This window comes from Paramormyrops kingsleyae, chromosome 11 (genome assembly GCF_048594095.1).
Source record: "Paramormyrops kingsleyae isolate MSU_618 chromosome 11, PKINGS_0.4, whole genome shotgun sequence".
In the NCBI taxonomy this organism is placed as follows: domain Eukaryota; kingdom Metazoa; phylum Chordata; class Actinopteri; order Osteoglossiformes; family Mormyridae; genus Paramormyrops; species Paramormyrops kingsleyae.
The window spans coordinates 20,660,319-20,804,497 of record NC_132807.1 but is presented as its reverse complement, the minus strand read 5'-3'; the positions used below and the strand labels follow the sequence as shown (position 1 = coordinate 20,804,497).

The following is a 144,179-nucleotide window of genomic DNA, read 5'->3' as shown; positions in this document are numbered from 1 at the left end:
GCTTGATCTGACTCCATTTAATGAAAATTTATTCCGAAAATTTATTTCTTTAATCAACTAATTGATGTGCCACAAAGACAAAAGACCGAGAAGGTTTTCTTTTTTGTGCATTATTGTTTTCCCCTCTTTCCAACAGATGAGATGCTTTTTACATTTTAAATGTAAATTATTGCTTTTAAACACCATATGGCTGGTGAGTTATAAGGTTGCATTCTGTATATTCTGTATTCAGTCACATCTGTGATGTGCTGGCCACGTTGTTTATCTCATTTTCCCACTGCCTGTCTCAGGAAGCCTAGGACACAGGGCAGAGGACAGATGCCCTGGATAGGACACACACACACACACACACACAGACACACACACACACAGACACACACGTCTGTATTCTTATCTTTGTGGGGACCATCCATTAATTTCAATGAACAAAAAACTCATCCCAAGAATGAGAACCTAAACCCCTACCCAGGCCTAACCATAACATACTGTAAGTAGCTAAACATTTTTATTATTTTGACATTTTTAATTTTTTGATTGTAGGGGATTAAAAAAAATGGTCCTGGCAACATCAAAAAACAGGTTTTTATCACATTATGAGGAAAACTCTGCTTCTATTTTTTTTTCTCCACAAATCAATAGACTTGGGTAAGTGCTTATAAACATATTGCAAATTTTGTAATTTGTTGCTACATGTAATATGTATGTCTTTAAAGACAGATTATTATATCACAATCATTTTCAAGATTATGGTTTCTCAATATATTATAGCCAGTAACTAATAGTGGGTGACTAGGCCAGAAAGAATGGCTTCTTTGCATGTTTTGTGATGTCCACGAGAAGGAAGACATGTTCCAACATTCCGGATGGGTTTCAATGGTCTGATGTCACAGGCTGAAAGTCCAGTCAGGAGGGAGTTAGAGCTGGGAGCCACGAGCTGGTCTTGCTGTGGGCCAGCAGCTACAGACGGCGTAGTGAGCTAGCAGGAGTTATTCTGAGTGCTGTACAGAAGCGGCATTAATGACAGGGTCTTGACAGGTCCTGAGGGTGTCGCACTAGCGTTGCAGAAAGCGGCGGGGATGGGCTTAAGTTCCCAACCCCGCACAGGCGGAGACGAGTCGCAAACAGTGATCAGTGCACTAGCCAGATATATATATATATATATATTTATATTTATATATGCTAGAAATGAAATGGAGGCAGAGAGAGTTCATGAAGCTGGTACCAGATACTTTATTATGTCTATCACATTCACTCATATTTTAAATTGATTTATTAGGCTTAATATAGCATAAGGTGAAGAAATGCTTCACTTCATTTCATCTACTGCGTCTGATTTATAATACTTACAGTATAGCGCTTGTGCTTATGACCCTACCTACACATTTTGAAAGCAAGTGGATACTTATGGGCTCACAGTAGATTTTTGTTTGAAGCCTCCAGAAATTTTTAAGAGCCACGTCATTCTCCTGCACACAAAGAGAATGTGGCGATTATTAAAAGTGATTAGATGTTCTCAAATTTTGATTCTGAAAAGATGCCAACAGATGCCAGATAAATCTACATTCAAAAACCACAAAATCATTTCAGGATATTCTAAATTTAATTAATGAGTAATTTCTACTAAATAAACGTAGCCACACTGTCATCATATTCAATAAAGAAAGATTTGACTGAAGTTAACATTTTTTCCTTTAGCAAACAAAAGAAAACTTAAACCAAAATACTACTGAAAGAACTACTTAAAAAGCAATAGCCATGTAATTTAAAACCATTACAATCCTATCACAATTCTTCAGCCAAGTCTTTCTTATATGAAACACTATACTTAAAGAACGACTTTCTAATGATATTACCGTGAAACAGAAATAATGCCTCTCTGGCACTCACAATGTGGTCTTTAGGTGACTCAAGTTGGGCTCTAAATTGAAAAGGAAATTTATTATAATAAAATTAGTAGGGGATCTACATAAACATACCTGCACAGTGAGCCAGCGTGGTAAGCGTGGTAAAATCGAATTGTCATTTTTATGTGCTCAGAGAACCAGAATTCCAGTATCTAAATTAGGTATAAAATGCACTTTTTTTGCTCTAGTTCAAGATATTACTACACCATATGATGAATTTTGAAAACTATTCTTATCTTTTATTTACTAATTATTTTCCCTTGATATTGCAGTGTATTTTCCAAGAATCGCCTATTTAATGAAAACGGACGGCATGGAAATCGTTCATCATCGTGCACCAAACCTCAACCAAGCTGAGGACCCGTTTATAATAATGCAAAGAGTCGTTCCTCGTGGAAATAATGTTTGTGGGCTCTATTTGTGGATGCCATTTGTAAGAGTTTTAAAGAAATATTCACATTGCTCTAAATGCATTTTACCAAGTTTGAAGTAACAAAGAAATATGTAAGAGCTTAAAAATGCATGCAGTGTGAGATAATGAAAAATTATCGAGAAAAGGTTTCCCATGTGACAGTTATGGGGCACATGTAGCTGGTTATGGCATTATTAGGAACGCTATGACAAATGTAGCGTTGGTTAGTTTTATTAGTTCTAAAAGTGTCTGCGTTCTTGTTAGTATCCTGCGATTCCTGTGCTCTGCAGCAGAGCGTTCCTGTACTGCTGTCGAGCTCACCTCCACTGTTCCCAAAGATAAATTATCCGCTAATTGTTAAAAGTCCCTGAAAAAAAGTGTGGGATTTTGTCCTATCAGGATCCCTGGCCTGGTATCCCAGCCCCCCTCCATCCATCCATCCATCAGTCATCCTGCCACTGTGATTCTCATGATTGCCTTCATCAACAATATGTTTATGTGCTATTATCCATGTCAGGAGGTTAGTGGCTGGTGGGGAGGGGGGTGTTTGATAGTCGCCCACTGCGGGAGCAGCGAGATGTTAGTTATTGACACTCGACTCTTACGGGAAGCCCAGGTGGTTTGCAGGAAGCAGCAAGCGCCGACCCAATTACGATATACGTGCGGCTTCCTTCGGCTAATTTCTGTAAAGCGCATAATTGCACCTGCTTCATAATTTATGAACGTTGAGGTAAGAGCCTGGCAGTACACCACCATGCTGTTCTGTTGCCATTACTCATCCCCCCCCTCCCCCTTACAAAGCCTTAAATCACACGGAAGACTGTCCTCCCACGGGATGCCACCGCGGCACCCACAAGCATCGCGGAACTGGAGTGAAATGCACCAGCGAAGCCCCCTTCGGTAACTTGCCATCTTAGTAGAGGCATAACAAGAGCGCCTCATCCCCAGACTGAGGCACGGAGCATGTGTTCAGCTTAGGAGTCAAAAATATAGAGCTGATGCTCCGCCCTCCACCAGGGGACAGATGCAATCATCTAAATGTGTTTTTGTCTGCTTGTTTACTTGTTGTGTGCTTCTGATGAGTGAGAAGTCCTGTAACCCTGATCAGCATAAGAGTTTGGAAGATGATGAATGGATTGATGGATGGATGTATGTATGGATGGATGAAATGCAAAGACAAAATTCAGTCTTGAAAGTGCAATTCATCAGTTCCTTTTATGAAACCTCTTATCTTGGTTCAGTGTTGCAGGGGGTGCAGAACCTATGGGCATGAGGTAGGAGAACAACCACAGACGGGCACCAATCCATTGCAGGGCACACTCACACGCCAGTCACACCTACTGGCAATTTGGTAACTCCAGCCTCAGCATGTTTCTGGAGTAGATGGAGGGGGGGGGGGGGCAGAGGACCCCAAGGAAACCCCACAACAACACAAGGAGAACAAGCAAACTCCACACACACGGAATCCCAGCAGAGACTCAAACCCAGATCCCAGAGGTGTGAAGTAACACTGCTAACCACCGCACCACCATGCCGCCCCCAGCCTTCAAAGTGGATCATTATTTTCTAGTTACTTCTCACTTCACAATCTATACCTACTTCCTTGGGGTTATACAAATTTCTGCATTTTCAAGTTTGTAAGACTTCAGTATTACCAGTTTTGCATAAATTCCCCCATCTTTTCTATTGTGGATCATGTTTCGTTGTTTTGCTGTTTTGGGGGTGTTATTTTGAAAACAAAAAATGCCATAGCACCCACCCCCCCCCCCCCCCCCAACTGGATTTGACAGTTTTCTTTGATTCAGTAGCCCTGATACAGTAAGTCACTTTCTTCCCCCAGACATAAAAAATGTCCTGAATATATAACTGATTTCTAAAAGCACAATAAGGACGTCCTTTATTAAACAGAATTATATTCGTACCGATTTTAAAAGGCGGCGTACATCGTGAAAGCAGCAAGTGCAGATTTAGCTGAAGTGACTGCAGTGCAGAGCCGCACCGGGGGCCGCTGGGGGGGGCGGTGCTCTGCAGCCTCGCCGAGAGGAACAATCTCCGCTGTTGATATGGCTAATTAGCCGGGGTTAAGGGGACCGGAGGTTGATCGTACATCACCCTCTGCTTCTCCTGCTTATTTTGGCAGTCCACTTTGGGGGATTCCTTTCTCCTCCCGGTCAGAGGGATGCTTGAGGGAGAACACGAGCGAGAAAGTTAAAGACCCATTTGTATCGTTTCTTAATGAGTAGATGCAGTAAAAAAAAAAAAAATATATATATATATATATATATATATATATATATATATACATATATATACGGAACGAAAACAGAACGAAACTAGCTAATATTCCAAAGGGCCTAATTAAAATTAGGTGTGATCTGGTGGAGAAATGAGGCACCGTGGTGATTTTAGTCACAGGCCCAAATGAAAAGGCCTAATTAAAGAGAGTGATGGCCTTTACTTAAAATCCACAGGAGGCAGGCAGGCCGTGTACATTGTGCAGCTCCGGCACCAGACATTCCGGCATTGGCACCACATATTTATTCACGCAAATCCTTTCGAGGCACATTGTAGGAGGGCACCATTGTGAGCAGGAGCGGCGTAATACACAAATCTTTCAAGGGGACGGAACAAACGCATTGATTACTGGATGACCATTAGCGTAAAGTACATACAGATGTGAATAATGGCTTATTAAGTAGGGGGATGAAATATCAGTCACCTTAACTACTGAAAAATAAAACACAATGGGTAGTTCAAGGGTGCAGCATTGCCTCACACCTCCAGCGTAGTGGGCTTGAATCTGACCTGTTTGTGTGTGTGTGTGTGTTTCACACACTCTTCTTTCCTCACATTTGTTTCTTCCTGCATTCCAAAGACATGCCGTTCAGCTAATTGGCGCACCTAAATTTCCCATTGTATGTTTGTGTGTCAAGTTTGTGGCATTAAGCTAAGGCATGTATCCAGTCCGGGGGCATCTGGGATTGGCTCCCAGGGGCTCCGGGGGCAGCGCTCTGGCCTCAAGGTTGGGGGTCTGACTCTTGCCCCCATTCTGTATGTGTGTGTGTGTGTGTGTGTGTGTGTGTTTGTTTATTGTCCTGTGTTGTGCTGGATGATTCCAGGTTTCCAGCTTTATCCCACAATGCAGTGGCCTGCAGTTAGTCTCTATGTGCTCTGCAATGGACTGGCCACCCAAGTGAGAATTCTGCAAGAGTTTCCTATCACAACCTTAAACAGATATTTAATTGGAGACCAAGAGTAGCAAGCAGTATGGTGGTTATGAAACAAAACTTGAATATAGATGAATTACACCTCCCTAAAGGTGAACAAAAGCTAACCTGCTGCTTGAAATGCAATGGCTATTTGTGGACCAGTGGATAAAGTGAAGAACTGTACAGGAAGAGTCTGAGACCTACTCCTGATGATTCAGCTACAGTACATGACATTTTATTGTCAGGTTTTCCATACATCCATCCATCCATCCATTTTCTGTACTCACTTGTCTTATTCAGGGTAGTAGGGGGTCCGAAACCTATCCCGGAGGTAATGGGTGCAAGGCAGGGAACAACCCAGGATGAGGCACCAGCCCATCGCAGGACACACTCACACACCATTCACTCACTCACCATTCACTCACACACCATTCACTCACACACCATTCACTCAGTCACCATTCACTCACACACCATTCACTCACACACCATTCACTCACTCACCATTCACTCACACACCATTCACTCACACGTGCACACCTATGGCCAATTTGGTAACTTCAGTTCACCTTAACATGTTTTTAACTGTGGTTGGAAATTTGCAAACCTGGAGGAAATACATGAAGATACAAAATATTGTTCTCTAATTCAATTAATTCTGTTTTTTAGTTTGAGGTTGTAATGATATACAAAGACTACTACATTGCACCATAAAAACAATTACGGATGCCAAACATTTTTAGGTATAAGTGCTTTCTAGGCAAATGAATAATGCTCCACTTTTTCATCTACCAACCACTTATCCTGTACATGGAACCTGTCCCAAACAACATAGGACAATACTATTACTACAGTACAACTACTATTAATGATGATGAGGATGATGATGATGATGATAATGGATCTATTAAAAAAGTAGGACATGCAGTCTAATAAAATGTGTTAGTTTTAGGTATTTTGGTGAATTTGGGCCATGAGAATTAAAAAGTAACACACATTATCTACGAATCCAGGTCAAAACATACAAGTCAGTAAAGTGCATCTGTTCAGGAGTGAGAATGTTGTCCTTATTTCAAGATAACCTTACCATTTTTACTCCATTTGTTTTGTCTGAAGGCAGATTTATCAAGGTCTTTTGGGGAAATGAGATTCATTAGGCAGGTGAAAGGAAATGTAGTGTTTGTCCCACAGGAGAAAGTGGCGTGTTTCTTTAACTGCGCTGTTAATGAAAAAGTGTTTGCAGTGGGATACCTGTAGAGGTGATCAATGGGCTGCTCTATTAGGGACGTCAGGACCTTCTCTTTAAATTTCACTGCAGCTGCTGTGTTACTTCAAGCAGGCTGCAGTCGATCTGTGATTGATTACTTTATATATTACTGGATGCAGATGAATTGTTGTTTCAGAAAAAAAAGAGTAGAAAACGATATGCAGTGAGTGATTTAGTCTTTAAGGCTCACATTGTTAAAAGTTTTGGGTTTCTGATGAGTGTAGTTTTAGTGCCGGATACATTAAGTTTAGTGTCTGTTTATATAGTGTTATATAAAAAAGTACATGTAAGACTTCTGTCCAACGATTAAAGAATTGCCTCTTGGTAGCGGAACGAGGATTTAAAACTATGATCCCTTGAGAGTCCAATTCAGTGGTCAATGAATTAAAAACAAGTTGCTTATTACTCGTTACAGCTGTGCAGTCATGTATAAATATATAGCCACACTGAAGAGAGTTGGATTATGACACGCTATCAATAATTTAAAAGGGGTTGTAAAGCGATCATATTTAGAATATTAAAAAAAAAAAACCTTCATTAAAGTGGAAACAATTTGTCATCAGTGCTGAAATAATGATTATATCTACCAAAGGTGTTTTCACTTATAAATGCATTATTCATGAAATATTTAGAGCATTGAATTAATGAGCGATTCCAATGAAACACAATGCCAAGCAAGGCAGCCCTCCCACTCTAACCCCTGGGTGACAAATTAATAACTACTTTCTATTCATTCTGTAAACTGAGAGAACATTCCATTCAACTCCAAAAAATAGAGGAATTGATTTTTTTTTTCTAACTGCACCCCAGAAGCCATATCATTAAAATTTACTTTTATTTATATTGAATTTGGCCATCTCAAAATGTTATTTTACAAATTAGGCAGAAGCGATGGATCATCATATTAATAAATTGAATAGGTAACACTGAGATTAAATCAAAGAGAGTAATTCCATATTCATAAATTATTCAATAATTATGACTGGGTGTGCTAACACCAATATTAAACATGTCTGTAATTACTTGCTGTGCAACTTCATAGCATATTAGTTGCATTGTGTTTTTTTGTGAAATCTAGTCCTGTTTATTTATTAATATCGACTTCTGTTGGCCCTCACAAAGCTGAATAACGTGTGAAAGCAGCTGAAGTAAGAGTTTCAAGCTGGGGACATTTGATAGGCCATTGCCACAACTTGCAACGACCCTTTTTTCGCTTATGCCGGAACATTCTGTAAGGAATTAAATGCCGAATCTGGCTCACCAAGGCAGATTTTAAAGAGCAGTGAAAATATTCCCGGGCATCCAGGTCTTTGTCACGACATGTGCGGCGTGTGTTTATTGGCAGTAAGATCAGGAACACTCTCAGCACCCGGAATCTTCCAGACAGATAGATAGACAGAGCAACAAAATAAAGCTACTAATAGAATTTGCTATTAATAGTCTTCCCAGGAACTCCTTACCCCGATCGTCATGTATAATAGAAAACACCTTTGGTAGATATAATCATTATTCCAGCACTGATGCCAAATTGTTTCCCCTTTAATGAAGGTTTTTTTTTTTTATATTCTAAATATGATCGCTTTACAACCCCTTTTAAATTATTGATAGCGTGTCATAATCCACCTCTCTTCAGTGTGGCTATATATTTATACATGACTGCACAGCTGTAATGAGTAATAAGATACTTGTTTTTAAGTCATTGACCACTGAATTGGACTCTCAAGGGGTCATAGTTTTAAATCCACTGATAATAGAGTTATTTTGTTTATATTTGAAAACGAAGGTTGCAACATAGTCCACTGAATGATCAGTGAGCTTTTCGACTGTAATAGCGATTACAAGGGGCTTCCACAACTTCAACACAGCCGTTGAGTATTTGCAAGATATCAAGGATTTCTTCTATATTTTATGCAGTTAATCTAAGATGGAATCATGCGATTGAACCCGATGGCCCTGTTGATTTCCCCTTAAAATGGTCAAACCCTGGGGCTCATAGTCCCCTCAGTGACCTCGTCTTCTGGTGAAATCCTTGCACAATGTAAAGGGAGAAGCTGTGATTTCTGTGGCATTTGAAAAGCCTATCACAGAGCATATACACACACGCGTGCGCACGCACACACACACACAATTGTTGTTGTTTATATACAGTATAAACAATAGCAATAACAAAAACAGTAATAATGATTGCGATGATAGTAATGATTACAAACAAGGATCCATCACATCCATAGTTTCTGTGGACTGTTCAACTTTCAAGCGCTGTTGGTGTCTATATCCCTCTTCTTTACTCGTTACTTGGTGGCTATCAGAACTGAAAGATGATTCCAGAGCCTGCTCGTGACAAGATTAGTTTTTTTGATCAATTCAGGTGGACTTGTTGTTGCCTATACTCAGTAGGAATGCATGGCGATAAATTAAAAGGCACGGAGCAGCATTGCCAGGCTACCATAACTTGTAGACACGCCTGAATTGACTGCATGTCCTAAGTCATGCATTCATGGTTTCATCTATTTAGGAGATATGCAATAAGAACTGCATTACACATCACTGTCCTGCATACAGTACTGTGTAACTGTTTCCAATGATAAAAGCTAAAACAGCTCAGCGCTGTAACCATATGAGACCGAGCCAGTATACTGGATTTACACATTCAAGTTGAAGGTTGATAGCTTTGTTCCCAGGTGAGGAAGTGCTGTTTTAGCCTTGGGGAAATGCTTCGATATCGACTTAATTTGCACAGTTGTAACTGTGGTACTCTTTGATAAAACTATTTCATCAAAAATATTTACTACCATATTAAAAATGTGAAACAGTATCTATTGAACTTATTGAAATATACATATTGTAGGAAATTTCAATATAATGCAAGACAATATTAGCAATATTAGTCACCAGCACAACCCATCTTATTATAATTAATATGAAGATATTTAGCCTCCAGCAATTGATTGTTCGATTGCATTTTGTGTTCATCGATTAGTGTGTAGCCCGTTCCATTGATGATCCTAACAATCTGATCACTGTACCTGATGTACTGTAGCATCAGCTTATGAATATACTTTTACATATTTTTACAACAACTCAATTAAAAGAATAGAGCAAAGGCTTGGTGGCTTCTATATAGGCGTGAGATGAGTACATGTCATAATATATCACTTAAGATAATTCGTGGCTGTCAGTTACTCATTTCTTACTAAATTGGGATATTGGTGTCTAGCTGACATTTATATTGATGGAGGATCTGGACTTATTTTTACTACAAGGATGATATATGTAGTGGTAGCATCATAACTGTGGAAAAGGCATTGTATCCATCAAAGTACACTTTAAGTGTGTAATTTGAAATGGTATTGCATAAATTGCCAGAGCAGGCCTGGATTATGACACCTCCTCAGAGGCTATACAAGAAGGACCATTCAAGCACAGAAAAGAAGCACAAGCTTTAGGTCTGTATGCAGAATAGATCCCCAGACCATAAAATGCTACAACTGTTGCCAGAAACACAGTGAAGAACCTAATCTCATGTCTTCAGAGTTAACAATCCAGAACAACTGTAGGTAGGTGAGCATGCTGTGGGAATGCTGAGGTCCTGCTCCTCCTGGGACTGTACTGACCAGCACACATATAACAGGACGGAAACAGCATCGCATGTCCCCTTCATAAGGACTCGCATCTTTTGACCCGCTGTGTAATAAAACATGAAGAACATTGAAAACACTCCTCCCACATAAAGAGGCAACTGAAAAGCTTGCATAATGTCATATACCGTGAAGGATGCCACACGGTGTGCTCTCCATTGACCCAACTGAGGCATCCGTATATGTGACATCACCGCCATGCCTGTTCGCTGTGAACGTCACGGCAAGGTCACGGCAGCTTTCAGGTGGGGGTTTCATAAACAGTCATCATTGTGTGCATGTTACAGGCACATTCATGGAAAATGTCACCCAATGAAACCAACAGCTCACCACCAACTCTCTCAACACCAGGCAAGTAGCAGATCGATGGCAATATACTGTATGAAGAGATGAGAGACAGAGACTGGGGTAAATCAGGTACTGTAAGCTTAATTTAGCTTATTCCAACATCATGATACGTTGTAATAATTAAAATTATTCAAATTTATCAATGTGTGTAGCTCATACCCTTTACATTGTAATTACTGTATGTACATAGTAGATGAAATGCTATATATGCCCAGTTGTGTAACGTTACATTTAAATAGGCCTTTAAGAACCAATATGGAGCCACTTCAACCACCTCCACTATGTAGCCCCCACCTAGATGATGGGACAGCATCCATTCTGCACAAGTATGCGCACCACACAGTAGCTAAGGGGCAGGAGTGAATTCACCAGTTAGATATAGGGGATGATTAGGAGGCCAGATTTGAAAGGGCCACAGTGGGCAGTTTTAGCCAGGGCATCAGGGTACCACCCCTACCTTTTAGAAGATGCCCAGGGATCTTTCATGACCTCAGAACCCCAACTTTACATCTCATCCCAAGGACAGCTCCATTTTTACAGCCCAGTACCCCTCTCACTGCACTGGGACATCGGGACCCACACTGACCCCAGGATGGGCTCCCTTGTTTGCCAAACCAACAGCTCCGCCAGCAGAAACCCAGCTTTCCTACAGTAGTTAGCCTCTCGTCCCAGTACTGGCCAGGCCTAAGCCCGCTTAGCTTCAGATGGATCCGCTCTGACGTGCAGGTGCTCCGGCTGCTGACAATGCAGCATTTTTTGCTTTGGTATAAAGCAGGAGTTTCCAAACTGAGGATAATAAATAGCATTTTAATGTGGGGGTCTCTGAAAATTCATAGTATAAGAAATAGGTTTTTTACTTGTGAAGAGGGAGCTAAGCAAAGTCAGGTGACAAGCCCATTCATTATCTTCACCTGTACCGTAATATCAATTACAGATATGCACCATCCTCCCTGGAGCAGGTCTGACTGAAATCAATACAATTTATGCTAAAACAATGTGTGGTTCACAAACATGAAATTTCTCAAGGGGAAAAAAAGCATTTCAGTTTAAGAATGATAATAACTGATATGTCTTTACAAGCATCTCATTCTCATTGGCTGCTTCTCGGAAATGACTAAGACCTTGGGCCCATCCTTGCCAAGTAGTCTATGTCACTTACATCTATCACAAAGCAAGTGATAGAGCTGTTTATTAAAGCACTGCATTATGTATATTGTGTTTTTTTCCAACTGTAAGTTCATTTTGGCTTTGACATTGAGACAGCGCCATCATTCCGCTCTTTATGACACCATATTAGGACCAGCCCTAATCTTAATTGATGGGGCCATGGCTCATCTGCTAAAAGCTACCTCTATTTATCCACTAGCACTGTCAACTTGCACTCTTACCGATTACTTTTCTGACTCCTGTCCTTTGGAGGACACAGCAAAGGGTAGAAAGTATGATCTCAATTCCTCAAAGCCACACTATATCACTCCAGATGCACACGGAGGAAGAGAAAAGGGAGGGAGAGACAAAGGAAGGAAAGTATTGATTGAGAACATATACACTGGCACATAAAGTAGATGTTGTATAGTACTATATATTGATTTAGAAATAATTTTCCCATATAGCTACAGTTATTCTTTTATAATAGGTTATGCATAGGTAGTCGGCATTATCAGAAATAAGACACACAAAAGGATTTCTTGTAGTGCCACTGGGACAGAAATCAATTTGGACTTTGAAGCAATTTCTGCAGGTATCTCTGCTGCGGCCGCGACCAGAATTATACAAGGGGTTTTTGATGTGACTCGTTTTCTGAAGATTTCTCGATGGAGATGGTTCGCTCGCAAGCACGGTGGACTGAAAACTGCTAATTTGCAATATGAAAATTAATGAAGTCTGCAGGATTATTAATTGCAAACACCATATTTGAAAGCTGACCTTTGAAGCACTTATTTGTATTTATCGATGCAGTAAAACAGGATGCCGTGTCTGCCTGCCATTTGTGTTAGAATGGAGCTCCTGTAGTTGAATTGTTTGCAATGCAGCCAACATTCTGCTGGTATCTCCTTTAAGTGTTTATTCATTTTTTAATTAAAAATTTTACTCTTAAAATCTGGAGTATGAGGAAATTTTGATGCCACTAGTATGATCTGATCATTCACCTAAACTCCCCGGTTGTTTATTTTAGTTATACATAACAAATACTACAATCTCAAAATAAAAAAATAGGGAAATGTTATAATAATAATTAAAAGTATGCAGAAGGATTGAAGCAAGTATCATTCACACTCAATTTTATGACACTTTCTCTTCAACGGATTTCATGTTCGGCTGTAAGAATTCTGCGGAATGATGAAATAGCAATATTTGGTGCTGCCTGTCTGACATTAATCAAGTGTGACATGAATAACTGGCATTTTGAAACTTTCACCCAAAGGACGGGTTTACCCATTTACAGTACATGAATCATAAATTATATTTACAGTATGTGAATCGGATTATAAATTAGTCAGGCAGTAGTTCCTGGAGAGTGACTATGTGGACTGGGAGATGGGTTGACCTTGTGTTTATGTGTGAAATCTCAGATAATTTATGTATGTCTTTTTCTGTCCAAGGTAAATATTTCAAATATGTCGTAGTTTCCATCCTGAGAGGATAAGCCGGATTGACCTTTGACTGAGAGGCAATGTGTGCTTTCTCCTTCCAGTAAGGAACTCAAAAGCTGCTTCAGGGAAGTTCTTGTTTTTTGCTGTTGAAGTTTATGACAAGGACTCTCAGTGTCATATAATGGCCTTCACCTGAGTAGATAACCTATGCTATCTTTGGGAAAATCATCCCTAGAATCTCAGCATACAGTCAGTGTGAAGAACGTTTGACGTTTATCCTCTCTTTGGGAGTTCTGAATCTTTCTCTTGCCTGTTTCCAGCGGTCCACCAAAAGACCGTCACTTTTTTTTTTTTTTGTGACATTGTAGACGTCTCGTGTCGGCCCAAAGGTTATTAAGACAAAGTGTGTTGTTTTGGTGAGCGATAGGCTGTATCGCCCCACACTAATCAGTCATAAAGAGTGTCTCTCCGAGGTTCGTAGTCAGGCCTATTCATGGCCTGTTCAACAGTCGATCAGAAGCTCAGCAGAAATGGGCGGGGCAGCTGAATCGACCCCGGGACATTCAAAATATCGCCATAGGAACCCCCCTGTCATGTGATGCATTCCATCTAATTGTCCATTTGTATACCACCACAATGAACTCCGTATAAATTAATCCATCGATGAGACACCGTGCAAACAGCTCCTATTTAGGAGGGCTGATTCTGAAGACCATACGCTCGCTGTCACTTTACATAATAACAAGACCCCATTTATAATTAAGTGTGCAAGCTGACAAGCTTCTACCATCACTTACACCATATGCACCATGAAACAAGGCAGCTGTAAATATGCAACCGTGTCTGCGGACTCCACTGAAAAGCCCCGTGTGGTGAAGGTTACTAAGGTCAGCGGGTGTGCCATTTTCAAACCCGCTAGTGTGATTAACGCTGCCCTTTCTGGGTACCGGGGCAGTACGGAGGGACTCGGACGGAGCGCACGCTAGAGGTGACACGGGGGGACAGAGTGGAGCTGAAGGTTAGGCCCAGACATAACTGTATGTACTCTAGCAACACCTGACGGCCCACTGATACACATAAGAAGCGCACTTTGAGTTCAGATGAAGGGATCAGGGGGATTACGAGATTTGCACCAGAAGCCAGTGTGTAGCTTTCTGCTAGTGCTTGCATTGCACATTAATGCATGTCCTTGACAACTCTCACATTGCTTAGAGGACAGGGAGAGACTTACACAGTTTGTATGTTTCCTTGCATTAAGGAATCCATAATGAATATTTCTTATATTTTTAATGTATTTCTTTTTTTCCATGAACAACTTTGTAATATTTTGTTGTAGCTTGTTATGTTTTGATCTTTTTTATAACCTTTTTCCTATTACCTTTACTCATAAAAATTCATTTATGGTCAAAGGGACGTTTTCTCATACTACAAATTTAAATTGGAATGATGCATAATTCTATAACTTTATAAAAGGAAGGGAATGTCTCTGGCAGTTACAAAATAACTCGGCAGTGATGTGCAGTTTTCTTTGAAGCATATTACTACCTGCTCTATGATTTGTTTGTTAATTATAAAATAATAATTGTATTCCCTGAACCCGGTTCCATAACAATCGTCTGCATGACAGTTTGCAACATTATAGGAGTGTTAATGGGCATAGCCGGGGAATTCAATTTGAGTTTCATTCCCAGTCTTAGGAGCGACAGTCTTTCCATATTGATTTTAATTCCCAGATGTGAGCAGCTGGCCGTGCTTCAGTAGGTCAATCAGTGTGAAGAAGGAGAGCATTTCAGCCTCTAAGCCACAGCCGGATTCTTCTAGCCTGTGACCGTTTTACCATGTATGAGATCTTTTGATTGACAGTCTATATATTTCCAAGTGTATGTTTGTATCAGTGAACCATTTGTTCATATGTACACTACCAGTCAAAAGTTATCGTACACACTGAGATTTTCTACATTTGCATATTAGTCACTTAACATTTACTAAAAATATACTCAATATTCTTTGCTGAATTTATGGTATGTTCGCAATTTGAGTCAATTTATTAGCAATAAAATGTCATATCTTTGATTTGTCATATCTAGCAGTTACTACAGCAGAGAAAATCTGAGACATTCTTTCTACAAGCGACATTAAATACTGCTCTGTTTCATGTGATGAAACAGTTTAATAGTGCATTTAGCCTAAAATTTGACTATACCATCACCACACAACCAGTTAATAGGATGTCAGACATGCGCTGTTACAAACTCTTTCCATGTTATGTAGGAAACCTGTTTTATTTGACTTGATATTTTCATTTATAGTCGTTTACTCAACTTTCCAGTGCTTAACAATCTGCAGTTTAAAAAGTGGGAAAAAAAACCTGTGGTCTGCAAATTCTGCTAGTGTATGTTTGTCTATTTGCATGTGCTGCCATTTGTTCAATTAAAAGTGTAGCGGCCATAACCCGTTTAATTTGGACAAGGTCTTTGCTCAGCCTAATTACTAAACTGAACTTATCATGTATCCTGCATAACATGCTGAGAGAATTGCCTTTTTAGATTCCTTTTTTTTGCATAGAATAGTATGCTATTCCTAGGAAATACACCCTGCATTGTTTCTTGATGTCTCCCTCAGGGGTTTGTCACGTACGGAAGCTACTATGTGTACCACCAGTGTTGCTGCTGATTCAGCTGCACGTCAGATCGAATTTGAGCTCTTTTTCACATTTAATTGGAGGCATCTATGTCACATTCTGTTGCATGTTTAGTTTAATAGGCCAGATAAGCACTTTAAATAATGGGGATCTAAGGGAGGAATCTAGCATTTTGGATTTAGCCTCCATGACGCAAGCGGGATTAAGGTTCGAAACCGGAAAATCCCCGGGGCTCTCTTTGTTGCGACCGCCACTGCACATGCATCGGGAAACATAAACGTAAAGTACCTCACGTCCGCCGCATTCGCCGGGGCTGTAATTCGCCGTGCCGCTGTGAGCATGCCATTGTCTGCGGGGAAGAGCGCAACTCTCTGTTTTGACAATCACAAATCCAGCACTGTGACTGATGAAAATACTGGGGTTCCAGATTATCCACTATCTCTTTGTGTGGAGGTGTTTTAGAGAAATACATTCTGGCGATTGTGACATGGACTCGATATGGATTATGAAATTATAGCAGATAAAGGGATTGATTCAATACCAGCTGCAGCAGCTGGGAAAAAAAATGTGAAGTGATTTAAAAGCTTTTAAAGACATACTTTGCTGTGAACCTTGGACATGGTTAAAGACAATGATCTTTTTTTTATCTCTTCTTCACTTTTCATCTGTTTTACTTTTAGGTTTCTATCAAGTCATATCATACCTTTGAGGCCTAACAGCCTGATACCAGTGATTTGCTCGGAAATGACATCTCGGTGATAGAAAGCCAGTAAGAGCCAGTACTACTCTTCCATTTACATATAACCCTCGTTTTAAGTAGCATAGAATATTGATATTATTTTTGCTAATATGGCCCCTGAAACAAGTAGAGGATCTAGTAGAGTATTTATCCACTGTTTATTTCTTGGTGCTTATGAAGTGCTCTAATTGCATTTTGCTGTATTTGGTAAGTCTTGTTCTGTTTTGGGAGACCATAAAAGGATATTCTCAAATTTAGTTGAAAACTTCAGTTCTTATACCCAGTCATCCTTCAAAAACCATTTATCTCCATTGGAATAACCAGCGGTGGTGTTCACTACCACTCACACCAGGCATTCGCATGGGGCCCTTGAGGTTTGGAGGCCCCCTATTGACCACAGACAGTCACTACACTTGGGGGGGGGGGCAACAAAGTGACCTTTTGGGTGGGGGCACAGAAACAGCAAACTCACCCTTGGGAAAACCCTGTGCTTCTCCCTCTCAGAATGGACATACACACACACGCACACACACACACACACAAACAAAATTCAGTTTCTTCTCACTTTCCTCTTCACTTTCCAGTTAAACACCTTACAAAAGGACGGCCTCCCTGCCACACGCATCACACTGATGCCGGTCAAGGCAGTCGGAATGAAAAGCATTTGAAAGATAGAGACTCAGAGGAGGTGGAAAAAAAAGAATGTGCCGTTAAAGAGAGAAGCAGAGATGGAACGGAGGGAAAAAAGCAAAGAAAATGGGACTTGTTGATGCAGCCTGAGCAGAAGAGGGCCATGGAGAGATTCAGCAGGGATTTATGCATTATGATTCCGCGGCTGCGTGTTGCATACTTCAAAGACCTTATTAGATTGCTGCATTAGAATTCACGTGCCGTCCGAATGCACAGACACCACCTGCATCGGTAACTGGACAGAATCTTAAACGGAAGCAGCAGAGGAAGATGGGATCTCCGCAGTGGCCATGTCTGGATAGGAGGCCCCCTACAGGCAGGCATTATGATTGATATTAATACTGCTTTCAGGAGGTAGGACATGCAGCTCTACCCATTCGCCTGTATATAGACACCTGGAGACCCTGCGACCCAGACAGGCAGTTTTCTTCATACTGTAATTGTAAATTGCTCTTCCTATGGTATGGTACTGATTATTATTAGTTGTTATTATTAACTTTATTTTTACACAGCGCCTTTTGCAACAACAAGGCCCAAAAGCTACAGGGAGATCAGGATGCATATCCAGAGTTCAAGGGGGTTTTATTAATGACAACCAAGGTAGACACATGCAACCAAGGGAACACGGAGACATCCCAACCCTAAACCTAATCCTAAACCTAACCCCAAACCTAACCCCTAAGCCCTTACATATAAAGGAAAAGGTGCAGGTGTGACACATGATGGCGATTAGGAGACATACTAGGTAACACAATAGGTAAGCCTCACACTGAGACACTGACAAAAGTGTATGACAGTTCATTGCTACATCAAGAAAGAAAGAAATAAAGAAGACAATGGAGGACAGTAACCAGAAACTCCCAAGTATTAAGCAAACAAATAGGGATCCAAGGTGAACTTAGTGTCTAACAGCCCCAGGCACCATAACATTATAAAATATAAGGAAAATGATAAGAAAAATTATATTTAATAAGCAAGGTGTAAATTACAATCATAGTCAGACTAAGAATAATAGCAGCAGCCCATCTACTGTATCTTCCAACCACTTATCCTTTAAAAAGTTGTGGGGGGCCTGAATTTTATCCCATGCACCGTGGGGGAAAGGGCACAAGGTGGGGGGCACGTTTGATGGGGTCAGCTGGTGCGCACTAATAAATACAGCCTCACACTAAGGTCAAAAGACAGCAGCTGACATAAGCATGTGTTTTGGATGGTGGAGGGAAGCAAGATAATGCAGAGGAATCCCATGCAGAAACAGGGAGAGAAGGTTCATAGTCCAGGAGGCCTTCATGCCAATATGTCATTAATATATGTATGGCCACAAGTTTGAAGGCAGGTGGATAGAAAGATATACGCGTTATGACTTCATTAGGTCTGCCTAGTTTCCATTGACTAGGAACCAGTTTTGCTCCAGAACCATTACAAGGGTGAGAGTGCATTAGAAAGTCCCAAGAAGATGGCTGTTTCTCAGACACCGGGTCCATCACATACTGTACAGCAAAAACAACCACACATGTTCAGAACTGCTAAGCCTTTCTACTGCTTACCCAAACAGCAAGTGGATCTCTTGACCCTGTCTGTGTCCTGCATGTACTGTACGCAGTTTCAGGCCCGAGATTCTCTGTTTGGTCGAGAAGGCCAGGGGAGTAGCTAGACATCCCGCCCCCCCCTTGAAAAAATATCACCTTGGCCTCCTGCTCTCGTTGGCACTTTCATTCGCTCAGTTGATTTTGCTGAGCAGAAGGGATTTTGGGGCCCCTACCAATAGCTGGGTCCCCTGAATTTGTCATAGTATGCATTCCCCCCGCCCCCCGGAGAAGGCTCTTTGCAGACAGGTGCGCCTAATCAACTCCCCAGCGTATTTACTGCGAATGTTTGTGCCCATGTGTCAATCCATTCAATTTTGTATATGTATAATTCCCAAAACAAAGTACCGGGAGCGTCATAGTGTAGCAACCAAACTAGGAAACAAATAAATGGCTTTTACCGAGGAATTGTCGTCAGTCCATCAATAAACATTTGCAGCAATAATGACCCACCTGCCCTATTGACTCTCCATTTCATATTTAACCTAATCAGGTAAAGATTGTTATTTTTCACTTAAGGCTACTGTTCAGAATAGTCATTAACCGGCCCACTAGCTGTTTAGCCTTTTTGGGCACTTTGTCGTTCCTGTCACCTGACCTGCCCAAGCCCCACGTTTTTCTCAGGGTACCATTAATATTGTTGCATGTACCCTCCACCCCCAGCAGTTCGGCTTAGATGGGAGAAATGGCATTAGCGCCGAGGGGAAGTCAAAGCCTTTGTACTCTCGTGTTTAGATCCACTCCCACTGTGCACTAAATTCAGATATACCACATTTTAAAATGCTTAGCCCTGAGATATATTATCCCGTGTCAACAGCAAAATATTGTGGATTATTGTCACCTGCTCTTTAGTGCGTCCGTGCATGGCTCGGCTAGCCAGCATATGCAGTTTATGTCTCTTAGCGCCTCAGAAGTGCCACACGTGCGTTTTTCCCAAAGAGAAAATGAGCTAGCAGGGAGGCCACCCCACCTCCCCTCAGGCCCCCACGTGCGTCCTCGTCGTCTTCCCGACACGCTTGAAAAATAACACGCGTGCAGGCCAGAACGCTTGCTGTTTCGAGGGCCGTCTGGCAGTGCGTGGGTTTTTATTGCTGACCCAGGGAGCCCCCGCACGTTTGGATCCCTCCAGTGGAGGTGATCCATATTCTGCCTGGGGAGGCTAAAGCCTGCGACACTGATGTATGTGTTGAGCAAAGCCGGGCTCAGCGATGACCAGAGTAAAACAAATGCTGTTTGGATACAGCGAGACAATACAAGGCACCGAATTACATTCCCTGATTTACTCGGGTATTAAAAATAACCTCGCAGGAGGAAGCGTGAGCATTCTGACAGGGCGTACCCCAGATTCCGCAAGTGCAGCCGGGTCGACTTAGTGGCCTGTGACGAAGGATCAGAGCAGCCATGTGGATCTAGAATTTTCCCCCTAGCAAGGCCCTGGGGTCGCAGATACGACGTCTATCACTGATAAAGGAAGCGAATGCAGAACATGCCAGTGGATATAGGGACTGAAAGAGAACAGCCTGAGCTTTATATAGATTGCGTTAACGGTCATACGTGATGCAATAAGCTGGACCATGTTATATGATTGACAGCAGTGCTGGTTGAACCCCATTTGTTGGCCTAGCATGCTTCACCACTAGCACCTCCCTTGGATGATGGAGAGTATTACAGGCATTGAAGCTTGCTGGGGATTTTAATGCTGGCGGTTTTGCACTATATGAAGCCAGCTTTTCCACCTAATGGGTTGACCGGCATTGATTGACAGCCTAGGTGCTCAGTGTGTCATTGTCTTTTTAACACAAAAACTTTCCACTTGCTTTCTTGTTCTCATTGCTCTTCAAAAACTGATTCATCTATTACGCTTTTTTTATTTTGGTGTCGGCAGGAAAGGTTTTGACTAAGGTCTGACGATGAGTCAGGAATTGACAGGAAGACACATTCAGGCTCAGGAATTTGAGTGTATAAAATAATTAAAAATTGGTGTCCGCTATCGTGTTCATGTAAATGCTCTTGGATTAGATCGGCTGGAGCTGAGCACGGTTTATTTTCAGTAAAAAAAATGTGGTGTGGGAGGAGGGATTTGACCCAAATATCCAACCATAATGGGAATAGACAAGGTTAACCATGATAAGTGTTTCTCATTGACACCAGTTACAGTCTGAATAAAAAAAGAAAAGGATTAGCAGAATATGTATCGTCAGTCTGAAATAGTCTTTTTAGTAGTGCAATGGAGGTGCTGTATGTAGATTAAATCAATTGGCAATTATATAAAATTGCACCAGCACTCAGTTATTTAAGATCCAAATGAACAAGGTACTATAAATGGCCAAACATCATCTTTGATATTTCTTGTGGTTTGTGTCCTAACTCTTGCCTGGTCACCATGATCACAGAAACTGATTTTGCATTGTTATTTATTTAACAAACACATTCATCCAAAGCCACAGACGGTAGTGACCAGGGTCCCAAGTTAAGGGCGTCGCTCAAGGGCCCAATGATGACCAGGGTCCCAAGTTAAGGGCCTTGCTTAAAGGCCCAATGATGTAACCTCTCAGTTGTTCATGGGATTGGAACCGTTACCCTTCTGATCGTGGGTATTGAGTCCTAACACACAGAAATACACACCAGCCAGGGAAGTTCTCCTAGCTGGGCCGAATCAAACACGGCGACCCCAAATGATGGCATGAAGAATCAAACTGCTGCACAGGGTGAAGTGTGAAGGTCAACATGGTATCAGGGCAGCAATGTTGGACCACCACCTTAACCATGACTTCAAGGGGTGTCGACTGACAGCTCGTCCATATAGTGAGAAGGAAGATAAGTGGCAAAGAGGAGTGGAAAAACAACAAGGAAGTGAGCGTGAAGTTAAATGCACTATGCCATGTTTTAATGAGCGCGCTCTTAATTAGTGCCAGAGGAAATCAATAGATACCCCAAATGGTTGTCATTAACAAATGAGCAGATAGGCAGCCTGTGGGACCCTAACTGAGTAACTGCTTTCTGCAGGGCAAATTGAGATTTGGGGACAAAACAAGTGGTTCACGGAAAATAAAATGTGCGTGCGTGTGTGTTTGTGCGTGTTTGCTTCCTGTATTTTTATACTTTTGAGATTAGCTGAGGTTTATTTTTCCCCAGAATCCAGCATAGACTGGCGCTTACAAGACGTGCTTCTTGTGGAATATTATCAACATGGTACAGTATGGTAAAGCAGAAGAACAAATAATTATATTCTCATGATACTAACTCTGAACGTGTATATCTTTCATGTGCAGATCATGTGTAACTGAGACTTATAGGAGCAATTTCCACCTCTGCCCATCCTACAACCTTACATTTTCACGTTTTCCATAATTACCATAAAGATGAATCCATTTGTAAGTCACTTCACTGGCAAAGGAATTTACAAGGGAATACCAAAAAACATCACAACTAATGCATGACTTTTTATTATTATTTTTTTCCCACACAGAAATAGTCTGTAATCTCTCGTACTGTAAGTGCTGTTCATTTCCTTTCTTGATGCACTAAGATTCTGAATGGAGAATAGAAGGGCAAAAATGCCAGAATTTGTTTAAGGAATATAACTCAGTGTAACAATTGCGGGTAGTTATTTTTGCTTTGGTAAATTGGAGATGAAACGGGCATTTTATTTCATTGTGCCATGAAAGGCGGCTAAAAGTTTGCCCTGCACACAGCAGGGTGAATGTTTTAGGCTGTCTTTATACTTTCACACCATGGTAACAGTAAGACCATCATCTTGACGTGAGTGTTAATTTAATGTGAGATATGGGCTTGGAGGAACAGCTCCCTGGCTTTGATGGAATGCAAAAGTTCAATCGGTCAGTCTCATAGTGGATAGATACCTGAATAAACCACAGGGATAAAAAAGTTCTCTGTGTTTACAGTGAATGACTGACTGACTGACTGACTACATGAGTGAATGAATGAATGAATGATCCTTTATTTAAAATTCAAAGTACTGTAACCTGTGTTTGCTTGGATGGGGTCTCTACCGTTTCACCCCTGTGTTGCAGTAGCAGTGTTTTCCAACCCAGTTCACGGGGAACCACAGACAGTCGACGTTTTTGCTTCCTCTCAGCTCCCAGTGCAGCTGTACCTGGTATTCGGTGTTCCTGATTGGCTGGGAGCTGGGAGGGAGCAAAAACGTGGACTGTCCGGGGACTGGGTTGGGAAACACTGGTGTAGGGTCCCCAAGGTTTTGGGGCCCCCTGTTGGCCACAGACTTTCTCTACACTGCTGGGTCTGGTGTCTCCGGAGTGACAAACACAGCCCTGCTTGTGTGAGGTCACACATATTCTTATCTATCGTTGGAAAAGGGTCTTGAACAAAGTGTTTGACATCGTCCATGGGATGCATTGAAAAATTAAGACATCTCAGCTCTCATGTAACTGTTATGACAGTCTGTTATATGAACATAGTGAAATACTGAATCTGGATTTAAAGGGGGCTTTTTCGCTTTTCTTTTGCTCTCAGTATGTCTTTGTGACAAAATAAATTCAGTTCCTTTGTGGACTCTCCCTTGTGGTTCAAAAGAGTAATTTCAGATGCCTTGCGCGGCCTGCAGATCTCCCAGCACTTCACACGCAAGCTGTCCTTCGCGATACACCATCCACGACACTGTGACACTCACCCGGCTGGACTGCTTAAAATCCCATTCCGTTAATTAGCACAGTCTTTTCACCCAGGAAAGCGTTTTCCGTTATGGCCACGAGAACGCTCGGAACCTTCCAGAAAAACGACGGCAGCGGGGTTTGCAAACCGCTCAGGAAGGCACCCCCCCCCCCCCCCACTGAGAAATCTCTCTTTACGGTCTGAAGGAAGAGAAGCTGGCCGTGCGATGCAGTCTTATTCCTAAAGGTTTTTTTTCTGATGTTTCTCAATGAGAAGCAAGTTTCCGCTGGTGTGTATGTTAATGTCCCCCCCCCCCCACCGCTCGCCTTTTTCTACCTCCTTGGCATTCTCCTCTCTTTTTATCTATCTGCCAATTGACTAGGGCACAGAGAATGCAGGCTGGGAAGGCGTCCAAGAACCATCGCGGACCTGACTGAATATTCATCTTCATTAAGGCGTCATCACCCACCACGTTCGCCGAAAATGCCTGTTAACGCCAACGAGCGCTCCTATAGGAGGGAAGCCAGCCCGGGGCGGCGAGGGGTGCGGGGGGGGTCCGTTGGTTCCAGGAGGAGACGAGACAGTGAATGGGTATGGGGGGGGGGGGGGGGGATGTGTGGTGAGGATGAATATGAAGATGAATGAGGTATTATCTTATCATTACCTAGCTGCCTGTGTGATTCTCCGGTAAACAATAATCAGTGAGTGTGGGGATTGGGAGAAGAAGATGGAGACAGGTACAGGTGAGGTGGAGGTAGGGTTGGGGTCTTTATTTATTTGCTTGTCTGTGTTTTTTTTTTTAAGCCAATGTGATATGGGGAGTTGATGGTGGGGGTTTTGGTAAGACAGTTACACAAAGGGAAAAGGATAGATTGGACATGTGTGAAAAGAGAAGGTAGGATCTTTATAATGTAATAAGGCTTATATTCTTAATCTACCTTTTATTTCTAAGGTTTTAAGGTGTTTCTCTCTCAAAGTCCTTAAAGACCCTGGAAAAATTTATGCAAAATGTGAAGACAAAAACACCTAGTTGTGAGAGATAATCTAAAACTTTACAATATAAATTGCAATAGTAAAAAATAAATTAGTCTTAAACCTTTTTAAATTATTTACTCTCAAATAACAATAATTAAGCATGATGAGTTCCAACATAATAATAATTACATATAAGCTTATAAGGATTAAGTATTACACCAGTGGTACGAAGTGCTGGCAATTATACCTTTAATGATGTGTGTTAGCCTCTGATTATTTTTGGCGATTTCCTTGAGACCCCCAGCGGACTGCAGTCTCAGGTAATTAGACACCTGCTCGTGAGAACAGCACATTGAACCTGGGAAACAGGGATTATTTCCGCATGAGTGTTCATGTGTTTACAAGGCTATGTAGCTGCTGGCTTCACTGGTTCTGTTTGCCAAGGCATTGGAGGTTTTTGTCTCTGTGAGTGTGTCATGATATTTTGTCGTTGGTGTTCTGAATATGTGCTGAAACGTGTTCAGGTCTGTGATGCATGAATGGTTGGAGGTCATTGCTTTTTCATGTCCAGGAATGATTCAAATACTGAAACATTTCAAAAGCTTTTCAAATGAACCTCACAGTTACTCTATGAACAGGTCACCTAATCTCATTGCCCTTGTAAATGTTTAGCACGCATTCATTTAACCCTCAAAATAACATTTTCTGTAGATGAAACCCTTGTTGACTTCTATCTTCAGAAAACTTGCCGCACATTTGCCCTCGTTATTCTTCTGACGGGCATCATTGAGATGTACAGGTGACATCTACTTCTATACTACTTCCAGTTGGCCCGGCTCAGGATGTGTGTTGGCTATTCAACATAGAACAGTGGGTGTCCACGACCACCTAGAGGAGATCCAATCAGGAAAATCAGCAGGCGATCACAGTCTCTAAAACACACATCTGGTGAAGTTGGCCCTAAATATCGATGCATAGGCATTAGAGGTGAATAAAGTTATCCACTCTATATCAGTGGAAGGAAACAACTAAAGTCCTATAAGAGTATATGTAGGGTGAGAGCATCTATATGTATGTGCCCTGTGATAGATTGGCATCACATCAGTTCTCCAGAGGATGGATGGATGGATGGAGATTTTAAGCAGATGAATGATGGATGGATAGAGATTTGGTTATATTTCTAACAGTCCCAAATTCCCCTTTATAAACATGGCACTTCATTTTTATTCACATGCTTGAAGAACAAAAAAGCAATTTCTAGTAAGAAAAAAATATTATAACTGCATCCAACTTAATAACATTGCTCTCAAATATTTTTGCAACAGAAAAGAAGTCATACATTATAATGCTCTTTTGTCAATATTCCCACAAAAATCAAAGATAAGAATAATGTTTGTAATGTTTTGCAGGGTCTTGAATGTTTTTTAGGGAACGTTCCCTGATTGGTTTCTGTGGACTGATTTTTTTTTTTCCGGTTCTTATCGTAAGTGTTATGTTCAATTCAGCTCAAGTGATTAGAATAGCTGGTTCGCAGTTTAGATTCTGCGTTCAGTCAGCCATGTCATGGTTTATTTTGATGTATGTTTGGGATCATTGTTTTGCAGTCAAGCTGCAGCCTCCAGACAGCCGGAACAAGGTGTCTGAAAATGTCCTGCTCTGCTGGAGTCCGTGACTTTTTCTGGAATATCACTGGCACTCAGTGTTATGGTTTGATGATAGAAAAATTGAGCTTTTTTGAAAATGCAAACCAGCTTGTTGTTCGCTGCCTGAAGGGTAAAACTTATTTTGAATGGAGCCTCATGCCTTACTATGAAATATGGTTCTAGGTTTTTTCTTATTTTGGGATTGTCTGTTATCCACCGCTATGTGCAGCCTTGCTAAAATGAATCTCGTTCAGCAAATTAAAGTCGCCAATTTAAATTCTTCCAGACTCACTGCAAGGGCCATTTTCATAGAAGCAATTCAGAGATCTGTGACTGCTTTTTTCTGCTATGTGAATAATCTGCATCAATCAACTAACTGACACATCAATGGAAAGTATGTTCACCTTATGTATAATATTTACATTGTAAGCATCTTCCATCAGTATCTGTTTGTGCTCACAGAATGTCTTGCCTTTTATCAGGATGTTGGCTTACAGTGCATTACAAAAGCATGTGACCTTCTCTTTATTCCACAGAGAAACAGGAAGACATCAGAGGCTAATTCTGTAACCTTGCAATCCAGTACAAAACATGATTGTTATTCACATTTGTTCTAACTGGATTTCATTCAAAATAAATGCTATATTTAAGGGGCAGAATAGTTGTAATTTGAGATTTTTATACATCTAGGCATTACATTAAGCTCTGTACTTGTTTTGTTTACCATCTTATTTTGCTTACATATTTACTGCTTGTGTATGACAGTAATGTGACATCATTCTCTGTGAAGGCTATTCAGCACCGGTCCCAGAAGACCACAGTCCCCTTGGCAGTAACACGCCAGAGTTAAATTGTCTTGACTGACTTGTTTAAGATTCTTTTTGAGCTCTTAGTGGTGTAATAAGAGCAGGAAATGCTACTGCATTATGGCCCCTCTGGGTCAAAATAGCCATTTTCTACATTTCTAAGAGGAGTTTGAAAGTATGGACCAACTACAGGAGTAGAGGGGGATGACAGCTGTCCAGGCTAAATATCGCCCAGGCCCGGGCCAGACGTGGTGTCATGTGGGTGGTGATGCAGTAAATGTGCTTGAAGTCACACAAAGCAGACTTTACCATGTGTTGTATATGGTTAAAGCTATAATTTTGGTAGTTTGATTAAGTCTCATGACAGTTATAAGTTCCAGAGTTCCTAGTCTCAGAATCATTACATAGCAAGCAGAATTACATGCAGCAAAGCTTTCTTGTCATATGTTTACTGTAATGAACAACATCCCTTTCTCAAAGATACTTTTGGTAACATGGTGACATGTCTTTAATTCCTAACACATTATGATGCATTATAAAGCATTATAAACATAACTATACTATATATTATTGACTATACATTATAATCATGTGTCAGGGCAGTGCCTGTCTGACCCCTCCCTCTGTGACCTTTCTCCATTCGGCCAGGAGGTATTGCTGATTATTCCGCCTGTCCTCCTCTCTGTCGTATAGTCCATCTCTGTCCTATGTGTTTGGTGTCAGTTTGGCCATCGGGTGCTTTTAACTATTGTTTTCGCCTGATGCATGGCTCATTGGGCTGAGGGTGTGGTTTGAAAATGGAGAACCTTCTGATCAGGAGTTCTAAGCCAGCCTGACATGTTCTTTATATTTTTTGATTCCAGTTTCCTTGTGTTTGTTATTAGTTATCTTTGCTTAGCTGTTTTAGTTGCCCTGCTTGTGCTCTGTGTTAGTTTGGGTCTGCTTGTACTTTTCCGTGTGTATTATCCTAGTGTGTGCTTAACGTTTCCTAGTTCCCGCGCTTGTTAAGATTCCCTAGTTTGGTGCTCATTTATTGGAAGTTACTTCACCTGTTGCTTGTTGTCCTGTGTCTCTGCTGATTGGTTGTTTTGCTTCATGTGCCACACCTGCGCCCTCATTAGCCCAGTTGTCTGAATTTAAGCTCCTGACTCTGCTCCTTTCTTGAGTGAGTCGTTGTGCTTTGTTATTGTGTGTTACTCTCCTAGTTCTGTTCCCAGTGTTACCCAGTTTCTTAGTCTGTTCGTTTATTGTTCTTTTTAGTTTTTTTCTTTTATCTTTTTTCAGTTTCAGTTCTGACACCTCATGGTTCCTTTAATTTAGTGGTTTTCCCCTCCGTGTTCAATTCTGTTAATAAACCCCTTTTGTCTTGGAACCTTCAGTGGATCGTCACTCTCATTTCCTCACCTGCACCATGCCACGCAGCGACGCCATCTTTTTTGTGCATTGTATTATGAAGGTATCTATAATGCATTATAAATGACAGCTTCAAGTAAAGTGTCACCATATTTTAAATTTATTTGTTTTAGTATTTAAACTATTTTTTATAATAATCCTAAATAAATTATCATCATTATTATTATTACCATAAAATATATATATTTTTAATGATAAAAATTCATCTTTAAAGGGCACAAGGCAGAAGAAACAAGAAAAACAATTAAAAGGATAAAATGCAATAAATACAGTTTGTGAAGCCCTATTATCTGTAATAATGGCTGAACAGATTTTATCTAAAAGATGAGCAGATTGTGTATTGATGTAGAGAATCGAATTAAACAGACAGTACGCAGTTATTCATATTGTTTGTGCCTTTGTTTGCTGTCCCTTAAATATATTCTGTGTGTGTGTGTGTGTGTGTGAACCTTTAGATTAGGTACCTGGTCACACTACATTTAACAGCAAATATTGCATGCATAGGTTTACTGAATTGTTTGATTGACCCTTTGTGTTGGTGTTGGCTTGACCATTCTGGTCATTTTGGGGATGTTTGGGGTCATCGTTATGCTGGATGAGTCATGTTCTGTTGGGATTGAGCTAACTGGACTGACTGGCCATGCCGCAGGACAGGCAAGTCATAAACCTCATATCACTGGTCTGCACAACTCGAATGAAATTCTTCATACTGAAAGGTACTATTTTTCCTGCTTAGTAATATTTCTCATTTATGCCAAAAAGTTAAACTTTTGTACCATCTGTCTGCAGAAAATCTTCCAATTACCTTCTGGGTCACTCAGGTAGCAGAGTTGAGATGAGCTGCAGTGGACATTTTATGAGGAGAGTTTATTCCTGTTGTAAACACCACACATGTTCATTTTTTTTAAATTGTTTATTCAAGTTTTCGGGCATTTCTTTGGAGTTATATGTTCTTACCTCATGTCTTTTGACAAACAATTCAAGAGTCTTATCCAATTCTTATGTAATTTGCATTTCAAAGACAGTGCCGTCTTACAGTGGGACAGTCTTCTCAATATATGTCTTTTTTTCTTTCGTAAATGCTGTAATTTGTCTAGGTTGTTTTGCTGTAGGCTACCAAAGCCAAGTCTTAAATGGTCATTTTTATCATCTTCATTTCAACAATATACCGCACCTGGCAGCGACTCTCTGAACTGACACATGTGTGATTATTTGTTCATTATTTATGTATTTCAAGGGTGGGGGTTACATGGAGCAGCTTGGAGGACAAACAGCAGCCTTGATCTACCCCTTTACAGTCTACGAGTAACACGATGTAATGCCTTGTGTAAGGCGCCCAGAAACTGGCTAAGATGCTATTACCTTGAGTTATGGAGAATGTGCAGGGCCTTTGGAGTAAGCAACTCACTGTCATGTTATTGGAGCCGTATGGAAATGACGTGTGCTTAGTAACATTGCCTATTGAGATTCACCTGACTAGCAACAATGCTTAGATACACCATGTCTTACCTCTGTAAACATAATTTTGTGTTGAGAAGGCATAGTTTACTTCAGTAATGACATATAACAAGAGAAGACTGCTTCAGTTCAAATGTTGTCAACTGTAAGGATGTGACAAATACTTTACTGTCAGTGTCAGACCTCTCCATGTTTAAGGGTTGCATTCGGTTTGGGGTTTATTGAGTTCCTGTGTTAGTCCTTTTTAAAAATCAATAGAAAGACTTTGCTTGTCCCTGAAAGCTGGGGTTCTAGTTATTCAGCTTCCGCTTTGAAGAAATTCAGAAATTCATTACCTGATGTGATGGAGAACAGCCGTAAGTCGGAGATAAAATAAGATGGAAAAACAGCTTTCAGATTAATGAAGTTAAAAGTTGTAGTGATATAAGTTGTTTTAACTTAAAATTCGATTTGAAGAAGTAACGGCAAATCGTTTTGGCTGTACTTAAGCACTTTAAAGTTGAGGCAACGATTTTTTTAGAGTGCGTAATATAACAAAATACTTAAATAATACTGTTTAAAAGTGAAAATGTACGTTATTTATATATAAAAAAATGAATTTCCACACAGCAGAACCAGAAATATATGCAAATATATGTTCTTTAGAGACTCGTTATGTTCGGGATAGGGACTTTATGAGAAGCAATAAGAGGAAATGTCATTAACTCCACTGGAAAACAAACCTGTACTACGTTGAAAAGTACACACAAGCCTGATTTTTATTCTTTTTGTACATTTTACATTTGAGTACTCTGAGATGGCATTTCAAAATGAGATTAAACAAGGATGATATTTAGTGTTTAGGCCACTGATCACTAATTGCATGTTGTAAGTAGTGGTAGTTTAAGGTCTTATCTTTGCATCGTATGTTCTGTGATGTACTGGCATGAAATGAATAAGTATTTCTAATTTAGCCATGAAACTTAATCTTTGATACTGTACTTTGTGTCAACTCCAGCCAACTTGCTGCCTGGTGAAACGGCACTGTACACCTTGAAGCATTTCCTTAAATATCTGTATTTCAGAACTGTACTGGTGAATATGATTTACAAGAATCATATTACACATGTTGGAGGAAAGCCACTGGGTAGCACTGTGTAGTCTTCAGTATGTGCCAAACGACAGCTAATGCTCCATTTGCCGTAACTTACTGAACGCAGCCAGGGTGGAGAAGCCATCAACGAGCCCTCCAGAAGCATTTTACACTTGTCAGATATCGTCGCCATGACAGCACTCTGAGCTCGGTGGCGTGATTGATTTATTGGCTTATCTGCAACATGCTGTGAGGACTGCATCAATGGCAAAATTTTACATGGCGTGAGGCTTGCCCTTTCCGTTTACCCTGACAGACTACCTGGTTTTACTGCAACGAGGAGCAAAATCAAACCCCCTAATTCTATAACTGAAACCTTGCAAAACTGTTCACCGTATAAGGGCAAACACGTACCCACACATGTGGTATGAGTAATACAGAAATGACAAATGTTTATACTCACAGTTTCTCATCCCAGTATAATTAAAAGTTCTAATTGCAAGTGTTCTCATGGCTATCTTTTAGCTTTGTGGCAATTTTTAATCATTATATTTGTGCCTCACAGCCCAAGCTGCTAATCTATAATATATTGGCACGAAAGCCATATGGAGTTCAATAATGACACTTGGCGTAGTGCTCAGTTTTATGTAGTTCATGGTATCTGCGTTTCTGCTGCATTGATGATGCCAGGATTGATACAGTAGCTCAGTGATCTAGGGACCGTGTTTATTTTGATAAAATATTTGGAAAATATGAAATGCCTGGGTGTGCATGTGTGAGTGACTGGTGTGTGAGTGTGCCTTGCGATGGGCTGGCCCCCCGTCCTGGGTTGTTCCCTGCCTCGTGCCTGTAGCTTCCGGGATAGGCTCCGGGCCCCCTGTGACCCAGAAGGATAAGCGGTTTGGAAAATGGATGGATGGATGGATGAAATGCTGGTTTCCAACAGCACAGAAAATGTGATTGAATCTGCATTCCTTGTTTGCAGTAAAATATAGGTTGTGTGTCTTCTTAACAAATGTCGCTGTATGGCACCTTTGTGCAATCTGAATGACATTCGCATTGCAAATATATGAGATGAAGTATTAATCATTAACCATTGGATATGTAATCCTCAGTGCATCTCGTCAGTCCTGTCGTTGGTTCAATTACTTTGCTCATGTACTGTACAATAAAAGATTCATTGGAATTTGTATAGTTAAATTCACTGGGATGAATCGTGTCCCTTTACCTTTCCCACAGCAGATATTCGCAAGATGTAATCCTGATTTTTTTTTTCCTTTTTTTGTCAACAAGTACATGGAAGATTAATAGACCTTCAACAGGCAGGCTTCTCAGAGAGTGTCTCTTGCGCCGGCATCAAAGACAGAAATGACGAGACCTGCTCCATTTTAGCAAAGAGACATCCATTAATTTTCCCCTCTTTCTTCTTTGCCCTCATCCACCTCTCCCTGTGCACCAACCACTCCAGTCTTCTAATGATGCTCCACCGGCATGCCCCCAAGAGCCCGACTTTGCTTAAAGCCACGCAGCCTCCTTTCAGACCTTAATATGGCATAGCAAAGCGCTAAAATTGGCAATTATTGGCTGACATTATGGCTCATTATGCAAATGGTTGTGTAGCATCGTGTAATGTAACGTATGTCTATTTGCCGGATGGGTCCTGCTGCGTCAAAAATATGCCGTATATGTGGATTTCGGGAGCTAGTTTGAGAGAAACTATAAACAGGTACGAAAACTGTGAAAATCACAGGAGTGACCAGCATAGGACGGGCCTTATTAAAAACCTTTTATTTTTTTATATTGAGGTCAAATAAGGGATTCAAGTGAACGGAATGAATAGGAAAATGGAATAGGAAAATGATGAGAAATATGTTGTTTCTGATTATTTAAGGTCTGGAAAACGGCCCCCTATTATGTGTAATTTGTACAAAGGTTGAGTTTTGTTTGACTTTCAGCAAAACTTTGTCCATCCATAATACAAAACTGGCCTCACATTCAAGTGCTTATTTATGAAACGGAGCCCTAACAGATCGATACACTTTAGCATGGCCTCTAACATAAAGAGCCCATTCGCAGTTCATTCATAATGTAATTTCTTATTAATTACTTACTTCATTAAATAAATCGTCTACATCAAGAGTTTACTTATCTTCATGGATGTATGGCAGAAAGCAGCTTGGCCCTGAAATTGAAAGGTAACTTTCATGTCTGTTTTGTAACTCAAAGAACAAGGGATTTTTCCTCAATAAATCAGTACCCATGTTGAATACTTCACTCCCTGCATTCATTCTTTGTATATAATCACATAGTAGATTATGGCATTTCATTTTGTCCAATTTTTACTGCAATTATAGGTACAAAACATAAAGCATTAGGACGGTTTAATTTAATTAACGTTGTGCTTAATGCACGTAGGACACATTTTTATGCTGTCCTATCAAGATATAAAGAGCATTTAACCAGCTGAAAATAATCACTTACAGGATATTATGCCGTCTAATTTATTTCAAATGCAATTTAAAGATGGGTGTTATTGCAAAGGTTTGATTCAGTTTACAAACAGTTTATTGTGGTTTAAATGAATTGATCTCGCCTGGGTGTATTCCTCCTGAAAGAAAATTGTTCATTTGAAATCCACCAAGTGGAGAGCCGCCATTTTAATGTATTGCAAGAACTGGTTGAAAATATGCGGTGTGGTGGGGGGGGGGGGGGGAATCATTGTAAAAAATGAGAGCTTGCAGATAAGGAAATTATAGTATTTGCTACATTTGAATGGCAGTCGAGACTAACTGAATTTTATCGTCAAATTGATAATACGAGGCTTAAAGTCAAATAAGACTTACAGCTTAACTATACTATTGTTCCATTAAGATTATCTCAGGCCGGAGAAAAGACTTTTCGTTTTAATTTCGTGTTCAAACAGAGTCATTATAATGTAATACTCACAGGAACAAGTTTGTAGATGGTGCAATTAAATTTCCGGAACAAAACACTGGCAGCTCTGTGGCCCAGTCCCCCTGGGCGGCTGTGTTCCTTCATACGTGTGCCAGATGAGGACAGAAACCATATTTTCTAATGACTTCTCTAATAATCTTGTGGGGTGTCAGCCATATACCCCGATTATTAATTAGAGAGGAAAAGCCCCTGCAGAGACCGTCCTCAGAGGAAACACAAGCCATTAAACTCCCTAGTCTACGTAGCCAGGGACAAGCTAAGTCATCTCATTGTTAAGTATGGGACAAGCACAATGGTGTAGGGCAGAGTTTGATATTGGGCAGGGACACAACTGAACTATTTAAAACCATTCTCTGCTAGATACAGTACCTAGGGAGTCCCTGGTGGTCTAGCAGTCAGGATTTGCTATTCTCTCTGCCATAGCCTGGGTTCAATTCCCAGTCTGGGATTTCCAAGCATCATTCAGGGGCTTCTTTGGCAGGTGGTGAGTGGCTGTGATCAGAAGATCACCAGTTCAAGCCCCAGCCTCAGCAGAACAGTCACATGTCCATGGGCCCTTGAGCAAGGCCCTTAGCCGCCAGCTCCAAGGGCAGCACACATGGGCTAACCCTGCCCTCTGACCCCCAAGCTATGGGGAGCAGGCTGGGGTAAGCAAAGAGAAGAATGCCAATGTATTTGTGAAAATGGCAAATGAAGGATTTATCATGTAAAGGTCTAATTTTTAAATTAGAAAATAATAATGTTTCCACAAGTGCCACAAAGTGCGTTCATCTTTGTGACCCATGACCCCAAATGTTCTATATAATAGACCTTATGACAGTACATTTGTAAGTACAAGTTGTCTGGAAGTTCTTAACCCAGGGATTGCTTGCACCCCGCCCTCCCATCTTCCCAGTTTCAAATCCCTCGAACAAGTATTATAAGCCTGTGCAGGGGTTCCAGGTGAATATCCCGTACAATTCCGACCTTGCATGATGGCTACTGTGTAATTCCGCAGTGTCGTTTCCATTTGCCCTCCTTCTCTCCGAGACTGAAGCGCAATAATTTGTGAAACCGGGGAAGATGCTAGCATTTTAATATCGCCGTTTTGATATTTAGTCACAGAAATACACTTAAGTTGTTCTATTTGAATTCCACATAGGTGTGTAATTGTGTGTTAACATACATAACAGGCTGTAATCAAAATGATAGACAGGGTCTACAAATGAAATGGTATGTGTTTATGTGGCTGTGCTGTGTGGTTCAGGATGTTGAGCCTTTGATCAGTAGGCTGTGGGGTTCAAATGTCAGAGTCAGGGCACTGCTTGCACTGCTGGTGGCCCCCAGTGAAGCCCTTAACCCCCAGTTTTTCCAGAGTCCTTCGGATCTTGCTTTCTCAATTATCTGTTGCTTTGGATAAATAAATATCTACAAACTTTGTACTGGTAATATAGGTCTGCCTTAGCATATTTTCTGATAAAACACATAAAGCATAACATTATTATTATATGTACGGTATTTTCTTTTGAAATTATTGCTTTTGCATGAAAACTGGACTGACCATTAACCTAGCAACATCCACAGTGTGTGTAATATACGTCGGTATATTACAGTGTCTTAATTAAACAATTTTGGAAGATTTTTAATGGCTGTTAGATAGAAATCAAATTATCTTGAATCCAGTTCCATTAAATTAATTTTGTCAGAAATATGGATTCCATTTCCGAGAAAAGCCAATGTACTCTTTAAACAGCTATTGTTTTTTTAGCATGTCAAAATAAAGTTGACTGACAAGAGCAAGAAAGCCAAAAAGGAGTCATATCCTGGTATATTTTAGGATAGAAGAAGCGGTCTTTGAAATTGTCAGCGTGACATGTTTTTATTTTTGACAGAACAAGGTGTGACATTTTGAATGAATATTTGTATACAAAAATAAACCAAGTGTCAAAACCAGATACAGAGGATAGTTTTATGATGCCATCTATGTGTTTATTTCAAAACTGAACATGGCAAAAATAGCTAAGAAAATTATGTGCCGGCCAAGTATGGTATCGGGTTTGAAAAGTAGTTAAATTTTTAATAGAGGTGCAAAGTCAAAAAGAGCATTTTTATGGAATGTGTCTGTGAGCTTTATGTGGATCACACAGTCGGTTTGCAATGACCATACCTCACGGATTTTCCGTTACGTTCTATTACTCTCTGTTATGTGTCTGCCATCATAACACAGAGATGACACTATACTGTTGCAGTAAATTGTTCTATCGCAGACCTGACAAGAGAGGAGCAGTAAAACCTGATGCATGGTGAGCATACTTAGAGCAGAGGGATGTTTTTGTTCTGTCATTACGTTCCTGATGCACCGTGACACTGAGTGCCTTGATGCTTTTATAAAATGGTTACCAGTGCCTTTCGAGCAAAATAAGAACGGATTTGGTTTTTTCTTAAAAATATATATATATATATATATATATATATATAAAAACAAGACTAGAGCTCCCACGCCGGGGGAAATAACCATGCAGATTTAGTCACCCTCTGGTTTAAGTTCATGGAACTAATGAGATAACCAATGTGAAGTCGTTAAACGTCGCTAATTGGCACACAATCGTTGCCAACTGTGCTTTGACAATGTAACGGAATGACTCAGATACATAATTTTCACAACATTATCCCACAAAATGTCAGTTAATTATCGATTTTCAGTAATATGTGTTTAAACAAATATTACCATATTATTACTCATTAATTCAGTCCTACAGAGGAGTGTGAAAACAGGTCTGCTGTTGAACTTTTGGACCGATTTTAACAAGCTTTTTAAGGTAATTAAAGCACTTCAGTCCAAAGGTTGATTGATTTCACCGTCATTAATATTAATCCAAAGTAATATAATTAATGACTACTTAACAATGACTTTAGTAAGCATTAAGAAGCGCAATGACCCACTAACTTTCTTAGTAAACATTGCTCTGAGGGGAATTGTTTTATAAAATGTTTTTAAAATGATTTGAAGATATACAGAAGGGTCTAGCAGATATCCACTAATATGAATACACTGTAGTTTACGATCAACAGATCCTTGTGTAGAATATAATACCAATAATGATACAATCACTGTCTACAACTAACAATTCTACAGCCTGAAAATTATTAGCTACCCCGCAGCACACAACAAAAGATATTTCCCTCGCTACCATGCAATATGGTCATGACACATATTTCTTTTGGTAGCACAATGATGTGTCAGAATGTCTATACATCAATTTATTTTATGTAACTGCTTATCAGAGGTGGAGATTTCAAGTCCAGGGAGTACAAATACAAACCAAGATTTTGTTTCAGCCAACCAGAGTACTCGACTGGTTGGTTGAAACAAAATCCTGGACTGGATTTGCAGTATCTGGACCTGAAACCTCAATCTCTGCTGCTCATGTTGGGATGAGGACTGGCTTGCAGTCTACCCCAGGAAGCGCAAGACTTGAGGCAGGGGGTAACTTGGACAGGTTGGGAGTGTGGAAAAATATTTGTTATGGGTAACTTGCTGCTGCTGTGAGGCTGAGTGGTTTAGGCCTCTGTCCTGGCGACTGGAAGGTCGCCAGTTCAAATTCCGTCTCTGCTGGAATAGTCACTGGATAAATGGCTGACCCTGTTCTCAGACCCCAAGCAACCTTTGTGTATATGGCTCATCAGAGAGAAGACGGGATATGCAAAAACTGAAGAATTCTAATGTATTCACGCTAATGCCAAATAAAGCTTTATTGAATTACTACAATTACTGTAAGAATCTTCTGTATGACCCGTTCAGCAGTTCCTCTGCTGTGCACCATTTCTGTACGTTGAGTCCAAGCCATACTGCATCCACAGCTCCTGACAAGTACTACATGTGAGACAGAAGTAGAGCCCTGACTTGGGCTGCCATCTTTTCAATTAGTTCAGTGATCCCATTTAATCTGCGGAAAGGCCGTGTCTGCATTTCTGCCTGGTGGTCTCCTCTCTATTTATTAAAAAAATAATTATAGTCTAAATGTCGACATGGGACAGGCTACCCACGTGTCTGGCCTTGAACTGTTTAGTCGTATGGATTGTGCATTTTGAAAACAGCCGGTCCTGGTGTAATTTAGAATACTTTTGCAGTACTGTATGTGACATGTTTTGAAGGTGGGTCATGTTAAACGTATGCAGTGACTATATATATATGAGATTATTGATATTATGCTGATATTGTGGCCCCTTCTACGGACTGGGGAAAGAAAACTTCAAGGCATGTTCTGCATGTGTCAGCTCTCACCTTGGCTCACAGGGTCAAATCCCACCCACAGTGTAACAAAAACCTGTAACTTTTAACCTTGCCATGCGTTTTTCAGTCCCCAGAATGGAAATATATATATATTTTTAAAAATATATATTTCCAAATAAGGTTAGGGTTACGCACAGTAGTGGTTAAGGTTTTGGGGCTTGAAATGAAATGAGAATCCTCATAAAGATATGAAGACACAGATTGTGTGTGTACATGTGTGTGGTTGTTTGTGTGTGTGTGTGTGTGTGTGTGTGTTCCCTGAGATAGCCACCCCCCCCCCTGCCCCTGCGCCCCTGTATTGAATAAATGATGGGAAGAATAATAGAGCAGACAATAATTATGATTCAATTACTATTCATAGCTAACAAGTTTACAGGCTGCAACTAATGCACTGACCGTGGCTGCTTGTGTGTGCATTAATGCAGATGCACCCTTAGATGGTCTGTTCTGGGTGTTCCCCTGGCAGGAATGTGCTGCAATCCTGGAATTGATGGATGGAAGTCCTACCTTCACATCTGAATCATATTGTTTCCAATTCATTTGCATATTTATACTGTCAACGGCAAAACCTAGCATTCTATCGGAGGCATTTAATCCTCCGTCAAAAATCTTAATGCCCATTTTGTGCTACAGTTGTTTTCATGTAAATTCGAGTAGATCCAACATAAGCATGTTTCAGAGCTGTGTCATTCAGTGGGATTTACTCACTCAGTGCTGCGTGATTAAGTGGAACATTTCTTCAAAGGGCAGCGATATCCTTAAGACGTAAGTGTCAGTATTTCTGAGTTTCTCGCAGCTTTGCTGTATATCATTTAGTTCCTATTTATATCCCTTTTATACCAATCCTTCTGATTAACTTTGATTTTTGAACTTTTTATTTTCTTTCTTCACAATCTTTGTGATAATTATGTTTGATCATTCCATAAAAGTCTGTTTTCATAGCCTTCTGTGCAAGTACACCGGGCTTCATTTTTCTACTCATTCATTTTTAATGTGTACAAGAACAATGAAAACACATTTTGCATTAAGACAAATTTTAACAAGTCTTTCCCACACCCTCCTCAATAAATTGCTTGTCTTTCTTAATGAAGGCCATTAAAGGCGGCTCGCTGTGGTCTTGCTTCACTTTATTTATTGCAATCATCAAATTCTACTTTTAGTACATCACCGGACGCTAAAAATAATTCTCATTAACCTTTGTTAGCTTTCAATGGCTTCCTGTTGGGATGTGAGAACTAAGGTTCTGAATGTCTTGCACATTTTTCACTTTGGGTAAGTACATTCTCATTATTGTAATACTGAGTATTAATAAATTTGACTTTATTGATTGATTAAGTTAATTTGTTCAGAAGTGCAATCAGAGTGTAAAATTGAAGTGTCGATTATGAACAGGACGGGGAGCGGGTGAAGGACATTGTACCCTGCAGGTTGACCTTGAGAAAGGTGCCTGAATGAAATTTCTCTAATAAGCAAAATAGGTAATTAAAAAAGCTATTGTCCTTCATTTGCTACATGCTAAATTATGAGTACGCTACACCTTATGGTATATAAACCATTGCAGTTTCAATATGTGTAGGTATAGACAAAGAGAGGCATGTACAAAATACTACTGAAAAAGCACAACACAATCATATCACTGCCATTTGAAAAACAATTTAATAATCATTAATAGACATGCGTTTCATGTGTAGAAACGAACAAAGCAGCCAATCGATATTAGATCAGGTGAGGTTTACAGCAGCAATGAATGACCAAGTTGAAAATTACTCTTTGAAACTCTTATGTCTTGGTGTTTGTGGTCGTCAATATTTACCTCATTATTGGCTTTTTCCTTTTAGTTTTGTCTGAGCTGTACGGAGTTGGGGTTGTAAAAACTGTGAAATTACAAAAGTACAGGGGAAGCTGTGTCTTGCCACAGGTAAAAAAAAAATCAGTTTCCATTTTTTGTTTGCAAGTATGACTTTGTTATGTAAGTGACGGAAATGTCATTACTTGGCTGATACATGCATACTAATGGAGTGTGCATTCACTTGCTAGCAAGTGGCAACTGTTATTACAGGGAAGCATGTTTGAACGGAGGCTATCCGAGAGGGTACATAAATACACTCTACTAGTCGTTAGTGGTGCTGTTGCTTCAGTGACAGTGTTTACAGTGAAGCAGCATGTAACCTTGGAGATACATTAATATGAACCAAGTACAAGTTTCACATAAAATAAATAAATAAATAAATAAATGTGTAACATTGCAGATAAGCCCCAATTAAAATAACGACACCCTAGAGTGTACAAGCAAAATGTGAAGGTCGGAGACGACCGGGGCCGAATTGAGGCATTTTATCTAATATATGATTAGCGGCAATTGTTAATGTATCAATTTAGCATTTGTAGCTTAATAGGGTGTAGGTTCACATCGCAGGAGGAACTAGTCATCTGACCATTGACTGAGATAACCATTGAATTAGCTCAAGAAAGTTTGAATCACAGAAGTGACAAATACAATTAATTTAAATAAAGAAGCCAAAAACTAACTAAATCAAGGAGACAATAAAAAATTCTGTTTATCGGGTAGCTTTTCAAGACAGAGGAAATAATCAGACTAAAATGCACTTCTGGTAGAATGCAGCCATTGATCAATGGTAATCTGCTTCTGTCTGGGACTGGTTCCCAGTATTGACCACTGAGGTTTTGCTCAACCAGTTGCCAAATGGATCCAGATCAGCAGTTCTACACAGAATACGTCACATTATTCTGCAAAATCAGTGTCTACCAGTGTAGGCTACGCCACACTCTGCAAACATGGAAATCAATTCATTAATGTGGTCATGCACTTGAATGGTTATTGATTAAAGATTGTATATTTACAGTGGTTTTACGGCATTCTCTTGAAATTATTAATGCAGAAATGTATAGTAATAATGATGATGATGCTGATAATGATATAACATGATGGCACTGTCACATCACACCCCCTGGGCTGGCAGTTTGAATTCCACCCCCCCTCTGCGTGTGTTTTCATATCCTCCCTGTCTTACTCAGATTTCCTCCTGTCATTTGAAAATGCTCTAAAAAGAATCGGAATCTCTAAATTGCTGCATGGATACAGTGTGAATGTGTGAGACTTGGTGTGCCGGGTTGGAATCCTGTCCAGGGTGTCCCCAGTCTGTTACCCTCTACTGTACATCCTCAGATGGGATTCAGACTCACCATCAACCTGTACCAGATTAGTGGTTGAGAGATGGATGGATGGATGGATGGATGGATGGATATATAACATACTGCAGTAGGAGAAAGTCAGTGAACTTTGGTTACACTGAGGTGAGTCTTAGAAAGACCTTCTTTAACAAGCTGTCAATGAGATTCCTGGCATTTCAAGGCTAATACACATCTGCAGCAATAGCACTGCTGAAATGATAGTGTAACAATCAAGCTGCCTGAAAATGAGCCTCCAGCAAATGCTCCCAGGAAGAGTTGATGGCCCTACATGCTCTCTGACTTAAGCATCGCTGTCATTAAGTATTTCTACAGCAGGCAGGGCAAAACCGCTGTACCCTTAAATGAATATAATCACAGCGGTGCCTTTGCGTGCTTTGTCAGCTTAGGTGAGAGGAGATACCATGCAGAATCTATTAATCGCAGAAGCTGGCGTTTGGTTTGCACGGCACTCTAGGCCTTCACAGTGCAATCTTGCAGCTACGGATTTAGACCATGCTGGGGGGCAACATGGCACCACCTTGCATGCGCCGCAGAGCTGCAGATGCTTCAGAGCAACAGCCCGGATGCGCCGCCGCTTCCCACTATCTTCCCTTCTGTCCGTATTTTCCAGTCGGCCAGTGCATTGAAAATTTTGAGTATCTCGGTCCGTGTGGCCCAGCAAGAGCAACTGCAAGCGTGTTTTTGGTTTGTGAACTGGGAGCAAGCATACTCAAGATCTGTTCAGTCAAATTTTTGCAGTTAATGTGAAACACATGGAAAATGCAGTATTCAATGCACATCAAGTTGGTTTGCAAAAAATAGAAAACACTGAAGAAATACTAATTAAAAAATATATACCTATTTTGAAATGCATCATTATAATAATAATAATAATTATTATTATTATTATTATTAGTAGTAGTAGTAGTATTAGTAGTAGTGGTAGCAGTAGTAATAATAATAGTAGTATTTTTCAATTATTAATAACATATGGAAAAGTAAGTAGATAGCTGATTTACCTTAGAAATTCACATGAAAACGCACATGATTGGCTGCATATACATAACTTAATTTCTCTTTTACTGAGTGGTAATCGGAGTGGCTCTGTCCTTCAACTCAAAGCTGTCCAGAGTTATAAGGTTTCAAACCTCCAGCGATGCCCATGATCTGGGAGGGATTCGTTTGGTCTTGCAGCCGATGTGCAGATATAAAGAGGATTAAGAACAATTACAGTAAGGAAAGTGGTATGAAAATGTATGAAATACATAATGCATAATATAAATACATGCTAAAGAAAAGAATATTAATAGTGTGGAGCCGGAGTATGCAATTACTTTCAGTATTGTGCTGTGCTATTTGTAGTGGAAAAAAGTCATATTATATGACATATGGCTCTTGGTTTTATTTTTATTTTAGCGATTATTTAGCTGTATGACTTCTAATAGCATTAATAATAGTAGCAGGTTTAGCTGGAGCAGTGGTTTAATATTCCATGATTATTATAATTTTTTTGTATTGTATTAGACACAGAAGACCCTATACGATAACATCCTCTTAGCAAAACCCATTCTTTTGTTATTGGTTTATGATTAAAACAATGTTGTCTAAATGTATAATGCCATGTGCTTCCTTTGGTCAAGAGAAGAGAGCATGAATTAGGTATAACTGAAGAGCACCGTGGTGTGATCGAGTACTTACACGCTCTCTATTGCTGAGATTCCATAAATAATACTCTGCCTGCAAATATTTCAGTGGTTAAGATGCCATTGGATGCCTTCATTAAATTTTATTAGGCCGTACATCAACTCTACAGCACATGTTGCTCTTGAGTAGAATGTAGGATCACTGGCATGTTCTTGAAGTGACAGAGATCTCAGTCACGTGATGATTTTATTTTCGCAGTCTCGGATTCTGTGATGGCTTTTGAAAGGATATTTAACGGTGCTTTTGAAAGGAGCAACACACTCTTCCCTCTGTGTTGCCTTTGCATTCTGTATTTGTTGCTGTTCTGTTACTCACATGCCATCCATCCATTTTTAAAATATGTATCTGAAGGGTTGATATGAGCCAGAAGCCTGTCCTATCAAGAGAAGGGCACAGGTCAGGGGAGCAATCTCACAAGGCATGACAGGAGTGTAACAATCAGGCGGAACTGGGGGGTCTGTATCCCTTATGTTTAATTTGGCTTCACCTCCCCCCCCCCCTCAAAAGAAAAAAAAAACTTTACAATTAATTATTACATTGTGTCACCCCCCCTCCATGTTCAAACTCTTTTACACCCTTGCATGCAGATACTCTCACTCTGATCACACACTATGGCCTAATTCCAGTCCTGGGGGGCCAGTTTGCAACACAGTTTGCAGATTTCCCTGCTCAGACACACCTGCTAAAGCTGGTAATTAGCTGATTAAGATGTGTTTGAGCAGGGAAATCTGCAAACTGTGTTGGATTCTGCCCCCCCAGGACCGGGATTGCGGACCCCTACACTGTGGGCATCTATCTTCAGAGGGAAGCACAAGGCAGGAATACACCCTTAGGGGGGGTGCCCATCTGTCACAGGGCACATGACATAGGCAATAGAGAGACACATTCATCAAGCTACTCTTTTTAGTCTGTGGGACAAAACTTATGCAACACAGAAGGAACGTGTGAACTCAATGAAAATGGAGGGGGGGGGGGATTCGAACCCCCCAGCCTGAAGGTGGGAGGCAGCAGCGCTGCTCCATTAAGCTAATATTAATACACATGGATTAAATTCAATCAATATTTTTCCAGTGTTAAAATCCAGAGCTGCACATGGAATTAAATATTCTAAGGAGAAAAACATTATTTATCATAAGCAGATTTGATTCATGAGCTGAAATTCCAAATCCTCCATAGACACAGTCCATCAGGTAATATTTAGTTAAATTCTAATTAGCAAGTGAGCTCCCCCTTAACAGCAGGTAGGTAAGTATCCCAATAATAACTTCAGTCTAATGATTAAAGCAGTGTGACAGAGAGAAAGCCAGCATGCTCCAGGCTCTTCAGAAATCATCATTCCTGTTTAAGTGTCCAGGACAGCTCAATACCATGGAGGTTCATCAGAATTACATCAAATTTCTGAACTTATACGCATCAAGTTCAAACAGTGACCGGCAGGTTTATCACGCATCATTCTTCCATACCTGCTCGTCCTATGCAGGGTCATGAGAGTCTGGAGTCTGACCCAGATGTCACAGGCACATGGCAGGGAACAACCCAGGACAGGGCATCACACCATTATAACCACACACCTACGTGGCAGCTGGCCTGCTCCAAATCACCACACTTTAGGGGGAAACCAGGAAACCTGGAGGAAACCCCACAATGACATGGAAAAAACATGCAAGACTCACAGTTGAACCCTGGTCTCCAGAGGCGTGAGCAGGGGTGCTGCTAGAGATTTTCGGTCCAATGAAAGTGCAACATTTTGGGCCCTCAACCCAGACCAAAAGACCAATCCAACTATGTTTGAAGATTTTTAGGGCCCCTGCCAGTCAGGGTTCCTTGAAATAATCCCCCCCCCCCCCCCCCACACACTTTTACAACACCCCTGGGTGTGAAACAACTACACTAGTCACTGCGCCCCCATGCCATGGAATTATCAATCCTCAATAATTATAAATATTTATTACTATTTTTATTGCCCATAAAATGAGTCACATGATGAAGTGAATATCAATAATTATGTTCACTAAATCTCAGAATGTGAATGTTTGGTCAATGTGAGGTGTCACAGCAGCCTTACAGCTCCTGGTTTGTGGGCTCGATTCTCAATTCCAGCTCTCTGTCTCTGTGGAGTTTACATAATCTCCCTTCTTCATGCATCTTTCTACACTACAGTGCAAAGAGAAGTAGGGAGGTGACACAGTGTCTTTAAAAGACTCATATTTAGTGAGTGTGTTCCTTGTAGTGTAATCATATTCAAGGTGCCCTCTGTCATCAGCCCTATGCTCAGCGACAAAGGTCACAGGAACGCCATGGCCTTGTATCAGAAGGTAATTAGATCAGCGGTTAAAATGGATTGTTAGAGCAGTTTCTAATGTTTAGTGTATATATTTCTGGCCCTTATATGTCATATGACATTTTATCAGAATAGAACAACACTGGTTCATGTAAATTGTATGTGTAATACCTATACAAAAGTAAAAGATTTGGTTGTCACCAATGACAAGAATAAATAGAACCAGAGAGGGTACAATGGCACCGTTACTCTTAAAAGAAATGGTCATCTATCCAAAATTACTCTAGGAACTAGACATTAATTATTCCAGAATAGCTGCAGCCCTCTCTGACATTGGGTTATGTAAGTAGTCATTAATCCACCATAACAAGAATCAAAAGGAAACTGCTACTCCCCGAAAAATAACGTTTCTGCCTATGCTGAGATTGTCATAGATCTCCGGAATGACCCAGAAAGCTGGATAGAATGTTCTCTGGATGTTCTATGGATGCATTTTTCCAAAAGAAATATGTTTGGCAATGTTGTCTCGCTACAGCATGTGTGATGGTGGGAGTATCATGGCTTTTGGGCTGATTCAGAGGCTCAGGACCCAGGCAGCTTACAGTCTTGGAGGGACCCTTAACTTCTGGAGGGTACCAGCAGTTTCTGACGTGAAAGTGTCAGCGCATCCGTCCATAAGCTAAAGCTTAGGGGAAAGTGGGTCATACAACATGACAGTGATCCTCAACATATAATCAACAGAATGCATGCAGCAGGAGAAGTTATATATTTTGAAACAGCATAACATTAAAACAATGTTCTTCTTGTATCTTGGGGTGAGCAAGACAGCCAGAAGTACTGATGAATTGAAAATGTTGTGGAATGGACATCAAAATGCTTCCAAATGAATGTGTGGAATTTAGTGGAATGGGGGGAATGAATTAGGTGGGCCAGCAATCTAGTTTGGGAGGGCACTGTCACCCCCCCCCCCCCACCCCCCACTTATAGGCACGCCTTTGATGGGATTTCAAAATGAACACAACGTCTTTAACAATGAGGGTGATGTCACGCTATGGCAATAATGACTCTTACATTGATCCCAATGGGAAAATTCTCTATTTGCTTACCCCGTCTTGCCCTCCATGACACGCATGCAGGAGAGAGTAAGCTTGGCAGCAAAGGGCAGCTTCTTGCTGCAGCACCCGCGGAGCTGGGGGTTAAGGGCCTCGATTAAAGGCCTACAGACATGTAACTATCGTCCTGAAACCAGGCTTGAACCAGCAACCTCCAAACAGAGGGTTAGTCCACTGAACCTCACACTCAGTACTAAGGACCTTTGGTATATTTCTCTACTTCCATATACTTTTCTAACCAGAAAATGGTGAACGATGGATCAGTAAGCTCGAAGGCTCTAAAAGGCACACTTCTTTGTAACTCAGTTGTTTAATCATATTCTCTTTATTAAGACTTAGATGAAGATCAGATTACATTTCAGGTCAAAATAACGCAGGGATACCAAATTCTGAATGGTTCACAAACTTTATAACTCTTTAGCTTTGTTCATAATCACTACTGTATGGAAAAGACAAGAGACCTGGTGTGGCTGTTTCTTTCATGTCAAGCCTTTCGGTTGAAAGCCTTTCTCACACTCTCTGAAGTGGAAACATAAGATTAAATTGCCAGAGATGGAGAACGTGGGCTGTATTTAAACGTTTTCACTTATTTGTGCCCTTGGCAATGACGGACCGCATTTTGCTACTGCAGCGTGGTCCTTACCCTCTATTATTCTTGTCCCAACACCCCAGGCTCAAGGAAGAGCAAGAATCTGAATGTCCTTAGATAGTTAGATATCCCATTTTCACATTATTAGCTTTTGAAACTGTCTTTTCCTTTGAGGTTATCTTCATATTCTGCATAATATAATTAAGATACCCAAATCTATGAAATCTCTATTTGCAGCACATATAAAGGTCATCGAAAAAGAGGAATAATCACCTATTTTTATTTTTTTTTAGTTATCGGCGGGATCTCTGATATGTAGAGATGGACAAATTATACCTTTCTTCCACTGCTTTCATTAACCAATTAGTTAACATTGATTTTGACTTGATAAAGAAGCAAATTAAAATACACTAAACAATATTTATATTCTGATTCCTCTGAAACCTGCTGAAATTTTAACTACCGTCCGTTTATCATTTTTGTGTCAACTATAAACATAGCCATGTTAAGGAAATGGCAATCTGTCCTTCACTGTGAATACAGACCTATAATTATCGCCACAATCGTCGTGAACTGCATGTAACTGTGATCCGAGCATTAAACTCCTGCAATTATAAAGACGCGTTACGGCATCCGCGAGTCTTCCGAACGTCATCATACTACGGCTAATAAAGTCCGCGTCCCCAGAGCCCCCGACCACTGCTGGAGCGCCTTTATCAGCACTGTACGCTAGAGGGCGCTGCTCTCGCCGGCGTGTCGGGCGGCGCTCCGCGTAGCTTCCTGGCGGACAGTGGGGAACTAGCAGAGCGGACAGCGCTGCGCGATCGGACGCATCTTTGCTACGTTTCCTCTCACTGTTCATCCTTCTCTGTTTATCGTGACCCACTTAACGGGCTACAAATGACGTGTTATGGTATCATTAGAATTGTTTACAAAAGTACATTTCGTTTCTTGCAAAAAAGTATCAACTGAATATTGTGGCTTTATTTACTCATTTGTTCATGAGTAACTTGTACCTCGTTTATGTATAGCATACTTCTTATTGCCTTACAATACACAACTTATTGTGGAGCGCTATTATATGTGGGCAGCGCATCTTGTTTTGCGGTGTGTATGATAGGTGATGAAGTTCCAGGGATGTTAATGAAACGTAATTTTACGACGCGAAGTGACTTTTCGCTCATATCGTGTTTAATAGAGAGATCGTTATATATGTTTTTAAACTTCTTTCTTTCCTATTTCGCCGGGATAGATGGCGTATATGGCATTAAAATTGCATTTATTGTCATTTTGCAGCCTTTCAAAGGAACACGTTCACGAAGGGCCACATAAAGCCAAATACACATATGGGTAATCTGCAGCTTTTTATGGATACTTAGCGGCTGTTTTGGAGCATTTCCGCAAACTACTGAACGATAGCCACTGAACACAATCAATAGAAACTCACTTTCCCCCCATTTTCAATTACCACGATGGCAAAACGCAATACGTACGACGCCGCGTTTTGTCCATTTCTGTTAACCACCAGCACGACATACGTCTCTCCCCCCCCCCCCCCATAACAGCTTGAACAAAGATGGATGGGATCAGACTGAAATACAAAGCAAAGCCCGGCGACGGAAGCCTTGCCTTCACTTCTGCTTCTCCCTTCGTGATTAAACTAGGAAAAAAATAAATACAACTGTCGATAGCAGGAGGCAGAACTCCCGACGTTTTCCATCACAGCGCACCGTCAATATAGCGCCTTTTTTTTTTTAATTTGTTTCCAAGTGCTCGTTGATCAAAGGAATGCAAATAGGGCTTTGAGAGCATCGTCGCAGCATGCCCATAAAAGTTATGTATCCCCTTGATATAAGAGCGCCGGGGCTGCCTCCTGCTCAGCCCAATGCGCGCACCGAGGGGCGGGTGCGAGGGAGCCTCCCAGCGCCGCGCATCTCACTCTGACGGCGAGCAGCAGCCTGGCTGGGCTCCTCATGCGCACACAGGCGTCTTCTGAAGGCTGGCGGACCGCTAGGAATCTCCTACATCACCCCCCACCACCTTGCCTAACCTTTTTTTTTCCGCGGAATTTTGTCTTTTGCTCTTTCTTCTTTTTTAACTTCCATCCAAAGGACATGAAGTGAGCGTTGGCCATTTAAAAGGTACCTCTCTCTCTCTTTTTTAAAGCCTTGCGATGATATACCAACACCTGGATACAAGAGAGTAAGTATATAAAAAAAGAAAGAAAACTAACAGGTGAATGAAGGTTTGGGGACAGTCGCGTTTAGGTGCGGGTCTGTAAAGTTAGCGTATGCTGTTATTATTTTTATCATCATTATTAGTATTATTATAGGCAGATTTTTAAACGCAGCATCCCCAGTAACCGGGGCTTATCAGCCAGGACGAGTTTTGCCGTAACTGACAGGAAAGTCCGTGCTGCCCTTATGCTGCGAAGTATTAGTTACTGGCGACAGTACTGGAGACAGGCGAAGTGTGTGTGTGTGTATGTATGTATATATATATATATAAATATATATATACATACACACACACAATCCATAATACAGCAAGGGGCAGAAAGCGCGCTGCCCGCTGCAGGTAGCAGACTGAGCCGCCGGCAATGCGCTCCAATCGAGGAATGCGATGCCGATACTTTAACATTTTCTTTTAGACAACAGATATACGGGGGGTTGTTGGCTTTTTCTCCTCGGTTCCCGTTGTTTTATTTAATCTGAGGGGCTGCGCTGTTTGCGCCCGCCTGGATACGGAGCGCTTGTGAAATACCGCAAAAGTGCGGCTTTCTGGGGGAGCTGGCCGCTCCGTGTGGTCCTGAAAGCGGCCGGGGGAGCAGGAGCGCCTCCGACAGCCCCGATCGCCTCTGTCCTGCCCCGGCGACGACTGCTTCAGATTTCTGAAAGGAAAAGAAATACCATATTTAGTTGGATTTGTTCTAAATTATATATATATATATATATGTATAAGTTGCAACCTAATGGATAAACGTGTATCGAGGAGCCTTGAATGTGTATATACACTGAGATAAAATACATTTAATTTAAATCATTTTATAAATATAGGCTAATTTTTAATACATTAAGATAGCGCTGACGGGAAAGAATGAGCACCTTGTAGTTCTAGGTTGATTGTTAAGGATTATTTCTTAAGTTTAAACTAAAACTGTGAATGGAAAAATAGCATAAAGAGCCGCTGTACATATCGGACAGGGAATTAAAATGTACTACTGATGAATTTGTCCGAAAGTGGTTTACCTGAATGCTTATTCTTTATCAGAGACACGCTGCTTTGTGTGGTTTATATACTTCTATATGATATATATTTATAAATCGTTTTCAGCTTCACCTAAGAATTAGAACATCTGAGGCAGGTAGAGCCGCTTATCCAACTTGCCATCTGCGGTAAATGCATGTCGCGCTGAGCGGAAGTTTATTGCAGCATTAGCCACGCTTGTCTGTTGTTTCAAACACACTTGTGTTGACGTTTGTACGTTTGAGTTATATTATTAAATGAGTTCAGATTATAGTCTTCACTCTTAAACGTACGTTTTTGCTAAAGTCTAAGAACAGATATGCAATCGTAATGTGCAACCTTAAAGTTGATGGGCTGTCAAGGTTGTCCAGGGAAGATAGGAATAAAAAAAAATTAAATTAACTAAAATGTTGAATGTGGGACCCGTAAATCTTTTAATTTATTCCTTATAACATCTAAGAGGCCTATTAAGTATCGCTATCATTGGCATGTTAACAGGGTTTGATCTGATCCACTCTGTGTTCAGCCCAGTGCCGTTTGACATTTATATACATACTCATGCGCGTTTTACCTCCAAAAGGACTTTCAGATGGAAGCGTTCAGACCGGCTTGCATGAATGTGATCAGCCATTTTACCTGGCTAATGGATTGATAACAACAACAACAACAACAACAACAACAACAACAATAATAATAATAATAATAATAATAATAATAAATTATATATAATTCGGATGGATCTGATTGGATGTTCTCCGATAAAGAGTTGCATCACCACGTTAATTCGTGTGCTGTAGATTTTATTTATTAATTTATTATTATTAATTTTTGAAGCAGGATCCCGTGCAGGCAATACAATCATACTTTTAATGGAAGCCTGGAAGAGGATCACCATGATTCACAAATATAACAGTGATGGTGATGATTATGAGGAAAACTTTTTCAAATAATACAATCATATTATTGCATGATCACTTATTATTATTAGTGTTGAAGTTTGGCATTATGGTTTCATCGTCGTTGCAGCTTATCTTATACCTGGAAAATAATACAAATAATTGTAAAGGAAATACGGACAAATGAAATAGATTGTGCAGCACACATGCATCATGTTTATTTTGTTCCAGAATGGGATTCAGAGTAAGTGTGACTAGGGATTGATACCGAAGAAGGTTGTGACCCTCCCATCCATTAAATGACTCTATGCTGGTTTCTGCACCATTATAACATAAGACAGAAATTAAAATGTATATTATTTAAAATGCCTGCATGCTTTTTTTTAATTTTATTATTATGTTTTAATGGATTCTTTGTTTTTGATCAGTCCCTTCAGTGACCATGGTTTCCACAATGAAAGGTGTTTGGATGTCATTAAGAATTGAGGTGTACAGTGGTCTTGCTTGTTGACTTCATGTCTTCTGTCAGAATTCGTCCAGCTGTTCTTCTCAATGGTGTCATCTGGCATTCAGCCAAAGCTCTTTTGTCCATTGTTCTTTAGGTCTTGCATGCTGACAAACCAAAAAACTGATGGCCAGTGAGAGGAATGTGTCATTTCCGTCACCTCTGGAGACTAACACAGCACAGACAGGACCTTCAGCACGCCATGAACTCTAAGGTTGAGCTCAGACACGGAGAAAAGTAACCAGCGTGTCCACAGGAGAACTGCCCCTCTTTGGAAATGACGCCGAAACGACTGGAGGAGATGCGGACAGATCTTTGGACTTCCATGTTGCTCGTGTGGATTACATGCGTTCCTTGTGCCTTCATGAATCCCCTGGTCAATCGGTCAGAAAGTTTGGATCAGACCGTATCTGCAATGGGCCTGCATGGTCCTGCCGAAGGACACGGACCTCTAACTCGTGCCAAAAGGGGATGGGTTTGGAATCAAATGTTTGTGCTGGAAGAGTTCTCTGGACCGGACCCAATTCTTGTTGGCAGGGTGAGTATTCAGGCATTCAAATTGTCAGGCTGATATTAAAGCTTGCTTATCATGAGGAAACATTAATTCACTCATTTGAATATTGTCATTTCACTTTCTTTCTTTCTTTCTTTCTATCTATCTTGGCTTTTCTCTCTAACTTTTTCTTTCTTTCTTTCTATCTTGGCTTTTCTCTCTATTTTTTTTCTTTCTTTCTTTCTTTCTTTCTTTCTTTCTTTCTATCTTGGCTTTTCTCTAATTTTTTTCTTTCTATCTTTCTTGGCTTTTCTCTCTAACTTTTTCTTTCTTTCTTTCTTTCTTTCTTTCTTGGCTTTTCGCTCTAATTTTTTTTCTTTCTTTCTATCTTTCTTGGCTTTTCTCTCTTTAACTTTTTCTTTCTTTCTTTCTTTCTTTCTTTCTTTCTTTCTTTCTTTCTTTCTTGGCTTTTCTCTCTAATTTTCTTTCTTTCTTTCTTTCTTCAGTGTTTTGTAATAGTGACAGAAGGACGGATAGCTTTTCAGAAAATGCACGGGGAATCAAGTGTTGGGTAGTTGACGTAATTACCATTGGGTGGTTCAGGAACAGGCATGTGTGTGTGTGTGTGTGTATGTGTGTGTGTGTGTGGGGGGGTGATGAGGACAGCCTCAATTTCCCCCAGGTGTGCTGTAGTGATTCATGACCTGTTTGAATGCAATTGAATGAAATCTGCCCTTTTCCCTGGTGCCAAACCCCCCCTGCCCCTCTGCCAGGGAATATGGATATGGCATCATCTGTCACGCAAACAGCTCCGAGTGACACAGGTGGACGAACAGATTGCAATTTTTCAGGCATTTTCTATTCCATTTTTTACTTTAGGGGATGGTATTATTTATTTAATTTGCTCTTTATTTGTGGTTGAAATGTCAAGTGTGGCCCAGATAAAAGGTGGGCTTGGCTTTAGCGCCTCACAGTTCCATGTAAGGGAAAGTCCGGACGGGTTTCTGTGTATCTGGGCCAGGGTGCACTGACCGCGGCACATTGCCAGAAAGTGCCCAGGCAGGTTGACCCTGAAAGTCACCTTCGACCTTTTTCCACTCTTCTGGGGCTATTAAAGCAGTTTGTTCACAGGCTCATGAGAAAACTTCACAGTAGACGGCAGACAGAAGAGCGTGTTTGTAAACGAGCACATCAGTGCGAACAGCAGGCTGATCATGTACTTGTTTTCATTTCTTTGGTGTTCAGCAAACTTGAGCTCATCATAATTTAACGTCATGTATGAACTGACATAGATGCCCAAGTGTGTGTGTGTGTGTGTGTGTCTTCTTGATGTATTGATGGTTTAAAAGTGACTAATGTACTAATGTACATAACCAGTTTCTAGACGTTATTGACTGGTTACCAGTGGTGTAATGTTTTGTTTTTTTTTACTTAATCTGAAAATGCAATTAATACATTTCTTTGCAGATGCAGCTACTGATTGTGGCTAATCCCTGGCAAATGTATATATCTTTTAGCAATGAACTCTGAACTTCCAATGCATATAATCTACTTTCATTAGAAACCATACATCATGTGTTTAATGGAAAATATATTAGAGAAAACAACACTATTAAGCTTGACAGCCTACTTCCTAGAATAGTATCCATGGAATAGTTTTGTTTTGGACTAATGCAAATTGTTCACTGATTTTTCAGCCGCGTGACGTGGGGTTGGGTGTGGCAGTGCAGCAAGGCTGCATTTTCATCTGGTATTATTCAAACATGTGTCAGTGTTATTGCAAGCCTCTCTATTTCCTTCAAGTTTTTGGTGATGCCCTTTTTCTGCTTTCCTGTTTCCGTCTTTTTTTTGAGATGGTGCATTTGCACACGTAACCTCCAAGAGGCCCCGTCCCATATCACAATTCCGTTTTGGGGTGAGTAGTGGGTCACCAAGGAATTTGGCTCATCTGGGCACGGTGGCGCTGATTGAGTTGCACTTCTATTATTTTGCAAGGTTAAATATTTTGCAGGAGAAGCTGCAGGAGCAGAGATAAGTTCTGTGTTGCCCTGTGATAGCAGGCCGCAGAGACAGTTTAGATTGAGAACCCCCTCTCCAAATATTATGCACCCCATCACAGACTCCAGAGCTGCAATTTCCTCTCTTGCGCTTAATTAAAAAATGAATCAAGTGGAAGGGGGATGTTTGATTAAAATGGGTCATACGTTTCAGATCTCCATGTTTGTGGGCTGGTGGTTTTTGGGTAGATTATTGAGGATCCCGAGGCCAAGATTAGACTCATTCCATCTTGTGCATTTTATTGCTTTACCCTCTGATGTTTAATTATACATACACACCTCCTGTCTTGTCAGTTACCAAGCACCCCCCCCCCCCCCCGAATTCCGACTGGCAGTAGTTGGATCCCATTAGCATATATGGTAGAGCGTGAGAGGTGGTGTAGGAGAGCAGCAACCGTGCATGACGGTATTCTCTCTGACAATATTTGCCGTCTCAAGCTTTGGCGGCAGTGTGTGTGTGTGTGGGGGGGTGACTCAGAAGGCGGCGTATCTGCGTCTTGGAAAGCAGGCGCCTAGAAGCCTCACATCTGTGTGCACTGCTCATCTGCGCGCGCAATGGTGCTTAGAGCTCGCGGAACCTTCGCAGCCAAACCGGGCCCTGTTTACAGAAGCGGGTCCTCAGATTCGGAAGGCCCGCCCATGACGCCGTTACATAACTGTAATCCATTTACACTCCGACACAAAGTCAAGAACACTTCTTTCTTTGAAGGTGCTGTAGCAAAGTTACTGACAAGAGAGAAAGTCTTGGCTAGCTTATTGCTGTTACCGAGAAATAAAGAAAGTCCTTTATTTCTTTCAGCCTAACAACGTATGTCAGCAAACTTACAACTAGCTTTAATCATGATCAAATGTCCCACATAAGCTTTCTAAAAAGTATTTCCAGATCCTGACATCTGGGTTATATTTGAAACAATCACCAAAAGAAAAATCATTTAAGCATAATTTGTGGGCCATGACGGATCGCAAAGCCTATTTTTAACCAGTCTGTCCAGCCCCTTGATTTCAAAATTTAGGCCTTAGGTTTTCTTGGAATGCGATTTGAGTGCCTCACTGTTACATAGTGCCGTGTTATTTGTACTGAACAAATAATACTAAATAATAACCAAATAAATCATGAAAGGGGAGAGAACAAACTGCTGTCTAGGCACAACAAAGAAGAATGAAGATCTGTTTACTTTGTACAATGTCTGTTTGGTTATAATGTATGATGAAATTTTGTATCTGGGATGTTACTTTCATTTTCATGTCTTTTGTGTGTCAATTTGTGTAATAATTTATCAGAGTAATGGCACTGCCTATTCTAACACAGAAGTGCTGAAACACACAAATGAAATGAGTTTGTGATTGATCCATCTTCTTATTGTCCATCACTTTGATTTCAAAGATCATTGTGTATACATTACACAAAGACCATTGATAAGAATCCATAAATATTCAGTAATTCATATTACAGCCCAAGATTACCATGGCTGTCAGTGCAAAAGAGAAAATTGCTTTGATTATTTATTCAAAAATGAAATTGATATGACTACAGACTGAAATGTATCAGAAAGACAACCGTTTCCTTTCATTTGTAGACCTTATCGAACAGATGAGAAACAACTTTTCAAGATGCGTTTCCTTTGCTACCTGGTATTTGGAGGGGGTCCTTAAATTGGCCTACAGTTAATTTCACTGTATAAAGGACACATTTCCACATAATTAACCCTTATTTAGAAATATCTCCCATCATTTGGTCATTTGTGTACATTATTGCCTTGAAACATCAATAGTAACTGTGATGAAGGATCAAAATCAAATCATGTCTTTCAAACGTGTCTTACTACAACAATTACTACAATTACTACTACAGCTATTGCTGCTACTACTACTTTTACAGAATAATAATAATAATAATAATAATAATAATAATGTCTTTATTTTAAGTAGGTATCGTTTGTCTCAGAGGGAACTGCTCCAAACTGCTTAGAATTGTGCTGGAAAAATTATTACCAGACAGTGGGCCACAGATTCTGAACATCTCGCTGAATTGATAATGACAAAGGCTGAAGTATGAATATCATCATCAGAAGGGCGTTCCACAAAGAAGGATTTCTCAGTTAGCTACTGTAGGTTAACTTCAGCTAGAAGGCATGATTGTCCAATAGGAATGTTCCTTACCTAAACTCTTATTGGATGATCATTGCTTCTAGCTTAAGTTAACCCAGCTAACTGAGAAATCCTATTTCGAGGAGAAAAAAAAAATCAGGATCTCAAAAAAAAACATGCAATTCATAATGAAATTGATATTAAGGCCCTAGCATCTTGCCATGAAACTGTGACTTTCCTACTCGTAGGGAACGGTGAGGTTACTGCAGTGCTGAAGCTTCCTTCCAGTTTTCATGTCCTTTCCCGTGTTTTCTAGCAGGAGAGCCCTGGAAGGTTTCTCCTGGCTTCTTTTTATTAGTATAACAACTCTGCTCAATCCAGTGGTACCAATTATTTTGTCAAATATAGCTCTTCTTAATACTGCTTCTGTTAGTTTTAGTTTGAAATGCCCAAAATGAAATGCCTTGCAAATATGTAATATCCATTTGAGCACAAATTTGATCCAGTGAAATGGTCCTCATTTGAAGTGCGATTGGTCTATATCAGTGTTTTTCAACCCAGTCCTCGGAGACCTCCAGGCTGTCCACAGTTTTGCTCTCTCCCAGCTCCTACCACACCTGTACCTGGTATTCGGTGGTCCTGATTTGTTTGGTACAGCTGTGCTGGTGCTGGGAGGGAGCAAAAACACGGACAGTCTGGGGGTCCCCATGGGCTGGGTTGAGAAACACTGCTCTATGATAAAAGAAATGACCTGCAGGGTTTGCAACTCTAGGTCTAGTCAGGGGAAAAAAAACAGCAGGCTGCTTTCAGTATTGGTGTTCGAGCTCTACTGGGCAACCTGGTGGGAGTCAAGCATAGATCACCTTTGATTTCTCCATGGGCAGCTGATGTTGGTGGAGTATGTGTACCCATGTGCGAGGCAGGGTGCGGAGGCCCGGACCTGCTGGCGCGTGCCCTCCGGGGACAATTAGGCAGCAGCGGAGGGGAGCGGAGAGGGTGGCGCCTTCGGGTCGCGGAGCTTCTGCAGACGGCTTCATCCCTGGGTTTGACGAGCATGAGCCGTCTGACGGGGCTTTAGCGGATCAAAGGTCTTCCCTCCCGATGCCTCCTGCCAAGTCACAATCTGATCTGTGGGGATCTCGGGTGTTAATCTGCATTTGCCCGGGTTCGAGCTGAGGCTGGGGCAGGGCCTTATGAATATTGAGCGTCTGCAATGATTAAGGTTGCAGGGCGTGTGTAGTTACTATTGCAGGAGAGCAGCATTGCAGACGGAATGATAAGCATAATGTATCATCCACCTCCATCCATCCATCTATCCATCCATCTATCCATCCATCTATCCATCTATCTATCTATCTATCTATCTATCTGTCTATCTATCTGTCTATCTATCTGTCTATCTATCTGTCTGTCTAATTTGCTAGGTGCTAGGAACTCTACTTTGAACAATGATAAACATTATAACAAGTATCTTGCCATAAATGTGCCCCCCCACCCAAGGCAGCAAACCTCTCGATAGCATGTCCATGTGAGAGAGATCTCCTCCGCAGTGGCTGTAGCGAGTGTCTGCACCATGTTCACTCGAGTTGTACGGTGACGTTAGTGGCTTGCGAGACCGCAAGCCGTCTGAGGCTCCCTGTCACCGTTTTCCCAATCTGACAATAGGACGTTTGTTTACATGTTGCTATGATGTCCGAATGAGCTTCTCATCCTGTGGATTCACGGGTGTGTGCATGTGGGGAGGCGCCGGAGAAGCAGACTCAAAGCGGCCAGCATCTACACCAGCTTTTCACTAACCGTCCTATTCATTAAAAATGCATGCAGTGCCGCAAATATACAGATAAACAAACAGTCAGTTCCTTTTTAATGGCTCTTTTGTTCTGCTTTTGTCTCCCTCCCGCTCCCTTGTTTTGCATCCGCTGATGTATTCACGGTAGATAATGACCTGCTCTGACAGAAGTGAAACAGCAGTCGGACACCTTTGCCTTGCCTCGTGCCACTGCTGCCCGTGCGACTGAAGTGGCCCCTGTGCCAGTGTGCGATTCCCCATAGCGATTATTACACAGAGAGGGGCTTTGTTCCGGCACCCCCCAGGCCCGCTCTGGCCTGCGCCCCCTGCTCTGCATGCAGACAGAGGCATGCGACAGCTGGGACCGCCGAATCTGCACAGTGTCAACTGCTATTCATTGTTCTCTTCGGGAATGTCGCAGGAATCCACAATGAAGACTGTGTAAATGTTTTCCATGCAATGCTGGAGAGGAGGTGGGTCAAGGGGTGGGAGGGGGGGTGAGGGGGAGTTGGGCACAGAGTGTGTGTGTGTGTGTGTGGGGAGGGGGGTGTTGGCGCAATCCATCCCAAGTGGCAAACAGGGACATTTGTGAAGCTAAACAACAATGAGAGTCAGGTCATAGGGGCACAGAAGTACAAAGGAACTGGCTTCTTAATCCAAAAACTGGGCAAAATGTTCTAATGTTTTTAATGTACCACAATCTGCAGACAAAGTCAAGAATGATTACGAGTACTACAACTATTAGTAGTATAGTACAACACAATAGCAATAATAATAGAAACAGAATACAGAGTGTTGAGGGAGGTGTATTGAATGAGCCTGCCAGCATCCCATCAGCAAGCTCTGCTAAAACTTTGATCATCTGATTAAGCTCTTTAGCTTTGATGTACAGCTTTTCCCAGTCTTATACTGTAAAGGATGTCTAACAGGCACTTAATAGCTACCAAACTACACCAAAGGAGCCTGAATTCAAATGAAGGAAGCCGGTAATATTTGTGTTTCTTGCAACAAGTCCTTGGCAAAGGCTTAAGGCAAGGAAGTGGAATATTGAGTAATTGCGCCTAGCGTGACCCCGGCTGATTTGTGGAGTCCGGGTCGGAGAGCGGGCTGACACACTGGGCTCGCCATGAACAGAAGTGAGCTGTTTTCCATCCTGCGAGCCATGCTAATTGGCCTCCTGTGCAGCCGGCGTGGGGAGAAAGGTGAGCACGTCGCTCCTCGATGTTTGGATTATCCTCCATCCCTCGCCCACGGATGGCCCTGTCCCTTAAAGCCACCACGGGGCTCAAATATGCCCCCCGCCCCCCCCACCGCCGCCGCCGCCGTCTACATTCAGCCCGCACGCCAGACCGCGAAAATAATCTCGTTAGAGAGTGGCTGTTGTTATTGTGCTACTTGATGTGCGTTTGACTTCTGGTCCGCTGTGAAGCACACGTGGGCTGGCAAACGGCGGCGGAAGCTAGTGGGAGGAATCGCTATTTTTGGAAATTGAAAGAGCGGCCGCTTCTTTCCCACTTACGTGGTGGAGAAGAGAACAGCGACAACAACATTAGCAGTAACCTTTGAGGGGAAGCGAGGGGGGTCTTTCAGAAACCATACAGGAACCAGAATGTTGGTGGTAATCATGCCACAAGGATAAAATTATGTTTCAATGGGTCTGTGAACATTTCAATGGATAATCAAGCAAATACACAATTCGGTGTTAGTTTGTCTCAAAGTCTACAGTTCAACAACCTTTGACCTTTAGTAAAAGTAAATGATTCTAGTTTATTGACTATGGCAGCAAACATAAATATAGCTTGTGATGGACTGGCATCCTGCCCAGGATGTACCCATGCCTTGTGCCCCGTGCTGCCTGGGATAGGCTCCAGGCCACCCCAGTGACCCTGTACTTCATAGGTCATTGGAGGATGGATGCAAACTGTTTGTCAGTCAAGTTGGTAAGCAGTTTTAATAATAAGTATAATTGTGTTAAATGGCAGATTCAAATCTGAATAGGCAAAATGAGCTATAGACAGATTGTACACGCAAACTCAAGACCAATAAAGTACTTTAAAAAATAATAAAAGTAGTTGTAATTTTCATCATGGATAATGGAACATGAAGATTTTAGAGCTATACAGTGCGTGATGCAGATGAATCATAAATGTTTAATGAAAATCACGATTGGACACGTTGGACTTGGATTTGTGCTACTAGGGAATGCAGTGCTGTTTTTAGCCCTTTATATAATCTTTCTGTGTTTGGGTGCGTCAATTGTTTTATATACGTATACTGAACATGAAAGGGAGGGAATGACTTGCGAGAAACAGAACTAAATGTGTACAATAGAATTTCAGCCCAAGGCCTTTAAGGAACACCAAATTATCATTAAATTCCCATACCAGAGGGAAGCCAAAAAATCTCCACTTTAATAATAAATTCTGTGCCCAGCAGGCTTGGTCTTCCTCCTGCCCGCTTCCTCACACTGACTTCAGCTGGCCCTGGGAATGAACTTCCTGCTTTCTTTTCTTCCTCGTCTTCTTCTTCTTCTTCGGATTAACCAGTGGGTAGCTTTCTTGGCTCATACCTCCATGATTTGGGGTGTCGAATCCTGCCCCCCCCCCCCTTGTATGTGTGGTTTATGCAGATGTGCAACCCCATATTCTGTGGGATAAGTCGAGTTTCCTCCTGCACTCCGAAGTTGGTATCCATAATTTTGACTGTGTGTGTCCTTCGTTGGCCTGCCTTCCTGCCCAGGGTTCTCCTCTGCCCTGTGCCCTGTGCTGCCTGGAATAGGCTCTACTGTAGGTCCCATGTGACCCAGTATTACATTGTTACTATAGTACTACAGCTACAGTACTACTGATGATGGTGATTATTATTATTATTACTAGTAGAAGTAGTAGCAGTAGAATTAGTAACAGCCATAGGTGTTATTCATGAAGGGGAGAGGTACACAGCCCACCCAATACTCAATACTATGAATCCATCTGTCAGGAGAATCCGGTTGTCATCTAACTTACTGACAGAGGGGAAAAACCTTTTAGGCAACAATTTCAGTTGCATACGCATAAACGATTGTACACAGTTAATACTGAAATGGACAGGTAGCCTATACATAGGTATACATAAGAGGTCATAAAGGATAATGTGAGAGGATGGATTTAACTCCCTTAATGGATCTGATCCATCCCTTCGCAATACTCACAATACTGAAAACAGCATGTGGGCCTTGGTAGTAACAGTAGTAGTATTAGAAACCCTAGATCAATTTCTATGTGAAAGTATCTGTTACATAAGAACCTTGTACAGCTGATTACTGCAACAATTTAAAGCAATATCAGTAAAACTCATTTCACAGGTTTAGAAGTTGGTCGAAAAAGGCTGACAGAAGCCTTGGAAAGAGTATCACAGAGATATGTAATACGGTAACCTTGAAAGCAGATTTACAGTCATTATTGCTCCGATTTACCTCGCTTTCTATAAGTCAGAGCTTTGTTCCTGCCTGTTTTCCACTCAGAAATTTGAAGTTATGGACACTTTTCCTTATTTTAGAACAGAATGTCATGTTTCCTTGTCCCGCATTCACAGACGCAGAGAGCATCTGTTAGCGAATGCTAATATCTCCACTGTGTCTATCTGAATGACCTTTTTTGCTTTTGTTAACGCACAGTGTTTTCAGAAATATCACCCCAACATCTCAGGCTGTGTAATTACTTGTGGACAGCAAAACAAGTCCTTTTTAATTTGTTTTGACAGTGTCTCACCACACAACTACCATATTTTAGCCCACTTAATGCTAATTTGCGTTTTCATTCAAAAGAAATCATTTCATTCAGTATCATGGGAAGTTATAATATTGCCAGTAGCTCAACTTTTCATTTTTTATTCTACCTCTTTCAACATTACAAGGAAAACATGGTTATTTAGTTTGCATTTGATGCACATAGTCATTACATCTGACACCTAAAGCACTAAAGTGCTCCTTAGACATAGGTTTTTGCAGCATACTCTGTATGTTTACTGCCGGTTTACCACTAGTGCCATGTACAGTTGGTACAAGCAACCTGGTTATGTGATTGGATAGCATAGATGTGGCGGTGTCACATGACCGTAGTCACATGACTATAGCTAAAGTGATTGCTTGCCACTCAGACTGACGTTGATGTCAATGTACATAACCCACAGCAGTTTGTGGAGTATAGGGTTAGGGTTGGGGGTTTGGCGGGGGGGTTTGAAGGGGAGACAAAATTGCCGTTTGCATACCTGAACAGTTACATAAATCGAGTGCAAAATCCAGAGCAGCTCAATTGGAATAAGCTGAGGGTATAGACAAGATACCTGTTTCAAACCCAGGCTTAAAGGGAAAATAATACAAGATACAAGTAATTCGAGGGACACTGGAGGAATGATTCAACACTGCCGGTTGCCAAAAAGAGCATTTTTTCTTCCTGTTTCATTTTTAAGTTACTTCGAGGTTTAGTTCTCAGTAACCATTTTAGTAAAAAAAAAAAATAGAAAAGTAAAAAAGAAAAACAAGTATATATATATATATGTAGTTTTTATTATTAACGCAAATAAAGTAATCCATAACAAAGACCATCATGCATGCAAATGTTAACTAGCACAAACATAAATACTACTTAAATAGATGACTTCTTAAATCATCTATTCATTGGTCAATTAGAAAATGGTATCAATAAGCAGATGAGAAATGAGCATATTCCATCTATAGTAAAACGTCAGAATCATCAGGAAGTGAACATATGTGGTTTTCATTGACAGAGGTTGATTCTTTGAGTCCTCCCATACACTAGAGGGCAGACTATTATAGTCTCTGTAATCTTAGGGGAAGCATGTCCCATTATTATTATTATTATTATTATTATTATTATTATTTTAATGGTACATGAAATAACATCAATATTTATGAATATGTGATTTTTGGATGTGTCCATGGACTAATAGCTTATTTATATGTAATAAATATAGAGGGGTGTCTTCAATAAAATAAGTTTTGTTTTAATTAAATAATTATAATACATGTATTACTGCATTACTCTGCTTTATCTGTTTAGTGTAGTGAATGTGTCATAATGCATGCTGGCTCTCAGTACATACATTATACCACCAACAGGCAATTCATGTATGGTGTGCAATACAGCCACTTTGTGCTCTACAGTATGTAATACAGATATAAAACGTGAAAATTACATATTACAATATACAAACGTTCTCTGTTTTACTTATTTTACTGAGTTTGGTTGGTGAGTGGAAATTCAAAACCTGAATTTCATCAAATTTGATATTTTGTAAATATTTGTCCTTTTTCTTAGTTGTATGTTGTGCAGCTCTCAGCCCAGAAGATACTGGCTGCTCAGGGTATTGCCTGTTGATGTAGGTGAGACCTTCTTCACTGCAGGGCTTCCAGAATTCCGCATGGTCTGTCCGGATCAGTGCCAATGCTCTCTGTGCATGGAAGCTATGTAGATTTGCTGCTTATGAAATGCAATTAGAACTAATGAACATTAAAGAGGCCCATCTCACAAGTTGATTAGTGTAAAGAGGGTCCAAATCCTAAATGTTATATAAGCTGAATGAGAAACGTCTTGTGTCACTTAGAGAAGACTGTTGGATACTCCAAAAACTGATCTACCACGAGGTCCAATCCATGCATTCTCCTGAGCTAAATAGATGATTAAATACTGTACATTTTAACATGTTACCTGAACAGAAAAGGTAACTAGGGTAACACCTATTATTTCTTGCGGGGCCAATTCCATGGGATTGTAAAGGTATGTTGTATTAGCTTCAGTTTATTGGTTTGTTTGTATACATGAAGTGACTTCAGATCTGTACAAGCTGCTCTCTAGCAAACTAAATGGCAAAATGCATGGCATGTAATTAAATATTGACTGAATAATATTGGGAGAATTATCATATGGTAAAAAAAATGCAAGGATAGGCTGAAAATTCCTCTTCAATCGATACGAGAACAGAAGAAAGTCTGTAAAAGAGCATTTTTCGCGAAGGCTTTGACGTGTATGGATTAGCGATCAGATAATAAGCCTGAGCTCGGCGTCCCGGGGAAGCAGCCCATTTGCATATTACAGTAAACTAGCCTTTGAAGAGACTCTGGTAATCTTAACCTGTAATGTCTGTAATAAAAACACCGTGCTGATTTCTCTCCTTCAGACTGATTTGTCAAGGGATTAAACTGCTACCATTGTGCCATCTATTTGGCCTTTGAAACCCTTTCTCCATAAAACACAGTATATAAGATATTAAAAGCTCCCCAAATCATCTGTGTCTGTCCAAGGTTTCAAACACAACTAGACAAAATCACACAGTTTAGTATTATTATGGAAACTGTAAAACATTCACGGCAGTTACTGAATACTGGATGTTGCATATTTTAAAAAATGGTTCCGGGTTGCAAGGTTATATTGAAAAAAGTGTACATAATTAGACCATATTTTTTACTGGCTGTATTATTATAGTAATTAATTTCCTTTGGTATAATTGCTCCACATTTTGTGTGGCCTATATAAAGCAGCTCTGTATAAATCTATATTTATGTTAAGTCAGCTTGACACTTTCATTATATAGTATTTTCCTACTTAAGTTGCTCATTCTATGAGCTTTACACACATTTTAATGTTTGCAGGCATTTTCTTGTTTATTTCATCACATAACATGTTTCCTGTTTATTAGCCCACCTGCTGATATGGCAGCAGACTAATATCAGGATAGGAATGAGAAAATGGAAAAATGACCTTGTCTTCCTTACTCTCTCTCTCTCTCTCTCTCTGTCTCTCAAAACACAGATACACACACGCCCACACACACACACACACACACACACACACACACACACACGCACGCACATGTAGGGTAAACATATCCTTATGGGGACCGCTCATTCATTTCAATGGGAAAAATGCTAACGCTAACTATGACAACCTTAACCCCTACCCTGCCCTAACCATCACCATAAGTAACCTAACAAAATACAAGAGTTTTTGCACACACACACATACACACACACATTTGTATTCATGTCTTTGTGGGGACCATCCATTCATTTCTATGAGCAAAACCCTAATCCCAACAATGACAACCTTAACCGCTACCCAGCCCTAACCTTAACCATAAGTAACCAAGTACAAGGCTTGAGGCATTTTTAGCTTTTTGATTGCAGCCACAAATTTTTATAAAATTGAGCTTCCCCTTCTAGGGGATTGAAAAAATGGATCCCACAATGTCAAAATAACAGGTTTCATATCACATTTGGTTCCTACAATGTAATATATACATGATCCCTCCACCCACACACACACACACACACACACACAGACATATACCTATTTGTATATATATATACAAATTCCTATGCATGGAACTTGCTGAAGTCAATAAGCAATTAATATAGTCCATAAAGTTCCTTTATTGTGCCTTTAGCACTGTTGGGCCATCCGTAATGATCTCATCCATAATACTCTAGCACACTGACCATTGTCTGATTAAATGTTGGCTCATAAGTGGGAAGCATTTTCTTAGTGTGTGTTCCATGTCTGGTCCCTCTTTAATATCTTTCAGCACAGGATTTTGTTTTTCATAAAAAAACAAACAAAAAAGTATGACCGCAGATTCTACACAGTAATCAGATCTCTCAAATGGGTCTTCATTTTTCTTCATCTCACCGGGACTATATGAACCTTTCAGTGGACCTCTGCACCAAAGCAAGGCATCGTGGGAGGCAATTATAATTCCAATAAACTCGTAGGGAAAATGTAAACAGATAGCTTGCTGTAAACATGTACCCATTGTTCTCCCAAAAGATGGGTGCTAAAGTAGAATAGATGCAACAGTCAACAGAGGTTTTCATCTCACTTTTTTTGGAAAAGCAGTAGCTGATTGGATTCTGGAAGGGGATTGAAATTGTAGGCTCTTTACAGGAAGATAGGGGCTCACTATGGCCGTGATATCATTTGTAAACAGACTGTGATGTATTTGTTTGGGTAAATGAAAGCGGTGTTTACCAAATCGACATTAATGCTCTTTCATAAATATAGTGGATGATTGTTGTCTAGGGCTTCTTTTCAATGTGGTTAAAATCCAGCGTCTAAAGAAGGGAGCGAACAAAGACTGGCCCTCCGGATATTTCTGCAAGAGCAAATTGGTAGCAAACTTTGATTTGTATGAGATCATGTTGTAAATTGGCAAAACTTGAATACTCCGGGCAAGATAATTTTATACTGTGCTGTCCTCCTCTGAATATTCTGTTTGTGGTAATCTACCTGGGGGGTGGCATTTGTTTGATTTTTTTTTTTATTAGCATTTTTTTTTTTTCAAGCTTTATAGTGAAAACAAACAGTGATCTGCTTGTCATCATTTTTCTGGCAGCGTTAATAACTGTATTAAGGATGATGTGCATTGAAAGTAGGCTAACCAATTAGAGTGTGAAGGCCTTTGTAAACGGATACACTGAGTGGTTGAGGCCGTTAATTTCTCCATTTGGGAAGAAGCCCGACTCGGACCAGCATATGGGTCATCTAGCAATATGTATCCCCTCTCTGGCTGTATTATCACCAGCCCAAACCGTGGAGTAGAGCCTCCATTTTTGTTTTTTTTGTTTTTTACCAAATCAAACTAATAGAGCTTAAAACCATTACCCAGAAATGGCACTGAATTTAGGAATCACGATATGCATTTGTGTCATGTTCCAGTGCACTGTGGGTATTCGCCTTGCGGTGTGACACACCGCATGCGCCAAAATCAGCACGCTGGAATGCGAGCGCGCTTGTAAGCATTCGGGGAGCTGTCACGATTGGCAGAGGGAGGTGATCAAGGCCGCAGAGACTGGGCTCTACGTAATCCATATCCGGTTGGTGAGTCTGGAGTGGAGAAAGCGGTTGGAACGTGCTGGCAGTCACTGCGGGCCTGCTTGACGGTCTCCTCAGACAGCGGGGGCGCGTAGGCGACACCAAGCCAGCACGTCCCTCCCAAGCAGCGATTTTCACTCACATCTACGGTTTATACAGGCCTGCTAGGTGACTAACTCAACAGATTGGATTCTTATGGTAAAGGTCAGAATAGTAGATCATTATTATACATAGTCTGTAAGGAGAGTATGTAGCAAGACTATAAAGAGATTCTCTTCCCTCTGCAGTATGCAGGGTACTTCCTATATAGTCGCTGCATATTATTCTAGAAGAAGTTGTTAAAAATAACTATATTTTGCTGGTATATTTCTTTCCTAATTGGTATCCATGCATCTCAGTTACGCTATATATAATATATATATATTTATATATATATATATTAGTCTCTCTGAGACTAATGCTTACTATCAGGCAACATTAGGATGCATGGAGGATAAGAGTGTTTTCAGTGGGTCTCCTTTATAGTACATTTAAAAATTAATTTAATGAACTTTTTTAGCTGTTCATTTTATTCATTGTTTTTTAGTTGAACTGAAGTTGATGTGGGAACATAATTTAAAACCAGCCTGGGTTCAAGGAGATGTCAGTCACTCTACATAATCACTAGTGTGTGAAAGTATTCTTATGACATTGGCTTGTAAAACTCGAACCGATATCACTTTTGTGACTTATTTTGAATATGCAAACTGAGGTAAATTTTATCTGAATTATTAGCCGCTTTCTGAGGATAAGTAAAACGACGCAAGTTTTGCGGTATTTCTGAAACGACTGAAACCTTCCTGATGAATTACCTGTAAAGGCGTGTTTGAAGATTTGCAGTGTGATTTGATGAAAGCTGCGTGGCCCACTGTCAGAAACGGCATTAAAATGCGCATCGAGAGAATCTGAAACTCATCTCACTCAAAACAATTAAATTTGTCTGGCAGAAACAGGACAAATTTATTTATTTATTTGCACTGTTTGAATAATATGAGTTGTCCTGAATTTGCACTTATTCAAAACTTGATAAATTAGCCAAGTGGCAATGTGTCTCTCGTTAATTGCCTACTGAAAATAACTCTACGCTTAGTGTATAAAATTATAGTATATACAGTACAATATAATTATTATAAATCAAATACATTGGTTAAAAAACGTATTGCAGGTACCTTAAAACGATGTGTTTGCATGACAAAAATAATGATTTTTACCCTGATTTTAACTGTAGCAATAATTTTCACTGTGTGATAAACATTTAGGTGTGACTCATATCCATTAACTCGCCATGAATTTGGCTACCCCATCTCAGCTTTGCTTATTTACACGGACGTGCAGGTATCACAGGTCAATAGATTCCGCCGACCTTTTTATACGCGTAAGCAGTTTTTTCTGAAGTGACTAAATGGATATTGGAGGCTGTCGGGGGAGACGGAGCTGACTGGGCCAGACAGAGATTGATGGCGGTTTGAGTGCTCTTCCTGTGACCTCCCAGAGTCTAGCGGGCATGAAGGCGGGCCTCACTGACAGGCTGCATCCATCTCCGAATCAGGCCTTACAGGATGGGGGCTCGCTCTTCCGTGCCAGGACAAACCACACCACGGCGTAACTGGCCCACTAGCTCCGGCACCAAAGCAGGGAGGATGGCCGAAATCGTTTTCATCGTTCTCTGCGGAGATGGAGCTATCTCAGTGTAGCACTTACAGTAGCAGGGTGGTATGACGGTCTTTCAGAAGATTCAGTCCCAGAGGGACTCGTTCTGTTTGACCCTAAAGCAAGGTGCAAGGTGGTTAAATACCTGCAGAGAGAAATGAATAAAGTGTTCCTGGAAAAGATACTTGCTTTAATTGCAATGTGAACTGTAGTGAAACAATAGAAGAGAGGTTGGCCAGCTTGACCTGGTCCAGCTTCTCTTACACACCTCCCAGAGTTGCGTGTTTCTGCGGAGATAGATGCACTTGGTAATTACCGATAATGGAGGCTGGCACTGACTTTTCAAGACTTGCTGTAGGTCTCCTTGTTTTAACGATTAAATTGTTTTCATTTACCCCCTCCACAGATTCATATTACGTTTTTTTCGAAGGTTCTTTGATGTGAACGTAACGTACAACACCCGAGCTTCGTATAATTATCTCCTGTGGAGCCTCTGTCCAAAAAGTTCGAACGATAGTCATATTAGAACTGTCTGCTTTAATTATTACCAATGCACTCCACTGTGAAGAGGTAATTTAGGGCAGTTCTCCATATTAGAGTCTAGGCAGCCCAACAGAGCATTTATGGACTAAAGCAGCAGATTGTGAACCTGGGCTTCACTTTAGAAAAGCAGTGTAGCCACATAGGGACGCCCAGAACTTCTCCATGCGAACCACAGGTGGCGCCGTTTTTGGTCCAGCTGAGCTCTTGATGACTTGACTGTTTGGCTGTTGGTTAAAGTCAATGCACAAGGGAAACGCTTAACCTAGCTAAATTATTTAAGAGATCACCACTTATGCGAAGCTATAATCTAATCTTTTTGATGGAAACTTCAAAGCCTTCACCGGAAACAAAGCAATCTGTTGACAGAACTCTTGTTTTTGGATCCGTTTTGCATGGCGAGGTTTTCTCAGTTATCTCAGCAGAGTATCCATGTGTACCAGGAGTCCACTGGACCATCTGAGCAGGAACCCCTTCATTGCATCACAGGTTTTGTAAACTTTGTGTTTCTACTAGACATAAAATGTATGTATCCTTTGTTTAATGGCCCAGTACATAGCAGCCTGTTTTGCTTCATTAGAGTGATGCAGGATGCTGGAATATTAAGTCACAGACACTACAGTATTGGTGGATTTCTATCGCCCAGACACTCTACGAATGTGTGACGGGACATTTGTAGAAGAGCGGCCGCAGGAGCCTGACAGGATCTTCTCTCTGTAGGGTGAAGAAGCACTTTTAGCTTTGCCTTTGATGGAAAGGACGTTATGGGGACATTATGCAAAGCCTTTATTATACCTACATTATACCGCGCGAGGAAATGCTAAAGCGCTAAAACAAATAAACAAATTTATGTCATCTTAAAAGCAAAGGAGCCAGATAAGGAAATTAAACACAGAAATTACATTCCGTGTGAAGTGCTGCACTCAAAGAACAATTTAAAGTACACGATTAAACTGCAAATATATTCAATAAAAGTTTGCACCTACTTAATATTGTTTTGCACAGTTCATGAACAATTTATGCATTTATGCTTTATTATTGAGCTGGCAAATTATATAGAACTGCTATTCAAGTATTCCCCCTTATGCAGAGATGTCTATGCATGATCAGAAGCAAGACATAAGCCATAATTTAGGTTAATACGATAATAATTTGTTCTCAGTAGCCTATCTGCATTGGATTCATTGTCTCCTAAGTGCTGAGGATTGCAAGATGGCATACTTCTTTGGGATATCTTAAAGGTTCTTAGAAGAATTACACAGGCACTAAGTTAGGATTACCAGATTACTTTACTTGGAAACTGATTGGAAACGCAGGCATTTCTGGTTCGCTGTCAGTTTTTTTTCATCCTTAGTATAAATGCAGTAACACCAGTCACATCACCTTGGATGGAAGGACACCAGCAGAACATTTATATTAATGTGTCACCTCATCTCCATTCATTTAATTGCAAACTCTATCCAAATGTACATGCGGTGCATAAGCAAACTGGTAATTATCCTTGAATTCTGTCTCTATTCCTTGTAAGGCAGCAGGGTTACCGGGAAGGCTGTTATAAAGAAACCTCCTATATGTTGTAAATATTTACGTGCTATTCATTTGAATATGGCACAGTTTCAGACCTGCAAAATGTGATGGAAAAAAACTGCATCCGTAAATGTTTCGGTTGTTGTAAATGTCAGGACTCAATTTAACAACAAATGCTGCAATTCTGTTTGGAGAGCTGCTCTAATCAGATTAAATTGTCTATTTGTGATAGAGAACAATGGCAGACATAAGAGCAAAATCATTTAAAAATGAATAATGCCTAAAACAGACTCCAGGGGGAGTAGTGGTTAGAGCAGTGCTGACATATTGCGAACATCGCTGTTACGGTGAGCTTTCGGGATGGCTATTACAGTTTTAATTTCACATAATATAAATGATTTATAAGGGTATGTGCAATGTGATCAAAGAGCTTCTCCGTAAGGGTTTAAACCATGCAAAAGAGATAATGTTATGCGATTCCTGTATGATTAGGATCACAACCGAACGAACAAGTAAGGAAAATAACAGCACTTGATTTGCATAAAAACAAGAGCCACTGCCCCCCCCCCCCCCATCGAGTTTGCCTGGTTCTCCATGCTATTTGAACAGGAGCGCAGCTACAGCTACCAGCCGCGCTGGACGCTCAACATCATAAAACACGCTGCACCACAATCCCGCATTCAACTAGCTACCTGTTTATGGACCATTGCTGCAAGCAAGGACCTGTTCCCTTCTTCTAGCTCCCGGGGATACTGCAGAGTGGAGCTGCCCAGAACCATACAGTAAAACTTTATTTTATTGTTATTTTTTAAACCCGTGCCTGTCTTTCCTGTTTTTCTGACACAGCCAGAGCGGCTACAGGATGGAGCCGTTATCTCCGTGCCTAATGACAACAGCGGATCCTCTGGGAAGGAGGCTTTAACATGAGCATGACCACGCGGCAATCGGCTTTGAGTTACTGGCTGGGCCCGCAGACAAATCACTTTCCGATACCTGCATGTGAATCCCCCAGACAGCATGATATTCATGATAAAACAAGTCCAATCAGAATTTCAATGTCCCCCCTTCACTCTACATCTCTCTGTCCCCGAGTGGCATATGGTAAACTATGGCGGCTGGTGCTCTAAAACTCAAAGTACGTCTCTTTTTCTGCCAGAGCGAGTGCCTCTTGTTTTCCTCGAGCTTATTGTGTTCGGCCATTTGTGCCTGTTTGTAATCTGATACCCCTTGTTTTTGTCTGCCTTATTGCGTTTTCCCCCGTTCCTCCCTGGAGGCAACCCGATGCCATCTTCCAATATGGTGGAAATGTTGCTATTTACATAATGTTAAATTATTTAAATTAAATGGTGTGAGATGATCAAGTAGCAGCTAAATATTTTCAGTCACATATGCGCCTCTCATAACCACGGGTTGCATGCGAATTGGAACCGAAATGCTTTATAAATATGCTAGACTTCTGTAGTACGAATGTGGCCTCGCATGCGGACAAAATGGCACTGTTTGGACGTGTCCCCTATTGGCTACTTCCTCCCCCTTTGTCAAGCATACTGCCTATCACAGGAGGTCAAGTGCATCACCTGGGATTTAAGACTAATGTTCCGGCTACGTCTCTCGACAGCGGCTTCGGCATTCCGCTTTGTTCTCTTATTAATAATATGTGGACGTACTTGAGGTATTTTACATGAGGCTGAGAAGCTCGTCTGCCTGTTCTGTTCTTTCATTCAGTTCATAGGGAAAGAGGAAAAAAAGAAACTGAAATATGAATTATAAATACAAGCTGTGCCATCTGGACGAAGATAACACTCCATCATAACGAAATCCAGCATCAAATTAGAAGTGCCACAGGTTCCATCTGTACTTCATGAAATCGCTCTAATTCAGATTTGATTAGGTCAGCTGTGTGAACTCCATTGTACCCCCTATCATGCCTCTGCTGTATGTTCTTTTCTTCTTGGCACTGGATGAAAAATTAGGTATGCAGATAGGGCAATCGTGATGAGGATGAGGTTAAATCGTAATAATTTCTGTTTCACGCGAGGGCGTTTTCTGGAATCCTTCATTTCAGAGCTCATGTGATGCTTATTGTTTAAATCGCATTGGTCTCTGTTATGTAAAGGCCCAGGGCAGCAGTGATCAAAGACGTCGATAACAGACCACCGGCACCGTGCATGGTGTCTGCGATACTCCCCATCCTTCCCTCTAACACTTTTGAACATATTTTTAATTAACTTCTATTGAACACACCAATGGACAAACACGCACGTGCTTCAGTTAAAAGGCATTATTTTTTTTTTTATTATTTTGCAGGCATGCTAGATTTCCGACTTTGTAGACGCATCCATTGCTCTCAGAAAAACTCAGGTAGCGGTTTTTAAATTAAAAGCTCACAGACGCAGTGTGACCCAATATCTGGGAATCATTAGATGCAGTGGCTCGTTTTTTTTTTTTTCTCCTCTTTTTCTTCCCCTGCTCATCGGGACTTTTTTTTTCTCCATCAGCCGACTGCTCATGCATTTATAATGCCGAGATAAAATGCAGGGACCTGAAACTAAGACCGCGCTCTGTTGGCAGGAGCCGTGCTTTCTGAAGATGAACTGGAAGGTACATTGTTTCCAAGAATAGCTGAGAATATCATGTTTCATGCAAAGTGCCATTCTTCCTGAGCGTTCATGCTATTATCGTGAAAGGTAGAATAACATTTTTTATAACAGCCATAATTAACTATTGTAATATTTATCTTACGGCACTCTCGGAGCATTATTTTATACCTGATTAATTAGTTGCTGTATCCACAAATGAAAGCCTGGATTCTAGCAAGGTGCTCAGGAGATTTTTGCCAAGCTGGGCCTCAGTTCTTAATCCCATACAGTAAGTTCACAAGCTCTTCTCTTGTGCCAAAACTCCACTCTTGTTAACAATGTGACGAGGGTCTGTCCTGTACTGCAGCCACTAAATATAATTGATCCTCATTGTTAACCCGAAAGTGTAAAGGATCTGAACTAGGTGACCATTCCGTGCTACAGTCAAAACTATATACTGTAGCTGATAGCTGCGAAACATCCCAAAAAACCATCACGATGATTATATACCTAATGCCACCCAAATACACTGCTGCATCATAAGCTTGATTCATTTTAAAAAGACATCCCAAGGTTATCTGTAGCACCTCTAAGACAGACACTTCTAGAATCTGCACGACCTTCATGTTACAGTATGTAATGCATTCTGGATAAACGAGCCTCAGATCAATCCAATCAGAGGATAGTCACCGCACTGAAATGGTTGTGATTGGCACGCAAGGTGATGATGATTACTGCACAAATTACTTGATTTAGAAAACTGTCATTTTATATATGTGTGTTTCTTTTTTCTGTTTTTATTTTTGCATTCAATCAACATCAGAGAAAATCTGTCTGTGATTTCAGGATTTTTTTTGGCCATTTTCCTTCTGGATAATTTCCTACACAGCAGCACCATTCACATTACATGCTAGGACTGCATTTTTACTAAAAATGATATTAATACGGCAAGATAAGTTTACAGAATCTGTAGTGCAATGATTTTAAATTGGGAGCGTTCATCCACTGAGTAGCTATTTAAAGATTTAAGGTACTGTCCTTGATAAACTGATCTGTGATCTGCTGTTAAATCCCAAAGTGCTTTCTGCTTCCCTGACTTCTGCAAGGAGCTCATACCAGCTCACAGAACTAAAACCACACTCTTTTTACATGCTAGGCCTTTAGAATCCATGTGTGGCGTGAACTTTGAGGGTGACAGGGAGACCTTTTTATAGATTTTTTTTTAAATTGAGAACCGTCCCCCCCAACAACCAGCATTCACGCGCTGGGAGCTTAGCACTGGCCTGTGGTTTTGTGGTTGAGAGGTGCTCATTAACTCTATAATGACTACCACAAAGTGCGGCTCAAGCACTGAATTATATATGCACCACAGAGAACACAATACCTTTCCTCTTCACCTGTGATTTAAAACATTAGGGAATGTGGTATAAAACAGTAAAACAGTCCATTTCTCCCTTGCACAGTGAGATTCATGGACCATTGGTCTACAGTTTTAGGGAACTATGCAATCTGATTTAGGTCTTCTTGGGGTTTACGGCACTAGTAATGAACTGGTGCAGGGGGTAACTGACTTTTTTTTATAGACCCTGTGTTCCCTGGTGGTAAATAATCCCTGGGAAGTAGAGCTGATTTCATTAACAGGTGCCCCCATGCAGGGCCGATTCCAGGCACGGTGCCTTCGGTAACATACGACACAGGATGTCCTGCTCTCGCACGCCACCATTTAATGCCATATTAGCGCAAACTAGCGCGGTTGGTCCTTTCTGGAGACCGCCTCAATGTTCTTGGATAGTAGCAAAACAGAAGGAAGATCTACAACCCAAGCGTGAGACTTTAATTAAGACTCTACGACTCACTCTTAAGAAAACCTCAGTGGAGTCTTCATGTGCAGGTGCATTTAATAAGGGCAGTGCTTATACCCTAAGCAGCATTTCATTGTACGGCTATTGTCCATCCATCCATCCTTTTTCCATAAGCACCTGGAGTGCAGAAGACCCTGGAGCACAGCCTGGGGCCTACTGCAGGAAGCACTGCACTGGTGGAAGGTGACACCCTGGGCACCAATCAATCACAAGAGATAGTGCTGTTGTAGATTTGCATATAAGGATTTTGTCCAGCATTTAAAGTAGATTTTCCTTGATTTTTATATGGAAATTTTAAATTATGCAGTGCATTGTGTAAGCAATGCTGCGATGTTTATTTTCCAGATCTGTTTTTTAGCATAGTACTGCCTCCCTACCAAGCCCAGACACAATAGACTTTTCCAGCAAACCTTTTCTCCTCTCCTTTCTCCCTTGTTTGCTTTCTTTTACACATAAAGATGACTGGACGACCCCGGAAAAGGGGTACTGACATACCATTAGATAAACAATGCATCTGCTTCTCCATAGTAGTTACACATAAAATGGCCACCTGTTTGAAGCACTGCTGATCAACGTGAAATTATATACCACGCTCTATTTTCTCTATCAAAGGCCAAGCTTTTCCCTTTATATTGCAGCACGTGCGGCTAAGATTGCACAGCGAATTAAAGGTTAAGAACACACATACACACACATGCAAGCTAGCATCATTAATTTGGACTCATTTAAGGGATTCCACAGAGTGAAGATGTTGTGAAATAGCCGAGGTAATGGGATAGATCTTTCATGTGGAATAATGGCATAATTAGGCAAACAAAAAGTGCAAGGTGTGACAATTTAACTTGAATGCGCTTTGTCAATGTCTGTGAACAGCACCTTTGAGACAACATATGCATAAACCTGGGGACGCAGCCACCATAATGTGTTTTGAGGTTTGAATTCATGTGCGTTTCTGTTTTGGCATCAACAGCCCTCAGAAGAGAGTCCCATAGGATCGCCTGTCCACGACAACTAAAATGGAATGAAAGGAAATTTCCTAGGGCTGTAAAAGTATATTTGAACGATGAATTATTTCCAGCCACATTGCAGACTTAGCTTCCCCCCCCCCCCCAAGCTTTTCACCTTGGTAGTGTCGGATTTTTACGAGCGATTTCTCCCCATGTTTACCATCTCTAGCCTGGCTCAATATCGCCGACAATCTCTTTCATTTTGTTAAAACATTCGCATTTTCAGATCACACCAGTCGTAGGGTTTGCAGATTTTTTTTTTTACGGTTTCCCCGAATGTCGGAAGTGTCGAGGCAGTAGCTGGTGACAAACTCGGAGATCTCCTTCACTCCACTTAGTGTCTCTGCCATCCTTGTAGCTCGGTTAAGGATTCCTGTCAGACAGGGAGGACTGTGATAACAGGTGGCGATAATATAAATATATCGCCTCTGTGTTGTCTTGGTGGTGTTGTTATTTCTGCCTGACTCTCTTGTTAAGCATGCTACAGACATCCGTGCTGTGATTTGGCAAGACAAGTATCCCTCCTTTCATTTTTTTTCCCTTCCTGGGAAGCCAGTTGAAAGGAGAATTTAGAAGACTTGACCCACTTTTGTATGGCAAGTCTCCATTCCACATGTCCGGCTCTGTCGCCAGGCTGCTGGGGAGGGAAGCGGGCGTGGCTTGGATGTCGGCACGACTGGCGTGTGCTTTGGCCCGAGTCCAGTTACTACTGTGACCCCCATTTAAAGAATAAGAAGGAATCTACTTGCCAATAAATATGCCAAAGTAAACATTAACCACAATCAGTGACAGATTAATCAGGGTAAAGCAGTGTAATTTGATACGAAATCAATGCTGACGTTTTATCAAAACAGTAATCCCTGCGCTGAATTTCTTTGGTCTATTTAGCATATTAACCCTGGCATTTTGCATTTGTAGTACATTTTTTTCCTTATATATGTTATAAATATTATATTATCGTACAGACTCCTAGTTATATGTCTGCTTTGATGTCTTGTGAGTGGCTTTGTTTAGTTTTATGCTGTCTGATCTTGTTAAACGTTACAGGTTACTGACTGCATGGGGTTGGTGGGAATTCTCATGCGAAAAGGCAAATAAAGAATCTTGAATCCTGAGGTGTAATCCCTTGGTCCTTCTGCGTTTTCAGTTGCACACAGATTTGGACATCGGCAACAAAAACCTCAAGTACGTGCTTTCAGGTGAGGGCGCTGGCACCATCTTCGCTATTAACGAAAAGACGGGGGACATCCACGCGATGAAGAGGCTGGACCGCGAGGAGAAGGCGGAGTACACGCTGACGGCGCAGGTCATCGACCGCGAGACCAACGTGCCCCTCGAGCCTCCCTCTGAATTCATCATTAAGGTGCAGGACATCAACGACAACGCCCCTGAGTTCACTACCGGCCCCTACCACGCCACTGTTCCCGAAATGTCCCAAGTGGGTAAGCAGACCGTTCCTTTATATACATACAGTACAGTATATGATGCACGACACACACTGTCATTTAGATCAGGGCCAGTGTGTACGCAGGTTTTTTGGATAACCTTTAGGCCGGCTGTTCAAACCCAGGTGTGACGACTCTTCAGCCAATCAGTCCTCTGATTAGTGATCTAATTAGGGAGTTGCAGTGAAAACTCAGATACAGAGCAGCCCCATTTTGATAAGATTACCCACCCCTGATTTAGATAAACTGTCAAGCAGAAAAATACAATGCAATCAGACACATCATTGGCTATATGATGGCCACATGACACAATTTTTCAGATTTAATTTGGATACATTTCCATTAAAATTAAAATAGGTTAACTTGTCAGAAAAGAGAGATACTGTACTCTTGTTTTCAACACAACCAAATTTGTATCATATAATCATTCTTTTAAATTTCAAGTTTGAATTGTCAAATACATTATTACACATGCCTTGTTTGTTTGGAAAAAAATTCCTCCTTTTTATTGTGAGAAAAGAATAGAAGCATCATAATATCGGTAAAGCAGATTATTCAGATTACCTGTTCTAGCCCTTAACAATTTGTGGCAGTACATCCACAAGTATGACAGAAACCTAAACAGTTTTCCAACTTGGTCAATAAACCAAGGCACTGACAGCATTATCTCTGAGGTGTTACTTTACAGTACAATCTGCTCTGTTGCTTTGTGAGACTGTATCTATGAGTCTTCCCATATGGATCAGTGTGTATGTCTCTTCTTTTTATGGGAAAATATATCATGTGTAAGTCAAGCGTTGACATTGGATAGGAAGTCATATTTAGAAATACTCACATAGTCCGTTGGATGAGAGGGGTTTCAAATCTTTATCCTTTGGTGGTTATGAGGAAAAGCTGTTTTTTTTTTTTTTCCTTGCACTGCCGTGCGCTCAATTGAAATGCTTGCAGTACTTATCCAAGGGTTTTGACAGTGAAGTGAGGAAATTGCAGTCAGTGGAGTGAAAAACAAAGTGGTCGTTAAGGGCAGAGTGAGGTTGCCGGTGGGAATAGTGTTGTCTGTTTTCTTTCATCGAAGTCGGCCGGTTTTTGTGATCGCTATTTTCTTCTGTCAGTGCTGATTAATTAAACATCCGGCGATGTTCTCTTGTTTGTTTGAAAGACATCTTCCATGGCTTGTTTTGATCTTGTTAAGTATTTATGTGATGTCTGAGACAGTCATAAAATAAATCAGGAGCTCTCTGGAATAATAAACAAAAAAAAACAAACAAACAGACATGCTTTCATTATGACTTTTTTTTTCTAGCTTCTGTCTCTTATCCATAAATCATGGTGATATTTTGTTGGTGCTGAAATTATATTCAACTAGAGTGGCATCATAAAAATAGCTCAACTCTTTTTTTTCCCCAGGAAGCATTTAGTATGTGATGGACTTCTGGTAACAAAATTTCCATCCATCCATCCATCCATCAGTCATCCAGTTTAGGTTCCAGGTAGGGAAATCTCAAGTCCAAGGGTGCCGTAAATAGGGAAAGGTTCAGACGATTCCAGGGGCACTAAAAAATTTGGAACATAATTGGATTGGTCTTGGTTGGGCGCCCAAAATGATATGCTTTCATTGGGCCCAAAATGTTTGGCTGTACCCCAACTTAAGTGTGTCTCAGGCAGCACAGGGCATAAGATATGGGTACACCCTGGGCAGGATGCTAGACGGTAGAATGATTAAAACATGTTTTGGGAATCTGTTTTCATCCATGGAAATGACTGAGGATTTGTTGGGGACACCTATCCATCTTCTAACTGCTTCTCCAGGTCAGGGTCATCGGCAGGTGCGCTGGAGCCTCTCCTAGTAATAGTTGGTAGTGGTCATATGAAAATGAGGTCAATTATATATGGTCACGCCATGTTGTTGAATGATAGATTACAGCATTTTGCTCTTCCCAAGAGACTTCTAAGAGATGTAATCTGATGAGGCAGTTCTTGCCTTTTTTCTTTTTTTAATGATTTTTTTGGTGTAGTGTCCTTTTACTTAGTGTCTCACCCATTGGACGCTTCCCACGCCTGCTTATGCTGAGCCGCAGTGAGTCTCTTTTTATCTAAGTAGGTGGAGACCACAAACTTTGCCAAACACTTTCTGTCTCCATTCCTCCAGATCCTGCCTGTGAAAATCCCCCAGAAACTGCTATTATTAGCCTCCAATGCGCCGAGCTGTGGCATTGTATCTAAAGCGCGAACCTGTAAACATATAAAGAATGTAAGATGCCCTTGATAAGCCTTGCTTTCGACAATGAAGATGGGATAAAAAGGTAGATAAAAAAAACAAGAGCTATAAGAGCAGGAGAAGGAGACCACCGGAAGTACAAGGTGTGAGGCATGGTGCTCATTTGGTGGGATTCCAGTTAGAAAGGTGTGTGAAAATGCAGTTGCACATTATGGGTTTGGTTTTATCACTTCTTATGCACTGAATATCTTTGGACTGTTGCAGGAAATCAAAAAGAAAGAGTTTAAAGGTAAAAATGCTATGACACAGTTAGAATAGCATGCATCCAGTTGGAGAATGGTGTTGCATTCCTGGGTATATCAGGTGGTGTTTGTTCAGTGGAACGGTTATCACTCCTAACACACTTCGGGATGGTCCCTGACCTCCTGGGGTGAGTAGCAGAATATCGCTTTAACGGGCGCTCCAGGAGAGAGATTAGTGGCTTAAGAAACTTCGCAGGCAGAAGCAGAGATTAATGTGCACTGGCCAGTGTTAGGTTTAGGGCCCCACAAGTTGTAATTGCACACCTAAAGTGACATTGTTATGGAAATGACCTCCAAATGTACAGTATTGACCAATCACTGCAGCTAAATAAACATATTACCAATGCTACTCACTTGGCCAAAAACAACAACAACAACAACAACAATAATAATAATAATAATAATAATAATAATAATAATAATAATGGGACATGCCTGCCCTCTAGTGTATGGGAGGACTCAAAGAATCAACCTGTATATCACCGCTGTCGACAAAACCTACATATGTCCACTTTCTGACGATTGTGACGTTTTACTATAGATGGATTTTGCCCATTTCTCCTCTGTTTACTGATACCATTTGACATCTAATTGACCAATGAAACTAGTATTTTGATGCTAGTTAACATTTGCATTAATGCTGGTCGTTTTTATGGATTACTTTATCTTGCTAATTCTGAAAACTTAACATTCATAACTAGATAGCTAGCTAACTTACATCATTGTTAATGGCAATTGTATAGTGCGATTAGTTTGTATCTTGTTGACACTGATATTTGCCTCACTGACAACAATCCATGTAAGTAAAACATTAAACTATTCACTGATAGCTGTGTAAAGAGAAACTTTCTGTGTATGGTGCTAAGGGTGTCTCATATTACATTCTTTTAGGCTTATTTTCTAAAGTAGTTTCTACATGTCTTTCATTGGACAGTGACCACATGGCATGTCACATGATTTATTCCCTTACCTGTTGACGTCCTTTTGGGTGTTACTCTGTATTTTTGTCATGGTGTTTCATGTTCTGTATGTTAAATATTTCATGGGTCATTGTATAAAACACTTAAGACAAATAAATAAATAATTGCACCACATACAATTTATTAATGATAATGACGAGGTCACACTTTCACAGAAAAAGAAAGGTAAAAATCTTCTATCCAAATTAAAGCCCTTAAAATATAGTGTTCTATAATTAGTCTTGGAATGAGACCTTGACCTTCCATTATTAAAATGATTGAATTTTCTCTGTTTGTCATTAAAAATTTTACTATGGAAGACTTTCAGGCTATATATATTCATGAGATTATTCTGTATTTTCATTTGACCAAAATTAATTTAAATTTGTCACTTGCGGTCGCAGGTTCAAAGCACAAAAGGGAATTATGGATCATTTGCATGGATTGGACGAATCTTGTAGGATTATTGAGTCTTTCTTTTTTGCTAATGAGGTCTTTCACTCTAAGACCACAACAAGCAGGAATTTCCCTGATCGGCTTCAGCTAACATATGTGGGCATGATAACCTACCCCATTTTCTTGAAGCAATGAGGGGATTGTAAAATATTTGAAGGTCTGCTTAGAAGGAGGACTTGCTTAATTGGAATCAAGCCACCTGCCTTAACCTCAGCCTTGAAACGATTGCTAATGCAGAATAATAGAAAATAAGTGCTGTTGTCCGCCATCTCAGATCAGGGGGATTCAGGCATGTCTGAACGTCTCTTCTTCTATTCATCCAGTGTATGAAATGATGAAATGTCAGAAGGCACATCAATTATCTGCCCCTCGAGTGCCCGCCTGCAAAGTAATGTGATTTAAAGCTCGTAAAGAATCCATAGCATTCGTTTAATTTGAGGAACGATACAAAATGAATGACTATAAATAAGCCTATCCATTTTCAATAAGCACTTATCCAATCAGCTTTCCAGCCATAGGGAGGATGTTCCGAGAAGTGCAACGGGCGAGGCCGGATTCGCCTCGCAGGACACACGCGCCCGAGCACACACACACGTGCATACACAGATACAGACACACACACATACAGTACACAGGCAGACACACACAGGTACACACACACATACACACATGCACACTCACACAAACACAGCTACACACACACACGCACACACACATGTGCATACACAGATACAGACACACACACATACAGTACACAGGCAGACACACACAGCTACACACACACATACACACATGCACACTCACACAAACACAGCTACACACACAAACACACACACAGACCTGTACTCATATCTTTGTGGGGACCGGCCATTCATATCTATGGGCAAAACCCTAATCCCAACAATGACATCCTTAACCTCAACCCAGCCCTAACCTTAACCATAAGTAACCAAACAAATTTGGCATTTTTAGGTTTTTGATTGCATTCACTGATTTTTATAAAAAATTAGATTTATATTGCAGGGACTTGAAAAATGTAAAAAACCTTTTATAAAATAGTGTTTTCCTTGGTGGGGGCCGGAAAAATGTCCCAACAAGGTCAAAATAAAAGCAATATGTTCACACACACACACACATACACACACGGTGCACAGTTCAGAGCAATCTAGATGCACACAAATAATATTTCTAGCAGTTTTGGTGGGCCAGCTGAGCTTTTGTTTATCTCTGTGCTAAGTAACATCTGTCCGATTCATTCATTAATCTGCACTTATGTATCCGTTGGATTTTTTTTATAAATCTCTATCTCAAAAACTAAAATCCAAAGACAGCCAAAGTATTAATATTCAACTTCCGAGGGCTTTTCATACTCAAAACAACAGGATAATGTTTCAAAGTCAGTGTGTCTTCATTGTCATCTTCAGCTATGTGATGCATGGGTCATATATTGAGATGAAATTTCAATCTCGTTGGTCGTAGTGCAAGAAACAGTAATAAAGAGAATATAAATATGTAAGACATTTTTCATGCATCAGTGATTTTCCAGTTTACCAAAATGTATTTATATTGTTTTATTCAACAAAAACAAGACAGCTGTTTCAGCATCGACATGCAGGAAACGTACTGGGGAGCGAGTCCGCGTCGGCTTCTGGGTTCTGGGAAGGCTCATCGAGATTTTGGAATCTTGGTGCTTATTCTGTAGAGCCTGGAGATAAAAGGAGATGGGTAGCTGGGCAGAGGTGAAGCCAATGAAGGTGATCATCACTAATGTCACCCAGATGCCCAACACCTCCGTCTCACAGAATCTCAACCAGGGATCTGCGGGGGTGGGGGGCTGGTGGGGTCTGGCCAATTTGCACGAAAGATTGAACCTTTTTGAATTTTACCAAGGCTCCCCTCCCCCGCCCGTCCGCAAATTTTACTGAGTGCCCACTTTCAATCACTGACGATCATGCAAAATTTACCAAGCAGGACCCCTCCAGTCCAGACATATTATATGTTATACACACCTGCCCCTCAAAGTCTCTGCACCGTCTGATCTCAGCTCACAGTCAGCAGTCTCACGCCAAAGCTGATGCCATATTTACTATGACCCAGCTGAGGTCTGTTTTGCTGAAGACAAAACCAGGAACCTGAAACTCGACCCCCTTGGCCTTTCGGTCACAAGTCCGGCTTAATAACCGGTGTGCCACCTCTGGGACGCTGGAGGAGGAGCTGAGCTCTTTAAGCGTACCAGCTGGTCACGCGTGGGTCACCGGCTGCTGGCCCTTTAAATGCCCTCGCTGGCATGTGATTGTGGAGCCACTGCTGCCGTCCAGGTGTGCATCTCCCTGTGCTGGGGCAAGGGGGGCACCCAATCTGCCCCTCTGCCCCCTTTCTTCCATTGACTTTGGGGAGATTGGGAGCCCAGAGGGGCAGATGGTGCTTCCAGCAAGATCGGTCTCACTTTAAATAGCCACTTAGCCTGTTTGCTTCTCTTTTTCTTTCTTTTTTTTCCTCCACTCCTCCCATTTTGTGCATCTGTCTGTCGGAGCATATATTGATGTATTTATACAAAAAAAACAAAAACATGGACATGCATAAAAGGGCCAAACTGTATGTTTATTGTAAACAGTGTTGACTCGTTATTAATATGATTGTTTATAGAGAGAATCATTCAAGATGCAGATATGCTCAAAACCAAATGCACCACTACGCAAAATAACGTTTCCCTGCACCTGTGGTACCATTTACTATTTTCGATGCTCCTTATCAAAGTAAATTAAGTTGAGAGTCTTCTTCTGGTACTGGAATGAACATGTTTGAAGCCCGTGTAGGAGGTTCGAGGCGACAAATTGGTACTTATCTCCAAGCTCTAAGAAAAGAATTTTTCCCAGTGTCTCCTGATGGTGGTGTGTTATGATTCATGCATCCTCACATGTTTATGAAATACAGTTTTGGTTTCTTCTGTTTGAAAGTGATGGTGGTGCTTAGGTGTAATTTGCCTGGATCTATGAGGCAGAGGTTTCTCCTTGTCATACTCCTAAATACCTTGCCTTGTATTCCTGGGAGAAAAAGAGGTTAAAAAAATAAATTAAAAGAACAGGCTGCCAGGTAATGAAGCCATTCAATGCGTTCTGCATAAGACTGTCGGCGCAGGTGATTGGTCGAGTGCCCAACACAAAGCCTCTCTGTATTGCTTTTGAAAAGTCACCCTTTCATTGGCATCCAGGGGGAAAAGTGATAAAAGGGAAGCAAATTAATCACTTGAACTGTCCCCCCCCCCCCCCATGTAGCTTTTACTGTAATGAACACAGTACACACGCACACACACACATATATGTGTGTGTGTGCGTGTGTGTGTGTGCACAGAGACGGCTGGAAATGTAAGCTTGATCCTCTGTGACGGTGTGATTATTGCAGAGGTCTACATGCCTCTCACCCAATCCCCACTCAAAAGGTCCCCCCCCAGGGGGCGTACCTGCGTGAGACTTCCAAAGAAGGATCGAAGAGAATGGGGAATAATTATCCAGAAAAGCATGTCGGCACGACAGCGATGCAGGCATGTGGGACAGTACCTGTTATGGATGGAAGGGGGGGGGCAGCTTGCTTGTACCGGAGGCATGTGACACTAGGCGGGCCCCAGGCATACAGGGACTAGGGCCTGTGTTACCCCCGGCCCCGAGACAACTACTTTCATCTGATAGGATGTCGGGCTGCACTTCTGCCGCTGCTCTGCAGTCGGAGGAAATCAATTATGTATCGGGGTATTGTGGATATTTAATGGGGTCCTTTTATCCTCTGTTCTTCCCCCAGATCTCTGTAAAACGATGCTCATGTGTATTGGGGGGAGTGTGCGTGAGCCCATGTGGGCACACGTGTCGTGGTTGCCGCGGCTCCCGCCACTGCTAATGGGGCCGGTTGTTGTGGAGGCGTGTGCTGGAGCCTTGCATCCCATCCCCAGCATCCCCCCCCCCCAAATCCTTCTTCTTGAATTATTAATGGAAAGAGTTACACACTGTAGCTGTGTATTCCTATAGGCATTTGGCATTCCCGGCCCAAATTAAAAGCTCTGATTACTTTATATTTATTTATTTATTTGTTTGTCTGTCTGTTTGTTTGTTTATTTATTTCCCAGATATTTTTGAAGCGCTAGCTTAAGCAGAGGTTTGATGATGTATACATTATTGAGAGTGGGACACTATGGAAACAGGTAGAGATGCACGATATATTGGTTAACATTTCGGTATCAACCGCCGTATGTTAAAAATCAAGATATGGTCCGACGTGTCAGTCTTGTTTGATATTGCTGGCTGATATTTAGATTTTATCAATAATTAACGTTAGCAGCACCAGAGCTAAATACATAACTACTTAAATATCAGAGATGATTACATTGGGCAAGCCATTTTGTGAGCCATTTTCTGTAATAGAAGATGAGGGATTTTGTCGATTCATTTACCACTTAGAGCTTCACTACGGCTTCACTATACCACTTAGAGCTTCACTACTGTATATCAGTGACGTCTCACTGCTTACATTATATGATGTGGCTGCTACAGACAGGGTCTTAAGAAGTTTGGTGAAGCTCAGGGGTTAGACGGTTACTGGCATTGGTTATAAGTATTGGTAATAATGGACAGAAGAATATTGGTATTGGTCAACATTTTTACATCAGTGCATCAATATAAAGGTACTAAATGGACTTTGGGTCTGGAAATACACTTTGAGGTTACCACTCCGGAACGTCTCAGCGGTTGGAGAATTGGGTCAGGGTGAACATCGTTTGAAGGGTTTTCTTTTGTTAGTATCTGCATTGCAAGTGTGTACAACTCTTACAGGAAGAACTTGCTTAATGGTGACTGGTTAAATCTGACCTCGGAGCAGTCTTGGACACCCTCTTCCAGGAGATCCTCACTTATTGTGGCCGTGGGATTGAAGAGCTTTATTTTGTCTGATTTCATCTGCCTGCAGGCTTCTTGTCCCAGTAAGGCCTCTTTATAAGAGGCTGGATATCATCTCAAAGTGGCTATGCACAGCTGTGCCCTGTTACGTGGTCAAGCACAAATGAAGGGTACAAGGGGTTTCCTTTTGTAATTGAATAAACGCACAGAAATTACAGAAGCCACCTTCTCTCTGGACACGTCCTGCAGCATCCCAGCGAAGAACCAGAGCGAACGAGAGCAGCTGATCCGCTCTCACAGAAACACAGAAGGAGGTTATATTCATCATGCAGGCGAAATGCGCGTGCGGACAAATGCGACCCGCGCTGTAGAGAAAGGAAGGATAAGGGATTGCAAGGCAAGGTCATCTGAAAATGAAACAAGTACAGCTTCCACATCTTATAATCCATCTTGTCTGGTAGACTTCCCTCTGGTCCCATTAGCAGAGGCTGTGAGAGTACCGCACTGTCAGTGTGTAGCTAGTGCCACTATGGTGGCTTTGGCTGTCATGTTTGTATGCGGTATATATACAAAACTGGTGTAAGATTTGTCGTTTTTGTGGTCGCACTTAAGCGCCCCCCCCCAAATGTTTCAAAAACTAAATAAACAGCTAGCAGGCAGAGTCAGAAGATCGTAGCTAGCTAGCTGGTTAGCGGAATGTGCTGCTTAACGTTTTCTGACTTTCTGTCCTCCCTCCAAACTTCAGGGCCCCCAAACAGATGCGTTGCTTGAGTGGTGTGAAATACTGCCACTGGTGATAGGATGATGAAGGTGATGGTGGTTCTTTTGACTGCAGGCTGATGAGCGTTTCTGTTTGTGTTACTACCATTTTCCCCTCTAAAACCTGTAGTCCGTAGTCCTTCAAGAGAAGATCTGCCATCTCTTTGCCGTTTAACAGTTGCATCTCTGCATCGGAGTGTTTCATAAGTGTCACGCTGGGAGCGATATATCAGCTGTGGCCTCTTCAGCCCAGAGGCGGGATATAGATTCGCCCGACCTTTGGGTCTGGAAATACACGTTGAGGTTACCACTCCGGAAAGTCTCCATCAGCAGTTGGAGGATTGGGTCAGGGTGACCATCGCTTAAAGGATTTTCTTTTGTGAGCTGTTGAATGTGGCCGCAATGCAGGTGTAGACAAATCTTACAGGAAGAACTTGCTTAATGGTGACTGGTTAAATCTGACCTCGGAGCAGTCTTAGAGACCCTCTTCCAGGAGAAACTCACTGAGTTATTGTGGCCGTGAGGTTGAAGAGCTTTACTGCCTTTAAAGTAAATAAGAAGAAAAAAAACATTTTATCTGGCTACTTATGTCTGGTCTCAGAATACTGCATAAAATATTAACATCAGTAACATACTGTATGACATGTCAATCTAGAACCAATGAAGCAATATGGAGGATCTTTTGGCTGTTTATGGTCTTATTTCTCTTCTAAATCTGTGCCACATTGTGTGTGTGTCTCATTTATTGTTTGGTTAATTATGGTTAAGGTTATGGCTGGGTCAAAGTTAAGGTCTTCATTTTGGGATAAGAGGTTTTCCCACAGAAATGAGTGGAGAGTCCCCTCAAAGATATAATTGCAAACCTGTTTGTGTGTGTGTGTGTGTGTGTGTGTGTGTGTGTGTTCTGCATGACGAATGGCAGGGCAGCAGGTGCCACAAGGCCTCCATGAGCCAGACAGATGCTTTCGTCCATGTAGTTACAGAGTGTTTGCCCTTTCATTTTGCCCCTCTGAGGTGCAAAAATGAAATGGTTAATCCCTCAAATGCCGACAGAAGGCTCTTCCCTTATTTGTTTGCCTGGATCTCTTTTCTGAAGATCCCGACAACGCTCACGTTTTTATACCTGCGCGCATTAATGCAGCAAACCACCTACAAAAGCAATTCAGATTAAGTACTCCGGTCATGAGTATAGAAAAAAGTGTCTCCTGGGCTTTGCTGGTGTAATTTCTCAATATATGCAATGATGCCTCACATTCTCCAGTCTTTATGAGCAGAAACGTCCCCATTATCTTTAGTTGTGTGGAACCCCCCCCCCCCCCACCCACCAAGGTGTCCCCTCATTGGCTGGCTTTCCTGCCTCAATAAACGTTGGCTCGAGGTTCTGAAAAACACCCTGCAGGGCAGGCTGTCCCCAGGACCAGAGAACGATGCGTCAACGCTGCATTTTATTGGGCTATATATTCTAGGATAGCTTTTCCGGGTGTAATTAGCTTTTATGGTTTCTGTCATATACCGATTCAGCCATTTTTTCTCACCTTGGTTTCACTCCGGTATCAGGGGCCATTTTAACATATTGTATATGCTGGATATAATATACTAATGATGATCCCCATCTTTCATCCCTTCTCTTTTTATGCTTGGAGAGTGAGATTTATATACAGGGATTATGGGATGTTCTTGTGGTGGTTTTCTACGATACTCGGGCGGCCTGTGTTGTTGTTTCAAGTTGGATGGGGTCCAACGAAAAACTCAAAAATTATTGTGATTTGTTGCCATTAAGTTAGTGTTTACTTCTGGCAGCTACATAGATGGCAATTCTGTAGGATGTACGCTACACAAATAGATAAATACCTATGCACTATGCAACGATAGTACTAGGACAATTGCTTCATTTTCAGTTGTTTTTGTTTTGTTTTGGGTTTTTTTTTCCAGAGTAATACTTCATAGCTTGTGTTTAGTATACCTTTGATTCATAGCCATTGGCGTGGTAATTACATCAGCTCTTATCATGACCCTAACAGCAAGCTAGCCGCTCAAGCAAGCTCACATGCACTACGTCAGAAGGAGCACAAGAACATGCCGAGCCTATGACGGTTTATTCCGGAATTCCAGAAACAGGAGTTACTACAGGCCTCGAAGTGGCCCTTAGACTAGGTGTCTATGTTCCACTTCTCCCGGGGAGCTAATTAAAACACATTACTGGCACAACAACCGAGAAAATGGCGGTTATCTCAGGCTGCCATCAGTGGTTTACAAAGGACACTTTTAATTGTTTGCATTGTGAAGGCAGCTTGTCAGAACCCACACTTCGCTGCCTCTCCTTCATGTAGCGCTCCATCATCTGTCATTCCTCCCCGCACGCCTCCAACTTCCCGCTCATTTACTTAAGGGCTGCCTCTCTCCCTTATGAGAAGCTATTAATTGATAAACTGACTCTGACAGTGTTTTTGTTTCCTTGCTATTGAGGGAGGGATCTGGAGGTGGCGGTGCTTAAACTTAAAATTCCTTTCCGAACACCCACCCGTTTGCGTTGCAAGACACAGGCAACTATATTGCCAGGAGATTATTTTCATTTCCTTAGCCCACATATCCTACGTAGCTTAGATCCGACGGCATTTTTATTTACCGCGTAAATAGGCCAGATCTGATCGCTGATGGTGAATGTTAACCACTCATCATCTTTTGTGTCCCTCCGGCTGCATTTCACAGCATAAATGCTGGCTTTTACGTACATTTTAGCTCTATTATCAGGAACGATCAGTAGGAAGAGATTCTACGTTACCGTCTTAATGTAGACGTGCATGACGGCTGTCACGCTCCGTGTCAGTTGATAAACCACGCCACGAGAGCATCCCTCTCCTGTCGTCGGCCACACGCTAAATCACATTAGCCCAGGTGCCTGAGTGTAAATTGCTCCTCTCTGGATGAAGGATGAAAAAGTTCGCTCGTTAATATCACTCCATCATATCGGTTTTTGTAGCTAAACATGCAGTGTGTCCCCGTATCCATAAATATAGCCCGGGAGGGACTTCTGTGATGATATCGTACCATATGAGGACACCATTGGTGCACTTCGACAGATGTAAAGTGCATACTTCATCAGGGCTGCCATCTCCTCTCCCCCTTCATTTCCCAACAAATGTGCCAGTAATTCAGGTGTGAATATGTTTGCCTTTGTATAAGAATAGACAACACTTGGCTGAATGGATTTCAAAGCCATTGGTTTACCTGTGTTGTTGAACTCACTATTTCACATGGAAGCGCATATGCCTACACAACAGTGCACACACACATATGCATTGCTGGCACTGGCTAGTTTGAGGACTTCCAATTAACTCAAATCTTAAGCAAAAATGTTGGCGAGTTCCTTTGGGTGGCACAGTAGTTCAGTGGTTAGCGCTGCTGCCTCACAAGCCCAGAGCTGGGGACTGAGTCCCTGCTCTGTTCTGTGCGTGACCTAACCATGCAGATTGGTTTATTGCCAAAAATCTATGTACCCTGTGATGGTCTGGCATCTTGTCCAGGTTGTATTGCAGCCCTATGCTGCCTGGCATAGACTTCAGCCAACACCCCCCCACCCCCACCCCCCCCAAATATCCTGACCTGGATGGAAGGATGCTCTTCATTAAACATTTCCAGCTGATTATTAGTTTGCCTCACTGATTATCATCTTATTTTATTAGAAATAGTTAATTATAGTACTAAAAACCAAAAAGAAAGGCACATGAGGATTTCAGTTAATATGTGCATGCACTGTTTAACACGCACTGAAAAATCAACTGAATAACTGCAACAAGGATTGATGTTTAAGAAACTAACCATCCTTCTGTTTGCAGTCTCCACTATTTTAGAATAGCGTATGAATCACAATACAGACTTACTTGAAGAAGAAAGATCACATGTTTAGTGTTTCCCTACTATATATCTTTATGTGTGTGTATATATATATAGCCTATATATATATATATATATATATATATATATATATATATATATATATATATATAGATATATATATATATAGATATATATATCTTCTTTTACTCAGTTCTTAAATCCTGAGCATGGGAATGTTTCGTATTTATAATCGGGTAAATAAGAGGTTCCGCTTGGCACCGTCACGCCAGCAGTAATAATGACAGTAATCCCGATCTCATTACGGGCAGTGCATCAGGCAGGCTGGGGCCGCAAGATAAGTGCTCACTCGAATGGCATTGGCCTTTGTGCCGAGTGCCCTTTGAGGAAATACTGCGATCTACAGGACGCGGCAAGACAGCAGTGCCACTGTCACCATAATTAGCCAGCGGCAGTTTTCTATGCTCATTATTATTTATATAATTTACGTGATTGACGATTATCGATCGGCACTTGCCCGCCGATGACAACATTCCAGACATGCGTTATCCTTCAGCTTAATGATTTTAAATATGAAGGAACGCCTCTTAAGAAATAAAACGGTACCCAACTATGCTTTTTAAAGGGATTCATCTCAGGATGTGCATTAAGTAAACACCTTAGCTTCAAACCACCCTGAAGCCCCAGATGGGATCTGCAAGCTACTCCGCCACAGTTCCTTCCTCGCCGTGGCATAATTGCCGGACAATCCTGACTTGCATCATCCCGCTGCTGTCGCATAGCTGCAACATTATTGGGGTGTTGCGTGTCTGTTTGCCGCAAAGATGATCCGGAGCTCTATAGGGTGGCGGTCTGCTCGTCCACGCTTGGGCGCCCGTATGCATAAACATGAGGCTTGTGCGCTGCTCCTGACAGGCGAGCCCCCATAGAGGGGGCTCCGGCTGAGGTCCCGCTGGCACTCCGCTGGGTCCGTCAACTGCGCGGTAAACAAGGCCGAGCCAGGTAGGATCTCTGAGCCGAAAAGCGCAAGACGGAGGCTCCTCGCTACTGGCGAGGTGTCATCCCTGCTGTCGTTGCACGTCTCTTCTTGAAGTTCTGTATCGATTTCTCCCCCATAGTCCACCTTTTTTCCCCAAAAACAAAAAAAAAAAAATCCTTCACTGCATCCGGGGGCTCTTTGTGAAAGCAAAGAAATACTTGATGATCCATGCAGATGCAAGGTGATCGTGTAAACTCCGCCCACAACCCTGGAAGTGTGAGTCCATGGCTCAATACTTACATTGTTACAAAGATATATATGTGCACCTGCCTAATTCATCATGCTTAGGATACTCTCTGCTGGCGTTCTCTTTAACAGCCATGGGATTAGGGCATAATGGCTGAAAAGCACCTCATCTGGGATTGAAACTGTAATTATGAGGTGCAGGTAACCATTTCACATGCAGGAGATTGTAATGCGAGAGTGGATTTCCCTGGCTGCGGACTGCTATCGTACAAATAAGAAGGTGGGGAGATCGTTGGCAGCTCGGTTGCTGTCGAACGTTTTAAGCAGATCAGGCGACACTGTAGAAAGAGTGAGAAGAGGCCCCGAGGGAACAAATCTTATAAGGCAGAAGGATAAACTAGACTTATTCAACTAACTCAACATTCTCAAAAACAACCACTTACACGTTGTATGCGTGGGGATAAATGTCAGTGAGGTGACTGAGCACATCAGTCGATTCACCTCAGAGATGTCTTGCTATGGCACCCCTGAGATGGACCGAGTCTGTTTAGTGGACCAGAATCTACTTTGGCTGTTATTCCTAAACCGGTTTTCCCCACTCTAATCTCCAGAACTTTATAGCCGCTACACTACTGTCACTGCACCTGCAGTACGAAACACGAAATGCAGCCAGACACAATATTCTGCCAATCGAGTTTCCCCCAAACCATCAGGGCGCAGAAGAGCCCATAGTCCCCTCAGCTGAGAGTACAGGGAACCTCTGTACAATATTGAAGAAGGACAAGCTAATCTGTTCTGATTTGAAACAGTGCCACATGAAGGAGTGTCTGCAATCCCTCATTTTTTAAAGAATTTCACCTCAGAGTGAGGAGAGAGTAAGGAGGATTTAGGTTGGGGGGCGAGCTATTTCATGGTTCACTGCTTGCAGGTTCTTTTTTCTATTCTTTTGTTTAGTACTTATTTCACTCCTCATATGCACCACAATAACAGTACCCTTCGTTTTGTTCCAGGTACGCTATTTTACGTTTGGAAACAATTCCATTTCATGTCGTATATTGTTTGTCGATTTTCGAGACTCAGAGACCATGTGAAATATTTTCTGGTTATTCATCTTGTAGTTCATCAATTGGAAAAACACAGACAATGTCTATTATTATTATTAGTAGCAGTAGTAGTAGTGAGGAAACTGCATTAGTTGATGGTTTGTAAGCACGGATGCTTGTACATATAGTTCTGGAATATTCCATCCCCTCGGCCCCTCCCTCCTCTCCCCACCTTGTCCTCTGTGCCGTGTTTTCTCCAAGTGCAATTCTGCGGACCTGATTTCCATTTTCTGCCTTTAATTTCCTCCTCTTGCCACCGCACATTGTTTCACACTCTGCTGACTCCAGTCCTGTATGTTTAAATACCAGGCTGCACGCAGGTTGGGTTTTAGTGCCAAAGTCTCCTGCTTTGTCAAATGGTTTGCTAAACTGTAATGGGTCCTCAGCGATGGCGTTTTAATGTAGAAAATGAATAATTGAATCTATTGGCATGAGAGTTCTTGTTTAGTTGTTGAGTTTGGGAATGTGGCTGTATTCTACCTGGGGAAAAAAGTAAATCCAAGCACACTGATTAATACTCAGCAGTACTACAGTATGTTGTCTAAGAATCAGTATGATGAACGTGCACCTCATCCAAGGTGTAGCCTTTCCTTACCCTATGCTGCCTCCAACCTAACCAGAATAAGTGAAAAGAAGGTGGATGATCTATTTTTATATTCTCTTTTTACATTCTTACTCATTTTTATGATGCATGACGGACCAACTAAACTACTTGCTCAAAAGCATGGTGCTACTTGATCTTCTGAGACCATTCAGTGAAATTTCCATAACCTCTGCGAGATTATGTTATTGTCCTGTTTTAGACCTATCAAAGAAGCAGACAATGAACAAACATCGATTTCAGTGTATAGAAGCTTTGGCGATAGATTTTGTGTGTTTAGCAAGTGTTGTAGGTAATGCGAAAAACGAGGGTATGTTAGGCCCTCCTGGAATTACATCGAACGGTTTGTCCAATAAGATGAGCTTATTTTCCACTGCAAAGTGCAGCCCTATCTGTGGCAAGCTTCTATTTTCAGGACTAATGTCCACTGTGCTTCTGTGTATTGGTGTCTATTAGTTATTTTATGGATACAGCATTTTCTTTGCTAAAGAACCGAGCCATTTCATCCCCGCTTTTACTGTCCTGTCGAAGTGAATGTTATGGATGCCACAGAATGAAGAACAACCACGGTGCAGCCGATTTTACATACAAGCATGTGTCGGCACACGCAGAGCGCACACTGTATGTGGAGCAGGTCTGACACCAGATAACAAGCCGGAAGTTGCAAGTCAGAGGTGAATCCCAGCATGATTTAACACTGTGCTCGTCTGCACAGTAAAGATGAAGAAATTACTCACAAAAACACATCTCCCTAAAGGGGACTCTTGATGGGATCTCAGTCATAAATAATTGCTCCACTGGTCTACACCAGGTCCACGGGTCAGGATGCGACTGTACTGTGAATGGTGTGGCGGATGGTGTAGCACAGTTTACACTTGCATGTGGGACAGGAGTGTTGTTTTTCAGTTTTACAATGAGTTATGGTTTTATTCTGGAAAATTGAGTAAGATTTTGTTCTATTAGGTCAAGGGTTAAAGTGAAATAGCGTTTCTTGGCCCCCTGGACACATGAAGACAATGCCTGCGAGATCTATATTATTTCTGCATCCTCCCAGCATCTGCCCTCACAAAATCCAGTTTCCGATCCACCGTATCTTCAAAGGCCTTCCAAACCACTTTGCTTGAGGGCTGGAAAGGTGAGTCTATCCCAGAATTGTTGATGCTCACCTCTTCGCCTGCAAGAAAGGGGCTCTTCAAGGCAACGTGGCTGGAATCTGAATAGCCAATGGCGTCGGGAGCTCCAAACTTCTCGGGCCATTTCGAACCAATCCCGCGCCCCTCCAAAATTCCTGCCTTTCTTCATAAAAAGTTTTGGATACCTGCAGCGTAGCTGGGCACATCTTGTGACCGCTTAGCACTTAGTAGAGCTGTTAGAACACCAAAGAATATCCTTTACAAACAATTACCATACCATCTGGACTGTCAGCTCTTTCTGATTTTTTTTTTTCTACTTCCAGCCATTGGCTGCTGACGAGGGGTTACAGAGTCATTGAGGTTGGGTTGTTTGTCACGTTGTTCATTTAAAATCTGTTAACTGATTTTTTTTCCCCCTTCCTACAGTTTGGGTTGAAGCCACACAACTGGAACATGGCCCCTTACTCCCTCTCCGCATGCTGCCTAATAAACATACCCCTCTCAGATTGTAATTACGAGCAGTTTTTCAGCTACTGCTGAAGGGCAATCATGTGGAACAAGTGAGAAAAAATAAACTGATTAATCCACTGTTGTTTTACAAAAGAACAGAATCAGGAGAGTAATTTATTACCTTGTGTATTTGGTGACTGCAGAGTATTTATATAGCATCCCACCAAGAGTAAAACTTTTTAACACAATCTTGTTTTTTTTTTTTTGCCCATTCCAAATACTGATCTGTGTGATAATGCGTAATCAACATGGTGCAACATGAAAATACTCTCAGTCTGGAGTATTTTTTTAACAGCATGAGAGGATACTTACCGGTCTGTTGATTCAACGTTTGAGAAACAGCAAGTTAATAGATTGTGGTAAATTAGGTTAGGTTGGGATAAGTTTATGATTTTATTTTTGTGTTATTCAAAGAAAAGCAGAGGGAGCCTGACTAAATGAAAGTAATTATACTTATGTCATTTATTTTGTTAAAAAAAAAAAAGTCCCCAGCAGAATCCATGGTTCCTGTCGCATCCAATGATCCTCAAACAATGATGGGTCCACAGCCAAGCATGACCATCTGAATGAAGTCCTCACTCTGGAATGTGCTGTTTGGCTTTTGCCGAATATAATCGGCTCCATGCTGGCCATAAAGTTACACTTTTGATTAATCTGTTCAAAGAACATAATTCCATATCTCTTGAGGTGGATTTTGGCTGGAAAGAAGCAGTGATGTGTTCCCTGTTTCGCCCAGGGTCTTTCAGATAATGGATTCGCGAACAGTGGGCTCAGCTGAAGAGAGAGATCCCTTAATATTTTTCTGTTGACTTCCTGGATGATGCTTCGTCTCGCTCTTTGATCTCCACTCCTGGGAAGATTTACTGCAGCTCCTGAACGTTCTCAGTTATATGGCTTTCGCTAGGGAATGATGGACTTTCCGAGCTTAGACCCTGTATATTGACACCTTCATATTGATGGCAACAGTTCAGCAGATTTGTATCAGACAGGGCTGACTTACAGGAGTCCTCTCACTTTCACTGTACATGTTTTCCATAAGGGACTCTAAATAGATGAAAGAAACACTAAACTTCAATATCCTTTTGTCTCGGACACCCTCCGTACACTAACTCACTCACCAAATTCATCTTTTTTTAAACAGTACTGTTGGTTCTAAAGTATCAGGGTTGTTGTGTTTTGACGAGAGTTGAAAGGCCTGTAAACAGTCTACTGTGTTAGGGCCAGGATTTACATTAAGTATATCTATAGTAGAGATATGTCCTGTGTGCCAGGTAACATATTTGCCATAATTATAAATCAATAATGAGCAATTTTATGGGTTCTTGAAAGTCATTTTGAGTAGCTAGAAACACATTATCATTTTTTAGGGCGTGTAGGTGAGTGGCTGGTGTTTGATGTCCAGCTGTGGTTTTTTTTAAATTTTCCTGTCCTTTCATCCAACAGGCACGTCCGTCACAAAGGTGACAGCTACAGACGCGGACGACCCAGTGTATGGGAACAGCGCCAGGCTGGTGTACAGCATCTTAGAGGGGCAGCCGTACTTCTCCATCGATCCCAACACAGGTGAGTAAGGTACAGCAGTGGGACCGGTGAAGGCATCTTCAGGGAGAGTACTGAGAGCTTTGCTTTTCGACAACCAATTACTCCCCTAGAATCCACAGTCTGAGCCAGTCACACAATAACAAGGGTCTACTTTGACTGTAGTATCCTGAAGTGGTTGTATTGAAAAATGACAGGGTGGGTATCTAAGGTCAGCATCTATACGAATCCTTTTCATATCAAAGAAGGAATTAAGGAACATAAAAATGAAAATAGCCATGTGTTCAATAAGGTACACTCTTTTGCAACAGGTTCCTAGATGGCAATGGAAAACAAATAGCACCAGTTTTAATTCACACCATCTTATGAAACATAAATTCTACTATTTACTTGCTAGAACCAGATATAGACTAGAGAGTATGGACAGAGATAGGTTTTCCGACCATTGGTATGCTCCGACAATTCTAATAGCCTGATTATCTTTAAATTATATTTGTAGTCTGCCTGCCTCATATTTAACCTTGGCTTCGTTTTTAAATTACATTTTCTGCAGACTTGTTAACTGTGTCTGCAAGCAGCATGATTAAATAATGTAAAATTACATTAACAAGCAATTAAATGGAAATTAAAAGATCGTGATTTGAAAAATAAAAAGAGAATAGATCAGATCAAGTAACACAAAATATTTTTTTTCTTTTCTTTTTTTTACCTATCCTATACTTGAAAAATAACTTTTTTGTAGCGTTATTTGGTTTGATTATTCGACTTGGATGTGTGGAAGCCCTTTGCTTGAAAATGAAATACAAAAGAGTCCTCCTTTAGAAAACATTGTGCATACTTTGCATAATTATTGAATATATGCAGATGGCTCATTCAAATGAGACAGATGTTTTAATGAATGTTAATGAAAGATAAAAGGTAGGGGGGAAAAAAACACCATTAGAACACCCACCCAGAACAATCCATTTGACACCTCCAACCCCTGCAGGAAATTAACCAATGCTGATAATTTAGTAAACATTATGGTCAAATTCATCACTTGATAAATGGACAGAAAAAAATCCAAACATCCATGAAAATCAGTGTTTTCTTTTTCCCCGTCTCTCGGTAATTATTATTTAATGGGAATAACTTATGATTCTTGAGGATTAGGGTGAGGTAATGGATGTGGAGTGAAATGAGAGTGTATTTACACCCCGCTTCATGCTATTAAAAATTGGCTGGATTATTTTTCCCTGGGCATGCCGAAGCTGGAGTTTCTATGCCGATAATGCCGCCCAAATCCCGCTTTCGCTTTCACGGAAACGGAGGGTGGATTTGAGGAGAGGGGCTGTGGGCCCTCCCCAGCATGACCTCATGTTGGTACGGCTGCTTTTCATATGTCTTGTGATCTCTTAGCTCGGGATGAATACTGTGAGGGGACTTGAGCCTTTGTCAGTATAGTGGGGGATTCTTGGCTATACCTAGGACAGAAAAAAAATAAAAAAACACTTTTTCCGTGCTCTATCATTAAGATAGAGGTGCAGAGATCTACAGTCACCTCTATATGGTAACTGAACGTTCAGAGCAATCAAACAGGAAACCATTTATACAGTGAAAGTGACAAACCTTTCATACCATATTTCCTAAGATAAAAACTGGGATTCAATTAAAGGCTGGGTCTCAGATAATGGCTGGGGGCATGATCGACATGAGCTAATAATGGCCAGACCCCAGAAACAGGCCAAAAAAACAAGGGTGGGTCGGCACCTGGGGGCTCATTTATAAAGGCTTTGTACAAATGGAATAGAGAAAACATTTGTACGCATGATTATACAAAGATTTTGGAATTCATCAAGAAACAACATAACCATAACATAACCTAAAAAAGTTTGCTTATTTATGAAGGGTCTATAGCAGTCGTACGAGCGTTTAGGAGGAAATCAGATTAATCTTATATGTATGATGCACGTGGCACTAACGAAAAGTTAACTATTAGAAGGCAGTAACTGGTACTGCTAGCTAGCTAGTTCTTAACATTTTAATGGCCTTCCGGTACTGTAATCGACTATTATACAGTTTGTTTTCAGAGAATATTTCCTATAAATGTACCAGGTATGTTTTACAAGGTTTAAACAGACACAATGGTGGTGTTTTAATCATTCATATATAGAATTTGTATTATCAGTGCAATGCAGTAACAGAAGTAATTAGAAATAACGGCCTGCTTCTAATAGAAGCCTGCCTCAGAGAAAGGCCTGTCACTCCTATGGCTTAGATAAAACGGCCTGCCTCTAATACAAGCCTGCCTCAAAGAAAGGCCTGTCACTCCCGTGGCTTAGATAAATAAAGGCCTCTGCCACTATTTCATGAAAAATGCCATTCAGTTTTTAGTAATAATTTATATAGCTCTGATGTGGAGAGCAGTATGCTTCATTTAACATGAGATTTACCGCAATTTACAGCGAAATACAACGTATTAGTACAGCTAATCTCTATTCGGAAATCAGCCGTAATGTAATTCAGAAAACGTAGCCCAGCTCACAGTAAATATCACCGAGAGTTTGGCATAATCCAGCACTTCCTCAGTTCTGTCTCAGTTTTGATATTTATTTGATGAACCTGCGAGTGTCTGTGTTTGAAACGGATTTACCCGCATCTGCTGATGAGCTTTATATTCCTGTCCTGTGATGCTGCAGTAATGAGGCTCCTTCCGTCTGAATGCAATATTTAAGATTGTCGCAGGCAGGCAGCATTATTTTCAGCCAATCAGAACTTAAAAACGACCCCAGGCATATAAAAATTCCATAAACAAACAAGCCAATTTGTAGCACTGAGCTAAGTACACAGCAGATGTTATCCACATGACCAAAAATTTTTATTTATCTGGGGAAGGGGTGCTATTCTTATTGCAGATATTACTAAGCACACTAGATAGATCCAGAGGGATGTTATTTATATGTTTGGTTTTAAATGCAACTGTTTTAAATTGCAAAAAATATATTGCTAAATTTGTTTGTGTTTCATATCTAGTTTTATTGATGATATCAAGTCTGTTGCATTATGTTTTCCTGGAACAGGCTATAATTGATTATGATGAATTAATTACACTTATTTTAAATTGACAAACAAAGCAAGGTGTTGGAATAAAATAATCAGTTCCATTTATTACTGCATAAGGATCAGAATTAGAAATAACTTCAGCATATTTTGATATTGAATACTGGGATATAAGAAGCAGAACATGTTTTAGTAACATAATTTACAATTGGCTGAATCTGACACTAGTGTATTGATGTTGTCTGGTTGTTTTCCACATCAGCTGTTGAGTCATCAGTACAATGTGTTTGTTTGGTTGTTTCATTTCAGCGGTTATTAAAATCGCGCTCCAAGGGATGGATCGAGAGATGAGAGAAGAGTACCTGGTTGTCATCCAAGCAAAGGATATGGGAGGTCACATGGGAGGGTTGTCAGGGACAACCACCGTCACCATCACGCTAACAGATGTCAACGATAACCCGCCAAAATTTGCGAAAAGTAAACACAAGAAAATGTCTTCCTTTCTTGCCTGGGATTTAAAAATAATGCCTTAGTTATTAACATGTTTTATTTATTGAGAGTGAAAGTATCTTTGTATTCATTTGGATTAGCAACACCTAATAGTGGTACCATGACTCAATTAGTAAGCTAAATTGATTCTATCCATGAATTCATGCACTTGGCTAAGGAAAAAAATAACAGGGTCAATAATTGTATCATACACTACAGTACATGTGACTGGTGATTCTTTCTGGTAGGTCTGTATGAGTTTGTGATACCCGAGGACCTCAGCATCGGCCAGCCTGGGGGAAAAGTGAAAGCAAACGACCGGGATCTGGGGGAGAATGCCAAGTCAAGCTACAACATTATCAGTGGTGATGAGAAGGACATTTTCGAGATCACCACGGATCCTCAGACACAGGAAGGAATCCTCCGATTAAAGAAGGTATAGGACTTTCTCAAACTTATATTTGGTCTGGATGCTAGTGTAGTGCATCGCTAGCATGGCAAATGGCTAGAATAATGTATAGCCAGGATACTTCATAGCTATTATAGCAGATATTTTGCACACTTTATGGATTAATGATTTCATCGTGAAGAGAATATAGCACATGTTGCACATACTGTAATATATTCAGCTTCAATGTTCACAACTTCTTCCTCAACCCAACAGGCTGCTATGCATATTTTCAAGTCACGGAAATTAGACTCATTGCCAACTTGCAGTTCTTAACTAATATTTCAACAAACTCATTTATATCTCTACATTATATTTATATATTACATTTGTACGTTACATATTTGGCTCGTTTATATCTGTCCTATCGATATTCTTGCACCTACGTATAAGTTGTGCATGAAGCACGCAATCTGTGGATTTGCCACCCTACATAGGCATATCATTCCTTTCACTTCAAGAGCTTAGACTCGACCATTACGGCTTTACTGATATGCTTCGGACAAAATCCTGATTTAGGTTTAAAAGAATAAAGCAGGCGGTAAACATAGGCGGCAAAGCTAGCAGGAAAACAGCTATTAAAACCTTGGCAAAGGAATTTCAACGAAAAAAGAGGGGTGAGGGTGAGTTTCCGTAAACTACTACGGAATCCCAAGTAATCTAGAACTGGAAATCCGACATAAAATAAGAATTGTTAAATACGTATTGTTAATCTTGTTAAGGCAGATCACAATTCTATTTATCCATATTCCTAACATTTATTCTGGTCAGGGTCGAATTGGACTGGGGAAGCTGGAACAAATTCTTAGCAGCTCAGGGAACAAGTCTGGAGTGCAGCCTGCATGGGGTTCCTGGCCTCTGCAAGGCACATACACTCACAATCATACACAGCTGCCAGTTTATCCATGCCAGTCAGCCTAACTGTGCGTCTTTGGACTGTGAGGGCAAACTGGAGTACCCAGAGAAAAGCCACGCAGAGCAGGGAGTATAGGCCAGCTCCACACCCACCATGGAGGTGGGATTCACACCCCATTCCTGGACATATGAGGCAACAGTGCCGCCCCCAAAGCCACCCGGGTGGCAATGGGGTGGGGGGGGGTTGTGTGGCTCAGTGGGTTAGGATGCTGTGCCGTGTTCAGAAAGTTGCCGGTTCGAATGCTAGCTTCGGCACAGTGATTTCACTGTGGGGCCTCTGAGCAAGACCCTTAACCCCAATTGCTCCAGGAACTGGCTGGTCCTGCTTTCTTAGTCATATGTTGTTTTGGATAAAAGTGTCCGTAAATGTAAATTTCACACTCTATTTGATACATGTATGCTGCAGCAGTTCAGTGTCGTGAACTAGGAACCAGCAAGACAGCTTCTAGTGCTCGCAGAAGCCTTTTGGTTGCAAGTCAACACTCTTAACCACTACCTGCAGTCACAGTTCCAAGAGGTCCCTGGACCCTGCTGTTGCCGTTCATCGCATGGCCAGTCCCCCGCAGCCGAATGGTAATGGGCTTTGGCCAAGTGTCCCTCCCCCACGGATGGCACGGAGCAAGAGGAGAAGACTTTGCGGTCGGCAGATTTTCCACTCTGTCCCCCTAGGGCGAGGTGTTTGTTTCAGAGGACGTACGAGCAGAAGCCAGGGGAAAGTCCTCCTCCATGACTGAGCCGTCTGCCCCGTGACCAAACCGGTATCTGGCACCACCGAGGCACCTGTCCACTGTCACCTTTAATGTTCTGACGCGCAGTTTTGCGAAACAAAGGATTAAAAAGAGTAATTTGACTAACACCCCCCTAACAAATATTGCTGTGTAAAGTGCTGCCAGATATCTAAAGATCCTTTGTGGCAAGGTTAAAATTATTGATCTGTATGAGGCTACAGAGAGCGAGTCTTTGTTGTCAGAGGGTGTAAGCTTTTTATCTCGGGCCCCCTCAGGGCCATTTGGTGAGGGTGAGGGGGCTGTTTCGCTCCCTCTTGTCTTCAGCAGGCAGGGTCGATCTTTGATGTCCCCAAACATGGCTCGCGTTTACATACAGCCCACAAGTAGCCAGGGGGGAGCGGGGGAGGCTGGACCCTGTGGCGGCCCTCCAGGGCCAAGGGAACGGAAGCAGAACAGGTCTGATTGTGAAATGGGAACAAGAGGCTTTCTCATTATATGCCACAGACCCAAGAGCATGGGAGCTAAAGCGCTCCAGGATGAAGCAGGTGAAACACCACTCATGGTGAAATTTACGCAAGCTTTACTGGTACTGATAAGCATTTCCAATATGGCCGATATATCATTCATAAGGCAAAAGGAAAAAAAATCAAATTATTTATATATATATATATATACATTTGTAGGCAGTCTAGGAAAATGATGTTCGACTGATCTTCATGTTGCTGTAAAACTATATTATGTCTGTCAAAGTGTGTCAGCTTGGCCATTTCAAAACCACACCTGAAGGATTTGCATCGATCATCCAACACATCCATGTGTTTTTGACTCGACCACAGCCCACCTTGTTTGGCTAATCAACACCTCATTGACATTTTAAAATTAATGACTTAAGATGTGAAATGTAGAAATGCATGGAATGGCCCAGGTGCCCCTGAGGAGAATTTGGGGAATTGAGTTCTTCTACCCATTCAACTAGATGTCAGTAATTTTTTGGAGAATGGGGGTCATTCTTTTAAGTCTTTGTTGTATTACTCTTAATTTTCACATGTTCTAATACTAAACTTCCGTTCTGGGCACATATACCCTTACTAATCGGATAAATAGCTTTAAACCTTTTCTTTTCCTGCCTAAGACTTTTGAACAGTACTGTATATATGTTTAACGACATAAAAAAATAATAGCTAATTGTGCCATCATCCTACTAAGCTATATCTTAAACTTACATTATTTCCAGTCATTAGTCAGCCCCTTAGCCATCGGTACTGTAGCCTAGCTGCCTCTGCTGCTACACAAGACAGCGCAGGGTCTGCTAACTTTTACATCGTCCGGTGTTTGGCTGCCAGCCAATGTCCACAAACAAATGTGTCTGCAGTATTGATTTCCCTGTTTGTTTGTTACTGTACCATTGCTTATAAAATGGCAGGCAAGGGAAAATGTGAAAGTTCTGGTGTTAGCGCATGCTTGTGATACTCCGTAATGTTCGACGTACGACAAAGTAGACTTACGAGCTGTACGTCGGAACCTCACTCTCTCAAGACGTCAGGGAGTGTCTGTATATAGCTGCTGTCATCAGTTTTCAAATTTCCAAAAATTGCATTTGAAGCGTTCAAAAGTGCCTCAGAGGTGTTTGTGTGTGATCATAAAAGACAAGCCTTTTGGCATGTTTTTCTCTGTTTTTTATTCACACTGTGGACAGTGTCAGGCCCCTAAGCTTGATCTCCAGGGACAGACAGTGCTCTGCAGTTACCGCCTGCGCAGCACCTGACTCGAGTGTCACAGTGACCCCAAGTGCTGCCCCCCTGCCCTTGGGCTCGGCCCTCGGCCCGTTAGCCTGGCCTGGAAGGCGCTGAAACTGGCGCTTCAATAGGCAATACTCGGGCTGGGGGCAGATAGAGGAGCTAGCTTACCCCAGCATCCCAGTCCCGCTCGTGGGGACTTCAAAGCTCCCCCATTGGGGGGCGATTCCCAGCTGTGCTGTCTTCACAGCTGGGGCTGCTCCACAGCTCCCCTCTCCCTCATTTTGTTTCTTTTTTCAACACAGACTTTTTTTTCCTTGCCTCGCGCCTCTTATTCCCAAAGCCGGCCCTTTGCCTCCAGCGACTAGGCCCAGTTTTGATTTTCCTATAAATCCTAGTTATAAAGTAAGGAAGTGACTTGATCCCATTACTCTAGTATTATAGAAGCACCCAGAGGTGATTCTGAAGAAAAGGAGCTTGGTCAGGGACTGTCATGGTGTCACCGGCTACTAAAACTGTGACATTTTTACATATGACAAATACTGAACTGAGAGCTATGCATGTATGCGATAAGAAACAATCCTAAAATTTTCTTACAAAACAAGACATTAAATAACCATATTGTATTTTACTTTGATAGCTGACTGAAGCTGAAAAATGTGTGCATACCAAATTTAAGCTAGTGGCCATAAAATATGTTTATATATATATATATAATGCTTCAAATTAAATATAGACAGCCTGTTACCTGACATTTCCTTTCCTACCTATTATTTCTTGGAAGAATCTCATGACTTTGGAATTGCCATGGTAATGCAGGGTAAAATAATTATATTTCCGAAAAGAACAAACATACAAATGACATTTGTGCATGATTGCTTTTCAGTTTACAATAGATTTCCTGTGAAAATATTAGATTAACCTTATTTACAACAATGTCGCTGTCCGGAGCAGATGTTGCCTGTGTACAAATTAATAACATGTTGATTACTTCAGGTGAGATTTTGTATATTGTCAATAAATAACAGATTTATTTTGTTTTCCTTTATTGCATTTGTGTGTGTTTTTTCTTTTGTTTTATCATGAATGCAATACGTTATATGGGAGGACAGGAAAAAACACTGACAGTAAAAACTGTTCCTAAGTTTCATCCATCAGCATTAGATCTGTTCATCTTTGCTTCGACGGTCATTAGCTACCAGGATTTTTCTCCATCAATCTCAACAGCCACTGGACTTCGAGACCAGAAAATCCTATTCCCTGAGGGTGGAGGCAACAAACGTGAACTTTGACCCTCAGTTCAATACCGGGGGGGTTTTCAAGGACACAGCTACCGTCAAGATCGCCGTAGAGGATGCAGACGAACCTCCAGTGTTCAGTCAACCCAGCTACCTGGTAGAGGTGCATGAAAACACGGCCATCAACACCGTCATCGAGCAGGTGACGGCACACGATCCTGATGTGACCGGCAGTCTTGTGAGGTAAGATGCATGGTTCAACATCATAGTTTGGTATTAACTTTTTAAAAGCTAATGCTGTTTCTCTAAATACAGTAAGTAAAATACTAGCCTTAGCACACCTGTAATGTTCATTACATGCGGATCATCAATGCTGATTATTGGCAGTTCATTCTCCAGCATAGAGGTTCACCTCCACAGTTGAGTGTGTGAAGCACCTAAACTGTGTGCTTAAATTTTGGATGCGTTCCTCACAGTCCTGAGGGTTTCTTCTGCAGTCTAAAACCATATCATTTGGTAAATCAAAATGGCTCATTGTGTGTGTGCTCATGTATATATTACACTGTGAGGATCAAATGTGATAAAAACAAAAAAAACTGTGATTTTGTGTGGAGACATTTTTTCGGTCTCAACAAGGGGAAACTCAATTTTATAAAAATCTGTTAATGCAATCAAAAAACTAAACATGTCAAAAGTCTTGTATTTTGATTGATTACTAATGGTTAAGGTTAGGGCTGGGTAGGGTTTACAGTTATCATAGTTGGGATTAAGGTCGGGATAAGATATAGATTCTAGGGGTGTAACAAAACTCATGGTTCGGTATATACCTCGGTTTTGAGGTCACGGTTCGGTATGTTCTTCAGTTTTGGAGTCACGGTTCGGTATGTACTTCGGTTATGAAGTCATGGTTCGGTATGTACCTCAGTTTTGAGGTCACAGCTCAGTATGTACCTTAGTTTTGATGTCACGGTTCGGTATGTACCTCGGTTATGAAGTCACGGTTCGGTATGTACCTCGGTTTTGAGGTCACGGTTTGGTACATTTTCGATACAGCGTGAGTAAAAGTACTGTAATAAAACATTTTTTTTCTTTATTAAATAGTGGTTTACAGATCAAAGTATGACTGTCTTAAATGAAATGTCTCATCAACACTGCTGCAACCTACTACTAACAAAAAAGTACAATTTACATAAAAGTAAATCAAAATAAATATTCTCTCATGCAAATAAAAATAAAAGAAACATCCATTAAGGTGCACAACTGTACCTGACTTGTATTGTATTGACATTAGCAGATTTCAGCTTCATATTAGAACTGTGCAACACAAATGTTGTCTCAAAACATACAAAGTATAAGAAAATAAATATTCATCATGGTGCATCAGTGGAAGGTCTTCAAGTACTGGTTTACTTGTGTTCACCGTAATTATGCGCACATGCATAGTGGTGCGGCTTCATCCGGCCCTTTCTGAACGTGACTCGGGGAAACACACAAATACAACGTAGGATCAACATTTGCTGAGTACATATGAGTACCGAACCGAAGTAAGTGTACTGTTACACTCCTAATAGATACCTAATCTGTGTGTGTGTGTGTGTGTGTGTGTGTGTAAGTGTAATGTGTCTGTAGGTACTGTAATGATCAGCGTGTGCCGTTCCCCATGTTTCCCTCGGTTGGCCCCAGACACACTGCAATCCTGTACTGGATAAGTAGGATGGAAGAAGAATGGATATATTCACCTGACTGCCAAATTCATCCAACAGATTTGATGAATTCATACAATAAAATCACTCTCTACTGTACTTAATACCTTTTACAGGGCAAAGAAGTCCACCTTTATCAGAAGAGAAGGGGTTTTATATTAAAATGATATTTTCCTACTGCAGATATTTTGAAATAATTCAGTTGCTGTCTTTTTCTTCTAACTTTTTTTTTCTCTCTTTTGCACTCACTCCTGCATAAAAACTATATTCTGTTGGTACCACTTTTCAAATTCAAATGCGAAAAGAAATCCTGGTTGGTTGAAAAACGTATGAAACATTATTAAAATCAGTCAATCCTAATTCTTCTTTGTAGCTGGAGAAAAGAATATTTCTTGTAATAAGGTTATTACATAAATTGGGGCATTTATAAATTGTTGAATTTGTTAAGGATTTAAAAAGTCAGTTTGGCTTTTGCTTTGGAAATTCATACAGTATCCTGTATAATATATAAAAAAAATGGTTCAGGTCTGTGATTCTGAATTCCCCTCCGTCTGAGACTCGGTATGTGAATGAGTGTGTCACTGTAAATGAACTGCTCAGTGAGGAAGTGCCATTATCTGCAGAATATGACTGAACATGGAGGCCTGTACTTCCTCAGATGGGCTCTGTCCACCACAAACCTAATTAGCCAAGTGTTTGTGGGAAATACATGGATGGGTAAGAACTTGATAGCAGCTCCCCATTCTTATTTGTGAAATTTACATCTATATGTTTGTGTGAATGTGTGTGTGTGTATGTTTGTGGATTAGGTTTATATTACATTGTGGGGGACATTTGGTGTTCCCCGTAGACATGAATGGAGAGTCCTCACAAAGATGTAACTACGAATCTCTGTGTGTGTGTGTGTGTGTGTGTGAGAGAGAGAGAGAGAGAGAGAGAGAGAGAGAGAATAGGATTTCATTACTTGGCAGAATTGTCAGATCTATCCTGACAAAATAGTTGAAATTGCTGGACTGATTAATAATTCTAGTGTTCCCGATTCACCAACCATTTAGAGGGATAAAAGGTATTCTGACATTCATGCTGGCTGTGTTAATGCATGTGCGGCCTCTGACTGGGGTGGCACGATTTATTTCGGATAATTGCTTTGTTGAGTTATATCACTTCAACATGGGGAATGCATCAGCTGGGAAAACAAAGGACCATGCGATGTCTAACCTAAAAACGACACGAACCAAAATCCAAACACGTGGCTTAATTCAAGATTCACAAGAAGATCAGTTGGCTCTGAGTACAGATATATGCATCAGCAAAAATATTTCTTTTCTATAGCAATTAATATATAGGTAGTGTTCCACATGAAACACATTTGGAAGATGAAGACACCACATATACAACAAAATGAATAAAACACAACAGATTGGCCTTAAAATCCATCTCAAGAATCTTGCCACCACCTAAGGGCAGGAATACACTCCCACTATGTCAAGCTCTGTCAAACCTCTGTATTGTTGCAAGGGTTCATCTTTTTTTGTATTTGTGACAATATTATGTATGTGTTATATAATTAAAAGAATTGGTGAATTCTTATGCAGTACTATACTACTACTACTACTGCTACTACTACTACTACTACTACTCATAATAATAATAATAATAATAATAATAAATAATAATAGCGTGATTTCGCAGCGATGTCTTCTCCGGCTCATCCTTTTATTGCTTGCTCCAGAAAATACCGCAAGGGCACCTTCACCATAGGTTATAAAGGTAATTTCTCTCCATGCACTCCCGCATTTCATTAAGTCTCCTGTGGCCTCTTTTGTTCTGCGCCACACTCAACAGGTTCTTTAATTATATAGTGGGCCGAGAGCAGGTGAAATTACAGATGGGGTGTTTTTCTGGTGCAGCGTAGTGCACAGCGGTTATACGTCTTCATCCCTATAAATTTATTTATTTACTTATTTACTCGCTTTTTTAGTGTTTGCATTGCAGTTAGCTGCTACCCTATAGGAAACCCGCTGACTTCACATTTCTTTCTCCATTTTGTAGTTTGCAGATTCATGTTTATTCATCATTTTATGTACTTTATGTGGTTGTAGAAGTAACACTGTTAGTTCAAGTACACTTGCAGTCTACTTAAACACTGTGTTCACTTCTTACACAAAATATTAAACCTCATATTTTTTTTTACCGTATCATCATCTGCTGGTTCATTGTGCCTCGGTTCAGGAACACAATAAACAAATACATTTTCTCATTAGATACATTAACATACGTCACACGATCACTCAATAATAATAATAAAAAGAAGAAGAGGAAGACAAAAATGAATTATTATTATTGTTGTTGTTGTTGTTATAAGTGAGTGGACTCACGTGGTATTTATAACTTCCTAGAAAACATTGAGTGTTGAAGGCCTTTTGCCAGCAGCAAATAGACAGACCTGAGGTTTTATGGGAAGCTACATTAGCAGGATCCTTGTTAGAGAGTTTTTTTTTAACTTTGACATTTTAGGAAAGGGAAAGCTGCAGGACACCAAAGAGTTTCTACACCAAAGTGGTCTACGTCGTATTACTTCCCCTATCTGCCAAAAAAAAAACATAAGGGTGTCCAACAGGAAGAGCGGGCAGCTTATGGGACGCCATGACTTTGAAGCTAATGGCTGTGCCTCGACCTGACATTTCCTTGCAATCTTGTGTGGTTTTCCAGCGGAGATAAATTGTCCCAATACAGCATGCGGTGTTTCTTTCAGTTAACAGACATCCATTATCCCTCCTTGAATGCGATTTCCTCCCGGTGAATGACATAAATAGACACATAATATGGCGTGTTACTTCCTTAGCCTGGTGGCTTCATTAAACAGAACACCAGACTAGAAAAAGGATGGATGGATGGTTGGATGGATGGATTGATAGATTGGTGGACTGGTGTATTGTGAACATATGTTTTTTTCTTGTAATTTGAGCAAATTATTTGGTATAATTCAAAATAATTCCCCTGTCTCGGGGGGAGTGCAGGGAGATCTTTTGCATTTAATTGGTTTCCTTTCCTATTTTGCATGAAAACTTTGACGGTGACTGTAGACCGACTGACTGTGCCGGTGGAGGGACGCGGCCCGCTGTGATCTGCCGCCTGCTTTCTCCTGTTCCCTTGCTCCTGTGGTGCTCTCTTTCTTTCTCTTTCTTTCCCTGCTCTTTCTCCCTCGCTGTGCTTAATGTACTTAAGCAAATGTGATTTCGGGAATTCTCCTTATAGTGTAACAGTGATCCGACGGCCGCATCAGTGCATATAAGCCTGTGTAGAAGTGCATTGTCTGTGACGGAGGGTCACTCCATCCTCCCGTTCTGGCTTCAGGCATTCAGGATATGCATGCCTTTTGACATTACATGGTGTTGGGCAGTTCTATTATGATAAGGGTGTGAGCCCAATTTGTGTGTCTGTGTGTCTGTGTGTGTGTGTTATTTTTTTTTTTAAGATGCTGGGTGAAGGAGTCAATGGCTCTTTTAACCTTCCCTGTAAGAAACCCTCACAGCACATGCATTCGTCATGCTGTCTGACATCTTGTGTGCCTTGTAATATGGGGGACTGTCTTGTAAATGAGATTGCATGAGATGGATATGCAATGTGAATGTCAGGTTAACTAATCTATTAAGTAAGTTATTCTAAGGATTCATTATTGTTGTTGTTGTTGTTGTTGCTGCTGCTGCTGTATTATTAATATTATCCTTTTTACAAGACCCATCTTGGTAAGACAAACACTGCACTTTTGTGTGGAAAACCTACAGTAAAGAGAAGTAAAACAATAGAATGTGGAACAGGGGAAACATGAATGCAGAACATTTCAGTCTTAAAGCTCTTTCAGAAACTTGGATGCAGAGAATTTCAATCTTGAAGCCTTTGATGAGAATAGTAGAAACCTGGATGCAGAAAATTTCAGTCTTGAAGCCTTTTATGAGAGCAGTAGAAACCTGGATGCAGAGAATCTCAGTCTGAAAGCCTTTGATGAGGACACTAGAAACCTGGATGCATGATAATCTCAGTCTGAATGCCTTTCATGAGAACAATAGAACTTTCGATGCATAGATTTTCAGTCTTGATGTCTTTGATGAAGACACTAGAATCCTAGAAGCAAAGAATTTCATTCTTGAAGCCTTTATTGAAAACAGTACCTTCTGTCAGTGCTCTCTCTAGAATGTGTGGAAGATAAAATAACATTGAATAATATTTCTGTTCTACACATTTAGTACTTATAACTGTTTGTATGTTCTATATCCCAGCTCCATATATATAAATATATAGACAGATAACAAGCTGACAGAGACTTTTGCTATGGATGGTATATGCATAGGGTGTGTATATATACACACACTTAGATTTTCTGTATGTATTCAGTCTGTTGATATATACAACAAGAATATGCGTCAGAAATTATAGTGGTTTTTCTTTTAGCTCCTTAATCACTGAACACAGGGTGTCAAATCGAGTTTAGGAGCCTATTTCATGGTGTGATGCCCAAATGTGCTCTATAAAAAGTGTTTTATACTCAATAATATAGGCCTAGAACTAAGTAAAGACAGGCATACCGAGTTTCTCCATCGCACTACTTATGGATTTTTTTGTTTTTATAAAATCCTTTGCATACTTTTAGGTATAGCTTGTCAGTTAAAGATTAAAGTTTACATTTACATCATTGTGTGCCCAAATGTGCGAGCATGAGGAATATTGGAGCTAGTTTGGTGTCAGTACAGAATAGTCTTTGCGCTATCAATAATTTAATGCACAGCGGCATTCACTTTAATACTTTAAAACTGTAAAAATGGACAAATGGGAAGGCAATAGAGAGTTACACCCATTTGACAGGATAATCACTTGTTAGCACCAGGATACTTCATTAGTGATAGTATAGTTATAATACTTTCCATCCTACTGCTTTACGGCTGTCTACAGTGTCCTTTCGTATTTCATATAAATATCAGTGTTTCATATCCATCCATCCATCCTCCAATCACTTATTCAGGGTCCCAGACAGCATAGGGCACAAGACTGGGAAGCACATTGGACAGGATGCCAGTGAGTTCCCACAAACAGGATTGCACAGTTTACAATACAAAATCGCATACTGAGTGCAAATTAGAGATATCAGTTTTCTTGAGCGCATGGTTTTGGACTGGGGGAAGTCAGCGGAGTGTCTGGAGGTAACCCACAATCTCCCCGAGCATGGAGCGAGGGCGGGACTCCAGCAGCCAAACCTGCTACCCATGATGCAGCTCTCTTTTCCAGTTTTAAGATGATGAGTAATTCAGTTCATCTCATTGTGCTGGCTTTTCTCGGCCTCTCAGCGTGTGCCGTGCTGCTCCTAGGCATGAGCAGATGCACAGGTAGGCAGACGTAGGTGGACGGGCTGCCCAGGGAGGGGCTCTAGGGATGGGGTAGCCACCATAGGTGGACGGGCTGCCCAGGGAGGGGCTGTAGGGATGGGGTAGCCGCCATGGCAGCCAAGAAGCTGAGAGAGGGACATTAGCAAAACAATGCTTAGGGGACAACCTGGTCTTCCTTCTTCATAACTTTTTTAGGGCTTCCTAAACCTTACAGCCACTTAATGTCTCCCCTTTCAAGTCCGAAGGGGGGTAATTAATCCTTAGGTGATAATTATTGAGTTCTTGCTGCTTTAAAACATATATTAATCTACAGGACGCTCCTGATGAATAAGGGTCTATTAGGGAGGTTCTGGAGGCTTCATTTAAAGCTCCGTGTGCTGAATGCATACGATGCTTACAACACTGATGAAGGTGTTTGTGTTTATGCCTTGTGTTTTTTCACACACCAACCCCCCCCCCACCCCCAGGTATTTTATCGACCGCCACACAGACCTCGAGAGACAGTTTAATATTAACGTGGACGACGGCAAGATAACACTGGCCAAACCTCTCGATAGGGAGACTGACATGTGGCATAACATTACGGTGACGGCTACAGAAGTCAGTAAGTACCACCTCCTCACATGGCTTTTATATATTGAATATTTATTCCTTTTCATACCAAAGTATTTTTTTTATTTAATTGCACACAAGGCCACGTTGTTACTTCGTTTTAGTATTACCTACTTTGTTACTACTTTAGGTCTGTATGTTGCTACGCAATTAGTAGCTGAATTCAAGCGGAAAGTGAAAATACATTAATCCATTGCATTCTGAATGAGTTAAATTTGAGTTAAACAGTTCAGTAGTTTAATCTGAGGTAGTGAAGCGAGTTTAGATTCCTCTAATACACTCACACTGGACTCTACGCCAGGAAGATAAAATCATGTGTAGCATAGAGTCTGAACACATGCACAGTGTGTACAGTGTGTGTGTGATGTGTCTTCACTGGCAGATGTTGCATGGGAGGGTAACACCAACATTGGAAGACAATGTGTCTATTTGCTAAACAGATTTTCCACATTTGTTTTCTGAAAATATACACAAAAGCACCACTGTCACTTAATTAAAATGAACAGAGTCATCCGGATGTTTCAATCCTCTGTTTGAAAAAGGAGGAAATGTTGGCACTCAAAAAAATTGAGTACAAGGAATTTCCTTCTCCTTGAGTATGGTTTCTCATTGTTTATATACCTCGGAGTAGAGTGTTTCTGAGTTACAGAAGAGGCTGCAGTAAGTTTGCTTAAAATATTTGAACCTGGTCACATTTGCAGTCCTTTAAGCTACTGTATACGAATTTAACTAAAAATTGACTCTGACAACGGGAAGAATCACAAAATCCTGCCACCGTTTGCCACTCAAGCGAGGCCGCGTAACACTATTTGCACACAAGGACATCTGGTTAATCAGTTTGAATCCCCAGCCGCTGAAGAGCGAAAAGGCATTTCCGGCAGGCTTCACCGGCACGGGGCCGCTGCTCCAAGCCTCCTTGACTTCTTGACTTGGACTCATTGGCATTTGAACATTCCTCTCACTGATACCTTCATAGTTCTAAGACAATACCCCTGGTAGATGATTTAGGGTCTTCCTCAAATCAAACGTGCGAGACCATGTGACCCAAAAGTTGTACTTTATAATGTTCTGTCCTGCATTCTGCTTCTGCACGCTGGTACCTGGCAGTGTCTGTCCTACATCTCATTCTGGCAGCTGGACTAGGTCACGATAAGCACGTCTCTCTCATTTCCTACAGTGACATCTGAGATACTGTCTTCCGTATTCTCTCAGTCCAGATCTTTGCACTTGGGGTTGGACTCCCATTGATTGTCCCAAACAACCATCGTTCTGGCAAAATGACTCTGTGACCTCAAGGACTACCCGCTTTGAGTATTGATTAGAAGATTTTAGGCAGCTTACATCTAAGAAAGAGCCTCTATAGGTGATACAGAAAAGCACTGTGTGATTCAATACAGCAATTGATCACTGGAAGATGCTATTAAAAGACAGATTTCAGGGGCATGACTTTCCCCTCAAAACAGAGCACAGAGGTGTAACATCACTGTACCCCAATATAATCCTCTTATCCAAATAAACTGATTATATAGCTTATTTATTCCACCAACTTAGTAAATGATTGTGACTTTCAATAACAACGTTAATTTATAAGGGTCTCAAAAGGGAACACAAATTATAAGCAATGAGCAGGATTCGATTGCCCTTTATCGTCTTTTACACTTCAATTGCCGTCAGTTCGTTAATATGCATTTAATAAAAAAATAAAAAGGATGGGTCATGTATAAAACATGAATTTTGTGCAGGGAATCTCAAAAGCACTTTCCCTGTGATAATGTCTAGTATATTTTTCATCTTGTTTTTCCCTCACTTAACAAGGACAAAAAGTTGCAGTTGATGTAGCTTCCACTTTGTCCTATATCATCTTTCACGGTTTCAGGGAAGTAACTGGCATAGCATGGGGACTCCTTACCTGCTGCAATAGCTTATGTAATGGTTTTCTCCAATTTTTATTTTTATTTTCCCAACAGGAAATCACAGTCAGATCTCCCGTGCCATCGTCGCCATTAAAGTGCTGGACATAAATGACAACGCCCCGGAATTTGCCAAGGAATACGAGACTTTACTGTGTGAAAACGGAAAACCTGGCCAGGTAGGGGCATCGATCAGAGCTGCCAGCATCTGTGCTGCATCGCCTTGGTAATGATCAGCCATCATGAATTATAGGCTGTTTATTTCACTGAGAAAAGACCAGGACCATAGTTGATGTACTATTCCCTGGCACAGACTGAGGCCGAACAAAGGGAACTGAAACCATTGGAACTGATCATTATAATTCATAATTCTGCTACATCACTGGCAGTATTTATTTAGGTTCTTCTCAGGCCAGGCTAGCTGACTTACAGGGCCATTTGTTTGCATCAAAAGTCGATGCTAATCGTGGCCCTTGTCAGTGTTTTCTGTCAATCATTAATCAAGCGCGTCCCTTTTGCTTGGCCGCGCTTAAAAATACCACACTAGTCAAATGCAGTGACATGACAGCTTTACTGTAATTATCTACTGTCAAATCAGCACAAATGTGAAAATACCTGACAATCATAAATTACACTCAGCTTTTTTGATAGGTGGTGTTTAACTGTGGACAAAAACAAAATCACTGCAGCAACAAATTCTGCACTGATTTCACAAAGGAGAAATTTCAAATGCAAATTGTAAAAATTGTTTTCTGTGACATTTATCTGGTTCCTTACTATGACAAAAATGAATGTGGTTCAAGAGAAATCAGAGCCGGAATCAGATCGAGGGTCTTTCTCCCTTGGCAGGTAATACAGACAATCAGCGCTGTGGACAAGGACGACCCAAAGAACGGGCACTTTTTCATCTACAGCCTGGTGCCGGAAATGCTTAACAACCCCAATTTCACAATAAAAGACAACAAAGGTAGGAACCGCCTCTCTTTAGTAAGAGTAAGATTAGGATTGAGATCTTTATTAATTTCACAAAGGGAAATTTCAGCATTACAGCAGCATTTAGCACAGCATGAAGTGCTATAAATGAAAGTAAGCAAAATAGCAGCCAAAAGTCTTGAAATGACTAAAGATGCATTCATTTAAGTGACACTAATAAAATAGGAGAGAGTGCAGCAGTAGAATCATAATACCACTGTCTCCTTTGCTGTACCATGCATTTTAAAAGAAAGCAAACGAACGATGCCCAGACTGAAATTATCCCGCGACTCAATGCAGGGTGACTGTTCGAGTCGTCGCAGTGTAACAGATGGCGCTAAATTTGTTTGCTAAATACAGTGATTGGTTTAGCAAGCTATCTGGATTTCTTCTTTTCCCCCCCATCACACTCACTGAGGAGCTGGTGTTCAGTCTGATGTTACATAATATTGTCAAAGAGCTTGGAGCGAAGAATCTTCATCTGGTTCCTTCCGTCTGTTCGGGTGTAAACGCTGCGGGCAAGAGGAATTGCTGTTTGGTAGAAAATCATGCTTGTTTTGCTGGAATAATACAATCAAATGTCAGAGCCTGCGAAGTTCAAGAGAATCACAGTGGCAGAATTTGATATATTTACTTAGTTATTTGGAAACATATATGTATAAATATGCATATATTCTGTCATTGCATATCAAAATGAAAACTGAAAGGAAAATAAAAAACATCAAAAGGATGGTTTTTCGGAGCACTTTTTTCTGATCCCACAGGTAGTGAAATAAGCTTTTAACATATATTTTAACATGCTAGTTCCATTGACAGAATGTGTTCGGAACATCTTCACACAAAGCACATATAAAACAAGACACTGAATACAGGGGTATACCAAATATCACTAAAAGCTGTATTCACAGGACTTTGCTGTAATTTAATTAATATAATATATTACACTGGAAGGCCTGGCTGGTTTTCTTTGGAACAGAACCCCAAGACAAAGAGACTTTGGAACAGACAAGAGTTTTATTTGAGATTTCCTCTTCAGGGTGAACAGCAGTAGGAGCGAATAAGGATACCTTCCAATTCAACTTAACATTTTCCTCTCGGTGGAAAAGAAATAAAAAATGAGCACTTCACATGTAAGCTTCTCTCTGCTGGGACATTCAGAACCAAGATAAAAGGAGCTCAGGTCCGGGTTACTGGTGAAACAAATCAGAACACGTAAACAGGTATAGAGCAAGAACAAGGTACAGGGAGAACAAGTGATTGTGAGTAACTGTAGATCCCATCACAAAATGGATGTCATTTAATTACAAAAGGCCTGCATAATTTCTGCAATTGTGTTAAAAGGAAAAAAGTTTTCTCAGTTCAATAAATAAAACATTTGTTTTGTTTGAGTTCTTGTTTGTTATTCAATATAATAGCTACAACAACACTAATAATAATCATCATCATCATCGCTGTCATCATCACATGCAAAAATGTATAGTGCATAATTAAAGAGCAGTTGCTTGTACCAGCACACCCAGCTGATCTTGAGGGCTACAGCAAAATCAGATTAATGGAGGCCAATATATATAATCATCCTCATCATCATCATCATCATCATCATCATCATCATCGTATGCAGAAACTGTGCAGAGCTATGCTGCATAATGAAAGAGCAGTGCCTTGTAACAGCACACACAGCTGATCTTGAGGGCCACAGCAAAATCAGATGAATGGAGGCCAATATATATAATCATCATCCTCATCATCATCCTCATCATCATCATCAACATCATCATCATCGTATGCAGAAACTGTGCAGAGCTATGCTGCATAATGAAAGAGCAGTGCCTTGTAACAGCACACACAGCTGATCTTGAGGGTCACGGCCAAATCAGATTAATGGAGACCCCATGTCAGGTAATCCCTTCAAACACAGAGTGGGACTGAAATGTAGCACACATGCAGAGTGCCAGTTTAGCTGAGGAAACTGGATTAAAATATTTCCTAAAGTGGCCCGGTCACTGGCAAAGCAGATTATCGATGTCCGCTCATAGAGACTCTGCCATCCCACCGTCTGCAGCTCACCAGCATGAGGACACAACCTCTGTTTATGGAAGTGGCATCTACCCTGACTAGACCATACACCCATATGACTAAAAGCAGATCATTATAAGATTCTGAATGCTTCAGAATAACCAATCAGAGGCCATACAGAAAGCACCTCAGAAACGTTAGTTCTGGTTAAGGATTTCATTAATTGAATATAAAGAGTCAAAATGCAAATCTATCCTTTGCTATGGTGATAATTGATTGAGAATGATGATATATGATTATATATTATTAATTGAGATCAAGTGAGTGATAAACCCTAAAACAGAACACATATACAGATTTAGTTAATTTTCTAAATATAAAACCTTTAAGCTGATTGTTGTCTCAGATTCCGCTCCTCTACACCCTCCTCTTGACTCCACCTACGTTTTTATCAGCCTCCCTGTATTTATGGCCAAAGTGACACCTCCTGTAGCTCCTCCGCAGTACTTCAATGAGGCGGCTGCCTTCAGATCTGCTGTGACCCACCGGGAATTCCGATAGGTTCTAAGGAGGAACGCTGCCCAGAGTCTGGGGAGAGCCAGCACCGGGCTGATTGACAGCAGCAATATAGTGGATCGGTGTCATTTTGAAAAGGGCAAGCGAGGTGCACTTTAAGACTGTACCTCCAGGTCCTCCCGAATACAATACACCTACCACCATGCGTATGTGACACCGCATAAAGAAAATGAAAATGAAATGCATATGAATAGAGAATGTACAGAATTACAGTAAACTCATGATGACAGGTTCAAAGGAATATAATTGCATTTTAAATTTTGAAGTAATTGTGTCTATGTCTCCCTAAGTACTCTACCATATTTGCACATGGTCATAACAGATCAGCATTTTCCTTGTAGTCTTTTTTTTTTTTAATTGTGTGTATTACATTCCAGGAACAAAATCGACCTTCACCAGCTAAATTATTCATAAGCAATATAGGTTATAAATTAATTCAGTTTTTTATTAAAGTCCTAAAATACACTAATGATAATATAATTTATTTCAATAAATGGATTGAATCGAACATAATCACTGCCTTAAGCATGGACATGGCTGCCAAATGGCAGAGAGAGGTGCCAGAGAAGGGTTTTTAAACAAGGGAAACACCTTTCACACACAAAACAGAAAAGGAAAACAGGCACAGGGTCCCTTTAAGAGACACGTCGGTTTGAAAATGCTCACCTGAAAGCTCCTAAACTTCTTTTCTTCTTAAAGGATAAAATATGTGCTTATTTCGACCAGCTAATAAGAGCATTTACTGTGTACTGTATACACATCTGCCAAAATAGTCCATGCATTAGGATTTTAAAGGAAGTCAGGTAAAATGTAAGCTTTCTTTTAGGACTTCAAGAGTCTTTTGTAGGTTTTGTGAATATTTTCATGAATATTGTTATTATAAATATTCATGAATCGCTCTTTAAGTGATCACTGGTGCAGACCCATAGCAGTCGCATGTTAACAATGCTGAATAAATGAAAGAACGGGTGAATTTTTATCCATCCCTTCATTTTGCATAAATGCAGGGTTACAGTAAGGATGAAGTCTATGCAAGGCAACACGGAGGGGGCACCCTAAGCAGGGGGGGGGCACCCTAAGCAGAATGCTAGCCCATCTCTGGGTGCCCCGAAATATTTATTATCTGTGTGGAATACACATATCAAAGACTCAGAATTCAGGGTATTTGTTTGGCAACACAAACATCACTCATAGCATTGCCTTCAAATTCTATTTTCATTTTCACTTCCTAGTGCACAATTTATTTTCACTTTTATTTTCAGCTTTATCTTTACTCACCACATTATTAGCTACTATTCTACCTATAGAAGTTCGTTAAAAGCATTGCCACTAAGCTGTGTCTTTTTTGTTAAAAGTCATTTATCCATTTTAAATACTTTATTGTCTATTTCCTGAGTGATATTACATGGGATATATCTCAGTCTGATGTGACACAGTGCTGAAGTCAAACATTTGACTTTTTAATTACAAAGATCCTTTTAGAAGTAATATATGCTACACTGTGATGGGCCTCACCTTTCTCAATCTATTAACAATAAAATACTATGTCTTACATCATTACAATACATCAGCTCTGAGTATCTGCAAATAATTGCTTTTGTGACCCAGAAAAGAAATGTGTGAAACGTTATTAACGTATTTTAACTGCAGTGTTGAAAGATGGAAACACACATCCATCTTGAAAATTTTTCTAAAATCATTTCAAGGTATCAGCTTTCACAGGATGTCCTGCAGTGACTGAGCTCATACCAATCATCATTTATGAGGTGGTTAAAAAATGGCTTCAATCCCTGTCACTTTGGTATAATAATTATCCATTGTAGAGTGTCCGCTCCAGCAGAGTATAAATTTACCTCCCTCTACTTTCTTATCCTCTTTCTCCTCAACTTACATCTCAAAATGCTAGCTCGGCATACTGCTATATAGTACACCATGGTCTGAAATTAATTTCCGAATCCAGTTCCCACACGTCAGCTATATTTGTTAATGTGAGACTCTAAAGTTTACAATTATATTGTAAGCATAAATGATTAACACAGGCTTTCTCACAAGTATCAGCACACATTTTATCAATCTATGCCACAGCACAGCAGTTTTTTATTTATTTTGCTTTGCAATTGTAACACCAACACTTCCCATGTTCCGGGTGCAGCCCTGCCAGTTCCTCCCCCCTTCTCAAAGAGAAAGCGTATTTCTAAATATATCTGCTGAAAGCAGCAGTGCAATTGAGAAACGGAAACTATAGAAACGTGACGTGCATTTTTTTAATGGGGGAATTTCCCATATGTTCATTTCAAGTTCTAGAATTGTGTTTCTAATATGCACTACTACACTGAAGCACAACACGTCAATCTAAAGCACTACGGATTTGTATGGACATAGCGTTGATGTTTACCTTCCCGTGTCCTTCCTGCAGACAACTCTATCAACATTCTAGCCAAGCACGACACCTTCCGGCGTCAGAAGCAGGAGATGTACTTCTTGCCCATCGTGGTCAGTGACAATGGAAACCCCCCAATGAGCAGCACCAACACGCTCACCATCCGCGTGTGTGGCTGCAGCAAGGAGGGGATCGTCCAGTCCTGCAACGTGGAGGCCTACGTACTGCCCATTGGACTCAGCATGGGGGCACTTATCGCTATCCTAGCCTGCATCATCTTACTCCTAGGTAGGATTCCTTATTTCAGATGATTTTATATGCATGCATTCTATTTGATTTATATATTCCGAATCTTTAACTCTGCTGTTTCCTTATTCTTAATGGTCAGTCATCGTGGTGCTGTTCGTGACTCTCCGGAGGCACAAAAACGAGCCACTGATCATCAAAGATGACGAGGACGTGAGGGAGAACATCATCCGCTACGACGACGAGGGTGGCGGCGAAGAGGACACGGAGGCCTTCGATATCGCCACATTGCAGAACCCTGACGGGATAAACGGCTACCTTCCTCGGAAGGATATCAAGCCTGACTTGCAGTTTATGCCGAGACAGGCCCAGCACTCTGGGCCAAACGGTGTGGATGTGGATGAGTTTATTAACGTGCGACTTCACGAGGCAGATAACGACCCCACGGCGCCCCCTTATGACTCCATCCAGATCTACGGCTATGAAGGGCGAGGCTCAGTAGCCGGGTCCCTCAGCTCCCTGGAGACAGCTTCCTCTGACTCAGATCAGAACTATGACTACCTCAGAGAGTGGGGGCCACGTTTCAGAAGACTTGGGGAGCTCTACTCAGTGGGTGAAAGTGATAAGGAACCTTGACTATGGACCCACTAAGAACGTTCAATTTTGTCCACATACTTGTGTATAACGCTAGGGTTGCCAGATATTAGAAAACCCTGTTGAAGAGGAGGGGCGAGACACACTTTTTCAATTCTTAGGAGAAAGCATAGCGTTTGTCATCAAGAGTACTGCATCAAATGCATTGTGATGTTGAGCAAACTAAACAATGTCTATTTTAGGAGGTCTATGATTCTTGTGGAGTGTGAATTAGATTCTGTCAAGTGTCTAGAAGTATTTTGGGTATTTGTCATTCACTGTGACCGCCAGAAACACCGGGATCTCAGTTTCGTGAGAGACGCTGGAAGAACCAAGAGGGAATCACCCCTGGAAGGAGTGCTGTCGCTTTGGACTGGTTGGGTGCTGGGCTGTAAAAGCCACAATGTTCTGGTTGTAATTGACTGGGTTTGCTACACTTAACCGTCATCCAATCAGAAAGAAAATACAGCAGTAGATTAATGAGCAAAAAAGCAATATATGGTCTTCATTGCATTGCTGAATGTAAGTATGATTAAAAAGTACATACCCATCCAAGAATTGGCATTAAGATTTATTAGTTTTGGTTCCAAGAGGCTAAGACAATATGAACTGAATAAGCCTGTTGGCTTACTTTCTATGATTCTTTATATCTACCTGTTTGAAGTTGGGTACACACTCAAAAATAGTTAGCCTAAAACAAATAACTGAGGAAAAAAGACACTTCTGAGATATACCGAGGCCTTTTTTATAAAAGCAAGCTTCATATTCAATTGTACTCAAATGTTTTTGAAAAGGTCATGTTGTTTCATCATTATAGCTAGTATACTTTTATATCATCACTGGCTGTTTTGTGCTACTGATATTAAATGGATGTTATTTAAGTTTCCTGTTTCCTTTCTCACCAAATTAGCTGTTTTATTAATTCTAAACCAGATGTTCAGAAAATGAAGTTTAAGCAATTTTAGGCAGATGTTAATGTGTGAAAACACAGACTGTATATTTTAGACATACAGGTAAGGTGAGTCATTTCAACACATACTTTGTATATATAAAGTTACCAATAATAGTTTAAGCACAATAGCTTTGATCTAGTTCATGTGGATATTTGACCATTGAGCATTCAAGTGATTACATTTATAAAACTAGTTGATTAATTTAGTCCATCAACCAATAAAAATGAATAAAAAAAACAATTGCTTATTGTGCTACATTGTATGATATTAGACAAGATACATGTACATAGAATTACGACTGACATGGTTAGCTTTTCTTTGAGATGATGGGGTTTTGTCTATGCACGTTAGCCCTTGCACATGAGATTCTGGAAAAGCGCCGTGCATTCCCAATTTGTACTGCAGTCGTCCGTAGACTCGGCAGCGTATATGAGGTAGTCTTAAAGGCGAAACATATTTTCTACTGTGCATTAATGCTTATAAACTTGTATGTTTAATTATTTACTCTGTGTATTGTAATCAAAGATACCCCTGTATTGTTTCCTACTTTGTGAAATATATTTTTATAAATACTGCAGCTGTGGTCTGTTTACCAACCAGTGGTGGCTGTGGTAAGATTTTTCACCCACCGTTATGCAGTTCAAACTACTCCTGTGACACTTCACACCACTACGGCATAAGACATGTCTGCCAACAACCAGGAGCATTTCAATAAAGCACCTGTCCATGAAGCGATGCCCTATTGCAAACAGGAAGTGAGATCAAAAAGAATAAAACTACACCTGGCTGCTCTTTTACTATAGTACAATTACTTGCTGCTAAATCTGTCATCTGTAAAAGAGAAGCTGTTTTTCCAGCCCTTTCCTTTCGTCGCAAGACAGATAAAAGCGTAACAGTATAGCAAGTTACGGTCATTCTGGTCAGTCACTCAGGATTTAAAGAGATACGCACCTGTTAGAAAAGGCAGAAAATGTTTTGTCGACGTCTTATGTCTTTCGTCTTGTTTTCTTTCCACATTATTTTGGTCAAATCCTGAAAGCACTTTGGAACAAGCCATACTGTATTCCCATGGAGCGAGATTAAGCTATTGTTCCTGCTCAACGCTATCTGAACAAACTGCTACTTTATCAGTTTGGCGGTACAGAATTGGGACACATCAACTGTGAAATTGCACACTGCACATTGCTCATGGATTCAGTGGCACCAAGTGTACTGAAAGGACCGGCAGACAGCTAATGTACAGCAGTCGTAATATGTTCTCTGAGTAGATAGACACAATAAACAGCAAAGTGACACGGATAGACCAAGATAAGTTTTCACTTTTCTCGAAATGCAATCGTCCACTGATCTTTTAGAGTGAATTCCCAGAATTTCATACTTTACGACCTTTTCAAAGCTCAAATATTACTTGACAAGATTTAACTTACACAAGGAAACTGCTATTCACGCTGCTGTCAATAGATGCAGTTGCGTTTCTCTGAAAGTAATGTTGCTGCAAGAATATAAGTCTATTGTTAATTATTTGCAGATATTTGTGCTAAATGCTTAACTTCAAGTATGAATGTCTGAGGAATTGTGCTAACAACATGTATAAATCGTAAAAGGGCCTCACAAAGCGGACTGTTCTATTCTCTTCCAAGCCACATCTTTTGTATAATAATTTGATGGAGTTTGCATTATCTGCCCCTTATCATGTTGCCAAACAAAGGACAGGCTTGAAGGCATCGCCATCCTCTCTTTGTCTCTCTGTGTCTTTTAAATGAGTGATCTTATCTGCTCCTGCTAGTTTCAGCTCCTCCTTGTGTTAATCCTTCTAAAATATTAGAATTGTGCTTTAGTCTTATCTGATATTATATTGCTTTCATTAAGGACAAAAGCTTTCATTCTTGTCTTTCAGGGTGCATCCAACAGAGTAAAATGATATGCTACACAAACAATGTTTCTGTCATATCATTCATTATCGTTTTAGTACAGAAACCAATGAACTAAAGTAAAATACTGACAGTCTTAGCCAAACAATTTGTATTGAGCATACAATTACAAGTGAATTACCCCACCACTGTAGGTTATCTTCATGAGTCTCCACTGAAATTGGGGTTTCTATCATATCAAAAATGTTAGAATTTTTTTCTGCAAAGCAAATGGGAAGTCAGCTTTTGTACCCTAGAATTATTGTGTTGAGTCAAACAATGACACTAAATACAACACACCGGAAAACCTAAACAAAGAATGTTGAATGATTTTATCTAGAGTTTTTTCATGTTCACTCCTTGCTTTACGTGGGTTTCTTGTTGGTTTACCAACATATCGCTCCTGCATTTCAAAGTTGTTGCTCAGGTGGAAACTCTAATACTATAAGTACCTCTAAGCGTGTTACTATGTCCAAATACACATGTATCCTGGTGCAGAATGGTATTTCATCCACTTCTGTCAGTTCCAGATTGGCATTTTTTGCTAGTGGTATTCTTCCATGATTATTAGATACTCTATCTAATGAAACTCTGATACATTAACATTCCAAACAAGAATTTAGCTCATCTGCACAACACCCGCACTCCTGCTAGCAATAAACCTGCAATATTGCAGTCAGTCTTTCATTATTCTACATGCTGACACTCCCTATTATCCACCAGGACAGCAGCTTATAAGATTTTTCCAGATGGTGTATCCCTTTAGTCTCAGTGTGAGGTGCTAAATATTTGTATATTCCGGCAAATTCTGCTTGCACCCGATTACAATTTCCCTCCTCATCCTTCTCCTGTATCAGATATTCAAACTTCCAGTTGCCTGAGGCAACTCCAGAATCCTGATAGCACAGTGCTAGTGTACACTCTGGGTATCCTTAAAATGAACATGTTTGTTCATTTACTCATTCTTCCAATAATACGCACCTATCCACAGGAGTCCACGGGTAAGTTGATTCATGCGGCCAGTCGTTAACTTACATTGGTGTGTGTTTATCTCAAAGTCCAGAATAATTTGTTAAACTAAACAGAAAATTAAATTATTCACACACTTAATGTCAACTAATGTAATTGCCTGTATGCTGACAGCTCATGTAGGTTTGCTGCCAAATCCCCAAAGATTTCAATCTACGCTAGGGCTGCTTTTCCATGAGTAGGAATTATTACAGCCTAATGCAAACCACATAAAAAATCACATAATTTAATATGAGGAAGATTCTGATAAATCTATTTTAATATAGCTTAATGTGATGCGCTACTGTCTGTATACTGTCATGCTAAAGAATTTCTTTAAGGAATTATTGTTATCCTTATTTTACAAACTAGCCACACTATTGAGTCTACATTGTTTCAGATAATTTAGTGGCATGTATAGTTTTAATTTCTACTATCAGTAGCATGTGCACATCTTAATTTCTACTATCAAATCCAAATTGTTTTTTTTCCCATAATTTTCATGAAAAAAACCCATAGAATATAAAATGTCAATCAATCAATCATGTTTTCTGTGTAATGTTCTTTATCTAATGTAAATACCATCAGCACTCCCCACCCACCTTACAATGTGTTTCAGATTTTTGTTTTTAAAGTCTTTATCATTGCATCATGCATTAATTTCCGATGCCCGCTTATCCTGGGAACAATGGGCAGGTAATAGCCCAGGATGGGACGCCAACCCATCACAGGGCACTCGCACCATTCACACACACATTCACACCTATGGACAATTTGGCGACTCCAGTTCACCTTAGCATTCACCTTAGAAACCCCAGGGTGACACCGGGAGAATGTACAGTACAAACTCCATACACATAGAGTCGGGGTGGAGACTGAGACCCAGGCATCCATCCAGACATGGTGGAGACTGAGACCCAGGCATCCATCCAGACATAGTGGAGACTGAGACCCAGGCATCCATCCAGACATGGTGGAGACTGAGACCCAGGCACCTGTCCTAACCACTATGTAACTGCTCCTCCCCTACAAGTAAGTGCATCATAGTCTAGAATTTGACTTTTCTTTGACTTTATGTTATTTACAATAACAAGGCTTTTCACCTTTTTATTTAACACAGGTAAACATTTTCATGATGATGCCCACAGGGCGTTAAGATAGTCTGCTCTATTTGCTGAATAAACTGATACCAGTTTTTAAATCAGTTTCAGTATTCCCAGCTCATGGCCTTTCATAAATCTTCTGAGCTTGGTTATTGGAAAATGCTAATCTGATAATTCAATTCATTGGCTTTGATTGTTTTTATTTAGCAAGTTAACTACGGCCGATTCTGCCTCGTTAAAAAACATTTTTTGGGTCCCTATTTGGAATCAAAATGAAATGATCCTTTATATAGACAAGTACATTGCAATGCTTATTTTCACATACCCCATCTCGCTCTCCTTTGAGCCACTTTTCCAGCACCCAGGGAGCATTGAGGGGGGGTAATAACCATGGCCACAGGCCCAACGGAGATGTGACTGTCCTGCAGGGGACTGGATTCAAACCAGTGACCTTCTGGTTACCGGCACACAGACATAACCCGCTGAGTTGAACACTCTGTCTGGACATGAAATCAATGACTGCAGGATTTTTGGGGCTAGAAGTGCCAGTTTTTTCAGTTCTGTGTGAATTTTCAGCAGTCGGATGTGTGTTGAAGTGAGAAAGTCCACCATCGAGAATCATGGACCAGCAAAACAACATTAGGACAGAACCGCCATATGTCGGCACTGGTGGACTTAGTCATTCTCTTGACAATTTTGATCCTTGTGAACCCCCAGGAGGAGGAAGTCCACCCTGCCGCGCCAGCCGATGGTGCCACGTATGGGCTGGAAATGGGCGTCTGCTGGTGCGGAATGAATCCAGCTTCTCCAGAACAGACACAAGAACCATGACTTTGAAATGGAGCATCTGATCAGACTGAACATATGGAGAGATCTGTTTCATGTCAAAAAGTTAACAAAAATTTTTAGTTAATTATTTAGCATAATCTACTTTTTTTTTTTTTAAGAAAAAAAAATCTGATTTAACAACTCAACAATGTATATTACTATTTTTTTACAATGTAATTTTTAATTTCATTTTTTACTTTTTATACCATTTAATAAAGTCAAATTGTAAATATATACTGTATATATATGGAAAGTTAGAGTAAGTACAATAAGTGTAATCGTTCCACAGATATCTTGCTTGGTTACTCCATTTTTAATGAACATCCTTTCTCCTGAATTCTACTGCAATCTATATTCCATTAAATTCAGTGGTTCAGCTAATAACCTTGTTTACAAATGAATTAAGTAAAACTGAAGAAGGAATAAGAAATGTGAAGTCATCTGTAGGGGAACTGTAACTCTGAGGCCCTGACTAGGATAAACAAACAGAATTAGGAGATGGATGGATGGATGAAGTGTATAGACATTGGGAACAGAGGAGCTACATAGAAAAAGTAAGGGATATTCAGGGATGGGAACATCTGTGCAAGAAATTCCAGAAATTACAATTTCACTGCAAGAAAAATGCTGTGAACGTCGCATCTGGAAATAAAAGCAGAGGAGACAGAGCCATATTGAGCAATGGGCAACGAGTCAAGAGACACAAAAAGGAATAGTGTTCTCAGATTAGAAAGAGCAGAATGAATAATGCTATCATCTTTTTGTGTGGAATGCAGCATAGATTGGGAATAAAGAGATACAGAAGAGAGAATCTGGCAAAACAGTCAGACCTGCAAATATACTCTGAATGCTTGGAAACTGTCAGGGGATGTGTTTATTTGGAAAAGTGTGTATTCTGACATTGTTCATTTCCACCCGTTCCAATGACTGTGAAATATTAATATTATTGTTATGTTTACTTTTTTACACAACAGGATTTGCTATAATATTGTGGCTATCAAATTGTGCCACCCAAACCAAATGAGGACGTTTTAACTACCAGAACAACATATTAGCAGATATATTTCGACAGTTAGGTTCTCATCATGTACTATATAAAGATTTCCAGGATGTACAGTTGCTTTCTCATTTAAATCCACAAACATGGCTCATTCTCACTTCAAGGCCACCGCTCTCTCTATGCCGCAGGCATGAACCAGTGAAATGACATCAGACAAACACGATTGTGCCTCAAACTTATCAGAAATGCATCACCTTTCGGCAGAGACTGAGAACATTCCCAGCTAGGATAACTGCAGGGACTTCCTGAAATGTTTCTTCCAGGTGGTACAATGAACTTCAGTCCCTGTTGACAACATTCTTGCCACAACTTACATAAATAAAATTTTTTAAAAATATTTGTTATTGTGTTAAGAGAAGAGCTTTACCCTTACGTTTCTGGTTTCTTACTGTTAACTTGCATCAACTTTAGCAACAACATTTTCTTAACATGTCTTGATGATGGGAAAAAGGAACTCAGCTCAAATGATATGCCTACTGCATATATATCAAACTGTTTAGTAGTTTTTGCCTGATCTCTAAAAGTTTCTTGCTTGAATCATCTGCCTCTACCTAACTCCCAAATATAGATGATAGATGAATATACATTTTAGTTTACCTCAAATTCTTTTCAGTGTTTACAAGTTTCAGTTGTAGGCTTGCTGCCTCATAAGTTCTAATATTGAGAAATAACCAATCCGCAAGCTAATCCGCCAGCGCCCTTGAATATCCGGGACAGTGTCTTTGTAAAAAGTAGTTGGGGGTTATTATTTTTCCAGAGGAATGGCATTAGACAAATGCATTATTGGATTAAGAAATTAATTTTAAATAGAATCCACTGCCTCCCATGACATGTAGTATGTGGCTGCTAAAAATGCTTATTAAAAGTCTATAATTAACAACTGACATCTCTTTACATAAGCAGAAAGCAATGTGTCAGGCATTGTTTGACTTTTGTACACTGCTAGCCTCCAAGCCCAAAAAATAAAACTCAAATCGCTGATTATTAATGCACAGCGTAAATGGTTATTTGTTTTGATGCACAGACAACATCAAGGCAGGCGGCCAGGATAAATCAACTTGCTGTTTGCAGATTTGAGTTAATACTGGTTTTGAAGACGCTGGCATTCGGTAGCATGAATCCAGCTGCTACAGCGTTACTTTACATCACTGTCTCATTTCCATTTATTCATACACTGCATATGTCAGAACAAATTTCATCCCATGCCTCTGAACCAAGCCCTCGCACTACACCCTTGCTTGTCTGTTGTGTGTTTTCTGGCTTTCAGAAGGAATGAAATAAAGAGCAGCAGTCGCTACATGAACATGTCAAACCCAGGCATGGAGGATTAATCAGTACTTTAGTTAACATTTTCTCATGGTACCAAAGTGTCGTATTACTACAAATTCCTGTGCATATTGTCATATATAGCTGTAGATTTATAGAGAAATATGATGCGGCGTTTCATTAGCTGGAGAGTACTGTAACTGGGATTTTTACCGATTGGTGGTTTTTATTTCACAAATAAAATGTCTCAGCGTAGCTCCATCTGCTCTGGGAAATGAACCCCAACTTGCCTACAGCGACGCAGCACAGGATGCCTCGGTGTCCAGCCCTCATCTCTCACACACCTTTCCAGCCCCCAGGGGACGGGACGGCTGGTCATTGCTTGAGCCGTCTGCGTCTGTTCAAATTTCCCTCGTTCACACTTCATTTTGGCAGTGATAGCTGGCCCTTTAGCTGTGACTGTGCATCAGGATTTGGCATGGGGGGTTGGGCGGGGGGGATGGGGATTTGCATGCCCTACCCTACACATGGACCAGCTCAAGACTGAGTTCCCTGTTTTTCTCCCCCTGCCGGCTGTTATTGATTATACATTACATGGATCATCAAAACACTTATTTCCATCTGCTTTGATGCACTCTCCTGGACATATTTGTGAGACAAATCGGTAGTGGGGACTTGTCACAGAGAGTCTTCTTGACTTCCAGACCCAATCCGAAGATTATAGGTACAGCTGGGCTTCGTATTTAGCTGGGTAGATGGGGATCAATGGTTTATTAATGTATGACTGCTCATTTGCTCACATCTTTCTTAAATCACTCAAGCCAAATCCTGCCATACCTACAAAGTCAGTGTGCTATATGTGGGCCACTTGAAGTGAATCCTTGTTTCTGTGTTCGTTCATTCGTTCATTCATTCATTCATTCATATAAGCAATGATCTCAGGCTAGTAACTCTCAACTTTTTGTCATCCCTGAGTCAATGTACCTTCCAGCTCTTATCGTTTAGTGTGGGGATGCAACATCAAGTGAGGGATTCTCCTTCCAGTTCCAGCAAGCTTGTTTCTCTGTACACTTTGATAGCATCATACATAATTTAATAGTGCTGTAATGTCAATGATTTCATATGAAACCTTTTCACTGGGTAGGAAAAGGCTTTACATCTAGTCAGATGAACATAAGCAGAAAAGGGGGGAAAAAAGGCACCTTGTTCAAAGAGTTGAGTCTCAACACATTCTGTCTCGGGTGCTGCCGATTTTGGGGAGCGAGGGGGGGGGGGAGACGCAAAAGGAAAAAGAGAGAGAGACTCACAGGGATTGTGCTTCCTGTTACCCCCTCCCACTATTTATGGCCAGAGAACATTCAGGAACAGAGAGACATTAAAAGCCGTGGGCTCAGTATTCAATCGATCGTGGAACCACCTGTTCAGGAATAATGACACCTCCCAGAGATGCCTGTAACTGCAGTAATGTCCATTTCTTCTCCTCTTATCCCCCTTTTCCAAGCTAAAAAATATCCTATACTTACCAATACTTGACAGACCAACAACATGCTGATTTGGGAGAAGAAAGTGAGTAATATATCTGTGATAATCCCTCTATAGCTGAACTGTTCATACAGTATGCAATAAAACAAGCATGCAAACAAACAAATTACAATTTTCACTAATATGTGAAAAATGCATCACAAGTATTAAACAACATTATTCACCTGAAACTATTTCAGATCATATAAATGTATATCAACTGTCAAGCTCGTGCAAGCTTCAAGACACTGCATTAAGTGCATTATGGCTTCACTGGTGTCATGGGTTATTTGGCAGGATTGTCGTCAAATAGGAAAATAAACACGGATGTTGAGGACCCCTGATTACGACACGCGTGTGAGAGCTTATTGAGGTCAGGGCAGCAGAACAGCACATGGGACATTCGGTATGTTTGCATAATACAAACAAACTCGGAATAACAAACAAACTCGGAAGAGATCCGTCAGAGACAAAAGGTGACTGGAACGTCGGCTTTGGGACGGGTTTGAACTCTATGGTTCAGGTTACTGTGGGCAAACCAAGAGTGAACAGACTGATATTCAAAAACCGCTGAGAGTGAAGAACAGGTGAGGGAAAAAAAAACAATCGATATTAATAAGCACTGTCACCCGAATCCCCCTCCTCAGATAACTGGGGTGCCCCATTCCCAGACAAGATCATTAAATAGAAGGCAGTATGTCCAAGGAAATCAACATTTTCAATTACTTTGCTTTCTCTTGCCTGTTGATACAAAATGAAACCTCTCTGAACAGCAGGCTAATTACCCTCATGTTCTGCTCTGCTACTCACAAACTCACCTCACATGGGCTGCAAATAACTTATTGAATTCTGTAAAATGTTTATCAGCCTATCAACCCAAGTCCTTTCATATCCCATGTATGTCTGTTAAGTAACAATGGAATCAGTTTATAATGTATGATAACATGTATGCATATACATAAACAGAGAGGGAAAGGAGGACATACCAAAGTACATCTAACTGTGTTTCTTTGAATATCCCATTGATCGTCAATGATGAAAATGGATAGCAACAGAACACAGAAACCTCATTCACTGGTAATTATGACAAGAAATGGATTTTGTGAAAAACAGCACTTACAAAAGAAAAGCATGTGCGGTAACTGAGCTACTGTAGTATCACGAGTAGTCCTGCACAGCCCAGTGCATGCAGGTATGTTACTCTGCAACGCAAAACCTCAACAGGAAATGATGCTTTATTTCCCATTTGTACAAGTACAGATACATTGGGATGCTTTTCTTTGCAAATACCAGCTGTTACAACCTGTGTTGTGTTTGTTAGTTAGAGTGTTAAGAGAGTGATCGTCTTTTTGTTTCGTCTTTGTTTTCTGCAAGGTAACAATTTCTGTGGTTCTTCAAGTACATGTGTGCAAAGAATTCCTCTTGGTGCAGCTGTCAATGTAGTGTCAATCAAAGTTTTTATTTTTATTTTTAAAGGATAAGAAATAAAAACGCAAAGTACAAGATATAACACATACTACAGTATATATATATTGTGTGTATATATATATATATATATATATATATACACACACAGTACTGTGCAAAAGTCTTAGGCAGGCAAAGAAAATGATGTTTAGATTATCCTTGTGTTGGTGTAAAACTATGATATTATGCCTGTCAAAGTGTGTCAGCTTAGCCATTTCAGAACCTCTGCTAAAATCATCCCAGTATTTGCAGCGGCCGTCCAGTGCAGCCATGTATTTTTTGACTTGGCCACTAGCACACCCCATACAGCGAGTCAATCTGTCACTGACTTTTTAAACCAATTTATTTAATTATTCAATTGAGCTGTTGGTGAAATTTAACAAAATCATGGAACGGCTGAGGTGCCCCTGAGGAGAAGTTTGTTCATCTAGCCATCCAACTAGACATCAGTAACTTTTTAGAAAACAGAAGAAATTATTACTAGTTTTTATTGTGTTACTCTTAATTTGCACACGTTCTAATGTTAAATTGTGATTTTTGTTCTAAGCCAAAGTACACTTGTTACCCAGATAAACAGCTTTAAACATTTCTTTGGACTGCCTAAGACTTTTGCACAGTACTATATATATATAGTATTTGCAATGTAACAATGTAACAAGTTAAATAAAAGACAAATAGATTATGTAGCAGGTAAAAGGATGTGCAATGTAACAGTGCAACGTGTTAAAGTGCATATAAGTGTTGACTGCAACGGTAGAACTGGGAATGGTTTTTACTCAGAAGGATTATGGCATGGGATAGACAGTAGCAGTGTGCATTACAGTGCAGGTAATGAAGGGGGTGTGGAGCAGTTTGAACCGGAGGGATATCAGAAGAGTCCTTGTGTGGATGGATGATGATTTGAAGACAGAAGCGGAGGAGATGGCGGTAGGTCAGTCTTTAGGGCTCTCACTCCTGATCTCCACTGAGATGGCTGAGTGATCAGGGTGTGAGGAGCCGGCCATGATTTTCCCTGCGTTTTTGTTTGTTATTTTGGCCTAAGTCACTTCTAAAGTCTACCACCGGTGTGTTTGTAATATGTCTATTTGTTGTTGGGTATGTTTCACTATACATAATGACACCACCGAAAACATATCATTTTGTTGTCATGTGATTCACCTCTGATTCAGCTGAGAGTGAAGCTCGGGGTCTGAGCAATTTATCCAGCACCCCCGGGGCATTTTGGGGCATTTCGGGGCATTAAGGGCCTTGCTTAAGGGCCTAAAGGAGATGTGACTATTCTGCCAAGGCCAGGGCTCGAACTGGGGATTATTTCAGCAATGAAACTGCATGTAAGCGAACCACCCGAGCAGGAATGAAATTGCATATTAGTGAACAGGAGATTTGTGTTATATAAATATGTTTTGGAAACTCGTGCAATAGAGACCAGTTCCAGTTCTTGTTTATTATTATTACAATTATTATCATCATCATCATCATCATCATCATCATCATCATGATCTTACTGATCCCCCTCACAAAGCTGACATTTAAACTTTAAACTATATAAATGCAAATGAATCTCCATGCACTTTTATGCCTAAAACAACAGGGGGTCTGTTTTGACCTCTGGATCTGCCTGAGACTGGAGAGCGTGGCGGTGGGTTGCTGCCCCAGCCCACAGGGTTGCATCTGTAATGTGGAGACATCTGCCACCACTTCTTCCCTCAAACCCACAAACCTCTGCTTCAGCAGTTTTTTTCCACTCCCCTCTCGACCTCTCTCCAAAGCGCAAGGACAATTGATTATTGACACCCAGCGATTCCCATTCCGGAGACCGGCGCCGGAAGAATGCCGCATTATGGGATGAAGGAATCTACTTCACAAACAATGATTAGTCTTCCAGCGCCTAATTGTCCCCCGGGGGAGCGACGGTACTTCCTTTGGACTGTAAATGGCAGCCTGCCCTCCACATTCAGACCCAGACTGACAGGCACTGACAGGCCTACTGATATGGATTATGCTGACCGCTGCCTGCTTTCTTTCCCGGCAGACTTTTGCTCCTGTGCAAAGATGTGAATATGAGATAGATTTTTTTTTTCCTTATTTTACTTCCTATTGCCTGCCTCTGCATCCATTCTCAGAAATAGTTTGCAAATACAATTTGCCGTTTATTTATATTTATATTTTTACCTGACCTGCATTAGCTTATTATCCAATACGGTTCATAATGTGTTCATGCACTGTGGACCGGCCAGTTTCCATTAGATTAAAATACACGCTATGCATCTAACTGTGTCATTGTAACGTCTGCATGATTGACATATTACAAATATGTGTTACTTCATACTGATATTTACACTTTCTAATTTCTATATATACTGGCCACTTTATTAAGTACACATAGCTAGTAGCAGGTAGGGCCCACTTTTCAAAGGTAGGTAATTTGTGCATTCAGGGCAGCCATTCTGCACACCAGTGCTGCACAGAGCTGTTATTTTTTGCCCTTGTGGCCTTCCTGTTAGCTTTAATGAGCCTGGCAATTCTCTCATTTGTGTGCTTTTTTTTGGTGTAGTGCACCATTCTATGTAAACTCTAGACACTGTAATGTGTGAAAATCCCAGGATGGCGTTTATGAGATGCTGGAATTCTTACATCTGGCACCAACAATCACACCACGTTCAAAAAAGCCGATCACACAGCTCAGCTATTCAAATGCATTGCCAAACGGTACCTGCGCGATGTGTTTAATGGCAGCCATGTGATTCACTGTTTACGTAAACAAGCAGGTGTACCTAATAAACTGACCACATATATACTATACATATATACCATAATACATAAAAAATTCAAACCTTCAGTAATTTAACGCGTATTCATTCACATTATGTTATTGTTGTCATTCATTGCGGTTTGATAAACATTGAAAACATTCATACCCATTATTCATTCATAAGATTGTATGTTACGCATTATTTTACCAAATAATGATAAAATCATAAATATTGAGAATAAGGCAGTTAGGTTCTATAGAATTACTCTACATTTTTGTTATACATCATGATAAATGTAAAGAATTTTAGTTTTGTACATGTCAGCATCACTGCAGTTATTCTGCCAATCCAAAGGAAAGCAATATCTAGGATACACTGTTAAAACTCAAGGTCAAACGACTTGGCTGTCATTTAATTGTCGGAACTAATATACTTGACCAAAACTCAGAATACAGCACAAAATACTGGGAGCTGATTGAAAATATAGCACCATTTCTGTCTTCGTTTTGACGTGCTTCATGTTTTCCTCGGCATCAGATGGGTTGTAACTGTCAGAATTATATACAAAGGCATTATTTTTTACATTAAAAGTTGATGACAACTGAATAAAAGAGGCCCCTCCATCTGTTTCACCGTCATTTCTGCTTACGCCGAGTCTCTGAAATGTGCCCTGAAGTGTCTTTATGTTAGACACTCAAAATATTGATAGGGGATAGCAAGGAGTTTTCCGTTTTACGTTTTATTTTAGCTAAATTAATTCAAGCAGTTACATCAAGCACCATCCACATTATTCCGCTTAGCCGATACTGTCGTCCAGAGTGGTGTGCTAAGTAATTGAGCCAAAATGGCAACACAGCCAGTATCAGGAGATGACTGTGAATCCACAACGCGTCTCTTAGTAAGTGTTGGCAGCGAAAACATTGCAGAAATATTGCAGCCCAAAAGCATTTGCAGACTACAAAATTAATTAATTAAACTGTTTTCTAATATATTTTTAGAAAACAATAATGGCTGTGTTAGAGTAAATTAATTACTCTAACACATATAATTACTTACATGTGTTTGGTAAGAATATCTGCCACCTTGGTGAAATAAACACCCCTATCAAGGCTATCAAATTTTTGTGTGTGTATATAGAAATCCGATGATGACAAGGCACCGATGAAAACAAGAGCTACTACAAGGCACATGCAGTGCTGGTCCACACCAGTTGGTACAAAATATCAAACGAGTATTTAAAAAAAAATAAACGTGAGCAGATAGGTGTACAGGTATCACTTTGGACCTGGGAGCTGGGATACAATTATGTGCTTTTTTCTCATTTTTTTACTCGACAACTAAATAATTCTTATTATTACAATAAGACATGAAAGAGTAATAACTTTGAACTTTTGAGAATAAGATAATAACAGTATCAGTTATATGATCCAATCAATGGGATAGCAATTAACAATCCATTATGCTAAAGAAAGTGAGTTACGCAGTGCAGCAGTGATCATAAACAGGAAAAAAGAGGATACAATTTGAAAATGCATAGCTATACACAAACACAAAAATATCAATGAGTTGTTGCATCTTTCTTTGGGTATGTGGGGGGGGGGGGGGGGGGGGGACAAAGTACATCTAAGCCAATATAAGATATTGATCAACTGGTACTCAGAGTCTTTGGTTGAAGATATATGTTATACCAGAAGCTGCTAAATGAAAAGGTTCAATTGTTCTCCAGCAAAGTGGGTGGATGCTGAATCATTTCTCTTGTACGCTTAATGACATTCTCAGGACTGATGAAGATAAGCTCACCTTTTACAATAACGCAGAAGTCTGCATTATTCAAAACGGTTCGCCACCGTGTTACGTGGGCTTCACTGCAGCATGTTTAGCGCACGTCGTATCGCCGGCACACCCATTCCCTTACCAGCTGTCAGTTCACTTTTGCAGCCCAAGCAATCAAGCTTTTGATTCAGGTGCAAGTGCAGAACAATTACCACAGTCATCGACCGTGGCAGCTACTTTCCGGTAAAGCCGGCAAGAAGAGTGTGGAAAAAAACAAACAAATCTCCATCAACAATCCTTGATTGCATTTACCGAAATTGTTATACTTAATTGAAAATCATGAAGTATTCATAATAAAATATCGATCCATCTGCCGGCACTAAAACACTTTTAATGCTCTATGCTTTACTCAGCTATCCTATTAGAAGCAAGAATGGGTGTCTTGTTTACAAGCAGCAGCGAGGAAATGAATTTCACTATTGACTGACACTATCAACAGGGCAGATAGACATTATAGCAAGGTAAGCTGCTTCATTCGTGTCAATGTCTGCCAGAGTTGAAGAGAGAAACGGATATGGGTTAGATAGCAGCCCAAGCATCACGAGGAAATGGATTTCGAAATCCTGATACCTTTTAAATGACTTCAGATCAATATGTTCCAGAATACAATATGTAAAACAGCCTAATGCATAAAAAAGATTTTTTTGTCTATTTTGCAAGATTTCTATTTTAATCAAATATCAGATAAAATGTTGTACTTTATATACAAGCATAAATATAAATCCGTCTTCCAGCTGCTTATCTTGGTCATGGTTTCCAGGGTAAACACATATATTATAAATACAAATGGAAAAAAAAAATCTATAATTATTAGTCTGGATAATAAAGGCCTTGCTAATTTATGTAAATATATATTAATTTGTGTATCATTAGTGCTCATTAAATGCTTTGCGTTACGACTCTGGCCCTGGGGAAGAAGGGCTGTGTAAAGATGGAGGACTGAGACGGAGGTTGGATGCTTATCACCTGACAGGAGCCCTTGCTGTCTTCGTATCAGAGCAGTGAAAACACTGACAACCTTATCGCTCCATTACTCTCCAGTGAGGTCTGGGCGTTTGACTTCCAGAAAGAAAAGAATCTGAACGCCCCCCCCCCCATATCACCAGCTTGATGCCTGTTGTGGTGGGCGCCTCTGACTGATGGACCATAAACATCAAGCTCCGGTTTGGAAAGAGAACCTGAAGAGGTGGGGGAAGGCAGTCGGGGGGGGGTCTGTGGCAGTTGGCTGCCAAGGTGATCTCCCCGTCTCGTTTGTCAGCTGCCGCATATCAGTGCGGAGGTGGACAAACCGAGACATCCATTAAAAACGACATTCATCGTGCCCCAGGAACTCGAAAACTGACCGGCCCCTTTCAGTCTGGGCCAAATCGTTACACAGATGGAAAGCTAAAAGTTCCACGCTCGATGTCAAAGCCGATGGCTCGGCCGGCCCCTATTGGCTGTGACGTTTTCACTCTCGGAGCTTATCTGCGGCTTGAGAGATGGTTGCCTGATAACAAACGGAGGCAGTGAAACAGTGACGGGACAGCAAGTCTAATTCCTCTATTCTGCGAGCCAATGCAAGCGCCTTCATTTGCAGCCAGAGCCCTTGACTGGGCATTTCTGAGGTGCAGATAGAAGTGAAAGCGATGCCACTTCACTCCCATCTAAATTTAAATAAAAATGGATTCAAGCTATAGATTTCAAAGCTGTTCTTGGTAAAAGAACAAAATTAGTAGGACTATGAAACACCCAAACATGATCCATTTATGAGGTAAAAGCTCTCTCCTTTCCAGGATTTGAGAAGACAAAAGGGTTAATGCAATTTCAACAAATAATAAAGATTGTTTGACTTGTGATACAATGAGGACCAGCAGAGACCCTGGAGACGCCCTCTTTTTTGTTCCAGTGGCAATATGGACTTAATACCATTTCAACTATAGAGTATAAGATCAATAAAACGTCACAGCTAAAGAATTGAAAGGGTTGCCAACACTCCACTGCAAGTTAATATAGCTGACACCGTCTGAAATGTCCTTTTACTATTGTAACCAGATATCATGTGATCTTTGTCTCGGTCTTTTAGTTCTGAAAGACTAGCCTTATGATGTCCACAAAGTCACATCTCCAATCCCTATACGTTTCAAGCTCTTTTCAGGTAATTGATGATGAAACCCTTGATTCATTGCCTCGCTGGTAATGAATAGAGTGTTCTACATTTTTGAGGGGAAAGAAAGCACACCCGATTACTGTCAAGCTCCTTTGTTAATAATAAATTGGAGAAACCTTAGTAACCGACAAAAGCCCGCAGCCGAACCTGTTTGATTTAATGAGGGTATTACATCCATCTCACCAGCGAGAGCTGATTTTGACGAGAGGTGTTTCTGAGACTCAGACTCTTCACCATTCAACAGCAATTAAGTGTGGTGTTGACATCTTTATAATGTCCGCAGTAATATTTTCACCAGCGGGACCCAGGGGGAAAGAACATGAAACGACCAGCATCGCATGGAGCCAACACTAGCAACACTTTCAGAAAGCACCTTCCGGAAATGTTTTATCGTCAGCTATGCCAATATCAGTGTCACCTATTTGTTTTAAAGTTTATAGTAAGACAAGACTGTTAAGTCTGGTGGAATATTCTCCAAGAATTTGAAACAGTGCTGCATATAATTTGCCAGTAACATGCAAACATCTTTCTCCAAAGCTCTTGCTGCCAAAGGAGCAAAGGATTACCTGTAATGGATGCTTTGGGCACCTCCCACAAGACCATTAAATATAATTTTTCCAAGTGTGTTGTCTTGGAGTTCTAGGCTAGCCAGAGACAGGATTAAGTATCATTACTGCGTAAAATTTAACATACGTTGGAATTACTTGCATCGTCTGATTAGATCATTATTATGCAAAGTGCTCGTCTGTCTTTAGCATGCGTTTCAACGGCCTCTTCAACTTGAACAACTGGTCTTAAAGAGAAAAAAGAAAATGGCTCAGGCCAAACTCAGACTTGATTAGGCTGACATGGGTACTCACGTCTGGTCTCATTAAAAAGCAACAAACTAAAAAAAAGAAAATCACACCAGTACTCAGACGTTAAAAAAAACACCACAAATGCACCTATGTGCTCAAGGTAGTGATGAAATAATGTATTATGTGACCATTGTGTGAAAACCGTTGGAGCTGCTATGATGATGAAAACTGTTTTTCGATACTAACAGACTGAAATGTTGGTCACAGTAGCTATGCTAAAGGGAACAGACAGGTGACATGGTTTGAAGGTAACGTGTGGGAACTGAAGTAATATTCGGTATAATACTCAATATTTGCATGAATAGACCGGAGAAATCCAGCATTGTCTATTACTGACTGATATGTTTCAGCACTAATATTTTACTTCTTTTATACTTAAACTTCATACCAGGTACCAGAAACTCAAGTTCAGATCAGTGTTGCATGTGAAGCATCCGTCTATTGAATTAACAATTCCATTCTGTCATCCATCCATCTTCATGGTTGCCCTGAACATGGCACGCCTATGCCACACACATAGCTTACAGACTGCACTGCATCCTCTGCTCCTGTTTCTGAGGCCAGCAAATGCTTATCTGGAGACACAAGGGGCTGAAGGTCACATAGAAGTACATTATTATCACCCTTATTATTACCTAATCATCATTATAATATTATTATCTGTCCATCTCCCATAGCTACTTACCCAGTGCAGGGTGATGGTGAGTCTGCAGCTGTCACAGGAACCACAAAGGCCGAGGCAAGGGGACACCATGGATATGATACAAGTCTGTGACAAGGCAATAACCCAACACTCAAATCTGATGGTGTGAAAACAACAGCACTCACCACTGAGCTACGGTGCCACTTGGCCAGATAAAAAAAAAGATCCATTCTGCCAACTTTGAGAAGACCTTTATATAATGTTAGCTAAAGTTCTGGCAGCGTTCCCTGTTGGCTGGGTCTTCAGGTATGTCACGCCTCGGTGGGCGGGGCCACGTGACTGAGCCTCGTTACGATTGTCTATTTAACCAGCACTCTGACTAACCATGGTTGCGAAGTATTGTTCCTCTCATGCGCCCTACTAAGCAATCTTCCTCTCTTGTCTTCTGTGCCATGTCGTCTGCCCTGCCTGCCCGCCTCGTCTTCCTGATCCCTGCCCTGCTTCATCTGTGCTCCCTGGTGTGCCCGTCTTCCCGTCCTGTGCCTCCTCGTAGGATTGATCTCCCCGGCTCACGACCCTCTGCCTGCCTTCTTGACCGTCGCTCATTTCATGCCCCTTTGGACTTGTCTATTGTTCGGTGTCCCAATAAACCTCTGGGTCTCCTGCATCTGGGTTCAGCCTGCTCTGTTCTTCCCGGACGTGACAAGGTAACTATTTTTATCATTAATTAATAAACATAACTATACAACTGAAAGTAGTTCATAAACGAAGTGAAGTTGTATGTACAAATTTTAATTAATACAACCATTGAAATATATAAATACAGTGCATCCACTGATTTAGAACTTTCATTCAAAAGCAGCCAAACACTGAAATGAAACAGTACCAGTTCATACAACAGCTCCTTCCCAAAATATCCAGATATGACTCGGAATAATTGCAAGCCTTTTTTAGTGGCCTTTATTACTTCAGTGAGTCTTTTTAATTGTGATGCCAGTTGTAGCTAATAGTTTAGCAACAATGTAGCACAATTACCTACATGTACATTTTTTCATCAACATATGTAAGAACATCTACACTGTGAGAGCTCATACACTGAGTAGAACCAGATGAAGGAAGGACTTAACAGTGAGGAGAAGGTTAGTTTGGTTGCCCTATTTAGGGTTATATGGAAGTCTGGCTCAGGTTGGACTAATGTGACGCAAACATAAAAACAGCACAACATGGACCTGGGCTCATAGGTCATGGAACAGCAGATAGACAAATGGGGGCTGGGGGTGGAGGGGGTGGTTTTGGTGGGGATTTGCAGACGACACAAATATCAACGCTTTTTATCAAAAAGGTGGCACTAACCTAGTGGTCGCCAACTGGTCAATCACCCCCATCCTATCCCCCTGGGATCAGCAAAACATTCCTTCATGACTGATTAGCTAGCCAGATAATTGTCTTTGCAAAAGTACTGTAGCTCTCACCGTAAAAATAGGTTGCCAACTGTGGCACTGATCAGTACGAAAAACCATGGTCATGTGACCCTCTAGTGAAATGACAAGGGCTACACTCCCACTCTCATAATGAGAAACCAAAGACTGTATCTTTAAAACAGGTCATTCAGTAGCATATTTAATTACAAGAACTATTACATTACACTATAGTTTCCAGGCACTCGTGATTTAATTTTGGTGTAATGGCTCCATTAATATATCAGTGTAGAAATGGAAGTGGAGCAAATAAATAAACAAATAAATAGATAGATAAATAAATAAAAAATAGAAATCAATAATAGTCTTGTAAGTGCTTTAAAAGAAGGCTTTACTGTTATCAGTTCCAGTAAGTTTGCTTTCCATTAAACTTCAAATGCATTGTCATTCTAGGATATTGTAAAATGATATGGCCAATTTCAAATTGACACCATACATATTCTATTTAGAGAAAATTGCCTGTTGTCTTTAAAGCAAATGTCGGGAAATCCTGCTGTGGTCCTTAATCCCCGTGTAAGTCACTTCGGGAGCTCTGCATATTTATAATTATAATAATCATAATTCATCCATCCATCTTTCTTATCCTGTGACCATGTATTGGATAAGCCGTTGGAAGATGCATGGATGGATGGATTGATATTATAATTATTATAATCTTTATCTATCATCAGATTGATTCCTCTGGTCCTGAGCTTTCAAATTGCATGTGAGTATTTTCAGCCATCATGCAGTATCCCCAAGCCTGAACAAGACTGGAATTTCCCAACCCACATACCTGTTTCCATACATAGTGAGGATACCAAGTTATCCAGCAAATCCATCCATGCATCCATCCATCCATCATCTGCCGCTTGTCCGGGGTTCGGGTCGCGGGGGCAGCAGCTTCAGGAGAGGCACCCAGACCTCCCTCTCCCCAGCTACCTCTACCAGCAAAACAGAGGTAATTTTTTTTATTTCTATCAAAATGCACAATACTTTTATAAAGTTCCATTTTCAGTACATAAACCACATATAAAGCTTTATTGCCATTCGCAGTAGCGGTGTAGTAGTCCAGACCGGTCT

At 40.8% G+C, this 144,179-nt stretch overlaps 1 protein-coding gene and 1 long non-coding RNA gene across 5 annotated transcripts in view; one reads left to right on the top strand and one right to left on the bottom strand.

Annotated features, from left to right (window-relative positions):
• The first annotated feature begins 48,005 nt into the window (after positions 1–48,005).
• On the top strand, positions 48,006–123,816 carry cdh8 (cadherin 8). Of its 3 annotated transcripts, none has more exons than XM_072718235.1 (12): positions 48,007–49,274; positions 51,878–52,318; positions 77,426–77,720; positions 97,171–97,290; positions 100,615–100,782; positions 101,043–101,230; positions 105,849–106,102; positions 113,411–113,547; positions 115,523–115,644; positions 116,315–116,432; positions 121,446–121,697; positions 121,798–123,816. In XM_072718235.1, the coding sequence occupies exons 2-12, from the start codon at positions 52,058–52,060 to the stop codon at positions 122,289–122,291; spliced, it is 2,409 nt and encodes an 802-aa protein (XP_072574336.1). In that variant the 5' UTR covers positions 48,007–49,274; positions 51,878–52,057; the 3' UTR covers positions 122,292–123,816. The 3 variants fall into 3 exon arrangements, with proteins under 3 accessions (XP_023646616.2, XP_072574336.1, XP_023646615.2); XM_023790847.2 differs by having other exon boundaries at positions 48,007–49,335; XM_023790848.2 differs by lacking the exons at positions 121,446–121,697; positions 121,798–123,816 and adding an exon at positions 116,859–117,265 and having other exon boundaries at positions 48,006–49,335.
• Positions 123,817–141,097: 17,281 nt separating this feature from the next.
• LOC111833023 (uncharacterized) overlaps positions 141,098–144,179 on the bottom strand; it is a 6,177-nt gene continuing 3,095 nt past the window's right edge. The window contains exons 2-4 of one of the 2 annotated variants that reach the window (XR_011993694.1): positions 143,893–144,040; positions 141,682–141,765; positions 141,098–141,587 (exon numbers count right to left, since the gene is read on the bottom strand). This is a non-coding gene — a long non-coding RNA (uncharacterized lncRNA). The remainder of the gene's footprint in view (positions 141,588–141,681; positions 141,766–143,892; positions 144,041–144,179) is intronic. The other variant, XR_002835653.2, reaches the window with a different exon arrangement.

Bases quoted from the DNA above. Each gene is read 5' to 3' on its own strand.
- cdh8 (XM_072718235.1), top strand. From the start codon at position 52,058: ATGACGCCGAAACGACTGGAGGAGATGCGGACAGATCTTTGGACTTCC. The intron at 77,721-97,170 runs GTAAGCAGACCG...TTCATCCAACAG, and splicing joins TCCCGAAATGTCCCAAGTGG to GCACGTCCGTCACAAAGGTG. The intron at 100,783-101,042 runs GTAAACACAAGA...TCTTTCTGGTAG, and splicing joins CCCGCCAAAATTTGCGAAAA to GTCTGTATGAGTTTGTGATA.